This window comes from Neoarius graeffei, chromosome 22, assembly GCF_027579695.1.
Source record: "Neoarius graeffei isolate fNeoGra1 chromosome 22, fNeoGra1.pri, whole genome shotgun sequence".
Classification (NCBI taxonomy): Eukaryota; Metazoa; Chordata; class Actinopteri; order Siluriformes; family Ariidae; genus Neoarius; species Neoarius graeffei.
The window spans coordinates 28,283,544-28,399,025 of record NC_083590.1 but is presented as its reverse complement, the minus strand read 5'-3'; the positions used below and the strand labels follow the sequence as shown (position 1 = coordinate 28,399,025).

The 115,482-nt window shown below is 40.4% G+C and overlaps 5 protein-coding genes across 9 annotated transcripts in view; 3 read left to right on the top strand and 2 right to left on the bottom strand.

The window, feature by feature from the left end:
- The first annotated feature begins 14,882 nt into the window (after window positions 1-14,882).
- Window positions 14,883-66,609, top strand: abcf1 (ATP-binding cassette, sub-family F (GCN20), member 1). Of its 2 annotated transcripts, XM_060904708.1 has the most exons (27): window positions 14,883-15,052; window positions 16,880-16,926; window positions 19,234-19,311; window positions 20,814-20,937; window positions 21,085-21,122; window positions 28,371-28,487; window positions 32,153-32,197; window positions 32,470-32,571; window positions 34,241-34,303; window positions 34,446-34,523; window positions 36,158-36,253; window positions 36,370-36,492; window positions 41,106-41,206; window positions 41,338-41,423; window positions 43,653-43,792; window positions 45,831-45,979; window positions 46,084-46,167; window positions 51,432-51,556; window positions 51,646-51,758; window positions 51,857-52,028; window positions 54,535-54,609; window positions 57,250-57,320; window positions 57,928-57,960; window positions 60,677-60,845; window positions 60,937-61,001; window positions 61,105-61,177; window positions 65,813-66,609. In XM_060904708.1, exons 1-27 carry the CDS (start codon window positions 14,995-14,997, stop codon window positions 65,977-65,979), a joined length of 2,592 nt encoding a protein of 863 aa, XP_060760691.1. In that variant the 5' UTR covers window positions 14,883-14,994; the 3' UTR covers window positions 65,980-66,609. The 2 variants fall into 2 exon arrangements, with proteins under 2 accessions (XP_060760691.1, XP_060760692.1); XM_060904709.1 differs by lacking the exon at window positions 32,153-32,197.
- A 1-nt stretch (window position 66,610) lies between these two features.
- mrps18b (mitochondrial ribosomal protein S18B) lies at window positions 66,611-75,886 on the bottom strand. Its single transcript, XM_060904710.1, has 7 exons — window positions 75,794-75,886; window positions 75,488-75,650; window positions 75,312-75,409; window positions 67,536-67,604; window positions 67,390-67,456; window positions 67,241-67,300; window positions 66,611-67,167 (listed from the first exon to the last, which is right to left on the bottom strand). Exons 1-7 carry the CDS (start codon window positions 75,872-75,874, stop codon window positions 66,971-66,973), a joined length of 735 nt encoding a protein of 244 aa, XP_060760693.1. The 5' UTR covers window positions 75,875-75,886; the 3' UTR covers window positions 66,611-66,970.
- A 7,236-nt stretch (window positions 75,887-83,122) lies between these two features.
- On the top strand, window positions 83,123-97,783 carry ppp1r10 (protein phosphatase 1, regulatory subunit 10). 3 transcript variants are annotated; one of them, XM_060904705.1, is made up of 18 exons: window positions 83,123-83,448; window positions 87,394-87,506; window positions 87,621-87,707; window positions 87,999-88,134; window positions 88,238-88,289; window positions 88,775-88,861; window positions 89,025-89,156; window positions 90,950-91,055; window positions 91,181-91,284; window positions 91,417-91,520; window positions 91,615-91,774; window positions 91,942-92,082; window positions 92,176-92,422; window positions 92,566-92,641; window positions 92,845-93,057; window positions 93,139-93,268; window positions 95,834-96,199; window positions 96,315-97,780. In XM_060904705.1, the coding sequence occupies exons 2-18, from the start codon at window positions 87,400-87,402 to the stop codon at window positions 96,437-96,439; spliced, it is 2,373 nt and encodes a 790-aa protein (XP_060760688.1). In that variant the 5' UTR covers window positions 83,123-83,448; window positions 87,394-87,399; the 3' UTR covers window positions 96,440-97,780. The 3 variants fall into 3 exon arrangements, with proteins under 3 accessions (XP_060760688.1, XP_060760690.1, XP_060760689.1); XM_060904707.1 differs by lacking the exon at window positions 83,123-83,448 and adding an exon at window positions 83,471-84,901 and having other exon boundaries at window positions 96,315-97,783; XM_060904706.1 differs by lacking the exon at window positions 83,123-83,448 and adding an exon at window positions 86,706-87,274 and having other exon boundaries at window positions 96,315-97,783.
- Window positions 97,784-106,129: 8,346 nt separating this feature from the next.
- On the top strand, window positions 106,130-108,241 carry agr2 (anterior gradient 2). Of its 2 annotated transcripts, none has more exons than XM_060904049.1 (8): window positions 106,130-106,228; window positions 106,415-106,553; window positions 106,712-106,775; window positions 107,263-107,315; window positions 107,455-107,531; window positions 107,616-107,679; window positions 107,770-107,853; window positions 107,954-108,241. In XM_060904049.1, exons 2-8 carry the CDS (start codon window positions 106,424-106,426, stop codon window positions 108,001-108,003), a joined length of 522 nt encoding a protein of 173 aa, XP_060760032.1. In that variant the 5' UTR covers window positions 106,130-106,228; window positions 106,415-106,423; the 3' UTR covers window positions 108,004-108,241. The 2 variants fall into 2 exon arrangements, with proteins under 2 accessions (XP_060760032.1, XP_060760033.1); XM_060904050.1 differs by having other exon boundaries at window positions 106,165-106,228; window positions 106,346-106,553.
- A 4,145-nt stretch (window positions 108,242-112,386) lies between these two features.
- Window positions 112,387-115,482, bottom strand: part of tspan13b (tetraspanin 13b) — an 18,491-nt gene continuing 15,395 nt past the window's right edge. Inside the window, exon 6 of the mRNA XM_060904048.1 lies at window positions 112,387-113,262. Coding sequence (XP_060760031.1) covers window positions 113,188-113,262 — 75 coding nt within the window. The 3' untranslated portion in view covers window positions 112,387-113,187. The remainder of the gene's footprint in view (window positions 113,263-115,482) is intronic.

Sequence of the window (115,482 nt, the reverse complement as noted above, 5' to 3'; positions counted from 1 at the left end):
GTGTGTGTGTGTGTGTGTGTGTGTGTGTTTTGTTGATTTTTTGTCGGGGTGTTTGTGTTTTAATCATAATGTACAGTATTCAATACAACCCCCATTCCAAAAAAGCTGGGATGCTGTGTGAACTGTAAATAAAAACAGAAAAATTTGCAAATCATGGGAACTCTATATTTCACTGAAAATAGTACAAAGACAACATATCAAATGTTGAAACTGAGAAATTGTATTGTTTTTTGAAAAATATATGCTCATTATGAATTTGATGTCAGCAAGATGTTTCAAAAAACATTGAGACGGGCATGTTTACCACTGTGTTGCATCACCTCTACTTTTAACAACACTCTAAATGTTTGGGAACTGAGGAGACCAGTTGCTGTAATTTTGAAAGAGAAATGCTGTCCCATTCTTGCATGATATACAGTTTCAGTTGCTCAGTAGTTCGGGGTCTCCTTTCTTGTATTTTGCTCTTCATAATACACCAGATGTTTTAAATGAGAGACAGGTCTGGACTGCAGGCAGGCCAGTTTAGCACCCAGACTCTTTTACAACAGAGCCATGTAGTTTTAATATGTGCAGAAAACAGTTTGGCATTGTCTTGCTGAAAGAAGGAAGGTCTTCCCTGAAAAAGATTTTGTCTGGATGGCAGCATATTGCTCTGAAACGTGTATATATCATTCAGCATTAATGATGCCTTCCCAGATGTACAAGCTACCCATGTCATGTGCACTAATGCACCCTCATACCATCACAGATGCTGGCTTTTGAACTGCGGACTGATAACAAGCCGGACTGGAGCAATTCCAGCGTTATGGACGTGACACTTGAACTCAAAATGGCAACAAATGACCCAGTGCATGTTTTATTGTCTCCCAATATTTAAACAGGTGTTGCATATTTTAAGGCTGTACCATACTGGAGAAGTGATAGAACAAGAACAATTCCCATAGTACATCTAGGGCATGCCAGAAAATGCCAATAAAAGATGCGTTATGGATGTGACAGAAAAAGTATCACTTTTCTTGGGTGACTGTACATTTTTATCAAACTCTGTGAAATTGTAAACCTAATGTCGAAATGGAGATATCCATTTGATAGAGGGGTCCAAGGTGAATATTAAAAAATCTTTGTTTAAAATATTTTGTATTTCATGCAGAGTTTCGGAAGGAAAAGTCAGCGTTATGGATGCGACGAAATTCCGTTATGGATGTGACGCGTCTGAAATAGACATGGCATATGTTTAGAAAATCAGCAATTTAACCACCATAACCCTTTGAAAAACTCTCTAAATATCAGCTAAAACTATCAAAGTTCTTAAATAATATTTAGGATGGCTATTGTTTTGCTGTTTTGTGGATTTTAGCATACATTTCTGTGGCTTGTGGCAATAATATAGAATTGTACATGATCAAAGTTGATTTTAGCTTGGGTTTTACATTATAAGAAAGAAAGACTGACAGTGACGTATTAGGTTGGTTACAAATTGGTTCAACTTATTCACATCTGTAAAATACAGGCCTAGGTGATATCTCTGGGAGTGGTTTTGATGTATTACATGTTGCTTTATTTTTGCATGGTGAGGTTGACATTTACATGGAATTGCCCACTGTCCCTCTCCTCTTTAGCCTGGTGGACATGGTGTCCATGATTTCTAAAAAGAATTTCTACTTTTGATTCATCAGACCTCAGGACAATTTTCCACTTCACCTCAGTCCATTGTAAAAGAGCTCAGGCCCAGAGAAGGTGGAGGTGTTTCTGGATATTGTTTATATCTGGTTTTAACTTGCATTTGTGGATGCAGTAATGAACTGTTTTCACAGACGATGGTTTTCTGAAGTGTTCCTGAGACCATACAGTGATTTCCACTACAGACACATGTCTGCTTTTAATGCAGTGTCTCCTGAGGGCCTGAAGATCACAGGCATCCAATGTCAGTTTTCAGCCTTGTTTCTTACATACAGAGATTTCTCCAGATTCTCTGATTCTTTTAATGATATTATGTACCATAGATGACGTGATCCTCAAATTCTTTGCAAGTTTAGATTAAGGAACGTTATTCTTAAATTGTTGCACTGTTTGCCCACACAGTCTTTTACAGAGCAGTGAACCCCTCCTCATCTTGACTTCTGAGAGACTCCACCTCTCTGGGATGCTCTTTTTATACCCAATCATGTTACTGACCTATTGCCAATTAACTAAATTAGTTTTTTTTAGCATTACACAACTTTTTCAGTCTTTTGTTGCCGCTGTCCCAATTTTTGCTGAAAGATGATGCTGACATCAAATTCAAAATGAGCATATATTTTTCAAAAAACAATAAAATTTCTCAGTTTCAACATTTGATATGTTGTCTTTGTACTATTTTCAATGAAATATAGGGTGATTCGGTGGCACGGTGGTGTAGTGGTTAGCACTGTCGCCTCACAGCAAGAAGGTCCGGGTTCGAGTCCCGTGGCTGGCGAGGGCCTTCCTGTGCGGAGTTTGCATGTTCTCCCCATGTCCGTGTGGGTTTCCTCCGGGTGCTCCGGTTTCCCCCACAGTCCAAAGACATGCAGGTTAGGTTAACTGGTGACTCTAAATTGACCGTAGGTGTGAATGTGAGTGTGAATGGTTGTCTGTGTCTATGTGTCAGCCCTGTGATGACCTGGCGACTTGTCCAGGGTGTACCCCGCCTCTCACCCATAGTCAGCTGGGATAGGCTCGAGCTTGCCTGTGACCCTGTAGAACAGGATAAAGCGGCTACAGATAATGAGATGAGATGAGATATAGGGTGATTCGCAAATCTTCACATTTTGTTTTTATTTATATTTAACACAGTGTCCCAACTTTTTTTGAAGTCAGGGTTGTACATTTTATCATCATGGATACATTCAGATTATTATAAGCGAGGAGCCTCATAGGCAGAGACAAGGGCGTAAAAACGGTGTTGATATTGGTGGGGACATAATTTGGCCAAGCGCCCCAGTGCGCCATGGTTGTCGCACGAAATGTGGCCTACACTGTACAAATGATTGGTTGTCCATTCCTTTGTGTTATTTTGATTTTTAGCACCAGGTACACTTAGTCTTAGACTTAGGCTAACATCTGCATGTATACGGGCAATACATTATCACACAGAGAAAGTGGACATTGAAGTTGCTGTGAATTTCGCTGTAGTGGATGACCTACCCAAAATACAACAACACAATCAATCAAAATTATGTGCTGCTGCTTCATTTTCACACAACTTATACTATTTTCACACATTTGAAACATCACGTGCTTCCTTTTGAGTTACTGCAATTTCAGAATCTGGAAGTAATGTAGGTATGGGTGGTAGAAGTGTGAAGAGTTTTGGTAGTTGTAGTGCATTTTGCAAAAATGTTTATTCATCAAGTTGAAAGGGTTAAGTGACAATTGTTTCACATTTTTACATTTTCTTGCAGAGGTTACATACATACGCATATACACATGCATATATACATATGCATATACATAAAAACAATGAGCAAGAAAAAAGTAAATATAAGTAAACATTTAGCATTACCTACAAGCATTTATTAGTGTGTGAGAGAGAGAGAGAGATTGCAAACAGAAACTCCTTGCTGTTACAGTAAATATAAGTAAACATTTAGCATTACCTACAAGCATTTATTAGTGTGTGAGAGAGAGAGAGAGAGAGAGAGAGAGAGAGAGAGAGATTGCAAACAGAAACTCCTTGCTGTTACAGTAAATATAAGTAAACATTTAGCATTACCTACAAGCATTTATTTGTGTGTGTGAGACAGAGAGACAGACATAGAGAGAGAGAGATTGCAAACAGAAACTCCTTGCTGTTACAGTAAATATAAGTAAACATTTAGCATTACCTACAAGCAATTATTAGTGTGTGAGAGAGAGAGAGAGAGAGAGAGAGATTGCAAACAGAAACTCCTTGCTGTTACAGTAAATATAAGTAAACATTTAGCATTACCTACAAGCATTTATTTGTGTGTGTGAGACAGAGAGACAGACAGAGAGAGAGAGAGAGAGAGAGAGAGAGAGATTGCAAACAGAAACTCCTTGCTGTTACAGGATCATATGACAAAAGGTGTTTTTGCCTTCTGAGGCAGAAGCTAAACAATTGGAGTCGAGCGCTTGGCAGAAGAAAACGTCACTGTCTGAAGAGGTTCTCTAACAAGGCTATTTTGTTTTGAATAGCTTACCGTTGACTGGGTAAAATAATATCTTATGTCATCTGTGATTGGTTCAATAAATATCTTATGTCCTCCTTCCGTTTTCTTTTATTGCCCGACATCACTGCCTGTGCGCTGTTTTGCTGTAGCAGCGAGCTGGATGCTGATTTTACCGCTTGCTACTGCTTACAGCCAATGACAACAAAAAACCATAGCAACGTCAAGGCAACGGGAGGTGGGCCAATCAAAAACCATAGCAACGTCAAGGCAACGGGAGGTGGGCCAATCAAAAACCATAGCAACGTCAAGGCAACGGGAGGTGGCCAATCAAAAACCATAGCAACGTCAAGGCAACGGGAGGTGGGCCAATCAAAAACCATAGCAACGTCAAGGCAACGGGAGGTGGCCAATCAAAAACCATAGCAACGTCAAGGCAACGGGAGGTGGGCCAATCAAAAACCATAGCAACGTCAAGGCAACGGGAGGTGGCCAATCAAAAACCATAGCAACGTCAAGGCAACGGGAGGTGGGCCAATCAAAAACCACAGCAACGTCACGGTAACGGGAGGTGGGCCAATCAAAGCTTCATAAAGCTTTTTTACCTGCTGTCCCCACTAATAGTCAGCCGTTTTTGAGAGGTCTTTTCACAACTGAAAATCAGCTGGAAGCGATACCGTGTTTGGTGTTTTTATTCAGCGTTTCCCGCATCGCGGCTTCTCCATTCAAAAATGGTATGGACATTTTAAACTCAGCTGAATATTGGTATGGACGCGTCCATACGCATTTTTACGCCCATGGACAGAGAGTGTGGATACATAAAGAAACCCATCGAGTTGTTTTCTGATGGTTTCGGTCCTGTGCTTGCCCCCACCGTATCAGTGTTAGTAATTACAGCCATACACACCGCCTAGTGGCCAGTGTTAGTAATTAAGTCATACACACCGCCTAGTGGCCAGTATTAGTAATTACAGCCATACACACCGCCTAGTGACCAGTGTTAGTAATTAGTCATACACACCGCCTAGTGGCCAGTGTTAGTAATTACAGCCATACACACCGCCTAGTGGCCAGTGTTAGTAATTACAGCCATACACACCGCCTAGTGGCCAGTATTAGTAATTAAGTCATACACACCGCCTAGTGGCCAGTGTTAGTAATTACAGCCATACACACCGCCTACTGGCCAGTGTTAGTAATTAGTCATACACACCGCCTAGTGGCCAGTGTTAGTAATTACAGTCATACACACCGCCTAGTGGCCAGTGTTAGTAATTACAGCCACACACACCGCCTAGTGGCCAGTGTTAGTAATTAGTCATACACACCGCCTAGTGGCCAGTGTTAGTAATTACAGTCATACACACCGCCTAGTGGCCAGTGTTAGTAATTACAGCCATACACACCGCCTAGTGGCCAGTGTTAGTAATTACAGTCATACACACCGCCTAGTGGCCAGTGTTAGTAATTACAGCCATACACACCGCCTAGTGGCCAGTGTTAGTAATTGCCAGTCATACACACCGCCTAGTGGTCAGTGTTAGTAATTACCAGTCATACACACCGCCTAGTGGCCAGTGTTAGTAATTACAGCCACACACACCGCCTAGTGGCCAGTGTTAGTAATTAGTCATACACACCGCCTAGTGGCCAGTGTTAGTAATTACAGTCATACACACCGCCTAGTGGCCAGTGTTAGTAATTACAGCCATACACACCGCCTAGTGGCCAGTATTAGTAATTAAGTCATACACACCGCCTAGTGGCCAGTGTTAGTAATTACAGCCACACACACCGCCTACTGGCCAGTGTTAGTAATTAGTCATACACACCGCCTAGTGGCCAGTGTTAGTAATTACAGTCATACACACCGCCTAGTGGCCAGTGTTAGTAATTACAGCCACACACACCGCCTAGTGGCCAGTGTTAGTAATTAGTCATACACACCGCCTAGTGGCCAGTGTTAGTAATTACAGTCATACACACCGCCTAGTGGCCAGTGTTAGTAATTACAGCCATACACACCGCCTAGTGGCCAGTGTTAGTAATTACAGTCATACACACCGCCTAGTGGCCAGTGTTAGTAATTACAGCCATACACACCGCCTAGTGGCCAGTGTTAGTAATTGCCAGTCATACACACCGCCTAGTGGTCAGTGTTAGTAATTACCAGTCATACACACCGCCTAGTGGCCAGTGTTAGTAATTACCAGTCATACACACCGCCTAGTGGCCAGTGTTAGTAATTACCAGTCATACACACCGCCTAGTGGCCAGTGTTAGTAATTGCCAGTCATACACACCGCCTAGTGGTCAGTGTTAGTAATTACCAGTCATACACACCGCCTAGTGGCCAGTATTATATTATATATTATAAAGAAATAAAACAAAAGAGGCTGGCGATGATATAAGAAAATTGTACAACCCAGAAACAGATGGGAGCTCTGCTTTTAGGCAGTGGCTAAATCTATATATTATTATTATTAATTCTATCCATCCATTATCTGTAACCGCTTATCCTGTGCAGGGTTGTGGGCAAGCTGGAGCCTATCCCAGCTGACTATGGGCGAGAGGTGGGGTACACCCTGGACAAGTCGCCAGCTCATTGCAGGGCTGACACACAGAGGCTACGTTTACATTACGTCGAATCAGCGGATCATCAGATTAATGTTCTTAAAACGATTCGCGTTTACACTAAAACCGTTAGCCGTGCACACAGCAACACCAATACACGGATACGCTCGGCTCCGCAGGCATCCTGCACTCCAAATCACTCCGCCCTGAACAGCGAGTGCCCTCTGGAGGGTGCGCACTCCGGCCCTGCGCAGCTCACACAGCGCGCGAGTGAAGTGCACAAGCCACGATTCGGGACTGAGCCACTGTGTGTGTGATCCCAGTGCATATCACTTACTACTTGCAAGTGGAAGGATGGCAAGCCTAAAGACAATCATAACTGCACAATGGGCAGTATTTGCATCAGTATTTGCAGTATTTTCATACTTTTATACTCTTTAATGAAAGGTGATACAAGGCGGAAGTCCGTGCCATTTTTCAGCAGTCGCGTCACATGACCAACGCCAGCGAATCAGGAAGGTGGATGTCACAGTGACGTTGTCCAATGAGGACGCCAGCTAGAGCTCAGCACAGCGTATTCGCGTATCTCAATGTTTACACAGCACCGGACCAGATACGATCTAGATTGAATACGTGGACGCTGGTGGATTCCCGTTTCCTGGCTTTTCCAGGTGGTTTAATGTAAACGGACAGTGCATCCGCGAAGAAAACGAGACAGATACGGTCTAATGTAAACGTAGCCAGAGACACACAACTATTCACATTCACATTCACACCTATGGTCAATTTAGAGCCACCAATTAGCCTAACCTGCATGTCTTTGGACTGTGGGGGAAACTGGAGCACCCGGAGGAAACCCACGCAGACACGGGGAGAACATGCAAACTCCGCACAGAAAGGCCCTCGCTGACCACTGGGCTCAACAAACCCAGAACTTTCTTGCTGTGAGGCAACAATGCTAACCACTACTTTATAATTTTCTATATTTCTGCATAAATATGACCACACACATCATCATATTTTCACACAAGTCCTAAAAGTAGATAAAGAGAACCCAGTTGAACAAATGAGACAAAAATATTATCCTTGGTTGTTTATTTATTGAGGAAAATAATCCAATATTACATATCTGTGAGTGGCAAAAGTATGTGAACCTCTAGGATTAGCAGTTAATTTGAAGGTGAAATTAGAGTCAGGTGTTTTCAATCAATAGGATGACAATCAGGTGTGAGTGGGCACCCTGTTTTATTTAAGTCTGTTCTTCACAACACATGTTTGTGGAAGTGTATCATGGCACAAACAAAGGAGATTTCTGAGGACCTCAGGAAAGCATTGTTGATGCTGATCAGGCTGGAAAAGGTTACAAAACCATCTCTAAAGAGTTTGGACTCCACCAATCCACAGTCAGACAGATTGTGTACAAATGGAGGAAATTCAAGACCATTGTTACCCTCCCCAGGAGTGGTCGACCAATAAAGATCACTCCAAGAGCAAGCCATGTAATAGTTGGCAAGGTCACAAAGGACCCCACGGTAACTTCTCAGCAACTGAAGGCCTCTCTCACATTGGCTAAGGTTAATGTTCATGAGTCCACCATCAGGAGAACACTGAACAACAATGGTGTGCATGGCAGGGTTGCAAGGAGAAAGCCATTGCTCTCCAAAAAGAACATTGCTGCTCGTCTGCAGTTTGCTAAAGATCACGTGGACAAGCCAGAAGGCTATTGGAAAAGTGTTTTGTTGAGGGATGAGACCAAAATAGAAATTTTTGGTTTAAATGATGTGTTATGTTTGGAGAAAGGAAAACACTGCATTCCAGCATAAGAACCTTATCCCATCTGTGAAACATGGTGGTGGTTGTATCATGGTTTGGGCCTGTTTTGCTGCATCTGGGCCAGGACAGCTTGCCATCATTAATGGAACAATGAATTCTGAATTATACCAGCGAATTCTAAAGGAAAATGTCAGGACATCTGTCCATGAACTGAATCTCAAGAGGAGGTGGGTCATGCAGCAAGACAACGACCCTAAGCACACATGTCGTTTGACCAAAGAAGAAGAATAAAGTTAATGTTTTGGAATAGCCAAGTCAAAGTCCTGACCTTAATCCAGTCGAAATGTTGTGAAAGGACCTGAAGCGAGCAGTTCATGTGAGGAAACCCACCAACATCCCAGAGTTGAAGCTGTTCTGTACGGAGGAATGGGCTAAAATTCCTCCAAGCCGGTGTGCAGGACTGATCAACAGTTACCGGATACGTTTAATTGCAGTTATTGCTGCACAAGGGGGTCACACCGGATACTGAAAACAAAGGTTTGCATACTTTTGCCACCCACAGATATGTAATATTGGATCATTTTCCTCAATAAATAAATGATCAAGTATAATATTTTTGTCTCATTTGTTTAACTGGGTTCTCTTTATCTACTTTTAAGACTTGTGTGAAAATCTGATGATGTTTAAGGTCATATTTATGCAGAAATATAGAAAATTCTAAAGGGTTCGCAAACTTTCAAGCACCACTGTAGTGTCGAATGTGTCGTGGAATATATTTGAGTGTGTGTTATAGAAAATAGTGTAGAATACATATGGAATATATTATAAAGAGTGTTACTGTAGAACATAGTGGAAGATGGGTTATGGAATACAGTGTAGAATGTTTTACAGAATATAGTGAAGAGTGTGTTGTTGAACATAATGTTAAATGTGTTCCCAAATATAGTTTGGAATGTGTTACAGTATATAATGCAGAGAATTTATATGTAATATAGTGTAGAGTGTGTTACAGAACATACTGTAGAATATAACTAAAGAAAACTAAAGAATTCAATATAATCAATTTGATCATAATACTAGCGAAATTTAGCCAGATTAAACAGTTATTTTTGGTCTTTGTAAAAGAGCCCAAGCAGTACATAAAAACAATTACTGACTCACAGTCAGAAAACTGTTAAAACCATTGATTTGTGTGGTTATTTTAAAATAATTTATTATTTGGGGGTTAGAGAAGCAGCCTTGGGCCCCAAGGGTTGCTGGTTCTATTCCTGGGACTGGCAGGAAAAATGTGAGAGGAGCTGAGTGAATGAATAAATCTGTATCATGACTGAAGTGCCCTTGAGCAAGGCACCTAACCCCCAACTGCTCCCTGGGTGCTGTAGTATACCCGCTTTGTGTGTGTGTGTGTGTGTGTGTGTGTGTGTGTTACTACTTCAGATGGGTTCAATGCAGAGAAGGAATTTTGCTGTGCTTAAGTGTACATGTGGCAAAAATAAAGGCTTCTTCTTCTTTAATGTTTTCAGTTGAAAATCCCCCTGGCTGAAATGTTTTTGTTTTGATTGTATTAATGACTTCTATTTGTCTGTCTTTACTGTAAAATAAAAAAAGGAGAACATTGCAAAATACGATAGTGAAATGAATAAATGCTGCTCCCAAAATGAAATACAGGAATAAAACTCCATATAAATGCAGCCATAACTAAAGCTTTATGATTAGGTAGACTGCAAAATTATATTAATATGTCATGATTCCGTGTCAGCACTCACAAGTATTAAGACAGGTTCAACCAGAAGTCATCAAGATCTGCTTTATGGAATCTTGTTTACCAATTCAAGAATGGTAAATCAAAGGAAAAATATCACATTCATTAGAATCCCAGCATATTCAGGCATCAAGGGGAACGAGAGAGCAGACAAACTTGCAAAAGAAGCAGTCAAAAAAAAAAGAAACTGTTGAAATTAGCATCAAATTATCAAAATCAGAGGGTGGGGAAAGGTCAGTCAACAGTGGTAACGGTTATGGGATAACGAAACAAAAGGGAGACATTTGCACTCAAGCCAAGACAACGTATGTATGTTGAGAAGCAGGGGATCAAACCAGAAAGAGCAAATCAGAATAAGCAGGCTGAGGATTGAATACAGCAATCTTAACAGTACATTTAACATCATGGGAAAACATTCAACGGGTTTCTGTGATCAATGCCATGAAGCTGAGACAGTTGAGCATATCCTTATATCATGCAGGAAATGTAGGTGTGAGAGACAAGAAATGATGACAGAGCTACAGAAAATAGGACAGGTAGAGGACAATATTAAAAGTGTATTAACATATCGAGACACTGCTTAGGGGAGGAAATGGTTATTTACATTTTTAAGAACAACTGGACTGGAAAGGGGATGGCATGGTGGTGTAGTGGTTAGCACTGTCGCCTCACAGCAAGAAGGTCCGGGCTTGAGCCCAGCGGCTGGCGAGGACCTTTCTGTGCAGAGTTTGCATGTTCTCCCCGTGTCTGCGTGGGTTTCCTCCGGGTGCTCCGGTTTCCCCCACAGTCCAAAGACATGCAGGTTAGGTTAACTGGTGACTCTAAATTGACCGTAGGTGTGAATATGAGTGTGAATGGTTGTTTGTCTCTATATGTCATCCCTGTGATGACCTGGTGACTTGTCCAGGGTGTACCCCACCTTTTGCCCATAGTCAGCTGGGATAGGCTCCAGCTTGCCTGCGACCCTGTAGAACAGGATAAAGCGGCTAGAGATAATGAATGGATGGATAGACTGGAAAGGGATTTAAAATGAAGTGATAATAATATAGAAACAACCTGTAGATGGCAGTAATGCAATATTGTGGATGCCAGCTTGCATAAAACCTCGAAGAAGAAGAGAAGAATCAGCAACTTTTCCTTTTTTTCTTTTCCTTTTCAAATAACACTTTATTGAAAAAGTACAAATGTACAAAACCAATATGGCAACATCCTCATGGTGTCCTATTAAATATAGGGAAGAACAGAGATATTATCAAAGGGAACAATCTGATAAAAATGTAGTATAAACAACTTATAATACAATATTAGAGATAAATTATGTAGGAAATGCTGTAGTTAAAGATGTCCATGGATAGAGAGAAAAAAAGGAAAACAAGTAAAAAAAGCTATAATAATAATAATAATAATAATAATAATAATAATAATAATAAATACATACAAGGGAAACGGTTTTATCTCAGTTTTCTAATTCAGTGGGAAAATGTTTTATAATATCATACAATCTTTCTGCTTTTGCTCCTTTTACAAATTTTAAGGATCTTAAGTATAATTCAAGAAAGAAACAAATTTGTGGGGTGATTTTAGAATTCTATTATTGTGTATTTAAAAGAAAAAAACTTAGCTAGGCATAGAATTACATTACATTATAGAGACTTCATCATTTTTGTTTTGCAAGATCATAGCAAATGTTATATTGTCTCTCGAAATAGAATCTGGAAATGATGAGACTTTTTGTTTATCCATTTGTGAAGGTCAATCCAAAATGTATGTATGACACCACATGAGAAAAATATCTGGTCTGTAGCTTCAATATCATTTTCACAAAATAAGCATAAATTATCACCAATAGTAATTACTTAAACATAGTTTAAGTAATTCTTTAGAAGGATAAATGTCATTCATAATTTAAGTGTGTTTCCTTTGTTTTGTTAGACATAGTTCTTAGTCTATGGATTGAATTTTTATCAAAGTTATGTAGGATATCATTTTTGTTCTGTCTTCCAGTGAATAATTTCTCAGTTTGACAGTTTCTAATAGAAACATTTATTATTACATTTATTGTCCAGGATTAAAATCCCCTGAATTGGTAGTGGGGCCGGTTGTTGCTGTATAGGTTGGTGCACCATTATATTTTTCATTAGAAATGAATTTTGGGGTATCACTTTATGTAATTTAACAAAGTTTGATTTTGAAGGGTTGAAACTGTGTTTAGTACAGAATTGTTCCTAGTCTAATAAATTATCATTTGCATCCATTAAGTGAGCTATAGACCATATATTCTTCTCAAACTAATCTTCATCAAATAAATATTTATTCTGGTACAAAATATACCTATTTTTCCAGAGAATGGTCATGTGGGGAGAAAAGTTATGTACGTACAACATTTTCTAATATAACAAAATTTGTTCATGTAACTCTGATAATGATACAGGAAGTTTATTCATGTTAAAGTCTGAGATAAGAAGACATTTCAATCCTTGAATTTTATTCAAAAAGTGATTTGGAATACAATACCAAAAGGAGTTGCCATATTTGATCCAAGATTTTAGCCAATCAATAACTTGTAGGCCTCCATCTTTTATTTCTTTAACGTTATTACTTTTGTTTCTCCAAATGAAATTCATATTAATTTGGTTGATAGATTTTATTAAATTGTTTGGAATAGAATTAGAGTCTCATCTCATCTCATTATCTCTAGCCGCTTTATCCTTCTACAGGGTCGCAGGCAAGCTGGAGCCTATCCCAGCTGACTACGGGCGAAAGGCGGGGTACACCCTGGACAAGTCGCCAGGTCATCACAGGGCTGACACATAGACACAGACAACCATTCACACTCACATTCACACCTACGGTCAATTTAGAGTCACCAGTTAACCTAACCTGCATGTCTTTGGACTGTGGGGGAAACCGGAGCACCCGGAGGAAACCCACGCGGACACGGGGAGAACATGCAAACTCCACACAGAAAGGCCCTCGCCGGCCCCGGGGCTCGAACCCAGGACCTTCTTGCTGTGAGGCGACAGCGCTAACCACTACACCACCGTGCCGCCCTTAGAATTAGAGTAAGTTGGGTAAATACATTTGGACAAACTTTCCGGTTTTGTTAGACAAATTCAGCCTAGCCTAAATTCCCAGGTATTTGAATTCTGATCTAATAGGGATTTTACATATACTTTGCATGGGTGTTTCATATATAGCAAACAATTCTCTCTCTTTTTTTAATTTAATGTTAATTCAGAAGCTTTAGAGGGTGGCACGGTGGTGTAGTGGTTAGTGCTGTTGCCTCACAGCAAGAAGGTCCGGGTTCGAGCCCCATGGCCGGCGAGGACCTTTCTGTGTGGAGTTTGCATGTTCTCCCCGTGTCCACATGGGTTTCCTCCGGGTGCTCCGGTTTCCCCCACAGTCCAAAGACACGCAGGTTAGGTTAACTGGTGACTCTAAATTGACCGTAGGTGTGAGTGTGAATGGTTGTCTGTGTCTATGTGTCAGCCCTGTGATGACCTGGTGACTTGTCCAGGGTGTACCCCGGCTTTCGCCCGTAGTCAGCTGGGATAGGCTCCAGCTTGCCTGTGACCCTGTAGAACAGGATAAAGCGGCTAGAGATAATGAGATGAGAAGCTTTAGAGAATTAAAAAAATTTTTTCAATAGTTATTGGAATTTGATGTCCATCCATCCATTATCTGTATCCACTTATCCTGTTCTACAGGGTCGCAGGCAAGCTGGAGCCTATCCCAGCTGACTATGGGCGAGAGGCGGGGTACACCCTGGACAAATCACCAGGGTTGACACATAGAGATAAACAACCATTCACACACACACACCTACAGTCAATTTAGAGCCACCAATTAGCCTAACCTGTATGTCTTTGGACTGTGGAGGAAACCGGAGCACCTGGAGTAAACCCACACAGACACGGGGAGAACATGCAAACTCCTCACAGAAAGGCCCTCGTAGGCCACTGGGCTCAAACCCAGGACCTTCTTGCTGTGAGGCGACAGCGCTAACCACTACACCACCGTGCCACCTGAATTTGATGTCCATTATCCATTATCTGTAGCCGCTTATCCTGTCCTACAGGGTCACAGGCAAGCTGGAGCCTATCCCAGCTGACTACGGGCGAAAGGCGGGGTACACCCTGGACAAGTCGCCAGGTCATCACAGGGCTGACACATAGACACAGACAACCATTCACACTCACATTCACACCTACGGTCAATTTAGAGTCACCAGTTAACCTAACTGCATGTCTTTGGACTGTGGGGGAAACCGGAGCACCCGGAGAACATGCAAACTCCGCACAGAAAGGCCCTCGCCGGCCACGGGGCTCGAACTCGGACCTTCTTGCTGTGAGGAGACAGCGCTAACCACTACACCACCGTGCCACCTGAATTTGATGTCTGTCTTTTAAAAATATTATGTAATTTGCTAATTGGCTAATACTACTGCTACTAATAATAATATCTGAACCTAATACCTTTAATTTTTTTCACGTCTTTACAAGAAGTAGAAGAGAAAATATTCCTGACTGCCTTCATGCACCTGCAGTTCCCTCCTCCAGCCTGTGGTGGCGCTGTGACTTTCCAAACTACCGGCTTTTGAAACTCTGTGGTGCTCTTGTGGAGTGAGTAGGGAAGTGTAGGCCGCATGTGCGCTGTTCTGTCATCCAGACACAAGCCACGCACCAAATTTACCACTTCATCACGTTTTTAGACATTAATTAGTTAATAAAGTCGACGAAAATGCCGAAGAAGTCTAAAGAAGTGGCGGAGTGGGAGGGAGATGATGAACCACAGGCAGGTAAAGAGTGACATTCAGCACATGATCACAAAGATTAGATAACGTCACATGAAAACTAGCGGTTATTACAACATGAGGTGGAGGTGTTAGGGTTAGTTTAGCTGATTAATTACAAACTGAGATGTTGTATTTATGGGTCTTTATTCATAATAAGAATCAGTCTACTGTGTGACCTACACAGATGTGTCTGGTTCTCTATAGTTCAACTATGGAGCATTTCAGTATGAGCTTCATCAGGGCTATTGCATCATCATCAGATGGTCTATTTTTTTTAACATTATATCCTGTTGATCATTGTTCTGATCTTGCTGTCTGATGTGCCTGTGAATCCTTTTTTTTTTTTTTTTAAAGATATTTTTTTGGGCTTTTTGCACCTTCATTGGATAGGACAGTGTAGAGACAGGAAACGAGCGGGAGAGAGACGGGAAGGGATCGGGAAATGACCCCGGGCCGGAACCGAACCCGGGTCGCCCGCATTCATGGCACGGCGCCCTAACCACCTGAGCCACGACGCCCCCATGCCTGTGAATCCTTTTGTCCATTTTCCAAATCTGTATCTCATCTCATCATCTCTAGCTGCTTTATCCTGTTCTACAGGGTCGCAGGCAAACTGGAGCCTATCCCAGCTGACTACGGGCGAAAGGCGGGGTACACCCTGGACAAGTCGCCAGGTCATCACAGGGCTGACACATAGACACAGACAACCATTCACACTCACATTCACACCTACGGTCAATTTAGAGTCACCAGTTAACCTAACCTGCATGTCTTTGGACTGTGGGGGAAACCGGAGCACCCGGAGGAAACCCACGCGGACACGGGGAGAACATGCAAACTCCGCACAGAAAGGCCCTCGCCGGCCACGGGGCTCAAACCCGGACCTTCTTGCTGTGAGGCGACAGCGCTAACCACTACACCACCGTGCCACCTCCAAATCTGTATATTTTAGAAAAAAGAAAGAAAGCACAACTTTTATTCATCACACACTTGTGAAATTCCTCTCTGCATTTAACCCATCTGAAGCAGTGAGCACACACATGCCCAGAGCAGTGGGCAGCCATGCTAACAGTGCCCGGGGAGCAGTTGGGCATTAGGTGCCAATATGGCATCTCAGCCCAAGGCCGTCCCATATTAACCTAACCTGCATGTCTTTGGGGGAAACCGGAAACCCACGCAGGCACAGAGAGAACATGCAAACTCCACACAGAAAGGCCCTCGCCGGCCACTGGGTTCAAACTCAGAACCTTCTTGCTAACCACTACACCACCGTGCTGCCCACAAGTAGATTCCTACTTATTTTTATTCTATTTATATTCCTACTTTAGTCTGTTTTGAATTCGTTTATCTTGCCTGTTCAGGCAACAACCACCAAAGAAAATTCCTTGTATGTGAGAACGGACTTGGCAAAAAAAAAAAAAAAACCTCAATTCTGATACTTTGTGTGTGTTTTTTTTTTCCCCTCCCTTAGAAAAAGTTCTATGGGATTGGACCATATGGGCTAGCCTTCTTGGCCCATGTGACTCAATGAGCCTTTGACACCCATGACCCTGTCGCTGGTTCAGTGGTTATCCTTCCATTGGATAACTTTTGGTCGGTACTAACCACTGCATACCGTGAACACCCCGCAAGATGTGCCGTTTTGGAAATGCTCAGACCCAGTCATCTAACCATCTAGCCAAAACCAAGACAACCTCAACATGGCAAATCTTTTTGGCCATCATGGGAAATGTGGAGTTGGCAAAAAAAACAACAACCCTCGACTCTGATACTTTTCTCCTGCATTTCAGTTTGTCTGACAGATCACTTTGTTTTTTTTTCCTCCCTTAGAAAAAGTTGTCAAGAAAGGAAAGAAAGACAAGAAGGGGAAGAAGAGCGTAAGTGGAAAACCGTGACTTTACACTGTGCTTGAATGAGATATTGTACACCGATCAGCCATCAAATTAAAAAACCTTACTGTTTTAGCCAGCATTAACTTTTTCAGCAGTAGCCCTTCTGTGGGATTGGACCATATGGGCTAGCCTTCTTGGCCCATGTGACTCAATGAGCCTTTGACACCCATGACCCTGTCGTCGGTTCAGTGGTTGTCCTTCCATTGGATAACTTTTGGTCGGTACTAACCACTGCATACCGTGAACACCCTGCAAGATGTGCCGTTTTGGAAATGCTCAGGCCCAGTCATCTAGCCATCACAATTTGGCCCTTGTCAAAGTCGCTTGCTTGCCCATTGTTCCTGCTTCCAGCACATCGACTTCAAAAACTGACTGTTTTCTTGCTGCCTAATATATCCCACTCCTTGATTGACAGGTGCCACTCTAATGAGATAATCGATGTTCTTCACTTCACCTGTCAGTGGTTTTAATTTTGTAGCTGATTGGTGTATAATATATATTTTTGAGATGACATGATGATCATCTTTACTTGCCGTTCATAATATATGTTCACCTGTAGTAGGTGTAGATCCCTGTGGATATCAGTAATTGTTTCCTGTTTTTTTTCTTCTTCTCCGGTTTATTTATATATAATGTGTGTGCGTGTGTGTACAGTATGTATGTGTGTGTGTGTATGTGTATATATATATATATATATATATATATATATATATATATATATATATCGTATATACACTAGTGCATCTCAAAAAATTAGAATATTGTGAAAAAGTTCAATATTTTCCATCAGCTATTTAAGAAAGTGAAAATGTTATATATTATAGACTCATTACACATAAACTAAAATGTTTCAAGCCTTTTTCTATTTTAATTTTAATCAGTATGGCATACAGTACAAAAACATAAAAAAAATCTCAAAATATTAGAATATTTCATTTCGAGTTTGAGTAAAACAGTATGAACACAGTGTATCTCTCGGTCTAGTTCAGTACACACAACCACAATCATGGGGAAGACTGCTGACTTGACTGTTGTCCAGAAGATGATCACTGATGCCCTCCACAAGGAGGGTAAGCCACAAAAGGTCATTGCTGAAAAGGGTGGCTGGAAAAGGTGCACAAGCAACAGGGATGGCCACAGTCTTGAGAGGATTGTCAAGAAAAGTTGATTCAAGAACTTGGGAGAGCTTCACAAGGAGTGGACTGAGGCTGGTGTCAGTGTATCAAGACCCATCACGAACAGACATCTTCAAGAAAGGGGATACAACTTTCTCATTCCTAATATCAAGCTACTCCTGAGCCAGAGACAATGTCAGAAGTGTCTTATCTGGGCTAAGGAGAGAAAGAAATGGACTGTTGCTCAGTGGTCCAAAGTCCTCTTTTCAGATGAAAGTACATTTTGCATTTAATTTGGAAATCACGGTTCTAGAGTCTGGAGGAAGAGTGGAGAGGCACAGAATCCAAAGTGTTTGAAGCCCAGTGTGAAGTTTCCACAGTCTGTGATGATTTGGGGTGCCATGTCATCTGCTGGTGTTGGTCCACTGTATTTTATCAAGTCCAAAGTCAACACAGCCATCTACCAGGAGATTTTAGAGCACTTTATGCTTCCATCTGCTGATGAGCTTTTTGGAGATGCTGATTTCCTTTTCCAGCAGGACTTAGCACCTACCCACAGTGCCAAAACTCCTACCAAATGGTTTGCTGACCATGATATTACTGTGTTTGATTGGCCAGCCAACTTGCCTGACCTGAACCCCATAGAGAATCTATGGGGTATTGTCAAGAGGAAGATGAGAAACACCCGACCCAAAAATACAGATACACTGAAGGCCACTATCAAAGCAACCTGGGCTTCAGTAACACCTCAGCAGTGCCACAGACTGATCACCTCCATGCCACACCGCATTGATACAGTAATTCATGGTAAAGGAGCCCCAACCAAGTATTGAGTGTATAAATGAATATACTTTCAGAAGTTGGACACTTCTGTATTGTAAATCCTTTTTTGATTGATCTTAGGGAATATTCTAATAATTTGAGATACTAGAGTTCTGATTTTCATGAGCTATAAGCCATAATCATCAAAATTAAAACAAAAAAGGCTTTAAATATTTCACTTTACATGTAATGAATATAGAATATATGAAAGTTTACCTTTTTGAATTAAATTATGAAAAAAAAGGAACTTTTTCATGGTATTCTAATTTTTTGAGATGCACTAGTGTGTGTGTGTGTGTATGTGTGTGTATAGATAGATAGATAATATAAAAATTTTTTGTTTTTTTTTAAATAGTTTTTTGATGAGCTGTCCTCGGAAACTAAGGCAGAGAAGGTGGAAGAGGCAGCAGTGAAAGAGACACAAGGAAAGCAGGTATGATGATTTTGATTTCATCAAACCACAGAAAATTTAATCTTAGGGTGTCACAAATCTCGTTAAAACCAAGATAACCTCAACATGGCAAATCTTTTTGGCCATCATGGGAAATGCTATGTGTGGCGCAAACCCAACACCCTGAGAACACCATTCCTACAGTGAAGCATGGTGGTGGCAGCATCATGCTGTGGGAATGTTTTTCATCTGCAGGGACAGGAAAGCTGGTCAGGACTGAAGGAAAGATGGATGGCACTAAATACAGGGCAATTTTGGAGGAAAACCTGTTTGAGTCAGCCAGATGTTTGAGACTGAGATGAAGGTTCATGTTCCAGCAGGACACTGACCCTAAACATACTGCTAAAGCTACACTGGAGTGGTTTAAAGGGAAACATTTAAATGTCTTGGAATGCCCTAATCAAAGCCCAGACCTCAATCCAATTGAGAATCTGTGGCATAACTTGAAGATTGCTGTACATCAACACAACCCATCTAACTTGAAGGAGTTGGAGCAGTTTTGCCTTGAGGAATGGGCAAAAATCCCAGTGGCTAGATTTGCTAAGCTAATAGAGACATACCCCAAGAGACTTGCAGCTGTAATTGCAACAAAAGGTGGTGCTACAAAGTATTGACTTTGGGGGGTGAATACCTATGCACACTCCAGAGTTCTGTTTTTTCATCTTAATTATTGTTTGTATCACAATAACACCCAGGAAATTTCACCTTTAAAGTGGTAGGCATGTCGTGGCAATCAAATGGTGCTAACCCTCCAAAAATCCATTTTAATTCCATCTTGTCATGCAACAAAACAGGACAAACACCAAGGAGGGGATGAATACTTTTGCATGATACTGTAGCTTTTTAATATCGACAACTTAAAATTTGACTAGTTTCTTTTCACCTGATATAAATTAGAGAAGGTTACACTCAAACCTTTCCTGCAAAATGTGTATTATTATATTATTCTATCCACATTCACTGCATATGAGCAATCGTGCACTCTGATTGGCTCTACTACTAGGATATCAGCTCATATACCATGACTAGAGAAAAACAAAGTGAGGGAATGTGTTATTGAACTAACCAAGGACAAAATAAAAAATACTCGAAAACAAAATCTCAGAAAATACAAAAAAAGCAACAAAATATGGAATAAAAGTATTTGATTGTAAGAAAGTACCTTTTTTTATTTTTCAAGAATTATTATAATAGCATTTTTCACAAATTGCTCCTGTCATTTCGCCGGTTTGTTTACATTGTAAGCAGAAATTATTTTGTCGGAAGTTTTGTAGAAAGTTTTTATCTATCAAATTTGCGAAAAATAAAGATGCTCTGTTTCTCAAAATCCAGTGAATGTGGATAGAATAAAACAGTTATTCCACTCAATCTCGTCGTACATGGCTTATTGGCAACTCGGCACTACGCGCCTCATCAGCTATCAGCTCATGTACGACTTGATTTCATGGAATAACTAACTGTTAATTGTACTGTGTATGTATTAGCCTCAAAAGAAGAAGAAAGACCGGCGGAAAGGGAAAGCTGGGGACGAGGAGGAGGATGACGAAGACGTCATGCAGCGACTCAAGAAACTGTCCGTCCAGCCCAGCGATGAGGAGGAGGAAGAAGGTAAGTATTGTCAAACCTGAGAGCTGCTTTTAGGTTTTGCTGATTGAATAAAAAGTACTGAAGATGTGCACAGTTTATTCTGTTAGAAATCTATTTAAAGCTAATTGCTATTCATTCTGACTAACCTGCTGTATATTTGGGTTACAGTCATCGCAGCTCCTGTGAAAGGAGGAAAGAGAAACAAGGTGAGTTTTCACAGAGAAAGTTTTTACAGTCTTACATGTTTAACATCAAAGTTTTGAATCTGACTGAAGTAAACGTGTCTCTCAGGATCGAAAAGACTTGTTGACTTGTACTTAAAACCTATTCGTAGAACAAATATCAATGGGCAAGTTGATGAATATGAATGATTCTTCTATCCACATTCACTGGATATGAGCAATCGCATGCTCTGATTGGCTAATCTGCTACTAGGCTATCAGCTCATATACAGTGAGTAGAGAAAAACAAAATGGCGGAGTGCATCAAGTCAGATATACAGGGAGTGCAGAATTATTAGGCAAATGAGTATGTTGACCACATTACCCTCTCTATGCATGTTGGCCTACTCCAAGCTGCATAGGCTTGAAAGCCTCCTACCAATTAAGCATACCAGGTGATGTGCATCTCTGTAATGAAAAGGGGTGTGGTCTAATGACATCAACACCCTATATCAGGTGTGCAAAATTATTAGGCAACTTCCTTTCCTTTGGCAAAATGGGTCAGAAGAGGGATTTGACGGACTCAGAAAAGTCAAAAATAGTGACATATATTGCAAAGGGATGGAGCACTCTTAAAATTGCCCAGCTTTTGAAGCGTGACCATCGAACAATCAAGCGCTTCATTCAAAATAGTCAACAGGGTCGCAAGAAGCGCGTTGAAAAAAAAAGGCGCAAACTAACTGCCCGTGAACTGAGGAAAGTCAAGCGTGAAGCTGCCAAGATGCCACTCGCCACCAGTTTTGCCATATTTCAGAGCTGCAACATCACTGGAGTGTCAAAAAGCACAAGGTGTGCAATACTCAGGGACACGGCCAAGGTAACAAAGGCTGAAAAACGACCACCACTGAACAAGACACACAAGATGAAACGTCAAGACTGGGCCAAGAAGTATCACAAGACTGATTTTTCTAAGGTCTTATGGACAGATGAAATGAGAGTGAGTCTTGATGGGCCAGATGGATGGGCTCGTGGCTGGATCAGCAAAGGGCAGAGAGCTCCAGTCCGACTCAGACGCCAGCAAGGTGGAGGTGGGGTACTGGTATGGGCTGGTATCATCAAAGATGAGCTTGTGGGACCTTTTCGGGTTGAGGATGGCGTCAAGCTCAACTCCCAGTCCTATTGTCAGTTTTTGGAAGACACCTTCTTCAAGCAGTGGTACAGGAAGAAGTCAGCATCCTTCAAGAAAAACATGATTTTCATGCAGGACAATGCTCCATCACACGCATCCAAGTACTCCACAGCATGGCTGGCCAGAAAGGGTTTAAAGGAAGAAAGATTAATGACGTGGCCTCCTTGTTCACCTGATCTGAACCCCATAGAAAACCTGTGGTCCCTCATCAAATGTGAGATCTACAAGGAGGGGAAACAGTACACATCTCTGAACAGTGTCTGGGAGGCTGTGGTTGCTGCTGCACGCAATGTTGATCGCAAACAGATCAAAACACTGACCGAATCCATGGATGGCAGGCTTTTGAGTGTCCTTGTAAAGAAAGGCGGCTATATTAGTCACTGATTTGTTTTGTTTTTGTTTTTGAATGCCAGCAATGTATATTAGTGAATGTTGAGTTGTTATATTGGTTTCCCTGGTGAAAATAAATGAGTGAAATGGGTATATGTTTGTTTTTTGTTAAGTTGCCTAATAGTTATGCACAGTTATAGTCACCTGCACACACAGATATCCCCCTAAGATAGCTAAAACTAAGAAAGCCCTACTCCAACTTCCAAAAATACTCAGCTTTGATATTTATGAGTCTTTTGGGTTCATCAAGAACATAGTTGTTTTTCAATAATAAAACTAATCCTCAAAAATACAACTTGCCTAATAATTCTGCACTCCCTGTATCACTTTATCAAATATTTAAAAGAAACCAAAATGGCTAAAAGAATATAGTGTCGTAGTCTGGCTAACCTGACTTCAAAGCTCTGCGAGCATTTGGTCTGGCAAAGATATTCAGCCCAACCGTTTCCCAAAGGCGTGGTTGACCCGCCTCCCTGAAATGCCTCAGTTTGCTACTGGTCGAAGCCAGAAAAGGCTGTGACGAAGCTTAAACCAATCACGTCACTCCTCTGACGTATGTGACGCGACGGAAACTGCTTGAGTAACAGGAAGAAGATAAATACCTCCAGGGCTGCTCTTTGCTCCGTTTTCAATGAGAACTTCCCGTTGAATGCTTTCAATACAGCATCTACCACTGTGTCAAAGGCTTGCTGCTGCTCCATGTTCGTAATGTTTCTAGTGAATGAAGCGCTTCCGGCATAGATTCTGTAAACAATCTATGGCTTCCGGTCGCAGTTCTACTACGTCACTGCCTTGAACACGCCTCTACCCAGGGCCGTTGGAGATGCTCAAAGTTGATTGGCTCCCGATTTTTCGGGAGCTTGGAAGAGCTGGAGATAGCTTGCCTTGCCAGACTAATGGCCCTTTTCCACTACCCTTTTTCAGCTCGCTTCAGCTCACTTCAGATCACTTCAGCCCGACACGGCTCGCGTTTCGACTACCAAAAACCAGCACGACTCAGCTCGCTTCAGCCCTGCTTAGCCCCTAAAACTCGCACCGTTTTGGAGTGGGGCTGAAGCGAACCAAACCGTGCCGAGTGAGGCTGGGGGCGTGAGCAGACACTCCCCTGTGCACTGATTGGTGAGGGGGAGTGTCCTCACATGCCCACACACTCCCCGCCAGCACGCTGGGATCTGTAAACACCGTAAACCCGGAAGAAGAATAATTATGAATTACGAGAATTTCTGAAGCCTTATGCGCCTCGCCTCATCTATACGCTCTTGCCAGTATCTGTCCGCGTTGTCGGTGACAACAAGCCACAGCACCGAGACCAGCAACACTAACGACTCCATGTCCTCCATGTTTATTGTTTACTATTCGGGTCGTGAGACTACCGCTTAAAAGGTCACTGATGTCACTGTTTGCGCTGCTTAACGACATCACCTGACGTCCACCCACTTTCGCTAACTCCACCCAATGTGTCCACCCACTTCCAGCCAGCACGGTTCAGCGCGGTTGTAGTCGAAATGCAACTCCAACAGCCCCGCTCAGCTCGACTCAGCACGGCACGGCTCAGCCCGACTCAGCCGCGTTGGTAGTGGAAAAGCGGCATAAGCTCGCAACAGGCCCTCGTGTTGCGTCACACTTAGGATGAGCGGGCCCAGGCTAATAGTGTCGTCCCCCCTGCCCATATCTCCTATTCCATACTCCAGCCCAGTTGGTGGCAGTAATGGTTTGCCAACCTCCAAAAAAAAAAACCTAAGGAAGAAAAACAAAGTGGTGGAGCGTGTTACTGAACCAGCCGAGGACAAAATAAAAACTCGACTCGAAAACAAAACCCCAAAATAATAATAAAAAAAGCAACAAAATATGGAATAAAAGTATTTGATGGTAAGAACTTTTCATTTTTCAAGAATGATTATTATTATCGCATTTTTCACAATTTGCTACTGTCATTTCACTGGTTTGTTTACATTCTAAGCAGAAATGATTTTGTTGTACGTTTTGTATAAAGTTTTTATTTATCAAATTTGCAAAAATTAAAAATAAAAGTGCTCTGTTTCTCAAAATCCAGTGAATGTTGTTAGAATAAAACAGTTATTCTACTCAAGCTCATCGTACATGGTTTATAGCCAATTTGGTGCTACGCGCCTCATCAGCTATCAGCTCATGTACGACTCAATTTTGTGGAATAACTGTTAAATATATTTCTATATTCGATATAAGAAAGATATGTACGAATGCTCGGTATCTGTAGGAACTTCAGGACTGTGGGAAAAGCCTGAAGCCCTCATGGAGAGCTGTGAGCATGCAAAGTAAAGAATAAAACACGACAGGGCGTAGTATCAGGAATGCAAATCAAACGGGTGTTACCGATTACTACTAAAAGTTGATTATTTTCCAATACCCGTGTGTCCTGATGTTTTATTCCTCTTATACCACAGCAGGATGACATGTATTTTTATCCATTTATAGTTATGTTTAATGTTCTGAAATGCCCATGATGCAAGTTATCTCTTTGCATTATTATAACTGCTTTCAATTGTCCTTCCTTCAGTTTCTCTGGAAAAATGCAGAATATTCCTGAGAAGCTACAAAGTTCATCTTCATTAGACTTTCCCATGGCGGAACAGCTAGTTACAAAGTGATAGCGAGTTGAGTTCTGTGTGTGTGCGCGCGCATGTGGATGTTATCTACAGTGGTATGCAAAAGTTTGGGCACCCCTGGTCAAAATTGCTGTTACTGTGAACAGTTAAGCAAGTTGAAGATGAAATGATCTCCAAAAGGCATAAAGTTAAAGGTGACTCATTCCCTTTGTATTTTAAGGAAAAAAAATTATTTTCATCTTTTACATTTTCAAAATGACAAAAAAGGAAAAGGGCCTGAAGCAAAAGTTTGGGCACCCTGCATGGTTAGTACCTAGTAACACCCCCTTTGGCAAGTATCACAGCTTGTAAACGCTTTTTGTAGCCAGCCAAGAGTCTTTCAATTCTTGTTTGAGGAATTTTCATCCATTCTTTCTTGCAAAAGTCTTCCAGTTCTGAGAGATTCCTGGGCTGTCTTGCATGCACTGCTCTTTTGAGGTCTATCCACAGATTTTCAATGATGTTCAGATCACAGGACTGTGAGGGCCAGGGCAAAACCTTCAGCTTGCGCCTCTTGAGGTAGTCTGTTGTGGATTTTGAGGTGTGTTTAGGATCATTATCCATTTGTAGAAGCCATCCTCTTTTCAACTTCAGCTTTTTTTATAGATGGAGTTATGTTTGCTTCCACAATTTGCTGGAATTTCATTGAATCCATTCTTCCCTCTACCCATGAAATGTTCCCCGTGCCATTGGCTGCAACACAACCCCAAAGCATGATTGATCCACCCCCATGCTTAACGGTTGGAGAGGTGTTCTTTTCATTAAATTCTGTGCCCTTTTTTCTCCAAACATACCTTTGTTTGTTGCTGCCAAAGAGTTCCATTTTAACCTCATCTTTAACCAGGACTTGTTTCCAAAATGCATCAGGCTTGTTTAGATGTTCTTTTGCAAACTTCTGACACTGAATTTTGTGGTGAGGACGCAGGAGAGGTTTTCTTCTGATGACTCTTCCATGAAGACCATATTTGTGCAGGTGTCGCTGAACAGTAGAACAATGTACCACAACTCGAGAGTCTGCTAAATCTTCCTGAAGGTCTTTTGCAGTCAAGCGGGGGTTCTGATTTGCCTTTCTAGCAATCTTACGAGCAGCTCTCTCTGAAAATTTTCCTGGTCTTCCAGACCTTATCTTGACCTCCACTGTTTCTGTTAACTGCTATTTCTTAATTACATTTCGAACTGAGGAAATGGCAACCTGAAAACGTTTTGCTATCATCTTATAGCCTTCTGCTTTGTGGGCCTCAACCAGTTTCATTTTCAGAGTGGTAGGAAGCTGCTTAGAAGAACCCATGGCTGCTGATTTTTGGGACTAGGTTAGAAGAGCCTGGGTATTTTATAAAGCTTTGAAATTTGCATCACCTGGCCTTTCCTAACGATGAGTGCGAGCAAGCCATAACCGTAACAAACTAATTAAGGTCTGAGACCTTGGTCAAAGTGATCTGAGTGCTCAAATCTCCTAGGGTTCTCATATTTTTGCAAGTTACTCCTTTCCTTTTTTCACTCTAAAATTGTACAAAACCAAAATAATACACTGATATTGCTTAAAATGTTGAAAAGTGTGTTTCATCTTTAACTCTATGCCTTTTGGAGTTCATTTCATCTTCAACTTGCTTAAAGGACCCATGGCATGGTGGTTTGTTGATGCTTTAAACGGGCTCGTGGAGGTTTCCGGATGTTATATCCGCAGCCTTTCTCGAAATGAACCCTCGGCACGTACATATAGCCTCCTGGGAGAAAGCCCCATTTCAGCCCTTTTCCCAGTGCGTCGTTTTGCTAATGAGAAGCATGGAGGCGGGGAAGGGTAGAGGGTGGAGGCGGGTCTTATCATTAATATTCATGACATGTAAACGTGTTACCTCTGATTGGCTAACAGCACTGTGACGCTACCTCCAGTGGGTCAGAACAAGCGGATGTGGGTGTCTTACTATGGCGAGAGAGAAGGAACAAACCGCGAAGGGAAAAATACCGCGCGCTGACGTCATTAAGGTGCGACGCGAGGAAATAAAATAAATTCAACAAATGTTTGGGTTTTTACTGAACAAACAAACAAAAAATGAACGAGTGACTTAAAAAAAAGAATGTGGGTGTCTTTGTAAAAACTGTTTTGATTGGCTATTATAATAGAGCATGCTGCATGCTTTTTGGTTTTGTAGCGCAGAGTACCTGGCTAACTGCAGAAAGCGGTTAGCTGCACAGCTAATGTAGCCATTGCAAGGCTAACGTGGCACCGATTTTAAAACACGGCAAAACATAAGCTCATAAGTTACAGTCAATTTCCAGACTAAACTCAGTTTAACAGAGCATGCTGCATGCTTTTTGGTTTTGTAGCGCAGAGTACCTGGCTAACTGCAGGGAGCGGTTAACTGCACAGCTAATGTAGCCATTGCAAGGCTAACGTGGCACCGATTTTAAAACACGGCAAAACGACCAGTTATACACTTACTTGTTCGGTGTTTGTTGCTGATGCGGCAGGGATGCTTGGTACGGACCCAGGCTTCAGTGACAGTTGATGTGCAAAACCTGCCCTGTACTGTCCCAAGTTGTGGAAACACTCATCAGGAAAATGCTTCCGACAAACATGCACCGTCTTAGGTAGACTCGACTGCGTATTACTGGAGTAAATAAAATTAAGCCACTGCGTCTTCAGGGGCTCTCCCGTCGGCAGTAAAAACAGACTCTTTTCTGTGTTGTCACATCCATGTACAGCGCAATTTCCATGTTTCGCTTGCTTAGGTGATGCCATGTTGTGTCCTCTATGGTCTCCTCGCTACAACTGGGCGGGCAGTTCATACAGTGGGTGGGAATCCGGGGGGGGGCGTGGGGATCATCTCCCTTGCTGACGTAGTAAAGGGAAGAGTTTATCGACGCGCCGTTCTCAAATGTTGGGCATAGTTTGGTTTACACATTATGAAATTTCTAGCCACTGGGGTGACTTAAGATGGTCAGAGGAAGTCATTTTAATGTTAAAAAACCTCAGAAAGTGAAAATTTCATGCCATGGGACCTTTAACTGTTCACAGTAATAGTAATTTTGACCAGGGATGCCCAAACTTTGCATACCACTGTACTTTGAAAACATATATCTTGCTTTTAGGGTGGCAACATATTCGCTGCTCTCAGCCAGGGTCAGAGTGATGACGAGGACGATGCAGACGGTGATGACGATGACGACGACGATGATGATAAACCAAAAAATAAGAAAAACTCTAAGGTCAGTGGATACACTTTTTAGAAAACTCTCTAACCTAAAGCTTGAGATTCAGCGTTATGTTATGTCAGATAAAAGACGATGGTATTCCATCCCAGGACGGTGTGCTAGATTTCTGAATCGTACATAGCAGCAAAAAAATCAGCCAACATCAAGGTTAACATCTAGAGATGGTGAGACACCATGGAATACCTTTTTTATTTTTCATCAAAATTTATCTCCACTGTATTTTTCTGTTTATTAATAAATCTCAACTCTTTATCATTCTCTTTCTTTGACGTTCCCTGTGACATAACTAAAATTAATATCAACATCATGCTCGTTTTGATGAAATTGTTAATAATTCCAGTGCTCCTGTGAAATGTTGCCATTTTTTACTATATACAGTACCAGTCAAACGTTTGTACGCTCCTACTGTACTCATTCATAGGTTTTTCTGTACTGTGACTGTTTTCTACATTGTAAAACAATACTGAAGACATCAACACTATGAAATAACAGAAGTCCGTCCATCTGTTATCTGTAACCGCTTATCCTGTGCAGGGTCGCGGGCAAGCTGGATCTTATCCCAGCTGACTATGGGCAAGACACCCTGGACAAGTCACCAGGTTATCGCAGGGCTGACACATACAGACAAACAACCATTCACATTCACACCTACGGTCAATTTAGAGTCACCAGTTAACCTAACCTGCATGTCTTTGGACTGTGGGGGAAACCGGAGCACCCGGAGGAAACCCACACGGACACGGGGAGAACATGCAAACTCCACACAGAAAGGCCCTCGCCGGCCGCTGGGCTCGAACCCAGAACCTTCTTGCTGTGAGGCGACAGCGCTAACCACTACACCACCGTGCTGCCCAGAAGGAACATATATGGAATTATGTGGGAAACAAAATCTATTTGATATTTTAGATTCCTCAAAGTAGTCACCGTTTACCTTGATGACGCTTTGCACACTATTGGCGTTATCTTAACCAGCTTCATGAGGTAGTCACCTGGAATGTTTTTCAATTAACAGATCTGCCTCGTCAAAATGAATTAGTGCAATTTCTTGCCTTTTTAATGGTTTGAGATCAGTCAGTAATAAAAATACAGTAAATAGCCCTATTCAACACCACAACTGTAGTAATCCATATTATGTCAAGAACCTCTCAGCGAAGTAAAGAGAAACGACATCCATCATTACTGTAAAATGTGAAGAGTCTCTTAATTAATAAAATGAAAGGAAAACCATTGAATTAGAAAGTGTGACCAAATGTTTCACTGGTACTGTATAATACTACAATAAAACTCCTGAAATTCTGCACATATCTCAATCACAATAAAGTACTCGCTTTTTATAATGTTTGCCTTTTAACTCCAAAAGTCAGAATTGACAAAATCACATTGAAATAACATTGCGGACATTTTGACAGCCGTTAGCCGATTACAAACTGAATTGCTTCGGCTCGTGTCAGTATCAGTACAGTCTGTGGCTGTCCAACAACCAAAGAGTGACATTCGGTGTGTGAGGAAATCAAGGTTTTAGACATCACACTGACTCTTTTTACCACTTTATATAAAATTTACCAGCTGGGAGGTCCGTATCGTGAAACACTGTGACCGAGGTCTTGAAAATAGGCCTCGGTCAATATTTTCAAGGTCATGGTATTTCACGATATGGACCGACCTTAAGCTGGTAAATAATATATTTATTATTTTCTTTACCAAATATTAACAGAAAATGAGAGCACCCGAAAGGGAAACCATATTTGGAACAAATCTGCTACAAGCTCGTTTTCGGCTTTCTCCTGAAATGTTTTCTTTTATTTTGTCTTCCTCAGGGTAGTAAAACTCGCTTTCGCTGTGAACACTGTCGTTATCGCTATCCATGCTGTAAAATTAATGCTATTCTCCTGAGAAATGCGAAAATAAATGTTGACAAAAAATTGCTACCATGTTTGTTGTTATTGTGAACGAGCGAGTCACCAAAGGTCCGTAACCGGTGTCCGGATTGTAGGATTCCGGACCGCTTGCAAGCCAATCAGAGTGTACGATTTGATGGAAACCGGACTGCGAAAAAAATAAAATATGATGTATGATATGATCTGGCTTGTTACCCAATGTGATCTTCGCAGGAAGGTAACCAAGGCAACAAATTAAATAAAAACGTGTCCATGTAATTTTGGTAAAATATATTTATTGTTCATTAAAGTTGAGGTGTTGATGTGCATTATAAGTAGAAAACCCCACATTTGTCCAAAACACTCAGGCTGTGTCCGAAATCACTCACTCATTCACTACTCCCTATTCACTATCTAGGGAAGACTATATAGTGAGCTCATTGGTAAAATGGGGGGGAAAAAAATGCTTTCGGACACTACTCTGCCGCACCTTTATTTACGTCGTTTTTGTCGCTCAATTAAAACTTGCCAGGTCAGCCGGCTGGTGGGTTTTCAAAATAATAAATACATGCATGTATTTTTGTGATAAATCCATATTATACTGAGCGCATTTCCCACATTAATGAATACAAAGTACTTTGTGTCTGCTGCATCTTTCAGTTCTTTTAAATCAAGGCTGAATACTTTGCCGCTGCCTTTTATTAAATCAAATTTGAGGCTTTTGATTAATTCCTCGCTCTGCACTGTAACTTTTATTCTTGTATTTTATCGCTCTTATTCTCATCTCATTATCTCTAGCCGCTTTATCCTGTTCTACAGGGTCGCAGGCAAGCTGGAGCCTATCCCAGCTGACTACGGGCGAAAGGCGGGGTACACCCTGGACAAGTCGCCAGGTCATCACAGGGCTGACACATAGACACAGACAACCATTCACACTCACATTCACACCTACGGTCAATTTAGAGTCACCAGTTAACCTAACCTGCATGTCTTTGGACTGTGGAGGAAACCGGAGCACCCGGAGGAAACCCACGCGGACACGGGGAGAACATGCAAACTCCGCACAGAAAGGCCCTCGCCGGCCACGGGGCTCGAACCCGGACCTTCTTGCTGTGAGGCAACAGCGCTAACCACTACACCACCATGCCGCCCGCTCTTATTCTATTTTAGCTTATTTTCTATCCTTTTACTATTTTTAATTGTACTTGAATGTCTGTTTATAATGTGTTTCTTCCTCCATCCATTCACCCCAACACACTACAATATTATTGCCATTTTCGCACCACAACTTTATTAAATTTGTCTCGTGCCTGTTGTCATAAGGAAAAACAAACTACTGCTGTACTCAATCTAAAATACTTAACGCTCCTTATGAAACAGCTTTTCTTTCAGCGCGACCGCAGTGTATGATGGGATATATTGCTTGGTTAGTGACCATCGGTTGTACACTACTTGTCACGGTGCATTGTGGGATACTATGAGTGCACTATATAGGGTGTAATAATTCTCGCTATACATTCGGACAGCACTACAAAATGGCGACCTCACTATATTGTGAGTAATTTCGGGCACAGCGAATGCGTTTTCTTCTTTGCCACCTTTTTTGTGTGAGGTGTTTTTGGCCAGAATTCAGTCCCATTGCCGTCTGATGGGTTTTCCCAGACTCTCTCACACATCTACTTACTTTCACAGCGTCCATAACTGAGCAGCAGGACCTGGAATCTTTCTGTTCTTGCACTTGTATCTAATATGTGCCAAAATATGTGTATGTATGTAATTCAGGAGGTTGCCAGAGGAAAGAAAAATGATAAGACTAAGAAACCTAAGGTGGGTACAAAGGAACGTTTCTTTCTCATTTTCATTTTCTGATCTCACCATTTAATTTTTATTTTGCCTGTATGTTATAGAACATCAGTGTATATAAACCACATACTAACAGCTCTTTCCATAACCATCTTTTTATTTTTTTCCTTTGGTGCAGTCACTTCCTGGAAACTATATTCACATTATTTAAAAGGCCACAGAAAGTGTATTAAAGATGTTCAATAAAAAAAAAAAAAGGATCAAGTTGTCATTTCTCTGCGCTCATATCCTAACAGGCATCTGATGATGAACCTGATGAGGAACTGGAGAAGAAGGATGAGAGTGAGAAGAAGGGGGTGATGAAGAAGAACAAGAAAACAGGTGGTAAAGCATCCAAGGTGAGGAATTCAGCTGTTCAGTGACTCACTGGCTGTTGAATGTTGGTCGGTTGACGCTCGGTCACCCGCTGGTTTTTCAGCTCATCCGGCTGCAGGCCAGGCCGGATAAGCTTATGCGATCACGCATCATCCGTCCATCCGTCATTGCCATCCATCCACAATTTACAAAAAGGATTGATCGGATTTTGATCAAACTCATGGACAGTGTTCTCCAGGTGGGTGTGCATAAAAGTTGTCAAGTTGGTGGTACCACCTGTCATATTTACGATTTTATGGATGGAGAAAATTTTTGGGTGACTCGTCACATTAAACGCAACTCTTCGTAAACTGCTGGGACGTTTTCACTGAAACTCACCCAGAAGACTCTCAAGACATATTCCAACAGGAATTGTTCACCAGGTGGTGCCACCTGCCATGGATGAGGCTACAGAGAAGTCACGTGCAATTTCACGAAAATCACTATTCCTCCTATAGGAGTGATCAGATTTTGATCAAACTCATTTTCAGTATTCCCCAGGATGTTAAATGTAAAAGTTGTCAAGATGGTGGTGCCACTTGTCATATTTAAAGGAGAACTGAAATCATTTTTAAACTTGCTTTATTTCTTAATTAACGTGTTATTCAATTACGTTTTTAGTTTTAGTAACCTTATATTGTGACTCGTATTGGCACCTAATTGCAATTAAATATTATACTTTTCGGCCTATTTGGTTTTTAGCCGTGTTGAATTTAGTTCGTTTGGTCCACGGCAGGCGTCGCTTATCCGCGCGATCTTCACAAGTCTTGTGCGAGACTTCGAAACATGAAGTGTCAGCCAGGTGTCAGTGCCACCATTTTGAAAACTTTTCCAAACGAAATATTGCACAAAAACGAGTTTAAATGATGATTACTGCCCACTTTTTTCAAACTTTTCTGATTGCTATCAAAACAAACAAAACTTCCGGCTCGATTACGTCAGCATTCGAAAGAGGGCGCGCGCGTCTTTTGACAATGTTGGCAGATGTTGGTCACTTTGATTCCCGCTGTACGTTTTACTTCCGTCCTACGATGTCTCTCACAGGTCTCGACAAATCTCATTTACGGCCATTGCTTTGACATATGGGTTGATATATTACAGAGCATATTTCAAACACTCATTATTTGCTATAGCAGTGACAAAATAGCTCTCAAAAATGCATTCCTATATTTAATAAAATGAGAAATAGAATTTTGATAAATTTGCCGTGAGTTCTCCTTTAACATTTTATGGGCGTTTTGAAAATTTTGGGTGACTGGTCATACCAAACACTACTGTTTGCAAAGTGCGAGGATGTTTTGGCTGAAACTCACCCAGAAGACTCTAAAGACATTCCAACAGGAATCATTCACTAGGTGGTGCCACCTGACATGGATACGGCTCCACGGGGTTATATGCAATTTCACAAAAAATCGCAAGTCCTCCCACAGGATTGATCGGATTTCAGACTCGCACACAACAGCAGTGGCTGGTATGAGCTACAGCCTCATTGAGGCTATTTTGAGCTGGAGAGTTTTTACACATGACTGTCAATGAAGCAAATTAACAATGAAGTTTATTTCTAAATTTGGCTCTTAAAGAAATAGATGAGCAGAATATAAACCTAATATTAATAAAAATGCATTAATGTAAACAATGAACGGATGTTTGCAGGAGGAAGATGAGGAGAAGGAGGAAAAGCCTCAGAAGGCTACCGGAAAGAAAGAACAGCCAAAGGTCAGGTCACTTTAACACACTTGTTGTTGTTGTTATTATTATTATTATTATTATTATTAAAGCATGTTGGCTTTCCACCAGCTCATACGTGTTTTGGGCTGAGCAGCACTTGTCATTTTCCTTTCCTTCTGTTCCCTTTCAGAAAGGCAAGCCTGCTCGCCAACCTCCGAGTGAGGATGAGGAAGAGGAAGCGAAAAGTGATGACAATGACACCATGAGGGTATCCTCACTGCTTAATTTTATTCATTGTAATCCTGACAACTTTTTTTATGTAACTTTTTATTTAGTATTTTCAGCATAATATGGAACAAGAGAATAATAACAGACTGACAAAGAAAAACAATGTAGGGGCACCTCAGTTTGTATTATTGTGATATATCATGGCCAGTGTCCTTAATTGTCCATCGTATCCCATGTTAAGGTCGCATCCTCTACCCCTTTGATACAGGCAGTCCATTTCTCCCATTTTTCTGGGAAAGACTGGACCTCAGGCGGAATGTCATCTTCTCTGTTGCATAGATTTCTTGTCATCCTGATAACTTTATATTTACTTCCGCCGACTGTGTTGGAGGAGGTTATGTTTTTGCCTCCGTTTGTTTGTTTGTTCCCAGTGTAACTCAAAAAGTAGTGAACAGATTTTGAGGAAAGGTGAACCATGGGCCAAGAAACAATTGATTAGATCCAGATCTGTATGTGAATCCAGAATTTTTTTTTTTTGGTCTGATCCCAACATAACTCAAAAAGTAGTGGATGAAATTTGGTATCCAACTTTAGTATTATCCAAGATTCATGATATAGAAACTTGTGTGTGTATAAATTGATTTTTGAAAAAAAGTATTTTTCAAATTTTTGCATAAAAAATAGATTTTGACTTAGTTTCTAAGAGCAATGTTCGTTTCCGGAGCATATATCCAAAACTATTCATGATATGGATTTGAAACTTGGTATACATGTTAACAAGGTGACGTAGATGTGCCTTTTCATACTAAGAAATTTGAGAAATTTTAATTTTTCATGTTTCCATGGAGGGCGGCACGGTGGTGTAGTGGTTAGCGCTGTTGCCTCACAGCAAGAAGGTCCGGGTTCGAGCCCCGTGGTCGGCGAGGGCCTTTCTGTGTGGAGTTTGCGTGTTCTCCCCGTGTCTGCGTGGGTTTCCTCCGGGTGCTCCGGTTTCCCCCATAGTCCAAAGACATGCAGGTTAGGTTAACTGGTGACTCTAAATTGAGCGTAGGTGTGAATGTGAGTGTGAATGGTTGTCTGTGTCTATGTGTCAGCCCTGTGATGACCTGGCGACTTGTCCAGGGTGTACCCCGCCTTTCTCCCGTAGTCAGCTGGGATAGGCTCCAGCTTGCCTGCGACCCTGTAGAACAGGATAAAGTGGCTAGAGATGATGAGATGAGATGTTTCCATGGAAACAATTTTAGACTTAGTCTCTCAGGTTAGTCTTAAGGGTAGGTTTTGTTTCCGGAGCAGAACTTGAAAACTATGAGTGGTATGGTCTTGAAAGTTGGTATACTGTATGGGTTGATTAAGTAATGTATATGTGCCCTTTGAAACTAAGAAATGTGAGAAATTTTTAGCTCACCTGGACCAAAGGTCCAGTGGGTTTATGCCATGGGCTGCTGAGGTCAGTGTAAAGAGGTAGGGTTGGTTTCCTCCAGCAGAACTTGAAAAATGTGACAAATAATATCTTGAAACTTGGTATAGGGCGGGGGATATAGATGACTCTGTCTTGTTTGATTTGATGTTGATAATATTTGGCTTGGAGGAAGGAGGTATAAACTCTACCGAGTGCCCTTCTCGTCTTCCATGTGTTTACAACCCTTGTTTTTTTTTCCCCCCATTTGATGTTAGAGTGCAGAGGACACTCTTGTGGAGCAGAGCAAAGGACAGGAGGAAGATCCCTATGCCAACCTGAGTAAAAAGGAGAAGAAGAAGAAAAAGAAGATGGTACATGTCCTGAGAAGAGACAGAATTAAACTAGACTTGTTTATTCTCTGAAGTAATATTTAGCGTAATGTTTTGCTGATCAGTTTAACTGCATTGTCGGTGTTGGGGCTTCACAGTTGGAGTACGAGCGGCAGGTGGCCAGTGTCCGTGCTCAGAACGCCACAGAGGGAGATTTCTCAGTGTCTCAGGCTGAGCTGTCTTCAAGGCAAGCCATGTTGGAAAACGCCTCTGATATAAAGGTCAGTTCTGTAACAGCGGTTTTCATTTGCAGACACTGAATCAAACTTACTTGAACTCGACTCCGTCCACATTCTCCATTTCTTTTCAGAGTTCACACGCATGAGCATGTTAAAATGTAGGCTTGCTAATCTGTCCTAATCCTAGGACCTGAGTCATATTTAAACAATATCACACTCGAGGTCGTGCTGTTGGGCTGAATATCAGCACGGCTGTGATTCGGTCGTAGGCACGAGGCGGTACACCGAGTGTCATAGCTAATCACAGCCGTACTGATATTCAGCCCAACAGCAGGATCTTGTGTGTGATATTGCTTTTATAGACAAGAAATGAATATAGAGTAAGTGAACTTTTGGATCCAATGTGGCCAATTATTATACTGTACATACAGGACACGTTTTCGATGGAATAAAAACGTGTTCTATTCCCTTCTGGCTGGTTTCATTCATTTGGTTTGATAACATGCGGTAATTGTTAGCGTTTCGCTTATCCTATGTGTATTACGTCACTCTACCCAATGGAGAATGAGCATTGAATATGGTTTACGATATTGCATGGTTGTCAAGACAACATGACATCACACGTCAGAGACGTAAAACTTCTGTGCTAGCGAGCGACTGTGATGATTTGTAAACAGACATGGCCGCCAGGTTTGCTTCGTGAAATATGGAAGATTTTGAGAGGATTTTGAAAGAGAAAGACACGTTGAACCCCCAAAAGGAATGTGTATGTATTATAATAATAATAATATTGGCTGGCTTTTTTTCATGGTATATCAGATGTATTCCATTCAGCTAGCATAATATTGAACGAGACTTGTTCAATACATCTGATATACTACGAAAAAAGCCAGCCAATATTATTTAAATGTTCTGATTGTTTTTGCTCTGCTGGTAGAAATAGATCCCGAACAAACTATGCTCACTTTATAGCACGGCGGTTAGCCAGCTCATATTGATTTGTACATTCTCGTGAAAGGTGCTTCCGCATCATCATCCTTTCATCATCACAACATATGATGTGGTTTCTCGGTTTGATCGTTTTGAGCAGCCGTAAACAAGGCAAGGCAAGTTTATTTATATAGCGCATTTCATACACAGTGGCAGTTCAGTGTGCTTTACAGAGGTAAAAGCAAAACCGTAAACAATAGAAAATAAAATTACATAAAATAAAGGGGGAAGAAGAGAGAAAAAAAATAAGAATTAAACAATAGTAGAAATACAATAATAAAATTAAATAAAAATTCAGTAAAAAACAGCAGAATAGGGGCGTCGTGGCTCGGGTGGTTGGGGCGCCGTGCCGTGAATGCGGGCGACCCGGGTTCGATTCCGGCCCGGGGTCATTTCCCGGTCCCTTCCCGTCTCTCTCCCGCTCGTTTCCTGTCTCTACACTGTCCTATCCAATAAAGGTGCAAAAAGCCCAAAAAAATATCTTAAAAAAAAACAAAAAAAAAAAAACAGCAGAATAAAATAGAATAAAAGTTAAGTAAAGTTTAGACTGTAAAAGTTAAGTAAAGTTTAAAACATGTAAAGATGACACAACAACAACACAAACCGTCGGCATTCTGAGACCTCGTGATGGTGTTTCCTGTGTAGAAAATCACTTCCTGACTTCATAGGTCACCAAGCTATTGAATTTCACGTTGTTTCACTGCTGGGGTTTCTTTACGATCTTCACCTGGAAATCACCCAGTGAAGCATGCGTACAACAACATGGACTGCAGTTGTCATGAACAGTTTTGCACTCAAGTTTCCATCAGTGAAGAGTTACAACATCAACAAAACAGACTTCATGTTAAAAATGTTATAATTACGTTGTCTGTTATCACCCAAATGAGGATGGGTTCCCTTTTGAGTCTGGTTCCTCTCAAGGTTTCTTCCTCATGTCGTCTGAGGGAGTTTTTCCTTGCCACCGTCGCCACAGGCTTGCTCGTCGGGGATAGATTAGGGATAAAAATTAGCTCACGTTTAAAGTCCTTTAAATTCTGTAAAGCTGCTTTGCGACAATGTCTTTTGTTCAAAGCGCTATAAAATAAACTTGACTTGAACTTGATTGGTTTTAAAGGTGCATCACATGAATATTTAACACAAGACCACCACTTAATTCTTAAATATTATTTATTACCTTGCTTGTTATTAAAGTGACTGTTTTACTTTTCAGTGTGGTTCAGATTCTTTGTCACTAATGAAAACAATGCCATTTGCGTGTGATAGTATCAATCAAATTTTGGACACACTTTCTAATTCAAAGTTTTTTCCTTATTTTTGTTAGTTAAGACACTTCACGTCTTAAAGTAATGATGGATGTCGTTTCTGTTTACTTAGTTGAGCGGTTCTTGACGTAATATGGATTACTACAGTCGTGGAATAGGGCCATTTACTGTATTTTTGTAGCTACTGCCTCAAACAGGATCAAACACTGTGTCATCGTGTTGTAAGAATGAGTGTAACAATCGCAATTGTTCCGATTTTAAAAGATACTTCAGGTTGTCCCCTTTTTCTTGCCTTCTTTGGCCAGTGGTCCCATGTGTGATGTAGATGTGATGCACTTCCGAGTTATGTGAAGTTGTCAAAAAGAGTATTGGGACCACTGAGCTCTAGCGCTGGGCCATTTCCGGGAAATAAGAGTTTCGGTCATGGCGACAGCGTGTGTATATCAGCCTTGGTTCGGTTTCGAAAACTGTAAGAGTAGAATAATATAAAGTACAGACACTTGGTATATTTTACTTCTGTGAAATTTTTTTTTTAATTGTTCATTTTTGGATTACACTTCATTTTTGTGGCTACTGCCTCATAGAGTAAATATATATATGCTATATTTACTGTATGGACATGGGATCAGAAAACTATTTTATTTTATAAGCAGTAACTATATGTACCCATAGGGTACCTATTTTTTAGTATTTACTATTGACTGTTTGATCTCAAATACATTAAGAATGCAAGAAACTCATCCACTAATTAAGTTTTGACGAGGCAGATCTGTTAATTGAAAAGCATTCCAGGTGACTACCTCATGACGCTGGTTAAGATAACACCAATAGTGTGCAAAGCGTCATCAAGGTAAACGCTGGCCACTTTGAAGAATCTAAAATATCAAACATATTCTGTTTTTTTTAACCACATAATTCCATATGTTCCATATGTTATTTCATAATTTTGATATCTCTGTATTGTTCTACAATGTAGAAAATTGTCAAAATACAGAAAAACCTATGAATGAGTAGGGGTGTACAAACTTTTGATTGGTACTGTATATTTCAGGGGTTTTAGCTGATGTGATTTCTTTTCACTCTGGTTCTGGGAGCTCATCTATGCTCCTGGAACCAGTAGCATGGATTCTATGAACTGCAGGATTAGTTTTTAGCAGCAGGATAAACAAGAGCTACTTCAGCAACAGCAGCACAACACTGTGACGTAGTTTACTTACTAACACATTTTATGATCGTTCTCACTAATAACAGCGGCTCACGGATGTGTTGACTGTGACGCTGCATGAACATTCATCAATAAATGAACTGATTCCATATTTTGATGATTAATAGAGGTGTGATGATTCAGTTTTTTCACGATTTAATTCAAATCACGATTCTGACCTTCGATTCAGTTCGATTTGAATCACGATTCACATTTTTTGTCCTCTATTTTATAACTGATGCAAATACTTGTCAATATTCTGTTAACTGTCAGCCTAGAAATGTAGAGCAATAAAAAAAACAAGAAGTCGTGCTGCCTTTGGAGTCTTTATTCAGACTCCGGTCCCTCCATTGACTTTGAATGTAACTATGAATGTATCACAGTTCAGTCATTTTTGGCGCATTTTAATTTTCAAACCGCAAAACACTAAGAAACAAAAAAGCAATGAAAACTTCATGACTTTTGTCTCAGTCTTTTAAAACACAAAAATACAGTCGCTTGTGTTAAAGTGAACACCACGTCTTGAGACACAACATTCATTGTCCAGAGAGGTCATAAGGCACTGAGATTCAGTAAGTTCTGAGATAGCAATAATTTATTGCCATGATGAGGAAATTTAGACTCGTAGCTTACACAACACTTGTTTTCTGTCACGAGACGGTAAGAAATGCCGCCAAACTGGGCTTTTAAAAGCCAGTGGCTTCAGGAACTCCGAGTCGTCCGCCATGTTGTTCACAAAGCAACGCGTGATCTCGCTAGATTGCTATAGCAACCACAAACATTGCTGTGCTCATGTACAGCTCCAGATACCGAATCGAATTTTTAATATCAAAATTATGCCGTTTGTCGACATTTCTTATGCATCTAGGGTTATCGGGATAAAATTAGGTATTGTCAGTGAATCGTGATTCATTACATTTTAATTAATTTTTGAATCGGGGATGGATTAATCGTCACACCTCTAATAATTAACGAGTCTTTGTTTATTCAGGAGAATGCTAGTTTGTATTCATGAGCTTATGGGTACATCGACTATCACAAATATCTATCTGTCTGTGTCTATCCAACCCAATATTATACAAGGGCATAAATAAATACATAAAGTATAATGGATCTGTTTAAAAAAAGAGAGAGGTATGTAGGCTGTAGGTTTGAAGATGGCCAATCCTGACGCTCCTGCTTGTTCTGTTGTGCCACAGCTGGAGAGATTCAGCATCTCGGCTCATGGGAAAGAGCTTTTTGTCAACGCTGATCTTCTGATTGTAGCTGGTCGCCGCTACGGTCTGGTTGGACCAAACGGGTTAGTAGGTAGCAATAATAAAAATCACTTAATTCAATAATAAAAGGGCAAAATGCAAGGAAGGAACATCAGCATCCTTGATATGTCTTTAATCCCTGCCATCTGTGCTGTTTGTTTATTTATTTATTTAGGAAAGGAAAGACCACCTTACTGAAGCACATTTCCAACAGAGCTCTGAGCATTCCTCCCAATATTGATGTGCTGCTCTGTGAACAAGGTACAGAAAACTTCTCATGAATTCTTGCACGTCTCAAATCGATCATTTATTTTCTTTGTATCACAGCACTGTTGAATCCTTTTGTGATATTTGATTCCTTCTTTATGAAATAGCTTTGCTGAATTCACAAAGCTGATTGGTCAGAATGTGTTCATTAATTTTCTATAATAGCAGCTCAGGCAATAGGACGGACTCGGAGACAAATCACGGTAGAGCCCTGCACTCCCGCGGGACCCGCTGCAAAGCAGTGCGGCGCGGGACAAATTTTGAAAGCTCATTGCGGGCGCGGACGGGAGCAGGAGTGCACATATGCGGGCGCGGGCGGGAGCGATGATAAGCTGCAGTCCCGCTAACTAAAAACGTGTTTAAAATAAAATTTATAAATTATTAATTTATGTCTATCATATATAATTTGTGCTGGATATTTTATTTGGCATTAATAAAAACATTTTAAGATGCCTAAATTTGCAGAGAGAGTCAGATTGCTAGATTGAGTGAGGAATGGCATCTTAAATTTTCCATTGATCACCCTAACGGGCAATCCTTTGATCACTCTAATGACTCGCCGTTCACACCCAGCCTCCAGTGACCCACACTAACATGATGCCTCAATGACACCTTTGGCCAAGTTTACATTAGACCGTATCTGTCTCGTTTTCTTCGCGGATGCACTGTCTGTTTACATTAAACCGCCTGGAAACGCCGGGAAACGGGAATCCACCAGGGTCCACGTATTCAATCCAGATCGTGTCTGGTCCGGTGCTGTGTAAACATTCAGAATACGCGGATACGCTGTGCTGAGCTCTAGCTGGCGTCGTCATTGGACAACGTCACTGTGACATCCACCTTCCTGATTCGCTGGCGTTGGTCATGTGACGCGACTGCTGAAAAACGGCACGGACTTCTGCCTTGTATCACCTTTCATTAAAGAGTATAAAAGTATGAAAATACTGCAAATACTGATGCAAATACTGCCCATTGTGTAGTTATGATTGTCTTTAGGCTTGCCATCCTTCCACTTGCAAGTGGTAAGTGATATGCGCTGGGATCACACACACAGCGGCTCAGTCCCGAATCGTGGCTCGTGCACTTCACTCGCGCGCTGTGTGAGCTGCGCAGGGCCGGAGTGCGCACCCTCCAGAGGGCACTCGCTGTTCAGGGCGGAGTGATTTGGAGCGCAGGATGCCTGCGGAGCCGAGCGTATCCGTGTATTGGCGTTGCTGTGTGCACACTAATCGTTTTAAAAACGTTAATCTGATGATCCGCTGATACGGTCTAATGTAAACCCCACCTTAGATGAGCTGGTCATCAGAATTCTGATTCTGATCCAGGAGAGGATAAATAACTCTCGTACGTTTCCGATTCCTTTCCTCTTCCATGTTTGAGATCTCCGATCATGGCAGAAGAGCAGAGCTCCTTTACTGAAGCTCACAGTGCTTCAAAAGTAAGTGCTGCTTTAAAAAGAGGTACATTTACCGTTAAAAAGTCAAGAGTCCTGAAATCGGACATTTTAGTTAGAAATGCTTTACAAATGTAAACTGGGTTAGCCTAATGTTTTGTATGGCTGAACAATAAATATACCAAATTTCCACTTGGAATTACGTGCTCGCCTGTCTTTTTTTATTTTTTATTATTATTATTGTTATTATTATTAGAGACACTGACGAAGGCAACAGCCGAAACGTTTGTCTCCTTCTGCTGCTAAAAACAACTGAAAAGAAATGTAAGTTCAAGAGTGCGATCCATCTCTCCTTTCACACTAATTATTCATAGGAGACGCACCACGGGAGAGCGCATACTTAAATGATTAGCCTACTTAAATAATTATTATTATTATTAGGTCTACATGCTGCCATTTCAACATTCTGAATTCAGAAACAAGGTAAATAATAACAAACGTGAACGTGAGCTGTAGATATTTGTGCTCAAATCCACTCAAAGTAGGGGGCGGGGCACCATCACGCTGTGTCAAGACAAGAACTTTCCTGAGAAATAACGCGAACGTCTGCATCATGTGGGATTTGCGGGCGGGAGCGGGACAAAATCATAATTCTTTGCGGGCGGGAGCGGGAGTGAAAAATCCGACCCGCGCAGACCTCTAAATCACGGGTTTATATTAACGCATTCTTTCGAATACACTATCTTTATTCCCTTCTTTTTTTTTTTTGCTGATTGTACTGATTGAGTTTCTTTCAGGTTTGTGTACTGAATAGTTGTGCTCTTTCTCAGAGGTGGTCGCTGATGACACTCCGGCCGTGCAGGCTGTGCTGAAGGCAGACACGCGGCGTCTGAAGTTACTGGAGGAGGAGAAGAGGCTGCAGGTTTTGCTTGAGAAGGGAGAAGACAGTGTCTCTGAGAGATTGGAGAAGGTCAGAGGCCATTCCCCCCCCCCATTTTTAATTTTGCCTTCACAGTTTTCTGTGGGTTTATTTTGTTTTCCTGAATGGACCCAGGAAGTAATATGCTTAGTCAGTGAGTGTTAAAGCATATACGCAGAGCCATGGCCTCACTTTCGTTTATAAACGCCTTGAGACCTCAAGAATGGCACAGGAATAGTTTTAAGCGTTAACAGTAAATCTAATATAGTAATTTTTACGATTAAAGTGATTTATATAGTTCGCAGTCTGAGTGAATGACCTTGACGTCTGTAACACCACAGCAGGAAGTCTATCAATCTCATCGCCATTTCCACTACACTAAAACACAGAGCTGACTGCAGCTCCCATTCTCCATTTTGAGCTAATTTATTGCCATGCCATGGAAATGTGCTGCTGGCGGGTGTTGCAACACAACAGAAGGTGGATTTACGTTGCATTCATGGCCCAAGAATGTTCAAACTGCAAAGATTTGGATGCGTTTTGCGAGAAGTTCACGGGCACATTGGGCGGCTATGAAGTGGTCTCTCCTCTGCTCTGCACATTTTACTGAAGACTCGTACGAGACCTCTGACCTGTTGAGGAGCGTTGGCTACAAGCCCGTATTGAAAGAGGGTGCAGTACCAACAAGTAAAGAAAAAGAAAACAAGAAAAGGAAAGTATTTATTTTATTTTTGAAAGTGAGTTCAGTTGCACCAGTCCTCCCGGAGCGTGAGCTGGGGGTTGTTGCTAAAACCCAGGACGTGACACATCGCTTGGGCAGTGACTTCCCTGCGGTTGTTGCTAAAACCGGTGACATCCTGTTCCGTCCCGGGTTTTAATAATTGCCTGAGCCGAGCAGTAATGGTGGAGTTTTCCATATGGAGAGAATGAGTGGAGCAGCCGTCTTGTTTCTAAACTGGATATTGCTGCCATCTCGCCCTTACGTGGAAGAAGCGAATGAACGGAGAACTGAGCAAACAACTGAAAGTCAGATTGTTTCAAAACAATCGGCCACAAGAAGCGAGAACACAGACGGGTAAGCTCTGACTCTCATTTGGATATAAAACAACAACAACAAAAAAAAAACCACATTGTTTATCTGAATTTATATGAATACATGTAACTTGTATTGTGTGTTTAAGTTAACAGTATAAGATTATTTAATTTGCTTCAGAATGTGATTGTCTCAGTTCATCTGATTATTTAATTAGCCTTTTACGTTTTATCAGTGAAAATGCATGCATGTACATGTATGTTGCATAAGTTATAACACCCATCCTGTTGTAATGAGAGTCAACCCACAATCAATGAAGTTAAATCAGTCTTAGTTGAGCAAGTCGGTAACGGTATTTCTTACTTTCACCATAAATTTTTATTTATATGACTTTGGTCTATAGCTGTCAAAGGCCTCGGCCTTAAAACCGGTTCCCGCTGTGATGTCTCGCACTCAGGGCTGGCTGGCTCAGCGGGGCAGCTCCAATGCCAACACTGCGGTCGATTTTAACTCCAAAAAAAAAAAAATATATATATATATATATATATATATATATATATATATATATATATATATATATAATTATTATTATTATTTTTTTTAAATTCCCATTTATGCAGCATACAAGAGTCAAACATGGAGATACTATCCACTCAGAAATTTATTTAAAAATAAAGGTTCTGCATATCTGCTTTAAGTACACCTCATACAACCACAAAGTTCTTCAGTGATCTTGTGACTTTTATGGTCCATCCTTACAAAACAAAGATGTGAGCGAGAGAGAGAGAGTACAGACTGTTACACAGAGATTTGCAGTTGGCAGAAATGCAGCAGTCTTGATAAAGTCAGTTCAGCTCCGAGGAATTAATGGACTCACTCTTTACTTTGAGTATATAAGCTGTGAAATAACCAAAGTAGACTTTTTTAATATAATTTCCACCAGATTAATTTTTCACAAGTTCGAAAAAACATCATTTCAGTTGTGCTTTATATTGAATGCTATGTAGATGTCGATGTGACCCTTTCGTCATTTCATCATCTCATCATCTCTGCCAGGTGTATGAGGAGCTCAGAGCCATCGGAGCAGCGGCAGCAGAGGCCAAGGCTCGCAGGATCCTGGCTGGTTTGGGCTTCACCCCTGAAATGCAGAACAGACCGACTAAGAAGTTTTCAGGTGGCTGGAGAATGAGAGTATCACTCGCCAGGTATGAAAGATAGCAGCTGTCAATAGCAAAGCAGGAAATTGTATGAAGGAATGGCTCTGTTATTTGTGACCTTGTGACATGATTGTCTCTAATTCGTTCTACAGAGCTCTGTTCATGGAGCCTACCCTGCTGATGTTGGACGAGCCAACGAACCACCTCGACCTCAATGCTGTCATCTGGCTCAACAAGTAATGTCTCAAAAAGTTTTGAGAACAAAGCACTGCAGCTCTGTCCAAACTACAGCTGTTATTTACATGGATTTAGGAAAGGCTTAAAGCAGATACGCAGAACCTTTATTTTTAAATAAATTTTTGACTAGATAGTATTTCCATCCTTGACTCTTGTATGCTGAATAAATGGGAATTTAAAAATATTTTTGAGAGTTAAAATCGACCGCAGTGTTGGTGTTCAAGCTGCCCCGCTGAGCCAGCCAGCCCTGAGTTTGTGACGTCACAGCGGTAACCGGTTTTAAGGCCGAGGCCTTTGACAGCTATAGACCAAAGTCATATAAATAAAAATTTATGGTGAAAGTACGAAATATCGTTACCGACTTGCTCAACTAAGACTGATTTGACTTCATCGATTGTGGGTTGACTCTCATTAAAACAGGATGGGTGTTATAACTTATGCAACATACATGTACGTGCATGCATGTACTTCACTGATAAAACGTAAAAGGCTCATTAAATAATCAGATGAACTGAGACAATCACATTCTGAAGCAAATTAAATAATCTCATACCGCTAACTTAAACACACAATACAAGTTACATGTATTCATCTAAATGCAGGTAAACAACGTGTGGTGTTTTTGTTGTTTTGTATCCAAATGAGTCGGAGCTTACCCATCTGTGTTCTCGCTTCTTGAAGGCCGATCTTGTGGCCGATTGTTTTGAAACAATCTGACTTTCAGTTGTTCGTTCAGTTCTCCGTTCATTCGCTTCTTCCACGTAAGGGCGAGATGGCAGCAATATCCAGTTTAGAAATAAGACGGCTGCTCCACTCTTTCACTTTTCTTCATACTGTGCATTCCGCTATTACTGCTCGGCTCAAGCAATTACTAAAACCCGGGATGGAACGGGACGTCACCAGTTTTAGCAACAACTGCAGGGAGGCCACTGCCCGAGCAATACTGTGTGTCACTTCCTGTTCCATCCCGGGTTTTAGCAACAACCCTCGGCTCACTCCGGGAAAACTGGTGCAACTGAACTTTCCTTTTAAAAAAAAAAAAAAAATACTTTCCTTTGCTTGTAGTTTTCTTTTCCTTTAATTATTAGTACTGCACCCTCTTTCAATACGGGCTTATAGCCAACACTCCTCAACAGGTCAGAGGTCTCGTACGAGTCTTCAGTAAAATGTGCAGAGCAGAGGACAGACCACTTCATAGCCGTCCAATGAGCCCGTGAACTTCTCGCAAAACGCGTCCAAATCTTTGCAGTTTGAACATTCTTGGGCCATGAATGCAACGTAAATCCACCTTCTGTCGTGTTGCTGCACCGGCCAAAAACACATCTCCGTGGCATGGCGATAAATTAGCTCAAAATGGAGGATCAGAGTTGCAGTCAGCTCTGTGTTTTAGTGTAGCGGAAATGGCGATGAGACCGATAGACTTCCTGCTGTGACGTTACGGACGTCAAGGTCATTCACTCAGACCGCTACCTATATGAATCACTTTAATTGTAAAAATTACTATATTAGATTTATTGTTAATGCTTAAAACTATTCCTGTGCCATTCTTGAGGTCTCAAGGCATTTATAAACGAAAGTGAGGCCATGGTTCTGCGTCTGTGCTTTAAGGAAAACTTCAAATTGTTTTCTTGTAGTTAAGACAGCCAAATTAGCGAACCAGTCATGGAAATCTTATGGCCGTTGTTTAGCGTCATGCAAAGTTAATGCTGCTTCACACGCCAATTCAGTAGTGTCAAAGTTTTCTGTAAAACTGGAATCAGTGGACTTTATTTGCTATGTACACTCACCAGACACTTTATTAGGAGCACCCGCACCCATGCTAATTCATGACATCATCCAATCAGCCAGTCATGTGGCAGAAGCACAGTGTATAAAATCATGCAGCTACAGGTCATGAACTTGAGTTAATGTTCACCTTAAAACATCCAAATGGGGGAAAATGGTTGATTTTTGATCTGGTTTGAGTAGTTCAGAACCTGCCAAGTTCCAATGATATTCATGCACAGCAGTCTCTAGAGTTTACACAGACTAGTGCAAAAAAAAAAAATCCCTCCAACTCAGGGGTTGATGTGCTGTGCGTTCTGAGATGCTTTTCTTTCTTACCACAGTTGTAAAGAGTGGTTACTTGAGTTACTGTAGACGTCTTCATGTCAGCTTGAACCAGTGTCTCAACAACAAGGTGTTTCCGTCCGCACAACTGCCGCTTACTGGATGTTTGTTGTCTTCTGTTGCATTCTTTGTCCTTTAAAGGAACAGTCCACCGTACTTCCATAATGAAATATGCTCTTATCTGAATTGAGACGAGCTGCTCCGTACCTGTCCGAGCTTTGCGCGACCTCCCAGTCAGTCAGACGCAGTCAGACGCGCTGTCACTCCTGTTAGCAATGTAGCTAGGCTCAGTATGGCCAATGGTATTTTTTGGGGCTGTAGTTAGATGCGACCAAACTCTTCCGCGTTTTTCCTGTTTACATAGGTTTATATGACCAGTGACATGAAACAAAGTTCAGTTACACAAATTGAAACGTAGCGATTTTCTATGCTATGGAAAGTCCGCACTATAATGACAGGCGTACTAACACCTTCTGCGCGCTTCGACAGTGCATTGATACGGAGCTCAGATATCAATGCGCTGTCGAAGCGCGCAGAAGGTGTTGGTACGCCTGTCATTATAGTGCGGACTTTCCATAGCATAGAAAATCGCTACGTTTCAATTTGTGTAACTGAACTTGTTTCATGTCACTGGTCATATAAACCTATGTAAACAGGAAAAACGCGGAAGAGTTTGGTCGCATCTAACTACAGCCCCAAAAAATACCATTGGCCATACTGAGCCTAGCTACATTGCTAACAGGAGTGACCGTGCGTCTGACTGACTGGGAGGTCACGGAAAGCTCGGAGAGGTACGGAGCAGCTCGTCTCAATTCAGATAAGAGCATATTTCATTATGGAAGTACGGTGGACTGTTCCTTTAAGGTGGTGATACACGGGGCAACTTTTTGGGTAATGTTGCCAGCAACAGGCAACCAAGTGAGACATAGGGCAACAGACAATTGACAACAATCAGATAAGAGCAAATCTATTGCCAGGGAGATAGACATTTCAAAGATGGACACTGAAACATTCGCAGCAGTCACTTTTGTCTTGGCATCAGCCTTTATTTCACTCAAGTAAGGATCACTTCTGGAACAAAACTGAATAGATACTCCGGTCAAAAGATAATTTGGCATTATTTTAACATTTTATAAGTCGAAATAACCACGTTATTCTGTTTAAAAAAAAAAAGCTTTTTAAATTTCTTAAAATGCTACTAGCGTCAATCACATATGCTATAAGTGATCTACATCACAAAAACCTAATTCTTTAATTCTCATCTCGGCAAAAAAGAAAAAAGACATGGACCAGGAGATGCTGCCGAGGAGGGAAAGGCTGTGACAGAGCTCCTGAAAGGCTTTCTTTCTTTCTTAGATCCTGAAGTTTGTACTGTTTCACCCTCAGGTTCCACAAGTAGTCGTGCTCTGGATGTGAATTACATCAGGCGATAAGTTAGACAATCTCTCTTACAACTCATGAAAACAAATCATGAGCTGTACATCACTTTTAACTTGATGCAAGAGAGCTAACGCTATCCCTACATAGCTAGCGATAACTTTCAGCTAACAACTTCTTCTTTTGGCTGCTCCCGATTAGGGGTCGCCACAGTGGATCTTTTGTCTCCATTGCTCCCTGTCTTCCACATCCTGCCACTTTCATGTCTCACCACATCCATGTATCTCCTCTTTGGCCTTCCTCATTTTTGTGTGCCTGGCAGCTCCATCCTCAACATTCTCCTTCCAACATGCTCTGCATCTCTTCTCAGGATGTGCCCGTACCATCTCAGTCTCATCTCTCTTAGCTTAATTCCGAAGCTCTCCACATGTGCTGTCCCTCTGATGTGCTCGTTCCTTATCCTGTCCAACCTCCCATCGCAAACCTTAACATCCTCAAATCCGCCACCTCCAACTTTGCCTCCTGTCTCTTCGTTAAGGGTACGGTCTCCAATCCATACATCACAGCTGGTCTCACTACTGTCTTATACATCTTTCACTTTTGCTGGGACTTTCCTATCACAAATGACTCCCGAAATCCTTCTCTAACTGTTCCACCCTGCTTGCACTCGCTTTCTCACCTCAGTATCGCAGCCCCCATTTTCCTGCACAGTTGACCCCAGGTACTTGAATTCACCAACTTTCTTTACGTCTACTCTTTGCATCTTCACTACACTCTCTCATCCCCATTCTCCCCATTTGATGCACATGTATTCTGTTTTGCTCCTGCTCACCTTCATTCCTCTTCGTTCCAATGCATACCTCCATCTCTCCAAACCCAACTCAACCTCCTTTCTACTTTCACCACATATCACAATATCATCCGCGAACATCATGTTCCATGGTGACTCTTGCCTCACTTCATCCGTCAAGCTATCCATCACTATGGCAAACAAGAAAGGATTCAAAGCAGATCCTTGATGAAATCCCACCTTCACCTTGAACCATTCATTCGTTCCAACTGCACACATCACTGCTGTTTCACTGTTCTCATACATGTCTTGCACCTCTCTAATATACGTCTCATACCATATCTCATCTCTTGGCAGATCATAACTCATCTCTTAACTTTCAGCTAACTATGTTAGCAAAAACCACCACTAGTTCGCTAAATCCCATTCAATCTCTAATGGCAGTTTACACTTAGGTGAAAAAAATCGATGTTTTAATTCCAATCTGAGCGCACAAAAATAGATGTCTGTTAGTTTTCTAAGCATCTGATGAGGTAAATGAACTACTTTTGGGTTTACACATAACTTGCCGACATAAGATATAAGTTGTCTCTCTTTTTTTTTTTTCTTTACCCCACTGCTGTTGAGATGCTGCCATCTTTGTTGAAAATTTCAGAAGCTCTCAGGTGGTCATGTGATTCACTGCTAGCACTCTTGGATGATCTTAAAAAGTTGCCCAAAACAATCAGAATCGTCCAGATAGAAATTATGTTGCCCAATCTCAGTGGAAAAGTGCCAAAGCACAACTGCCCAGTAACACTGCCCAAAAAATTGCCCCATGTATCATCACCTTGAGGCTTAATTGGTGTAACGAAAACATGGGACTGAGCAACATGTTGGAGCTTTCACTTGCCTAGTGGGCGAGCTAATCTATTTATCATTTGTCCAACGCTAAACTCTTGACTTCCAGCTTTCCATCTAACTTATCATTTTTCTTTTTTTCCAAAGCTACCTGCAAAGCTGGAAGAAGACCCTACTGATTGTGTCCCATGACCAGAGTTTCTTAGACGATGTCTGTACAGATATCATTCACCTGGACAACCAGAAACTCTATTACTACAGGGGCAACTACTGTGAGTGACCCTTAATTTTTTCCAATAGGAATCAATATGTGTGATGTTGTATAAGTAATGCGTTTTAAAATATAAAATCCGTTTTGTAGTGGCGTTTAAGAAGATGTACGTGCAGAAGCAAAAGGAGCTCCTGAAGCAATACGAGAAACAAGAGAAAAAGCTGAAGGAGCTGAAAGCTGGAGGCAAATCCACTAAACAAGCTGTGGGTTTTTTTTTTTTTAATGTACTTGAATTGCTTGATATTTATACTGTTTATTGTGCTGTGACAGCCCCTCACACCCTCTCTTCATCTCTTTACAGGAGAAACAAACAAAGGAGGCGCTGACGAGGAAACAGCAGAAAGGCAAGAAAAAGGGACAGGAAGAGGAAAGCCATGAAGCCCCAGAGCTCCTGAAAAGACCGAAAGAATACACTGTGAAATTCACTTTTCCAAACCCACCACCTCTCTCTCCACCCATTCTCGGCCTCCACAGTGAGTGCATCTCTAGGGATGTAACCGAATACAAGTGCATTATTCAGAATGAACATGTTCTAAACAGATACGAATAGGATTAAAAGAACAGTCCTGCACACATCTCTTGTCGAGACCAAGTATGAACTTGAGTGATGTAGGTGAGGTTGAGGAACTGTCAGAACAGACATTCCTATGTTGCTCAGTGTTCGGGTTCATATTTAAAAAGAAAAAGGGAGGGGGGGGGGAACCTTTCAGTTTAGGCTACACCAATTTCAGCTTTTAATCCAAATTCAGATAGATATTTGGAGCACTAAACATACACACAGTGGCACTGAGTGGAATCTCCCCAGCTAGTTTAGCTCATGTGACTCTTAAAATGAGCTTATTAATATAAACCTGTTGATTTTTCGTGTGGCCGGTACAACCGGGATTACAGCAGACAAATTAACATCATCTGACCAATCCGATTTGAGAATACAAAAGCCCTGTGGTATAAATGTTGGTTCATCAGGATTACCGCAATAATTCGGTCAGAATAGTGAAATGTTTTCACTGAAGGTATATTTAAATAATAAATAAATTATTATGAGTCGAAGATGAGTTCAGTATCATGCTAGCTGAATGGAATATATCTGATATACCACGAATAAAAGCCATTATTATTATTATACATACACATTCAATGGAACAATTATAGATTTTACAAAAAGTTAAGAACGGGGCGGTAACTTACCAATATTGAATGCTGATTCTGATCGAATGTAATTCAATGTTCTGTCAATCCAGTGTACTGTACAAAGTCAAAGTTCTAACAATAAAAATGGTACAAGTCCAAAAAGCCTGAACAACAACCCAACTTGTATACAAGCTATATACAGGTGGACAGTTCAAGTTCACAGTTCACTTTTGGTCGTAGTTAATTGTTACATTGCAGTTGTTCAAAACTAAAGGGCTTTGCTGAGTGAAGTCCTCGTGTAAAAGTCTCCGTCACTTTTCCTCACTTCCAAGTAGAACTTTGACAATATTTCTGCTATTGCTCTCTTTTCCAGTTTTTCAGTGTCCGTTGGTCTGTTTTTCTCTTGTAAATATGCGTGAAGAATATCCAGTGAAGTTTTGGTAGCCTTTCTGGTGTTCAGCACGTCTTTGTTTAAATCTTCCACTTTTTAATAAAGCAAACCTTGCGGCCATGTTTGTGAACAAACTGTCAGTCACTCTCTAGTGTGGAAATTTTATATTTCCGATGTGTCTCTTTTCCAGTTTTTCGATGGCCGTCGGTATATTTTTCTCTTGTAAATATGCATGAAGAATATATGATGAAGTTTTGGTAGCCTTTCGGGTGTTCAGTGTGTCTTCACTTTCAGTTTATTTCGTGCTTAATCCAAGCACTGAATTAACCTTGTCTTCTCTCTTTCCCGGCCGACAAAGAAATGATTGTGCGCATGTGCAGCAGCAAAGTTTCGTTATTGGATATTCGCATGAGCTCTGACGTGTGACGTTGTGTTGTCTTGACAGCGTGTAATATTATAACAATATTGAACGCTCATTCTCCATTGGGTAGAGTGGCATAATACATGGAGGATAAGCGATATGATAAAAATATTGTATGCCATCAATAAACCCACTAGAAGGGAATAGAACACGTGTTTTTATTCCATGGAAAAAGTGGCCTATATGTGTAATAATAGGTGATAGATTGTACTTGGAGTTATTTACAGTACGAGCAACAGTTTTATCCTGGTTGAGTTTGGAAGTTGCACCAGATTTAACCAGCGTTTTTCCACAGTGCTGCGTTCACTTGCAGTGATGTGTTCTTACTTCAGATTATCTGAATGTGTAGGTCATTAAATGTGAATAAGGATATTTTGATCCATATAGAATTTAAGCCAAAACAAAGAAAGTCGGGCGGCACGGTGGTGTAGTGGTTAGCGCTGTCGTCTCACAGCAAGAAGGTCCTGGGTTCGAGCCCCGTGGCCGGCGAGGGCCTTTCTGTGTGGAGTTTGCATGTTCTCCCCGTGTCCGCGTGGGTTTCCTCCGGGTGCTCCAGTTTCCCCCACAGTCCAAAGACATGCAGGTTAGGTTAACTGGTGACTCTACATTGAGCGTAGGTGTGAATGTGAGTGTGAATGGTTGTCTGTGTCTATGTGTCAGCCCTGTGATGACCTGGCGACTTGTCCAGGGTGTACCCCGCCTTTCGCCCATAGTCAGCTGGGATAGGCTCCAGCTTGCCTGCGACCCTGTAGAACAGGATAAAGCGGCTACAGATAATGAGATGAGACAAAGAAAGTCCTTCTTTTGATGGAACAATGTTGTAATTTTTCATATTTCTTGGAAATGTCTGGAGCAGAATGATTGTTTTAATGTAGAACAATTTATGAATAAATTGCACCGTTAAGAATGGTTAGTGCTGTTAGACATGTGCTTAATATGATTTTGTATATTATCTGTTTGAAAGTCAGTACATTCAATTAATTTAATGTTTCTTGTTGAGAGAAAGTAAACTCCCTTTTTGTTCCATTCTTCTCAGGTGTGGACTTTGCCTACACGGGTCAGAAGCCTCTGTTCAAAAATGTTGACTTTGGTATTGATATGGAGTCTCGAAGTAAGTTAAAACTTTGTGCACCATTGTTAACCCTTTGATGCAAAACATATGCACACCCCTTCTAATGTACAACATGGGTCAAAAATGACCCGCATTCATTTTCCAGGTTATTTCATGCTGACTGAGTTTTTCTTTGCTCTATCTTTTGAAATCAATTTATTTTATGATTGAATATTCCAAGTATTCTTTAAATATCTTGTTTTTAATTACCACAAATCATTAATTTAATTTTTTCTTTCCTACTTTATGAACAAAAATACTTTTTATATTACTACACATGGATCATCCAAGTGTGATTTAAAATTAAATGTCTTAATACTATAATAATAATTTGTTTCAAGTAATTACTTTAGCAGTGAATGGGGCCAGTTATTTATTTATTAACTATGTAGTTAGCTAAGCCAACTACAATAAAATTAGCTAACTAAAGTAGAATATGTCAGCAGCTCGGTAGCTAATAGTAATTACTTGTAACTTTCTGACAAGTAATCTACTCACTCTCAAGGGAACCTAAACGTAATCAATTTTTTTCTAAGGTAATGTTAGAACAATTGAAAAACATTACTTGCATGTATTAGATGGGCAAAGGGCGCCGTGCTGAGCTGTGAAATGTCTGACACAAGCACAATTCACAGTTCCCACCAAACGCTGGAGTAAATGCATGCGGGTCGGTTCTGACCCATGTGTGTAAACTTGATGTAGAATTACAAAAGCTGTGCTTGTTCATAACTTAAGAAAGGAAAAATAAAAATGATGATTTGTGCTAAACAAAAACAAGATATTTACTGCATATTTGGAAAAGTAAATGACAAAATGAATTTATTTCAAAAGTATATCATAGAAACAATGGTGGCACGGTGGTGTAGCGGTTAGCGCTGTCGCCTCACAGCAAGAAGGTCCGGGTTCGAGCCCCGTGGCCAGCGAGGGCCTTTCTGTGCGGAGTTTGCATGGTCTCCCCGTGTCCGCGTGGGTTTCCTCCGGGTGCTCCAGTTTCCCCCACAGTCCAAAGACATGCAGGTTAGGTTAACTGGTGACTCTAAATTGACCGTAGGTGTGAATGTGAGTGTGAATGGTTGTCTGTGTCTATGTGTCAGCCCTGTGATGACCTGGTGACTTGTCCAGGGTGTACCCCGCCTTTCGCCCGTAGTCAGCTGGGATAGGCTCCAGCTTGCCTGCGACCCTGTAGAAGGATAAAGCGGCTACAGATAATGAGATGAGATGAGATCATAGAAACACTCAGCCATACATGACATAACCTGGAAAATGAATGCAGGTCGTTTTTGACCCATGTTGTGCATTAGAAGGGTAGTGATACAAAAAGGGTTTTTATTCAAAAAGTAAGAAAGGAAAAAATAAAATAAGGATGTATGATGATCAAAAACAAGTTAATTGAGGAATACCTTGAATACTGAATGATGGAATTAATTTATTGCAAAGATATAGAAGATAAAAACTCAGCCGGGTCACTTTTGACCCATGTTTTACATCAAAGGGTTAAAAGAAGTTGAACAGCACACTAATAATTAAGTCATTCCATGAAATCGAGTCGTACATGGGCTGATATAAGTCATGTACGACGAGATTGAGTGGAATAACTGTTTTATTCTATCCACATTCACTGAATTTTGAGAAACGGAGCATTTTTATTTTTAGCAAATAAAAACTTTTATACAAAACGTTCAGCAAAATAATTTCTGCTTAGAATGTAAACAAATTGGCAAAATGACAGTACTAATTTGTGAAAAATGCAATAATTCTTGAAAAGTAAAAAAAAAAAGATACGTTCTTACCATCAAATAAATTCCATATTTTTTTCTTTTTTTTGTATTTTTTTGGGGGGGTTTTTGTTTTCGAATAGAGTTTTTATTTCACCCTTGGATGGTTCAGCAACACGCTCCGCTGTTTTGTTTTTCTCTACTCACAATATATGAGCTGATAGCCTAATAGTAGAGTAGCCAATCAGAGCGTGCAACTGCTCATATCCAGTGAATGTGGATAGAATAATAGCTGTTATTACTTCTGCCAGCTTTGTTGGAGGAGGTTTATGTTTTTGCCTCCGTTTAACTTTTCCCAATGTAACTCAAAAGGTAGCGAACGGATTTTAATGTAATTTTGAGGAAAGGTGGACCACGGGTCAAGGAACAATTGACTAGATTTTGATGCAAATCCTGACATGTACTATGTGCATCCAGGATCTTTTTTTTCCCCCATCTGTTCCCAAATTAGCTCAAAAAGTAGTGAACGGATTTTGATGGAATTTGGTGTACAGCTTTAGTATTATCCTAGATTCAAGTTATCTTGATGTTAATCTGGATCAGGATCCAGATCATTTTTTGATTAAGATAACTCAAAAAGTAGTGGATGGATTTTGATGAAATTTGGTATGTAGCTTTATCCTAACTCAGCTTAGAATTGGTTAACTTTTAGAAGTGATCTACATCCCAGATTAGTAAACATCTGGACATTCTTATATGTGGCTTGGCGGAGGTATGCACTCTACCAAGTGCCCTTCTAGTATTAATAAGAAATCAGTAACCATTGACATGTATAATAATTATTTTAGATATCATTCATGGAAATATCCAAACAACTGTCCAATAAGGGAAATGACATTTGGGTTGTTTTTTTTCCCCCTCCCAGTTTGTATAGTTGGACCAAATGGTGTTGGAAAGAGTACACTCCTACTTCTGTTGACAGGGAAATTGACTCCTGTAAGTGTGGCTCTATAAATTCTCATCTTGTGTATTATTTTTCTTGTCCAGGTCTTCTGTAAAATGGACCTTTAATTTAATTTCATGCTAGCTTTTTAATAAGCAGCATCATACTGATATATGTAAATACTGATATATTGGGGCAGCCATGGCCTAAAGGTTAGAGAAGCAGCTTTGGGACCAAAAGGTCGTTAGTTCATTGTATGGGTGGGGGGAGTGAATGAATGAATGAATGAATGAATGAATGAATGAATGAACAGCATTTTAATCCTCTATTTACATCCATGAGCAAGGCACCTCACTCCCAACTGCTCCCTGGGCACTGTAGTGCAGCTGCCTACTGCTCTGGGTATATTGTGTGTTCACAGCTTCCGATGGGTTAAATGTAGAGAGAGAATTTCATTGTGCTCGAATGTACATGTGACAAATAAAGGCGGCTTCTTCATATGTGGTCATATGCATAGCTCAGTGGTTCCCGACGTAGTAATAGTAAAAAAAAAAAAGACTAGACGTGTATATGTCTACCGTACAGTTCTCAAACTCACACAGACATAAATAAATGAGTCCCGACCAGCAGTGAATGATGGCATGTCCACCTTTGTTTCAGACCAAAGGCGAGATGAGGATGAATCACCGCTTGGTAAGTAGAAACTCCTAACTGGTGCTAAACCACAGTACTGTTATTCTCTATTCTGATTGGTCAAAAGGTTTAACTGTAAACTGTATTAATGTGCTTGACTCATCAATTCATTAACATTTCCGCAGTAATGGCTAATTCACTTGGACCTGTATGGTGAATACTCCATCTAATTAGCCTGGCAAGCCAGACTAAATGTGAATATTTAGTCTGGCCTCGATCCGTAGACATTTCCGAAGCGGGTAGGAGGAACAAACCGCTGTCTTTCAACTGTCTCTGTGCGTATAGGCCAACGCTCTGACCAATCAGCGCAACAGTGACTGTGACGTAGTCAGAGCGACAGAAAGCAGTGGGGGAGGCCTTGAAATAAATAATTTTTCAAAATGCGTATTAATTAATAAACAGGTTCTAGATATTAAGAAGTTTGGAGATAATGACCACAAGTTTGGAGTCTGTACCACATACACATTTTTTCCAAGTGTTTTTCAAGGGTTTGCTTAAACTGTTTTTGAGAGTTTTTATTTAGTGGTGTTTGGTGAAATAATTTCCCTTAAATTTAAAATAATGGGAAAATAAGAAACAATCAAAAAGTAATGTTTCAAAGCTGTTTATTAATTCTTCGTACTGCACAAACTAGCCCCATCCTTTTGGCTACGAGCGGAGCCAGCTGGTAGATCAGACTTTTGCCATAGCCGGTCGGCAAAACAGCGAAAACGTCCTTCTTGAAAAGGAATGAGCGGAGAGCCTCTTCCTGCTCATGTTTCAACGAAAACTCCAAGTCTAATTCTTCTAAAACTGATTCCAAAGCGGAGTCAAACGCGCGCTGTTCACTAGCGGTAGCCATCTTTCCTGTTGCGCTTTCTCCAGCGTCGCGCAGCTTTGTCGTCACTCCTGCAAAAGCCCGCCCAAAGAATCCAAACAAAAACCTTGCGTTGTGATTGGCGGGCACGATTTGATGCCCGGGGTGTTTTTGTTTATATGGTGCGAGGCTAGACCCACTCGCTAGGCAAAAAATATTTTTGGCCGCTAGGCGGGTGGGTCTAGTTTACTAGGCTACCTAGATATAAAACTAATAGTAAACAGATTTTTTTGGGGGGGAAATGTGTATTCATCAGCATGATGTAGCTTTTCATCCCCTGCTGGCCAAAAGGCCCGAAGGGGGATTATGTCGTGGCGACGTCCGTCCGTCCGTCCCTCCCTCCCTCGAAGGGTGCTCGCCTTCTGAAATCAACTCCTCTCACAATTTTTGGAGGAATTTCACAAAACTTGGCAGGATTCTTTGTTATATGTGGGTAATACGCATATTGTAATTTCGTTAAATTCGGTCACATTTTACCAGAGTTACAGCCCTTGATTAACAAAATTTTAATTTGACAATTTCATGTGTGTGTGTTTTCCTTCTGAAATCAACTCCTCTCACAATTTTTGGAGGAAGTTCATGAAACTTGGTAAAAGGCCTTGTAATATGTTGGTAATATGCATATTATTTTGTTCAATTCGGTCGCATTTTACTAGCTACAGCTCTTGATGAACAACCTTGTACTTTCACAATTTCATGAAGGTGTGCTCGGCTTCTGACATCAACTCCTCTCGCAATTTTTGGACGAATTTCTCGAAGCTTGGCAAAAGGCCTTGTTATATGACGGTAATACACATATTGCGATTTAATTTCGTTTGTGAAAATTTTCCCAGAGTTTTGATCCTTGATTAAATAACTTGTACTCTGACAATTTCATGAGGGTGTACATTCTTCTGAAATCAACTCCTCTCACAATTTGTGGAGGAATTTCACCAAACTTGGCAAAAGGCTTTTGTTATTTGATCGTTATACACACACTGAAATTTCGTTTAATTTGGGCAAATTTTACCAGAGTTATGCCCTTGATTATTTACAAACTTGTACTATGGCAATTTCATCAAGGTGTGCTTGCTTTCTGAAATCAACTTCCCTCATAATTTTTATCCCCCACTGGCCGAAAGGCCTGAAGCGGGATTATGTCGTGGCGATGTCCATCCATACATCCCAGGAAGGGTACTCTCATACTGAAATCAACTCTTCTCACAAATTTTGGAGGAATTTCACGAAACTTGACAGGGTTCTTTATTGTATGTTGGTAATATGCATATTGCAGTTTCGCTCAATTCAGTCGCGTTATGGCAGAGTTGCCAGCGGGAGATATTGTGCTCTCAGACGACTCTTGTTGTAAGGAGATATTGATGTAATATTTTTGGAATGAGTCTCTGCTGTCAATGCTTTGTAACAATAAAACTGTAACTCAGTTTTCCAACATGGGAAAGTCTTCATGGTAGGGGAATTTCTGCAGTTTCTCAGTAACATAAGCATCATTTTTGCCTTATTAACTTCACTAAAGAGGGAAAAAAGAGATTCTCATGAGGGAGTGACTGTTTATAGCTGCTCGAGCGTAAGTGATGACAGGAACCAGCTTATTTCATAGATGGTGCACAACATTCAATGGAACTATAAATGAATCAGAAGTATCGTTTATAAATTGCTATTGCTATGAGAAGATTAAAACGCTTTGGTGCATGCTGTTATAGGAAAATAAACAAACAGTAACTCGTATCACACAATACTTTTGTTGATTTATTTTTCTGTAACAGTGCAGAAAACTTGTGTTTGACTTAATTTACTGTATCAGTAATTTTTAAAACTCTCCTTTTTTGAAATGACTTGATTTGTCGTGTTCGATATGCATAGAAAGTGGGATTCTTCAACCAGCAGTATGCTGATCAGCTGAACATGGAGGAAGCTGCTACTGAGTATCTGCAGAGGAATTTCAATCTGCCATACCAGGACAGCAGGAAGTGTCTCGGCCGCTTCGGGCTAGAGAGCCACGCGCACACTATCCAGATTTCTAAACTCTCTGGTCAGCACTTAACTCTCTCTACGGTCTTTTCAGTCTTTTTTAACCACTATATTCATTGACTGCTATTTTTTTTTTTTTGTCACATTATTAGGTGGCCAGAAAGCAAGAGTAGTATTCGCCGAACTTTCTTGTCGCCAACCAGACGTCCTGATTTTGGTGAGTGATTAAAGGCAGCATGTCTGAAGACATCAGTTAAATCTGGTGTAAATATAATAAACTGTTTACATTTCTTTCTTTTAATTCTTGTTTTGTTTTTAAGGATGAGCCCACCAACAACCTCGACATCGAGTCAATCGATGCTTTATCAGAAGCCATCAATGAATACAAAGGAGGTAGGTTTCACAACAAACGTGCATTTGAGATTGATATTTAATTCTGTGAAATTTAATGGGACTGACATTCAGCTGTAACGGACCTCTCAAGAAATTAACATTACTTACATTGCCTCTTATTCATTGAAACAGTTTCTTTGTTCATTAATTTCATCTTTGACCTATCTGTACAACCAAACTCACATCTGGTCCAAGTCTGTGTAAATTTGTAACATCTTAACAGCCTTACAAATGATTGATTTTCAGTTAAAGAATCGAAATCAATCATTTATAGCAAGAGTATTGGGTGACTTTATGTACAAGAGGCACCACAAAGCTGTGACCAGGATCCAGTGATTTTGGCAGAAGAAATATTAACATTAGCACACTGAATTATTTTTTTTTTTTAATGTCATAACATAATTTCAGATGAGCACTAAAACACACCAGATGTGATTTTATTATTTTTGTATTCATTGTTGGGAACTTGACTCATCAATATTTATAAATGACGCTTAAAGCGTATATGCAGAACCATGGCCTCACTTTCGTTTATAAACGCCTTCAGACCTCAAGAATGGCACAGGAATAGTTTTAAGCGTTAACAATAAATCTAATATAGTAATTTTTACGATTAAAGTAGCGGTCTGCGTGAATGACCTTGACGTCCGTAACGTCACGGCAGGAAGGCGATCGGTCTCATCGCCATTTCCGCTATACTAAAACACAGAGCTGACTGCAACTCCGATCCTCCATTTTGAGCTAATTTATCGCCATGCCACGGAGATGTGTTTTTGGCCGGTGCAGCAACACGATAGAAGGTGGATTTACGTTGCATTCATGGCCCAAGAATGTTCAAACTGCAAAGATTTGGACGCGTTTTGCGAGAAGTTCACGGGCACATTGGGCGCCTATGAAGTGGTCTCTCCTCTGCTCTGCACATTTTACTGAAGACTCGTACGAGACCTCTGATCTGTTGAGGAGCGTTGGCTGTAAGCCCGTATTGAAAGAGGGTGCAGTACCAACATTTTAAATAAAACTGCAAGAAAAGGATTTATTTATTTAAAAAGGAAACTGAGTTTAGTTGCACCAGTTTTCCCGGAGTGAGCCGAGGGTTGTTGGTAAAACCTGGGACTGAACGGAATGTGACATATCGCTCAGGCAGTGACCTCCCCGCGGTTGTTGCTAAAACCGGTGACATCCCATTCCATCCCGGGTTTTAGTAATTGCTTGAGCCGAGCAGTAATGGCGGAGTACTCCATAATGGAGAAAGAGTGGAGCAGCCGTCTGATTTCTAAACTGGATATTGCTGCCATTTCGCCCTTACGTTGAAGAAGCGAATGAACGGAGAACTGAACAAACAACTGAAAGTCAGATCGTTTCAAAACAATCGGCCACAAGATCGGCCTTCAAGAAGCGAGAACACAGATGGGTAAGCTCCGAGATTCATTTGGATAATAAAACAACACGTTGTTTACCTGCATTTAGATTAATCCATGTAACTTGTATTGTGTTTAAGTTAGCGGTATGAGATTATTTAATTTGCTTCAGAATGTGATTGTCTCAGTTCATCTGATTATTTTAATGAGCCTTTTACGTTTTATCAGTGAAAATGCATGCATGTACATGTATGTTGCATAAGTTATAACACCCATCCTGTTTTAATGAGAGTCAACCCACAATCAATGAAGTCAAATCAGTCTTAGTTGAGCAAGTCGGTTACAGTATTTCTTACTTTCACCATAAATTTTTATTTATATGACTTTGGTCTATAGCTGTCAGAGGCCTCGGCCTTAAAACCAGTTACCGCAGTGATGTCACACACTCAGGGCTGGCTGGCTTAGCAGGGCAGCTCCAATGCCAACTTTGCAGTCGATTTTAACTCTCAAAAATATATATATATTTTTAAATTCCCATTTATGCAGCATACAAGAGTCAAGGATGGAGATACTATCCACTCAGAAATGTATTTAAAAATAAAGGTTCTGCATATATCCTTTAAACTAAATCTGACTTATGAGTTGTAAAATGAATAAAAAGCCAAGCTATAAATAACTGTCCGCATGTGATTTTGGAAACCCGTTCAGCTTTTCACCTGATTTTGAACTTGAACGTTATGTATTCAAAAGCTGTTTATCATTGATCTTAGACACAAACAGTTGTAAGTTGTATGAAATTACTTTCACCTTGATTTAATTCATTCTTTGGATCTTGGGTAACTGTTGTCTGCTTGAATGATTTTGCAGTGTCGGTAATAAATTGGGCTGTGTTTCATGATATACACTCGCTGTCCATTCACGCAGTTATCTAATCAGCCAATCATGTGGCAGCAGCACAGTGTAAAAAGTTATGCCAGATACACATCAAGAGGTTCAGTTAATGTTCACTTCAAACATCAGAATGGGAAAAATTGTGATCTCTGGGGCTTTCACTGTGGCATGGGTGTTGGTTTGAGTATTTCAGAAACTGCTGATCTCCTGGGGTTTACACAGAATGGTGCAAAAAAACACTGAGTGAGCGACAGTTCTGTGGGTGGAAACAAACGCCTTGTTGATAAGAGAGGTCAGAGGAAAATGGCCAGATTGTTTTGAGCTGCCAGAAAGGATATAGCAACTCAAATAATCACTCTTTACAACCATGGTGAGCAGAAAAGCATCTCAGCATGTGTGGAACAACAAACCTTGAGATGCATGGGCTACAACAGCAGACCACCACATTGGGTTCCACTCCTGTCAGCCAAGAACAAGAACATCGCTCACTCAATGTTTTTTGTACCATTCTGTGTAAAAACTCAAACCAGTTCAGCTGGTACCAACATTCAAGCCATGATTTAAGTCACAGAGATCACACTTTTTTTCTTCATTCTGATGAAAGATGTGAGCATTACCCAAAGCTCTTAATGTGCATTGGCATGATGCTGTTGTCACATGACTGGCTGATTAGATAAATGCATGAATGTACAGTTCCTAATAAAGTGGACAGTGAGTGTAGAAACGGTAAACTAAGACACTTAATATCTGTATGATATATAAAGAAAAGACTCGTGTGTGGGAGTTTGGGTCCAGGCAGCTGAAGCCAATTCATCAGTTGTGCTCAAATCACCCGATTTGTTGGTCATTGTGTGTTAAAATCTGCACTTGTTTCTATGCAGCCTTGATTAACAAGGGTCAGTGTGTATTTGGTTGTACAAGATGGACAAAATGCTGACTGAAAGAAAATCTGATTAAGCCCATTTGTTTTAAAGTGAATGTAATGCTTTAAAATGAACATTATTAGTAATGACCAAAATGAATTAATAAAGCTTGGGGGGGAGAGAATGTTATTTTATTATCAAGCACAAAACTATCTAAGTCGCGGTTTCCGGATCCCGGAAAAAGGCAGCCTTGCCTCAGGGCTAATCTCGCATGACGTCATGTGTGGAACCCCGGGTATCTGGGTCATTTTGGTTCATCTGACTCCGTGCTTGTTTACTCGCTGAAACTGGATAATATTGTTGGACTCTCACAAAAATAACGAAGTGAAAGCACTGAGTTGTGTTTGGATGTTGAAATCCATATACAACAGGACATTCAGTTCACAAATTTCCAAGAAATGACCCTAATCTAAAGCGACAGTGGGTGAGGTTTGTGCAAACAAAGCGAGCAGATTTCATGTCGCCTCCTAATAATAAATCCGATTCATCACCACCAGAACGACCACAAAGGAATTATTGGAGCAAAAAAGAAACCCATTTATTTAATAAATGACATTTGATCTGACATTTGGACAGTTCGTCGATTCCCCCATTATCAGCCGCTTCATATTTTCTTTCAGTAATTACACTGAATAATTGTACGTTTTAAAGATTACATTTCTGCATTTATTGAGGTACATGTAAATATTTTCCCTATATTTTGCAGCAGCCAGCTTAGAATAAAAATCCACAAGCCAATCAATTCTCTCTGGCTGGTGGTGCGCTATCGGCAGCGAGTGGGACTGTCGTGAACTGGCACTTTCTCGTCTTGGGGGTTCGAAAAGATAACCATCTACTCCGGAATATCCTTGATGATCATCTGCCCTTCATCCGGCATAAGCCTAGGTCACAACCGGACGTACGATTTTTGGCGTTTCCCAAATCGCTGCATTTTTTTTTTGTTCGTGGAGAAAGACACACGTTAGCCGTAAGTTTGTCTTGCAACCTGAAAAAAACGTAAGCGCCCGTAGAGTTTGTTTGACATGACAAAGAACCTCTGCGGCCAGTCTACAGCTCGAAAATCAGCACGTCACACGCACGCCCTCCGTGCGTTTCTTGCGTTTTTTGCACGTACGGCCGCTTGTGACCGAGGCTATATAAGAATCCCAGTCACTATCAGAATTCTCTCCAAAACATGATTCTATATCGAGACTGGTCTAACCACTGCTGCGTACAGGAACAAAATTTATACCTAGCTTGTTATACACCCCTTTGGGTTCAGTCTCAGCAGATTCCGTGAAAATTGGCTGATCTTATTGATTTTCCATCAATTTATGGCCTTTTGGATCAGCTATGGTTCGAAAACACATGGTCAATCAATATAATGATTGTTGCTTTGTACGGGGGGGTGGTTTTGGAATATTACATTCACTTTAAAGAAAGTTAGTAGAAAACTTACGACCCATGTGACTTGTCTTTTCTAGCTGTGATCATTGTGAGTCACGATGCTCGCTTGATCACTGAGACTCAGTGCCAGCTGTGGGTGGTGGAAGACCGGACAATAAATCAGATTGATGGAGACTTCGAAGACTACAAGAGAGAAGTACTGGAGGCTCTCGGAGAAACGCTGGTTAATAAGCAGAAGGAGTGAACATGTGAGAAGGGGCTGCTTCATTTCCAGTGCCATAATTTACTCACAAGAATCCTGGTGCTTCAGTCTCGTAACCAACAATGCAAGTTGGTCATTAAGCACCCCAATGTGATGCAGAGTAACTGGTTTCTGGACTTTTTTTTTTTTTTAAATAAAACTGATTGAGAGTTGTGCAGGCTGACTTAATTGTGGTGATTGATTTTTAAAATGTGTGAGTGTCAGCTTTTTCAGGAAATACAGATTCGCAGTTTCACCAGTACTTAACCTACATAGTGTTTTTCTAAATGACCTGCAGTAGGGCTGCATGATATTAATATCACAATGTCATTATGATTTGCCCTGCATTAGCTTGTCACATCCACTGCACTATCAAAAGCCCACCACAAACATTATCTGGAATCTTAATCAGGATATTCCCAGTACACACTTAAGTCTTCGGGCTTTTACAGTATTGGCACTCAGTACTGCCCAGGCCAAAATATTAGCGTTTTATATATTGTGCAGCCTTAATCTGCAGTATAGCTGTACGAGTCTGGTTTGTATGTAGAAAACAGATCAATGCAAACATTTAAACACTTATTTCTGCATCTATGTATTGATAGAATACAAAAATAAATGAATTTTGCAGGAGGCATTTGTACTTTCTCTTTATTTTGGAGTAACACACAAATTACCAATTTATAAGTGAAAAAAAGCCCTAAAATAGATTTTGATATGTGGTGGAATATAATATTCTGCTTTTCTTCTCGATCACATCCTCTTGAAGTATTATTAGAATTTTAGTACTAGTGGGTGTAATTTATTTAATACATAAATAACAGTGTAAGGAATGAATAGTTAGGGCACTTTTAATAGTACCAAGTTCTACATGTTACTGATGGGGCCCGTTTCCTCAACACACAACCCATGGTCTATAATTCACCATTCAGTCCATGGCAAGGTTAAACCTGTGTCCCACAAACCTACCCAGCATGTCATTGAGAAAACATCTCTACTTTAGGTAAGGTTTGTAGATCTTCTTCACTCTGGCCAGCTCCCGTTCATCTGGCTCTAGGTCACCGTACCAGCCATACCAAGGTTCGCCATGGGTGTAAGCAGGTGGCAGGGGTGTACGCCCCACTGCACCGTGGGAATTTGAGAAGTCCTCTCCGGAATAGTCTACAGAAGGTAACTGGGTGGGAATCAAGCCTAAAGAAAGAAACGAGCTTTTAAATGCCATCTAAACGCAAATGCTTTTGTGTCCAATGTCATCGTGTCTCACCATGGTCTCTAGCAGTTTCAATTGCCTCGTTAAGTAGTTTCTGCTGCTTCATGCATACACCTGAAAGGAATACAAACAGCAGAGATGATGGATCCAAATGTAATTTACAACTTGGTTGTGATTGTAAGAGGAAAGCTGTGTGGGGTTACCAGTCCGAGTAGGATCATACAACATTCCTGTGTGAGGGCTTATGAACTGCTGCAACAGGTTAACATTCTACAGAGACAATGAATAGGTTTTAAGCCATTTTGTGAACCATGTATACAAACTCAAGATGTCTAATGTATATACAAACCTGGTAATGGATGATTAGATTTGGATCACGGCAGATTGGACAAGGGTTCCCACATATCTTCTCTCCTCGCTGTTGCAAAAAAAAAAAAAAGTCTGTTAAGAGTACCTGAACACCTCATTTATAGTGGTGCTTGAAAGTTTGTGAACCCTTTAGAATTTATATTTCTGCATAAATATGACCTAAATCATCAGATTTTCACACAAGTCCTAAAAGTAGATAAAGAGAACCCAGTTAAACAAATGAGACAAAAATATTATACTTGGTCATTTATTTATTGAGGAAAATGATCCAATATTACATATCTGTGAGTGGCAAAAGTAGGTGAACCTTTGCTTTCAGTATCTGGTGTGACCCCCTTGTGCAGCAATAACTGCAACTAAACGTTTCCGGTAACTGTTGATCAGTCCTGCACACCGGCTTGGAGGAATTTTAGCCCGTTCCTCCGTACAGAACAGCTTCAACTCTGGGATGTTGGTGGGTTTCCTCACATGAACTGCTCACTTCAGGTCCTTCCACAACATTTCCATTGGATTAAGGTCAGGACTTTGACTTGGCCATTCCAAAACATTAACTTTATTCTTCTTTAACCATTCTTTGGTAGAATGCTTAGGGTTGTCGTCTTGCTGCATGACCCACCTTCTCGAGATTCAGTTCATGGACAGATGTCCTGACATTTTCCTTTAGAATTCACTGGTATAATTCAGAATTCTTTGTTCCATCAATGATGGCAAGCCATCCTGGCCCAGATGCAGCAAAACAGGCCCAAACCATGATACTACCACCACCATGTTTCACAGATGGGATAAGGTTCTTATGCTGGAATGCAGGGTTTTTCCTTTCTCCAAACATAATGCTTCTCATTTAAACCAAAAAGTTCTATTTTGGTCTCATCCTTCAACAAAACATTTTTCCAATAGCCTTCTGGCTTGTCCATGTGATCTTTAGCAAACTGCAGACAAGCAGCAATGTTCTTTTTGGAGAGCAGTGGCTTTATCCTTGCAACCCTGTCATGCACACCATTGTTGTTCAATGTTCTCCTGATGGTGGACTCATGAACATTGGCTAATGTTAATGTGAGAGAGGCCTTCAGTCACTTACAAGTTACCCTGGGGTCCTTTGTGACCTTGCCGACTATTACACCCCTTGCTCTTGGAGTGATCTTTGTTGGTCGACCACTCCTGGGGAGGGTAACAATGGTCTTGAATTTCCTCCATTTGTACACAATCTGTCTGACTGTGGATTGGTGGAGTCCAAACTCATTAGTGATGGTTTTATAACCTTTTCCAGCCTGATCAGCATCAACAATGCTTTTTCTGAGGTCCTCAGAAATCTCCTTTGTTCATGCCATGATACACTTCCACAAATGTGTTGTGAAGATCAGACTTTGATAGATCCCTGTTCTTTAAATAAAACAGGGTGCCCACATACACCTGATTGTCATCCCATTGTTTGAAAACACCTGACTAATTTCACCTTCAAATTAACTGCTAATCCTAGAGGTTCACATACTTTAGCCACTCACATATGTAATATTGGATCATTTTCCTCAATAAATAAATGACCAAGTATAATATTTTTGTCTCATGTGTTTAACTGGGTTCTCTTTATCTACTTTTAGGACTTGTGTGAAAATCTGATATTTTAGGTCATATTTATGCAGAAATATAGAAAATTCTAAAGGGTTCACAAACTTTCAAGCACCACTGTAATTCCCCCAATGACAATGAAGCCTGTATTAAAACCAGAGAAGCCATTTTACAGCAATCGATTTTCCCCAACAGTAGCAAACTTGACCTTTCCAAGAGATCATCTAATAAACTTCTGCAGCTAATTTTCTTAATAACCCTTGTATTGTGTTCGGGTCAAAATTGACCCGTTTTCAAGTTCAAGTTTGTAAAAAGTACCATTTGGATTTTTGTACTGGAATGAGGCTTTATCTAATCCTCAGACACATCTGATTAAATGCAGCAAAATTGATTTTCACCATTTTAGTAAATTCTAAAGGTTTCAAAAAAAAAAAAAAAAGTTACATTTGTGGTGTTACGGGTCAAAAATGACCCGGCAGAGAAGACTGGCTGTTCTATGCATCACTTAAAAGCTATGGGTTGCTCTGGGGATCAATTATGGCCCACATCTCTCACACACACACACACACACACACACACACACAGAAACACACACATGCATGCAGATGTGCGTGCGCACGCACACACAGGCCCCCTTCACATGCACAGACAGAGAGACACAGGAACACACATGCATGCAGGCGCGCACACACACACCAGCCCCCTACATCACCACCCCCCACGTGAACTCAAACTTTCTCGCAGCATATTGATACCCTCTGTAGGATGGGATATTATCAGTTGAATTCTGTAGGAGCATCAGTCAACATGAGCAAGAGGTATACTGTTCATGAGGCTTTGGTCATGACAGCGATCCTGAAGACAGAGGGGAAAGTGAAGCTGAAGGGGATGTGTCTGAGGATGAGGTTCAGCTTGACCCTGAACAAGACCAAACATCTGAGGAGGAGGACCCAGATGTCACAGATGCTGAAAGAGAGGTGTTCAAGTCAAGAAGAGGTGACATTTCATGGTCATCAAGCCCTCTTCAAACCCAATGCAGGGCACCAAGGGAGAACATCCTCAGAATGACTCCAGGTCCTACCAGATACGCTGTGTCACACGCCCAAGACATCAAGTCAACGTTTGAACTGTTCTTTTCACGACCTCTTCAGATTATCCTACTCGAGATGACCAACATGGAAGGGAGAAGAGTGTTTGGTGATAGCTGGATGGAGTTGGACAAAACACAGCTAGATGCCTACATGGGACTGTTGCTTCTTGCGGGGGTGTACAGATCCTGTAATGAAGCTACTGCCAGCTTATGGGATAGTGAGTCAGGCCGCCCTATTTTTCGTGCCACAATGTCACTTCAAGCCTTTCATGTATTATCAAGAGTGCTCCACTTTGACAACAGGGAGACAAGAGTTGCTCGTCGTGTGAATGACAAGCTTGCTCCCATCAGGGATGTTTGGGCATGGTAATATTGGTTTGGACAAAAATGTTTCCAGTGTTTAGTTTATGGCTCATTCAGAACTACACACCTGCCCAGTTCAGTTTCATGCAGGCACTCACTCACTCAATCACACACACAGTGTTGTTAATCATTGTTCATTTTATGGTTTAATTGGTTGGTTAATTGGTATGGTTAAATAAAAGTTGGTTTTATGGAAAGAAATTGACTTGTCTTTATCCTACCATTTATCTATACGGGTCAGTTTTGACCCATAACACCACAAATGTCACCATTGTTAATCATTTTAAATTTTAAAAAAAAAAAAAAAAAAAAAAAGGTTTTTTTTGGTAGGTGTACTCTAATATCCGTTTATAAGACATTTACAGTTTATAATTACTCATTCTATGAGTAAAAGAAATATAATAAGTGAATTTAAACAGTTTTTGTAATTAAAAAACGAGCGGTATATTTTATTTAGTTGGTCTGTGGAGCCAACTAAAAAAAATTCCAACAATGGTTCCATGGATATGAATACATACTAAGTTAGCAATGAGGTGAAAAACAATATTGGAAGAAAACCAGTGATTTTAAGCATTTTCAGGCTGATTTAAATCACGGGTCAAATTTGACCCGCTAACACTACAGATGTGAACAGCTTTCTAACACATTACAAGGGTTAAAGGAGAAAAATCCACCCTGAACAACTTGTACATTTATCAACGTGTTCTTCAGTTGTGTCCAACATGTAGTTTATAATGAAATTGAGTTAATTTTCCTTCAATTTACCCTTCTTTCCTTGACGTGATGGTTTCACTTTAGTTAAGAGTTCTCTAAATGACATACAATACTGTTTGACTACCTGCTGATCGTATCACCAGTGAAAATTATTCTTTGCTTCATCTCTGCCCAATAAGAGCGATTCAGTAGTGCTTTAGTCCATCTTTCACACCACCTCATCTGTACATGCTGCTTCAACAGATCAGCTTCAACTTGTATGCTAATATCACCATCAGTGCCACTGCACCCATCTTGTAGATTGCGCAATAGATGAACCGAGTCTCTACTCAAAAATGGCACATCAGAGTCCACTAATATCTTCGCTGGATTTCTTAGTATGAAACTTGAAACCGGTGACTGAGAAATGGAGCCAACAACAGAACCTGACCATTATCTGCCATGCTTGAGATCACTGAATTTTTTTCCTTATACTGACTGCCACTGTAACTGTGCAATCCTTGTTCAACTGTGCCATCAGCACAGCAAATGAACTTTTGCTCTCTTCTCAGCACCTACCAACAACTTATCACCAGAATTGCTTGGAACATTTCAATATAAACATATTTAATGTGTTTGATGCCAGGATCAGACAACACGAATTCAGCCTGATTTTGAAATGTTGGCATGGTTCACAAATTTCCAAGGCTGGGACTACATATGAATATTAGGAATGACAAACAGGCCTTTTAATGTGACATACAGTGGCATGCAAAAGTTTGGGCACCCTTACTGAAAATGTCTGTTACTGTGAATAGTTAAATAAGCAGAAGATGAACTGATCACCAAAAGGCATAAAGGTAAAGACGACATTTCTTTTCAGCATTTTCTGCAAGATTTGTGTATTATTTTTGTTTTGTACAATTGGAGAGTGAAAAAAGAAAAGGAACACCATGCGGAAGTTTGGGCACCCCAATACATTTGGGTTCTCAGGTAACTTTTACCAAGGTTCCAGACCTTAATTAGCTTATTGAGCGGTGGCTTGTTCAAATTCTTCGTTAGGAAAGGTCAGATGATGCAGATTTCAAAGCTGTATAAATTCTCTGACTCCTCAAACTTGTCCCTAAAATCAACAGCCATGGGCTCCTCTAAGCAACTCCCTCACATTCTGAATAATAAAATAATTGATGCTCACAAAGCAGGAGAAGGCTACAAGAGCGTAGCAAAGTGTTTTCAGGTAGCTGTTTCCTCAGATCGTAACGTTATTAAGAAATGGCAGTTAACAGAAACAGTGGAGATCAAGGTGAGGTCTGGAAGGTGAAGGGGGGAAAAAAAGACCAAAAAAAAAAAAACCACACACACCACCTCTGAAAGAACTGCTCGTTGGATTGCTAGAAAGGCAAACAAAAACCCATGTTTGACTGCAAAAGACCTTCAGAAAGATTTAGCAGACCCTGGAGTGGTGGTACACTGTTCTTCTATGCAGCAACACCTGAACAAATATGACCTTCATGGGAGAGTCATCCGAAGAAAACCTTTCCTGTGTCCTAGCCACAAAATTCAGTGTCCGAATTTCGCAAATGAACATCTAAATAAGCCTGATGCATTTTGGAAACAAGTCCTGTGGACTGATGAAATCAAAATAGAACTTTTTGGCCACAATGTGCAAAGGTATGTTTGGAGAAAAAAGGGTGCCAAATTCCAGGAAAAGAACACCTCTCCAACTCTGAAGCATGGGTGTGGATCGATCATGCTTTGGGGTTGTGTTGTAGCCAGTGGCACAGGGCACATTTCATTGGTCGAGGGATTCGAATAAATACCAGCAAACATCACACCATCTGTAAAAAAGTTGAAGTTAAAAAGAGGATGGGTCCTACAATAAGACGATGATCCAAAACACACCTCAAAATCTATAATTGGGGGGGGGGGGGGCGTTGTGGCTCAGGTGGATAAGGCGCCATACCATAAATCCGGGGACCCGGGTTCGATTCCGGCCCGAGGTCATTTCCCGATCCCTCCCCGTCTCTCTCTCTCCCGCTCGTTTCCTGTCTCTACACTGTCCTATCCAATAATAAATGTGAAAAAAAGCCCCCAAAAAATCTCTTTAAAAAAAAAAATCTATAATGGAATACCTCAAGAGGCACAAGCTGAAGGTTTTGCCCTGGCCCTCACAGTCCCTGACCTAAACATAGTGGATAGATCTCAAAAGAGCAGTGCATGCAAGACAGCCCAAGAAACTTGTAGAACTGGAAGCCTTTTGCAAGGACGAATGTGTGAAAATCCCCCAGGTAAGAACTGAAAGATTATTAGCCGGCTACAAAAAGGTGTTTACAAGCTGTGATACTTGCCAAAGGTGGTGTTACTAGGTACCAACCATGCAGGGTGCCCAAACTTTTGCTTCAGGTCCTTTTCATTTTTTGTCATTTAGAAAACGTAAAAGATGAAAATAAAAAATTGTTTTTGCTTAAAATATTAAGGGAATGAGTCATCTTTAACTTTCTGCCTTTTAGAGATCATTTCATCTTCAACTTGCTCAGCTGTTCACAGTAACAGCAATTTTGACCAGGGGTGCCCAAACTTTTGCATACCACTGTAAGTGAAGAGCAGTGACGTGGTGTCTAGGACACCCCACGACACCCTGATAAAGTCTGGCATGTCAGATTTTTTTCTCACCTAGTTTGACAACTCCTATGACGTGTCCCTTGATAGCCATGATTGACAACGGTATCCGGTGGTTTAGCCCCCAGTGTTTTGAAGCCCCATGTTTAAATGTGAAGAAAGTTGCTTAAACATGCATCTATGTTTGCTCATTCTAGACTAAAACAGAGTTTTGTTTTTTTTTTAAAGGAAAAAGTTTGAACTTTAAGTTCTTGACTGGATTTTTCATTTGACTTATGTAAACTAACTTAAAAGTAGTTGAAACTCTGACTAGCGAGCTGAATCAAATCAAGAGTTTGCATGTTTCAATATATGCTAGTTCAACAGAGCAGTTTCAAAAATGACATTTGCCACCAATCATTGTGGTATAGTGGTTAGCACTGTCACCTCACAGCCAGAAAGTTCTGAATTCAAGCCCGGTGGCCAACAGGGGCCTTTCTGGGTGGAGTTTTGCATGTTCTCGCCATGTCTGCATGGGTTTCCACCACAGTCCAAAGACATGCAGGTTAGGTTAATTGGTGGCTCTAAATTGACTGTAGATGTGAATGTGAACGGTTGTTTGTCTTCATGTGTCAGCCCTGTGATGATCTCGCGACTTGTCCAGGGTGTACCCCGCCTCTTGCCCATTGTCAGCTGGGATAGGCTCCAGCTTGCCCGCGACCCTGCACAGGATAAGCGGTTATGGATAATGGATGGATGGAATTTGCCACCAATCAGTATATGGCTGCAGGCTATATAGTTTCTGATCCTTAACTCTAAAAACTGATAAATGACTGCTATTGGTGCCTTAGAAACCACGAGTTGGCCTAGTGGTTAGTGTGTCCGCATCTCGATCGGGAGATTGCAAGTTCCACTCGCGGTCGGGTCATACCAAAGACCATCATAAAAATGGTACCTACTGCCGTCTGGCAAGGTATGCTGCAATACAGATGCGAGTGGGGAGTCAAACTCTTGTGGTAACTGAAGGACTAGCCCCCCACTGTACCCCTAGCTACGTAATAGGCGAGAGGCTGAGGGCTACGGAAACAGATCGGCGCCGCACTATGCGCCACATGGTGTGAGAAGGACTTTGATTTGTGCCTTAGAAGGCAAAATTATGATTTAAAAAAAAAAAAAAAAAAGTGATGAGGCTAAACCACCGTAAACCCCGATGACAAGGACATGAACAATGACTGGTCAGGGTCAAACTTGTAGTGTTGCCAGTCTCCCAACCAAAACACAGCACTATGATTGCCTAATCTGACACAGTGACCATTGTGAAAGAAAAGTTTAAATGTCGTCTGATCCCAGCATTAGTGTGGAGTTTTCCTTTAAGATGACGGAGGATTCACATAGGGGAGTGTGCAAAAACAGTACTGTAGACAGTGTATTAAAGCAACTACATACTATGCAAGTCTTCCTGGTCTTTTGAGGAGGTATACCACCTTTATGGTTCCTTCTGTAGTCTGTCCAAACAGGTCTGGATCCATAGCGCTCAATGTATTCTGAAGAAAGAACAAAAAAAGCATTTATCCTGAAGAATATGCACATTACATTACCAAAAACATAAGATTTCTCAGTACCTTCACTTTCCAGGTATACCCATGGTGTGTCTTTGTAACGAGAATGTGACTCTAAAGCCTCAGCTGCCCGAGAAGCGACTCCATCACATGTCAGTTTAGCAGACTTAAAAAAGTGTCGGAGACCTGGAGTAACAAACAGGACCCTAACTCCATTATGTATTGCCTGGAATAAAAACAACATGATATTAGCCCATGCTTAGCTTGCTAGCTGACTTCTTTCACAATTTAATTCAAATTACACACAATACATCCCTTAACATAATCACAACTTAATTAATATATTACAGGCTCTTATAGAAAACCAACCTGAACCTGATGAATTCTTTGCAAAACAGCAGGAGAGACCCGATAAACCGCTCTCACCATGCAGTGAAAGGACGCCGCCATTTTGTCTTTCACTGAGCCAGAGGTCAAAGTTGAACACACAGGAAGTCACTCTTTCCCTCAGAGAGAGAGCTCGGAGATTTATTTTATTATTGTTATTGATTTTAATTTCATTTTCGAGCTGTTGTTAACTTTTTCATCCTGTGAATAAACGCTTACAGTTTGGGATAAACGCTTGTGTATATGACTATATCTTTACAGATGTCAACAATTACGTCATCTTCAGCTGTAAACTTTGCAGTGACCCAAGTGGTGCTTGAAAGTTTGTGAACCCTTTAGAATTTTCTATATTTCTGCATAAATAGGACCGAAAACATCATCAGATTTTCACACAAGTTCTAAAAGTAGACAAAGAGAACCCAGTTAAACAAATGAGACAAAAAAACATTATACTTGGTCATTTATTTATTGAGGAAAATGATCCAATATTACATATCTGTGAGTGGCAAAAGTATGTGAACCTTTGTTTTCAGTATCTGGTGTGACCCCCTTGTGCAGCAATAACTGCAACTAAACGTTTGCGGTAACTGTTGATCAGTCCTGCACACCGGCTTGGAGGAATTTTAGCCCGTTCCTCCGTACAGAACAGCTTCAGCTCTGGGATGTTGGTGGGTTTCCTCACATGAACTGCTCGCTTCAGGTCCTTCCACAACATTTTGATTGGATTAAGGTCAGGACTTTGACTTGGCCATTCCAAAACATTAACTTTATTCTTCTTTAACCATTCTTTGGTAGAACGACTTGTGTGCTTAGGGTCGTTGTCTTGCTGCATGACCCACCTTCTCTTGAGATTCAGTTCACAGACAGATATCCTGACATTTTCCTTTAGAATTCGCTGGTATAATTCAGAATTCATTGTTCCATCAATGATGGCAAGCCGTCCTAGCCCAGATGCAGCAAAACAGGCCCAAACCATGATACTACCACCACCATGTTTCACAGATGGGATAAGGTTCTTATGCTGGAATGCAGTGTTTTCCTTTCTCCAAACATCACGCTTCTCATTTAAACCAAAAAGTTCTATTTTGGTCTCATCCTTCAACAAAACATTTTTCCAATAACCTTCTGGCTTGTCCACGCGATCTTTAGCAAACTGCAGACAAGCAGCAATGTTCTTTTTGGAAAGCAGTGGCTTTCTCCTTGCAACCCTGCCATGCACACCATTGTTGTTCAGTGTTCTCCTGATGGTGGACTCATGAACATTAACATTAGCCAATGTGAGAGAGGCCTTCAGTTGCTTAGAAGTTACCCTGGGGTCCTTTGTGACCTCGCTGACTATTACACACCTTGCTCTTGGAGTGATCTTTGTTGGTCGACCACTCCTGGGGAGGGTGACAATGGTCTTGAATTTCCTCCAATTGTACACAATCTGTCTGACTGTGGATTGGTGGAGTCCAAACTCTTTAGAGATGGTTTTGTAATCTTTTCCAGCCTGATGAGCATCAACAACACTTTTTCTGAGGGCCTCAGAAATCTCCTTTGTTCGTGCCATGATACACTTCCATAGACATTTGTTGTGAAGATCAGATGTTGATAAATCTCTGTTCTTTAAATAAAACAGGGTGCCCACTCACACCTGATTGTCATCCCATTGATTGAAAACACCTGACTCTAATTTCACCTTCAAATTAACTGCTAATCCTAGAGGTTCACATACTTTTGCAACTCACAGATATGTAATATTGGATCATTTTCCTCAATAAATAAATGACCAAGTATAATATTTTTGTCTCATTTGTTTAACTGGGATCTCTTTATCTACTTTTAGGACTTGTGTGAAAATCTGATGATGTTTTAGGTCATATTTATGCAGAAATATAGAAAATTCTAAAGGGTTCACAAACTTTCAAGCACAACTGTATTTGTTAAATTATCTTTTTTTACTTCATTTAATTTCTATATTTTAGTTACATCAAACATTTTCTTTTTTGTATCTTTTGATAAAGTGCCCTATAACATGCCTTCTCTGAAACTGTAGCACTAAAATGATGAAATCTAAAAGAAAAAAAGGGACTGGTTTATTTATATGCAGTATACAGAGGTGGACAAAGTACTTAACTTCATTACTTAAGTCAAAGTACAGATCCCGCTGATCAAATGTTACTCCGATACAAGTGAAAGTTGTACAGTCAAATTTTTACTTAAGTTAAAGTTCTGAAGTACTTGCTTTTAAAAATACTTAAGTATTAAAAGTAAATTTTCTGTCAACACATTGTTGTGTTATTGCCACAACGTTTACAAAACCTAATGCCGTTACCAAAGACAGAAATGTGAATTCACAAAATGAATGCCTGCTGTGCCATCATGGTGATTTAACATTAAGCTAGCTAGTTAGTGAAGCTCCACCTGACATGCTCGCAAACTCTTTTCAAACTCGAAATCATATTGGGTAGCTAACGCTACTAGAAAAGAAAGATTTCTACATTCTGTTTATTTGGCAAGATTATGCTAAAACATATTTCTGAAAGGACTTCAGATAAGTTAACGTTATTCATGTTAGCGTAACTCTGTTTTTACATGCTAACTAACAGTGTCCAATTTAATTAGCTACGTGTTAACATTAGCCGTGGACAAGGCGATGGCAACTTGGCGGGCAAATCCATAGAAAGTCATTTGACTAACCAGACTGCATAGCTATTGCAACGTTATCGCTAGCTCTAAAAGCACAGACAACCTCATTGCATGCTTTCTCTTGGAATAAAATGTTTATGTACCTCAATATGCTTCCGCAGGTTGGACGGCAAATTTTTGTTGCCCATGATTATGGTTCATTTTCGGCAAACAGAGAAAACATTTAAAACAAAATGTATCTTTAATCCTTTCAGAAAACTGAAACATGGGTTCATGGGCCTTGGGTGCATGCATTCCCCAGAAGAACCGCCTCCTTCCATTCTGCCATTAACTGATCGTGTTAAATAACGCTGCGGAAAAATCATTGAACTTGATTTTATACAGTCTATGGATTTGACGTGACCCGACTGATTACTGATCGGCTGTCTCAGTGTCACCTGCGATAAAACTAATCATGTTTTCGAAAAGAAAAGAAAAAAACAGCCACTTTCAAAGCTGCTTCATAGTAACAAGTAACGAAGACCTTGACAGAAATGTAGTGGAGTGAAAAGTACGATATTTTTCTTTCAAATGTGTTTATATATATATATATATATATATATATATATATATATATATATATATATATACACACACTGTATATATATATATATATATATATATATATATATATATATATATACACACACTGTATATATATATATATATATATATTAGCACTGTTGCCTCACAGCAAGAAGATCCTGGGTTCGAGCCCAACAGTCGGCGAGGGCCTTTCTGTGTGGAATTTGCATGTTCTCCCTGTGTCTGCGTGGGTTTCCTCTGGGTGCTCCGGTTTCCCCCAAAGACATGCAGGTTAGGTTAATTGGTGGCTCTAAATTGACTGTAGGTGTGAATGTGAGTGTGAATGGTTGTTGTCTCTATGTGTCAGCCCTGCGATAATCTGGCGACTTGTCCAGGGTGTACCCCGCCTCTCGCCCATAGTCAGCTGGGATAGGCTCCAGCTTGCCTGCGACCCTGTAGAACAGGATAAGCAGCTACAGATAATGGATGTGTGTGTATACACACTAGATTATATATATATATACACAGTGCCTTGAAAAAGTATTCATACCCCTTGAACTTTTTCACATTTTTACACCTTACAACCACGAACTTAAAAGTTTTTTATTGAGATTTTATGTGATAGACCAACACAGAGTAGCACATAATTGTGAAGTGAAACAAAAATGATAAATTGTCTTCAAAATTTTAAACAAATAAAAATCTGAAAAATGTGGTGTGCATTAGTATTCAGCCCCCTGTACTCTGATACCTCTAAATACAATCCAGTGCAATCAATTGCCTTCAGAAGTCATCTAATTAGTTAATAGAGTCCTACTGTGTGTAATTAACTCTCAGCATAAATACACTTGTTCTGTGAAGGCCTCAGTGGTTTGTTAGAGAACACTGAAGAACAAACAGCATCATGAAGACCAAAGAACTCACCAGACAGGTCAGGGATAAAGTTCTGGAGAAGTTTAAAGCAGGGTTAGGTTATAACAAAATATCCCAAGCTCTGAACATCTCAAGAAGCACTGTTCAATCCATCATTCAAAAAGGGAAAAAGTATGGCACAACTGCAAACCTACCAAGACATGGCCATCCACCTAAACTGACAGAGCGAGCAATGAGAGCACTGGTCAGAGAAGCAGCCAAGAGGCCCATGATCACTCTGGAGGAGCTGCAGAAATCCACAGCTCAGGTGGGAGAATCTGTGCACAGGACAACTATAAGTCGTACACTCCACAAATCTGGCCTTTTTGGAAGAGTGACAAGAAGAAAGCCATTGTTGAAAGACAGGCATAAGAAGTCCCGTTTGCAGTTTGCCAGAAGCCATGTAGGGGACACAAGCAAACATGTGGAAGAAGGTGCTTTGGTCAGATGAGACCAAAGTTGAACTTTTTGGCCTAAATGCAAAACGCTATGTGTGGTGGAAAACTAACACTGCTCATCACCCTGCACACACCATCCCCACTGTGAAACATGGTGGTGGCAGCATCATGCTATGGGGATGCTTTTCTTCAGCAGGGACAGGGAAGCTGGTCAGAGTTGATGGGAAGATGGATGGAGCTAAATACAGGGCAATTCTGGAAGAAAACCTGTTGGAGGCTGCAAAAGACATGAGACTGGGAAGGAGATTCACCTTCCAGCAAGACAATGACCCTAAACATACAGCCAGATCTACAATGGAATGGCTTAGATCAAAGAATATTCATGTGTTAGAATGGCCCAGTCAAAGTCCAGACCTAAATCCCATTGAGCATCTGTGGCAAGACTTGAAAATTGCTGTTCACAGACGCTCTCCATCCAATCTGACTGAGCTTGAGCTATTTTGCAAAGGAGAATGGGCAAAAATTTCAGTGTCTGGATGTGCAAAGCTGGTAGAGACATATCACAAAAGACTTGCAGCTGTAATTGCAGCAAAAAGTGGCTCTACAAAGTTTTGACGCAGGGGAGCTGAATACTAATGCACACCACATTTTTCAGATTTTTATTTGTTTAAAATTTTGAAGAACATTTATCATTTTCGTTTCACTTCACAATTATGTGCTACTCTGTGTTGGTCTATCACATAAAATCTCATCTCATCTCATTATCTGTAGCCGCTTTATCCTCTTCTACAGGGTCGCAGGCAAGCTGGAGCCTATCCCAGCTGACTACGGGCGAAAAGCGGGGTACACCCTGGACAAGTCGCCAGGTCATCACAGGGCTGACACATAGGTGGGGTTTACATTAGACCGTATCAGCGGATCATCAGATTAACGTTTTTAAAACGATTAACATGCACACAGCAACACCAATACACGATTCGCCTGCACACAGCAACGCCAATACACGGATACGCTCGGCTCCGCAGGCATCCTGCGCTCCAAATCACTCCGCCCTGAACAGCGAGTGCCCTCTGGAGGGTGCGCACTCCGGCCCTGCGCAGCTCATAGACCGCGTGAGTGAAGTGCACGAGCAGTAATTCGGGACTGAGCCGCTGTGTGTGTGCTCTCAGTGCATATCGGGTATGCGCATCACTTACCACTTGCAAGTGGAAGGATGGCAAGCCTAAAGACAATCATAACTACACAATGGGCAGTATTTGCATCAGTATTTGCAGTATTTTCATACTTTTATACTCTTTAATGAAAGGTGATACAAGGCGGAAGTCCGCGCCGTTTTTCAGCAGTCGCGTCACATGACCAACGCCAGCGAATCAGGAAGGTGGATGTCACAGTGACGTTGTCCAATGACGACGCCAGCTAGAGCTCAGCACAGCGTATCCGCGTATTCTCAATGTTTACACAGCACCGGATCAGACACGATCTGGATTGAATACGTGGACGCTGGCGGATTCCCGTTTCCCGGCGTTTCCAGGCGTTTTAATGTAAACGGACAGTGCATCCGTGAAGAAAACAAGACAGATACGGTCTAATGTAAACTTGGCCACACAGACAACCATTCACACCTACGGTCAATTTAGAGTCACCAGTTAACCTCACCTGCATGTCTTTGGACTGTGGGGGAAACCGGAGCCCCCGGAGGAAACCCACGTGGACACGGGGAGAACATGCAAACTCCACACAGAAAGGCCCTCGCCGGCCACGGGGCTCGAACCTGGCCCTTCTTGCTGTGAGGCGACAGCGCTAACCACTACACCACCGTGCCGCCCTTTGGGCGGGTTCCCTCAGGGAAATTAAAATTCCAGTAGCATCATTACAGGATAAACAGAGAATAGAAATAGAGAAAAAACTTCTGATAAATTAAATTAGGTATTTGCATATACAAATATAAAAAAGAATAAGATATGGGGAAGGGGCGGGGGGAAGGGCCAATGGAAGAGGTATTGCACATTATATTACACTTTATATTGCACATTGTCCAGTATTGTTTATTGTCTTTTCATTTCTTCGATGTGAAGAAATTAAAAGTATGCCATTTGCAATAAAAAAATTTCATTAAATAGTTCATTTGCATTTAATGTTAATGGTTCAAAGAATGTCAGGCTTGAATGGTCGGCCCCCACACGTTTTGACCTCACCAAAACTGGCCCTCTTTGCAAAATGTTTTGACACCCCTGCCATAATGTCTTCTCTTAAACTGTAATAACTCAACAGGAAATTTGATTGTTTTTGTCAACTCAGAGTTATCTTAATGCAATTCTGTTCTTTTAGGTTTAAACAACATATATTCATTCTTTTTTTCCTTCTCCCCGAACCGAATTAATTGGTGTGTCAACAGATTTGGCCAATAAACATGATTCTGATTCTGAAATAATGAAAAGGGGACATGATGGGGGATGGGCTGTTGTCCTTGATGAACAGAAGGTCATTTCGAATAAGAACGCATGCGCCATAGCTGACGGTCCGAACTGCGCATGCTCAAAGTGCTTTATGACGAAAAAAACGTCATCAGTATATAAAAACAGTCCCACCCTTCTCGCTCATTCCTGGATTTGTCTGAGGTAAGTGTTTGTGCGGGGGTGGTTTCCACAATCTTTTCAAACGCTATTTCATCTTCATTATGGTTTTTTTTTTTTTACTTTATTATTGTCAAAGTGTGAGCCATTTTTAAAAAAACATATTTTCTCCCTTTCTACATCCATCATGTTTTTTTTTTAATCCTAATCGTCGTGTGTTAATCTGCTTTGTTTCAGGTATCGAACTCACATTTCACAGAAGATCTTGGCGTCGAGGATTTTTCCAACTGTCTGAAGACAAAAGTCCCCCCAAAAATGTTTTTTCTACTCGAGTAACGGACATTTGACTTCTACTTTTTTGCTCCAGATTATTCAAGAAGGAAAAGCTAGCATTCTAGCCACATCATTCCCGCCCATTAAGTCATTTTCAGTCAAAATGATTATAGAGTCCATGACAGTTTAATCTGTCTTTAAAAAAAAACAACTGTTCTGAAAATTGTTGCTGTTTTAAGCACAAAAATATTATAGGTACCCGAGCCGCAGAGGAGAGTTATAAATAGTAAGTGTTTACTTTCAAACCAATTTGAATCGAAATTTAAGTTAATCAGTTAGTTGCCTGTCTTGAAAATGATAAATTCTTACTTGAAAGCTGTGATGCTAAATAAAGCGAGTAAAAGCTAGCTAGTTAGCGTATGAGCTCACACCGCAAAGTTAGCAGTGGCTACAACGCCCTGTTTCTCTTTGTGTGTGTGAGACGGATTCATATTCCATTTAATTATTTAAAAGAAACTAAATATAAGCTAGCGATCGCTTCTCATAAGCAATCTATTCATAAAGATTGCCGCATAAAAAACAGGATGTAATTAACTTTGTGCTTTTGAAACCAGAGCTCATTGGGATGTACATTTCAACGCAATCTGCCCATAAAGATTGCACGATGAAGACTGTGGATATATACTCCTACTACAGGGGCTGAAATGTTTGATTAATACTGGCTTATCTTTTGTAGCTCCGGGTGAAATAAACCTCAAAAAAAGTGTATACATGGCAGTTGGGTTAGCTTATAGTGTGGTGTTTTTTTTTTTTTTGCTGCGAAATGTGTCGAAGCTCATGTTTTGCTTTCTAAAATGGCGGACAAGTTGTCGTTTGCTAGCTAAGATGACAAGGGCAATGGCGGATTTGGGTTATCACCAGATCAGATCGGATTTGTTTTGCTTAATTTGCTGCCTTGTGTTGTTTTTGATCAGAATCGGTCGGATTTTTATTTTATTTTAATTTTTTCCTGCACGATTGTGAATAAATGGATGAAATGACCGTAAATACTTTTTCATCGTGGCTGGTAGCTATATTTCAAAATGGCGCCTGGGCTTCTTCACGAACGCGAAGCGGTTAAAAGGGAAAAGAGGGCGGGGCTTCTGTGCGCTTTGGGGAATCCAAGAAGCACGCATGCGCACGCAGGGGTTCTGACAGATGGTGAAAGCCACAGTAGGGCTTTCTGTAAATTCCCCATTTATATAATAACGCGTCTGTTGAACACAGCCTGCTCTGGTTATTGTTAAATCATCACCGGGTTTGGTTCGTCATGTAGATTTATTCTGACTCCATTTTCAGGATAACAGTAGCTATATTGTGTTTAAAAAAAAAAACAAGCATGAACTTATTACTATTTTTTGTCCCAGACCTGAGATAAACACTGATGTTTATGACCCTTATAAAGGTCTTTAATTATAATCCAGGAATAACTCTTTCCATCTATTTGTAAATGTGATGTGATGTTTGTTTTCAAACGTACAAGTTTATTCACTAGTATAATATTTGTGATATTTCCATTTCCGGCGCGTTCACTTTTGTCTTTCCTGGGTTCCCTGAGTAACTTATTAGCTTTGTTTACTTATTGTGTTGTACGTGTCTAAGTAACAGTTGTGACATTTTCAGGAGTGTGTATTGTACCGTGTAACGGAGCTCGATACTGAATTCAGAGACTAAAAAAAACTTCGACAACACTTTTACGGGTAAGACACAACATGATTTCCTCACATTGTCTGGTTACAAATGATTTAATAAGTTTATTTACACTTTAATCCTCGCCACTCGGAAAAAACTACTACCTTATTATTACACAGATTTTTCAAGATACAAGCTGCATGCTGAAGCTTATTCTTTACCTCATAGTTTTAGATATTAAAATATATTGCCGTTGTGTAAAATAAAGCCCGGATGTAGTTTTGGTATTGTACAGTCCAGAAGAAAGAACGTGTGCGTGTTCGAAGCTCCTTGGGTTCTGCTTTACACTGAACGGCTGAAGGAGAGTCTTAAAGCCTGATGACGTAAAGTGGGCGGGGCGAGAGAGAGACAGCATCGGTCGCTCCGCCCACCGCACCGCCTACCATTCCGCCCTATTTAATAGAGTGTTTAAAAAAAAAACCCAAAAAACAAGATTTCCTCATAGGCTGGTCTGCTGTAAGGTTACAACTCAGTGGACCCAATCACTTGAACTACTCATGCAGACGGTTTATTTATTTACAATTTTTTTTTTGTAAATCTATTAATCACACATTGCCCTACACTATTGTTTTATCCTTTTAGTTCTGTATCATGTCCATAGAGTCGTAACATTTGGTGGTGTTCTTTGTTTTATATGCATATATACTTTTCCAGGATTAAAAATCAATTTCTCTGTTTCATCTATTTGTAAACAACCTCTGTCACTTCTATTGATTTTTATTACTGAACAGTTTTCACGACCTGATGGCACCATCGGAACATAAAGTTTTAATTTATAATGTATGAACAGTTTTTGACCAATTAATAGAAACATAGTGTAGCTGTTACATAAAAAACAACAACTCTGGAGTGTTTTTAACGTTTTAAAATATGTATCCTGATGTATGTAATAATTGCTTGAATATTCGTAAGAAATATATAAAATTACAATATGCACTTATTTTTAAATATAGGCTTAGTAATTAGGGCTGCAGGTTTTATATAAGTGTTTGTCTTAGAGAAAGTAGTACACAATCCTATTATGAGGTGAGGGTTACATCTGTGGTTTGCTGATTATCTTCAGCAGTTTTTGCTGCTACCTGGAAAGGAGGCGTGTGTTCTGGGTTGTACTGACTCATGCACGTGTTTTCATTTCTGCTTGACTTTGGGGAATTTTTTTTTTTCATCCAAATCTGACCGACTATTTTATTTATTTATCCCCTCCACAAAGCTTCTTGAAAGAGATCAATACTTCGGTATTTTACTGTGTAATAGAAATCACACAGAGCATCACAATGATCACAGATCTAGTGAAACAGTTGAATAATAAAATTGTTGTTGAGTGTTTAGCTTTTTGCACATTTCTCCTCCACTACATATTTTTTATATGTAATTTTAATAACTTTTCTGTAATCAAAATGCAATTAAATAAATTCACACATGACTGCCTGTTAAAAATAACAAGTACACTGAAAGGTTGTTTTAATTATAACTAGGCTTGGAAAGTGACCATGTCAAAAATCATGCATGTAGTCCCTTTCAAATATTTGCACAAACATCATGAGCAGGTGGGTCATGTGTTGGAGGAAAGTTGTAATACACATGTAAAGTTTGTGCCACAGTAAATATCAGCATGTTATGAGCAGTATTAACTAACATTAATATTGGTCGGTTTTCATTCCGACCAGACATTACCACCCAAGTAAAAGTCACTTGCATACAGTTTATTTTGTGGCATTTGAGTATATTTTAATCGTGTACGTAAACAGTGTTGTATGCCAGAGATGAGTTTGGGGGAAATCATTTTGTCATGTTCATTATGTCTATACATTTTTCATCACATAAGTTGATTAAATTCATCATTCTATTTTTTATTTTTTAATTGCCCAAATTTAGTTTATGTCACGAAAGCTGTGTGTACTTTGCTAGCCATTCTTGCACTCAAATGCCAGTGCTTTTATTTTAGAGCAGGCCCAGCCTGGTTCATGAACATGCGTATGGAAAGTCTCATGCTGCTTTTATTTCTCATGACCCAACCTGTCCCATCAGTGCCTCCTTGCTGTGGTGTCGGATAGATCTGGGATCATGATTGATTTTGGCCTGAGGTCTGTTGAAGTGATGCAATTATACAGTCATGTTCAACAAACGGCTCTTTGTTTAGATTGACGAAATTCAAAACTTGTGTTTGTGGCATGATGGGATAAGAAAGCTGACAGGAATTTCATGATGGGTTGTGTCTTATTGGGTGTTTTTTTTTTTGTGGCTTTGGTTTGTAGCCCAGCAAAGCATGTATAATGCCGAGCTGATTTCAGCCCCTGTATGTGGTGTTTTGTGTTCCAATGAGCTCTCTAAATCTATATTGACCAAACCATTTTTAATCTTCAGGGTTAGGAACAGCCTTGGTAATTCACTTACCATGAAGATACTTCACAGTGACAACCATTGTGTAGCCTCAGACAGTGTATAAATGCCTCTCTCTCTCTTTCTTTCTCTCTCTCTGTGTGCTCTGTCTGGTGTGTAGGCTGTAATGGCCGTGGGCCCAGTGGACCCCAGGGAAGTGCTGAAAGGAGTGGAGGCTCTATTGGGAAAGGATGGTGAGCTCCGAAGCCTGGAGGGTGTTGCTAAAGTATTCAGGTGAGACTTGAACACGTGCTGTACAGATACAGAGATATTTTTTTTTGTGAGTTGGTGAACACCATTTGATTATTCCTCTAATCTCATGATTTCCTCTGCCTCTTTTTGCTGCAGTCTTATGAAGGCCTCTCATAAAATGGTCAGCAGGTGCATGTATCTGAATATCTTGCTGCAGACCAAGTCACATGACATTCTTAATCGGTATGTATATATGTGTTTGTGTGTATGTACACACATACAGGACCACAGTGTAACTTTATAGTCTTTACAAGCATCTGTCCCAGATTAAATTTATTCTGTTGGTTTGTTTCCTTGGCTGTTTGAGGATTGGTAGTTGAGAATATAACCTGAGGTATTGCTGTCACTTGTTCAGTTGGCACTAGAACTTTCTTGCTTAGAAGTTCAGCACCTGACTTTTGCACTCGTTGTACATCGCTCTGGATAAAAGCGTCTCCTAAATGCCATGCCATGTAATGCAATTTTGCTTTACAGATTTATCCGTGTTGGTGGCTATAAGTTGCTGAACTCTTGGTTGACTTATGCTAAGACGACCACCAATACCCCAATGCTGCAGCTCATTCTGCTCACTCTGCAGAAACTGCCTCTCACAGTCGACCATCTCAAACAGGTAGCGCTTTACTCTGAGCTCTTGCCATTGCTGTTCATATAATCCCGTTTTTTGAATATTTTCTCATTTAAAAAAAAATATTTTTGCCTCTTTTTCATGCTAGAACAACACAGCAAAGTTGGTTAAACATCTGAGCAAGAGCGGGGAGACCGAAGGTGAGAGTCCAGTCATGGGACACTGATGTTTATTTACATGGAGATAAAACTTAGAGGAACATGTTGAGAAATGTCTCCTGATGCCTTCTTATTGTATAAATAGCAAAGCACTCTATTAGTTGTGCCCAGTCACACCTTATAAACAATCCATTAAAGCTAGACTCCCTTTCAGATTTTTCAAGTATCGGTCATAAAAAGAATTTTCCCAACACCCAGTTATTTTTGTTTAGTGAACTGAAAGCTACTGAATTCGAATCACAGACTTCCAATTTTATTAGGTTTTTTTTTTATATAAATGGAACAATTAATGAAGTTAAGGCCAATAAAGGTATTACAGACATAAACATGACCAAATTTCAGAGGGAACAAAATTTCACCGATTTTATGAAATCAAAAGGCCGTCGAGCTTTAATGCCTGGATTAACACTTTTATTGAGATTTCTTCCTGTTTGCTCAGCCGTGTCTTTTGGCTTTGTTTTTTGCAGAGTTGAGAAAGCTTGCCTTGATTCTGGTGGAAGGTTGGATGGCCATCATTCGCTCTCAGAGTGTTTCCAGTGGCGCCTCGCCTAACGGTAATGCGTTCTTCTCTTTCGTTCATTTCATTTTTTTAGGGATTTCATCACCCTCTTGTGTTTCATTCTCACCCACATCATTTTCCATAATGCAATAAAAAAAACGAGTTCATATTCCTTTATGTGGTGCGTCAATACTCATCACGCTCGTAATGTTTTTCAGACAAGAAACGAAAGAAGGAAGAACTTAAACTGCGCCCTGAGGTAAAGGCTGGGGAGAAAGGGACAGAAGAGGAGAGGAAAAGAGAAAAGCCAAAGGCCCATGCACCTAGTCATGCGAAGATTCGCTCCACAGGTCTGGTCTGGTCTCCAGCTTTAAATATCACATTGATTTACAATCTGTTTTATATTTTGTGGAAATGTTCAGAGCTCGACATTAACTTCTTAATCCACTTGTCCAGTCAGGACAAGCAGCAAGACTTTTCACTTGTCCTGACCATAACCTTTTAATTACTATGTATTTACTAGTTAAATAAAAGGAAGGCGATAAACAACGTTTATCAAAAAGCAGGAATAGTTATAATCCTCTAGCTTTAATGATTTTTATAATTTTTCAGTACAACTCAAACTTTAACTGTAACAATAAACCAAAAACTATCCACTGCCCCATTATGGTGTGTGTGGTGTTCTAACTTCTAATGTCTAACCCATTACCTGATCTACAGTTTTAAAAGTTAGACTCACTCAAATTCAAAGCTTCTGGAGGAGGTAAAGTTAAATCTTTGATTAATCCAGTAAAACGTGAAGTAAAAAATTTATTTAAAGAAATGAAACCAAAAGAAAACAAGTTGGACATGATGAGAGTGACTGAATCATGAATGAAACCAAGCCGGAAGCGAGTTCATAAAATTCCTGTAAAATATTTTACAATAATGTGTTAATGTGAACCATACAAAAGAAAAACACAATGAGTGTCCAAATGAAATGATGATTCAGCATAGATATTTATTTTATTGACATATTTGATTGCCATTTCAATGAATTCAGAGTTTTATAATTAGACATTATGCCGTGGTTATTTTTACACACACACCTGTTGTACTTGGCTTCCCCGGAGTTTCATAAACAACACAGCCGGATCACTGAGGGGATTGAACTAGTTTTATTGGAACTTTATTAATGTAACTCTTGAATAATTACTATAAAAATGGTGATTTTCAACAGTCCCTAAAAGATCTAAAAGCATAAGGTATCATTACTGTATTGTCTGGGGTAGCTATATGTAATACCTCGAGTAATTTTTTTCTTGTCTGTAAACCAAATTAGATCGGCTTATATGTAGATGCGACCATAAAATATGTAGATTACTTATACTATTTATGTAAACTGCTTATTACTCATATTTTATATTCTGTTGCAACTTTAAGCAAGTCTTCAAGGAGTTTGGCCTTATGTAGTGTTGGTAGCTCTCCAGCGAGTGTAAATAATCTGCACATGAACAAATAACACTGTTAAACTCACCTCAGCATGTCTTTTACAATCGTTTACCCCACCATGGGCAATGCTAAAGTCACTGGTACGAACAGTACAGCACGCAACACTGTCATTATTTTACCCCATTAGGTAAGGGTACACTTTTGTGTAGTCTGGGTTTTGTATTTCCGTTTTTTTGGGCACTCTGCCATGATGCTGATGGACTCTTGGTCTGGGAGAGAAGACGTAAAGCCTGCCCACACACAACACTGATTGGCCTACTTAATAAGACAGCGCAATTGGGATGCTCTTGCGCTCTCTCGCTCTAGATTCCGGGATGTTGTATCTAATTTGTGGACATCAAGGAACCGCTGTCAATATGCAAGAGACTCCTTGAACAACTGGGAATAATTCATCTTGTCCCTTTGGACCAGCAGTTGCTGGTTTGACTTGTCTGGACCAAACAGTTACTTGTCCCGGACAGTCGGGCGGGTGGCCATTAATGTCCAGCCCTGATGTTAATATATTGGGCTGGATTTTGCATTATGCTCAGTGAGAGAATGTTAATGTAATATGTTAATTGCTAGTATGTTTAATAATGTTTTAGGTTTTGTCTGGTGTTTTTTATAAGCATTGCTCTTTCATTACATAATTTACGTATCTTAATTTGAACAGGTTTGGAGGTCGAGACTCCAACACCCGTCCCTACGAAAAAGGTTCCTGCAGTCCCCCAGCTGGGAGATAAATACAACATCAAACCTGCTGTACTTAAGAGGCCTAGGCAAGTTAGACTTTTTAATAATAACCCAGTTAAAAAAAACCTGCCATGAAGAAATCCTGGTGCATTTGCTGCTCTCTGCTGGTGATATGGTTGAATTTTAATCTCTGTTATGTTGCGCCCTCCAGCTCTGGTTTATCTGATGCTCCGCCTGTGGAGAAAAAGTACAAGCCTCTTAACACCACCCCGAACTCAGCCAAAGAAATCAAAGTCAAGCTCATTCCTCCACAACGTAAGTATACCATTTTGGGATTTTATGCACATAATGATGTAATTTAATTTAAATACTTTTTTTTTTTTGCCTGTTTATGAAGCTTGCCAGTCTGTTTTAAATGTGTTTTGTTTTGTTTGTTCATTCCATTAGCTATGGAGAGCCTGGGCTTTCTGGATGCGCTCAATTCTGCTCCAGTGCCTGGAATCAAGATCAAGAAGAAGAAACCTAAGGCAGTCTCTCCTACCTCTAACAAGGTTTTTTTTTTTTTTTTTTTTTTAAGCTGTTCTTCCAGAGGAATAAATAAACCAGCAAAAGTCACTTATTCGCTTTTCTCCTAATTTTCCACAGCCATGTCCGTTTGAAAGCAAGTCGCAGCCATACTCAAGCACGCAGACCAAGCCGCCTTCCCCCGAGGCTCCTGCGTCTCACACTCCTCCACACGAGCCCCAAGACCTGGAACAGCCAGGGACGCCTGTCCCCACGGAGGACCCTGAAGCTATGGACACTGGTGAGTTCACTGAACTCCCCTGACTTTACAGAGGACTATTAGGCGTGCTGCAAGTTATTAAATGTATAGTGGTATGAAGTGAAGGTGACTGGAACACTGAGGTACGTGATCGTGAAGATGTTTTCTGACCTTACTAAATAAAAAAAATGCCTCTTTGTCTTGTACAGATAAGCCGAATGCACTGTCAGAGCCACGTGGAGAGGAAGAGAGCCTGACAAAGAAAGGCAAGAAAAAGAAGAGTGTTCGCTGGGCTGAGGAAGAGCAGCTCAAAGAATACTTTTACTTCGATCTGGATGAGACAGAAAGAGGTAAAGATGGAACTTTCCGACTCACAGATATGTACGTGTTCAGACGAAGGTAGTTTTGCAGGTGGTGATTGATATTGTTTGTTCCTTCCTCAGTAAACGTCAATAAGATTAAAGATTTTGGTGAAGCAGCCAAGCGGGAGCTGATGATGGACAGGCACACGTTCGAGATGGCCCGTCGACTCTCGCATGACGCCATGGAAGAGCGGGTGCCCTGGACACCACCGCGACCTTTGACCCTGTCAGGCAGTCTGGTCATTTCAGGGTCCAACAGCAGTGAGAAGCTGACCCAGAGGGACAGAGAGATGGGCATCCTCCAGGAGATCTTCCTCAACAAGGAGAGGTGAGGATTAATTTGCTTGGAAACTTATGGCTTTAAAAAAAAAAAACCTGTCCCATCCTCGAGCATGTGTTCCTAGATATGTTTTGGACACTTTTTAATATCATGCCCTGTAGGTCTAAAGTTGTCCTTGTTTTCCTGTTTAGTGTCCCAGACAGCCCACACGAGCCAGATCCAGAGCCTTACGAGCCAATGCCGCCACGTCTCATTCCTCTAGACGAGGTACGAACCTTGATTTCTTCACTCGCGTATCAGGGAATTGAAATCTAATATCTCAGTGGGTCGTGTGCGTCTCTGATATCACAGGAGAACTCTTGTTAGCTAGCTGATTTTCAGACGTAATTAGTATCAATTTTGATTTAAAAGTTCTTCATGGGAGATTGTTTCCTTTACCTGTTATGTCCTCTGTCTCTGTGATGACCCAGGACTGCACGATGATGGACGATAGCTATATGGAAACTGCCGATACTGCTGCATCGGGCCCTCCTGCTGCGACCCAGGAGGGCTCCAAGCTACCTCCTGTCCTTGCTAATCTCATGGTCAGCCTGAACAGCAACCGCAGCCCCCAAGCTCAGAGCAATGCTCCACCTCCCAACAATCCAGCTATGAACGTCCAAGAACTCCTCAGCTCCATCATGGTGCGTTTCTCAGTGTGTGTCGCTGTCTTCCTCTTTTTGTTGGTCAGCGGCTAATTTGTTTGTCTCTGATGTATATTTTAGGGGGCTCAGGGTTCTAACCAGTCAGCAGAGGACCTCATTAAGCAGCCTGATTTCTCTGACAAGATCAAACAGCTTTTGGGATCTCTGCAGCAGAATCAGAACCAAAACCAGCAGGGCAATGCTCCACCTCGTAAGCACTTCAGATTACACAGAAGAAAGTGTAGATCATATGCTTCGTATAAATCAGGGTTCCTACGCAGTACAGAATTTGATTTTGGTCATGTCCAGGTCTGGATAAGTATGGAAAAATGAAAATAAAGTTTGAAAAAAAATTTGTGTTTCCAGACTGTTGCACCTACTTTGTTTTCTAAAATTAAGTCAAAATGTTCAAACCAGTGTCAGTTTGGTGTCGTTGAATTTAAACAAGGTAAGACGTGCGTACAGTATGTCTGAGGTGATTTCTGTGGCGTCTGCCATCAGCGAACTATCTGACGTCAGCATGTTGGGCTACATCGGACCTCTGCAGAGGGGAAAAAAGAAATCTGTGCAAATGCACATGGGTAATTGCAGGTTTTCTAATGGCTGGAAAGTTTTGCCGGTGTCGTGGGACTGCCCCAAGGTGTGAATGATTACAAACTGTGTGTATTTGTGTATCTGCATGACAATGCTTCTCTCTTTCTGTGTGTGTGAGAACATGTTTGCGCTTATTTATGTCTGGCGCACTAGACTACTTAGCCTGAAAACTGTCTTACTGCCATGTTTTATCTTCATATTTCAACGTGTGTGTGTGTATGGATGTCTGTCACTCAACCAGTCTGTGCAGCAGGATGCAACTGGTTTCCTTTGTGTTTCCATTGCTTACATACTCACCAACTCCACCGATTCACACGGTAGTCTACCAGTTTTGACCGGTGAATACTACCTACCTACCGCTTTTAGTTCTAAAAGCTACCGCGTTACAAAATAATCAGCGAACGCTGTTGGATTCGCTCTTCTGACCTCGCTTCAGCTGTTTTCGGCACACGGGATACAAGTCTACAGCATCAAATAGTCATGTTAAGTGAAGCCGAGAGCCAGTAGAACGGCGCGATGATGTTTAACCTAAACCGTATCGCTCTATCGCGCCATTCCATTGGCTCGCGTTATAGTTCTAGCCAATCAGCAACACTGCAAAAAATTGAAACCTGAATTTGAGGAGAAAATGACTTAATACTAGTGAAATTATCTTGCTGCATGGACAGATATTTTTACTTGATAAGACATCTTAGAATAAGTTGGTTTCAATCTAGAACTAGGTTTAATCTCAAAATTGGTGTCTTGTATTCTTCTAATAGGAAATGCTAGATCATTTAAACTATTTTCAAGATATTTTCACTTGCTAAGATGTTTTTTGCAGTGAATGAGCTCACATGTTACAACAAATCATACCAGTATTTGTCAAAAAAAAAAAGATGACACATGCTGTGGTCAATCAAAAGTCCTTCCCACGCCATGTGGTGCATAGGGTGGCGCCGATCTCCGTAGCCCTCAGCCTCTCACCTATAGTGCGGGGCTAGTCCTCTGGTAACCACGAGAGTCTGACTCCCCACTCGCATCTGTATTGCAGCGTGCCTTGCCAGACGGCAGTAGGTACCATTTTTATGATGGTCTTTGGTATGACCCGACCGTGAGTAGAACTCACAATCTCCTGATCAAGAGGTGGACACGCTAACCAGTAGGCCAGCTCACGGTCACATGCTGTGGTGATCATGAATAATGAATTCTCCAAAAGGAAAAAAAAGATTCGCAGTGACGACAAGTTCAAGGCGGTTTCATAATCCGATCATCCGGCATCAAGGCGAGGTGAGAACCATGCCCGCAGACCCCGCCTAGAAGGGCGTGACTGCATCACGCAAGCTGATCTACTGCTTTTCATTCTCTGGGGGTTGACATGCATGCGTGTGCGCGCTTATGACAGAAGCAGAGACCTAAAAAGACAGAGGGAGAGTGTGAGGGTTCTAAACTTTTCGTGACCACTGATTTTGCATCTTATTCTTAGTTCTGTGTTTTTTCAAAATGCATTATTTTAATGTATGATTGGTTTGTTTGTTTGTTATTTGACTTATAGTTCTTTATTGAACAGTATTTACACTAAACAGTTTTACTCCATCTAATATTTAATGAAGCAAAGTCAGTGCACTTCTGTTTGCTTTTCTTTTAATGAGTTGTACATGAATATCCCTCCTGTTTCGGTTACAGGTGGATGGTATCGGTTAAGCTTTTCAAATTTACATGGCAAAAACAGAATAACGCTGCGTTGTTTGTTTTAGCATTGCAGCTTGAATAAAATGCTGTGCGTTTAACTTATCTGGATTTGGTTTTAACCAATTTATCGGAGCTACAGTACCTTGCCACAGGGAGCCCTAGAAATTTTGGACCCTATGGAAAAAATATATATCATCAGTAATTACTTGCTTGCTTCTGGCAATTGTTTGGCAACATGCTAGCTGATATACTCACAATACAACAGTTGGAGTTTAAAATAATTTACATCAATAGTTGTTTGTACCGTGGTGTCAAATATTGTCTAGGAATTTGAGTATGGAAACTGTATAGGAACCCTGATGAGTTTATTAGCTATGCTTTATATACAGTAGTTGGATGTGTGTGTATACAGTAGGTGCTGATTAGATTAAAACACACTGGATTATTACTTCAGTGTTACTGGAACAATGTCATTATTAAAACTATTTGCCTTGTGATTTCTCGTTCATAGTGAACGCGGGTCTGCTTGGCCACGGTCCTGGCGTGAACATTAACAACAACAACATGAACATGCAAATGCCCATGAATGGCGGTTACCCACCAAACAAGCCACCTGGCGGGCCTCATTTCAGTCACCCGCCCCCTCCTCATGGGCACGGACCCCCATTCGGTGGAGGAGGTCCACGCATGATGGGTCCTCCACCCGGACCTCAGGGCAGAGGAGGGGACAACGGAAACTACTGGGGAGACGACTCTATGCGGGGAGGACCACACCGGGGCGGCCATTTCCACCGTGGAAGAGGAAGAGGAGGAGATCAAGGATTTAGAGGACGGGGAGGACGAGGGGGACCACGTGGAGGACACAACAACATGGGTGGTAAGATCATATCTAATGCTTTTATTGAGTTTTTATTTATTTATTTATTTCCTCTTAACATACTGGCATCTTTGTGAGCTTAGGTTTAACTAATTAATGCCTCCTTTCTCATCAGACATGTCCAAAAGACCTGTGTGTCGGCATTTCATGATGAAAGGGAACTGCAGATACGAAAACAACTGCGCGTTCTACCATCCGGGTGTGAACGGTCCTCCTCTACCCCCTCAGCATGGACATTAACTCGGACCTCAGTAGACTCTCCTCAACCCTGAACACACTGGTTGTGATCCTGCCACTTACTTTCATTAGAGGGCAGTAGAGCACATGGAAGACTTCTTCTTCTTCTTCTTTTTCTTTTTTCAAACAAGACCATTTGATTCCTCTTCAGTGTTTACAGCTGCCTGATCAGAGGAGATGCACCAATAGTCCGGCCGAACCTCAACACCGTTTTCCCTCGTTTGTCTTATTAAGCTTATTAATGACTTCTTCATAAGAACAAACCTGCAGTGATTGTGTGTAAATAAGCTCCTCTTGTGTAAATATAAACACTCAGTGTTAAGATCACTCGTGTAGATATTATATATATATATTTTTGATGTAATATGACCCTGACTTAAAACTGCTGAAAAATGTGCCACTCTTTGATGACCACTATTGTAGCTTACCTTTTGATTTACACTGTTATACGAGTTGTATTTGCTTTGGTGGTACTTATGATTTTTTTCCCCTTCTTTTTTATTATTATTATTATTATTATTATTATTATTATTTTCTTTTTTTATATATATATAAACTGAGACTATGAATTTGGTTCAGCACTATAAGAACATCTGAGATGCAAGTTTTTTGTTTTTTTTTTTAATTCTAGAATGGTTGGAAATGTGCTGCTTCTCCGTTTTAAGCAGGTTCACTTTATAGACAGTGACTCTGTTATCACCTGTGGTATATAACAGCACATTCTAGCACCTCACCATCTTTATTCCAAAAGCTGTTGGATGAACAGCTGTGTCCTCGGCTGATATAAAGGTGGTGCACACGAAAAGTCTGCATGGCTCATAACGTTCCCTACATTGCTGTTCATGTTTTTGGATATTCTAAACAGGACTTGTGTTTAAAAAATGACAATCAGGACAATTAGGGTGTTATCATTCATTGTTATTTCATTCAGTCTGTGTGTGTGTCCCCGTGTATTCACTCTCAATCTATGACTTGTCCTGGTCATGGTCATGTCACATGTGTCCTCATACAGCAGTGCTGAACTGAGCTGAAGCCTCTGAACCACTCTTTGGGCCAGCACTAGTGTTTTCTGTGAAAACAGTGGCCTTTGTGTCTCTTGTGGGACTGGATTCATTGTTTGTCTTTCTTTTTCCGGTTTTTTTGTAAAAAGTCAGATTTTTTTTAAATATATATTTTTTATTTTTACCTCTATCCAAATGAGGTTTTGTTTGTGTTATATTAGTGTGTCTGATTTACAATATGCTGCAAAGACACATTTATAAGCATATATAAAACCTGTCAAGGATTTTTCTACATGTAATAAATGTTATAAAAATAAACTGTTGTCGAGTAATAATCATAGTAGTTGGAAAATAAATAAAACAACTTTTTAAAATGAGACAGGGGGAGAGATTAAGGTAAAAAGATAAAATGAAACTATTAATTGAGGTTATATTATATTGGTCCGATAATAAATTATTAATTTTCTAGGAAAGCACAAGCAATTTACAGCAAAGTGCTAATTCTAATGCGTTGTTTCTATAGTAACAATTTACACAAGGACTACAGGTACAGTTGTCATGCCATATAAACAGATTATTATTTTTAATTTAAAAAATGTATAATTGTGAGGTTTTCTGTGATGTTTACACAGATGTTTTGGAAAGCGTCTCCAGTGTTAGTCCTGTAACAGTCAGAGGTAAAGCTGTAACTAAGTTCTATGACACAGATAAGTTCTCTGTCTTTAAGTTACGCTTTCCATTTTCTCAGTAACATGAAGCTTTTTTTTTTGAGTGATTAACTTTGAGAGAAAAGAGATGGTAGTGAGGAAACGTCTGCTTATAGTTGAAACTAACTTGTTTTGTGAATGTTCATCATTAAATGTGACTATAAATGGATGAAAAGTATGAAGTTCTTTATTTAAAAAGTTGTAATCAATGGCAGATTGCTGTGGTGGTTTATTATTATTGTATAAGAGGAATAAAACACTGAAAATAACAGCACATTGCCAGTGTTTTATTCCTTACTTACTCATGACTGTATAGACTAGTGTATCTCAAACATTTAGAATATCGTGAGGGTTTTTTTTCATATTTTAATTCAAAAAGTAAACTTTCATATATTCTATATTCAATTACATGCAAAGTGAAATATTTCAAGCTTTTTTTTGTTTTAATTTTAATGATCATGGCTTATAGCTTATGAAAATCAGAAATCTGGTATCTCAAATTATTAGAATATTTCCTAAGATCAATCAAAAAAGCATTTACAATACAGAAATGTCCAACTTTTGAAAAGCATATTCATTTCTACACTCAATACTTGGTTGGGGCTCCTTTACCATGAATTACTGCATCAATGTGGCGTGGCACTGCTGAGGTGTTACTGAAGCCCAAGTTGCTTTGATAGTGGCCTTCAGCTCATATATATTTTTGGGTCGGGTGTTTCTCAGCTTCCTCTTGACAGTATGCTGTAGATTCTCTCTGGGGTTCAGGTCAGGCAAGTTGGCTGGCCAATCAAGCACAGTAATATGGTCAGCAAACCATTTGGTAGTAGTTTTGGCACTGTGGGCAGGTGCTGAGTCCTGCTGGAAAAGGAAATCGGCATCTCCATAAAGCTTGTCAGCAGATGGAAGCATGAAGTGCTCTAAAATCTCCTGGTAGATGGCTGCATTGACTTTGGACTTGATAAAACACCAACAGATGAACACCAGCAGACGACAGGGCATCCTAAATCATCATAGACTGCAGAAACGTCACACTGGACTTCAAACACCTTGGATTCTCTGCTTCTCCACTCTTCTTCCAGACTCTAGGACCTTGATTTCCAAATTGAAATACAAAATTTACCTTCATCTGAAAAGAGGACTTTGGACCACTGAGCAACAGTCCAGTTCTTTCTCTTCTTAGCCCAGGTAAAACACTTCTGACATTTCTGGTTCAGGAGTGGCTTGGTATTAGGAATGTGACAGTTGTAGCCCCTTTCCTGAAGACGTCTGTGCGTGGTGGCTTGATGCACTGATGCCAGCCTCAGTCCACTCCTTGTGAAGATCTTCTAAGTTCTTGAATCGACTATTCTTGACAATCCTCTCAAGGCTGCGGGCATCCCTGTTGCTTGTGCACCTTTTCCAGCCAGCCTTTTCAGCAATGCCCTTCTTGTGGAGGGTGTTGATGATCGTCTTCTGAACAAGTGTCAAGTCAGTAGTCTTCCCCATGACTGTGGTTGTGTGTACTGAACTAGACCGAGCGATACACGGTATTTATACTGTTTTACTCAAACTCGGAATGAAATATAATACAACCCCGATTCCAAAAAAGTTGGGACAAAGTACAAATTGTAAATAAAAATAGAATGCAATGATGTGGAAGTTTCAAAATTCCATATTTTATTCAGAATAGAATATAGATGACATATCAAATGTTTAAACTGAGAAAATATATCATTTAAAGAGAAAAATTAGGTGATTTTAAATTTCATGACAACAACACATCTCAAAAAAGTTGGGACAAGGCCATGTTTACCACTGTGAGACATCCCCTTTTCTCTTTACAACAGTCTGTAAACGTCTGGGGACTGAGGAGACAAGTTGCTCAAGTTTAGGGATAGGAATGTTAACCCATTCTTGTCTAATGTAGGATTCTAGTTGCTCAACTGTCTTAGGTCTTTTTTGTCGTATCTTCCGTTTTATGATGCGCCAAATGTTTTCTATGGGTGAAAGATCTGGACTGCAGGCTGGCCAGTTCAGTACCCGGACCCTTCTTCTACGCAGCCATGATGCTGTAATTGATGCAGTATGTGGTTTGGCATTGTCATGTTGGAAAATGTAAGGTCTTCCCTGAAAGAGACGTCATCTGGATGGGAGCATATATTGCTCTAGAACCTGGATATACCTTTCAGCATTGATGGTGTCTTTCCAGATGTGTAAGCTGCCCATGCCACACACACTAATGCAACCCCATACCATCAGAGATGCAGGCTTCTGAACTGAGCGCTGATAACAACTTGGGTCGTCCTTCTCCTCTTTAGTCCGAATGACACGGCGTCCCTGATTTCCATAAAGAACTTCAAATTTTAATTCATCTGACCACAGAACAGTTTTCCACTTTGCCACAGTCCATTTTAAATCAGCCTTGGCCCAGAGAAGACGTCTGCGCTTCTGGATCATGTTTAGATACGGCTTCTTCTTTGAACTATAGAGTTTTAGCTGGCAATGGCGGATGGCACTGTGAATTGTGTTCACAGGTAATGTTCTCTGGAAATATTCCTGAGCCCGTTTTGTGATTTCCAATACAGAAGCATGCCTGTATGTGATGCAGTGCCATCTAAGGGCCCGAAGATCATGGGCACCCAGTATGGTTTTCTGGCCTTGACCCTTAAGCACAGAGATTCTTCCAGATTCTCTGAATCTTTTGAAGATATTATGCACTGTAGATGATGATATGTTCAAACTCTTTGCAATTTTACACTGTCGAACTCCTTTCTGATATTGCTCCACTATTTGTCGGCGCAGAATTAGGGGGATTGGTGATCCTCTTCCCATCTTTACTTCTGAGAGCCGCTGCCACTCCAAGATGCTCTTTTTATACCCAGTCATGTTAATGGCCTATTGCCAATTGACCTAATGAGTTGCAATTTGGTCCTCCAGCTGTTCCTTTTCTGTACCTTTAACTTTTCCAGCCTCTTATTGCCCCTGTCCCAACTTTTTTGAGATGTGTTGCTGTCATGAAATTTCAAATGAGCCAATATTTGGCATGAAATTTCAAAATGTCTCACTTTCGACATTTGATATGTTGTCTATGTTCTATTGTGAATACAATATCAGTTTTTGAGATTTGTAAATTATTGCATTCCGTTTTTATTTACAATTTGTACTTTGTCCCAACTTTTTTGGAATCGGGGTTGTATTTTGAGATTTTTTTTTTTTTTGCACTGCAGGCCATAGTTATCAAAATTAAAATAGAAAAATGCTTGAAACATTTTAGTTTTTGTGTAATGAGTCTACAATATATAAAATTCGAGCTTTCTTAAATAGCTGATGGAAAATATTGAACTTTTTCACGTTATTCTAATTGTTTGAGATGCACTAGTAGTTCTATGACGTCAGTCTGTTTTGCAGTCATTGATAAAGAAAGAAAGCACAACTTTATTCATCACATACTTGTGAAATTCCTCTCTGCATTTAACCCATCTGAAGCAGTGAACACACACGTGTGAGCAATGAGCACACACACGCATACACTGTAAAACCCGATAAGGTCACTGAGCTCAAAAATTTTATTGAAACCGATTACGTAAAAATTTTTGAGGTAAGTAACTTAAATTTTTTAAGGTAAGATTTCTTAAAAATTACACTATAGTTACACTTAATTGTAATTTTTAAGAAATCTTACCTTAAAAAATTTAAGTTACTTACCTCAAAAATTTTTACGTAATCGGTTTCAATAAAATTTTTGAGCTCAGTGACCTTATCGGGTTTTACAGTGTACCCAGAGCAGTGGGCAGCCATGCTAACAGCGCCCGGGGAGCAGTTGGGAGTTCGGTGCCTCGCTCAAGGGCACCTCAGCCCAAGGCCGTCCCATATTAACCTAACCACATGTCTTTGGACTGTGGGGGAAACCAGAACACCCGGAGGAAACCCACGCAGACACGGGGAGAACATCCAAACTCCACACAGAAAGGCCCCCGCCGGCCACGAACCCAGAACCTTCTTGCTGTGAGGCGACCGTGCTAACCACTACACCACCGTGCCGCCCTATAAATGCTAAGCGGTTTATAAAGTTCACTCTCGTTTAATGACTGTTTGCTCTCTGCTTTGTTTCAAAAGCAGTGAGCCAGACCTCATTAGCCTGTCATTGTGGCAGAATCTGGTTGCATCTGTTGATTCGTTTGACTTCCTAGCCGGCACATCCGTGTTCTAAGGGTGTGCCTGGCCTCCAGTAGTGTATATGTGCATATGAACAAGAGTGGCATCAACACTCCGCCCTTAGAGACAAATATTGACACGAGCAAGTGAGTTTTAGTACACCTCAGCAATTCACTGATAGAAAATCCACACACCCATTCACAGTTCTGCACCTGATATCCTTTAGCCTTCCCACGTCCACGTTTTCGCTTGCACTAAAAGTGGCCTTGATCGTGTATTCAACAAAAAAGAAACTGGCCTTTAACATTTTATCAAGTGTGATAATGCGTTAGCTTGATGATAACTGAACGTTCAGATTGTCTCTGCTATAACATTTTGTAATATTATTAAATATAAGTTATTTCATTTGATTGTTCCAGTGTCAAGCAATACAATGCTGTCCCTTGACTCAAACTGAAGGTTACTCTTGTCATTTTGCGGCATATATATATATTTTTTAATGAAGGACAGGAACACATTGGACATTTTGTTTGTAAGAACACGGCTGTAGAAGATGGCTGGTTCTGCCTGAGCTCCGAACAAAGGCAGCATTGATTGCCGTCGGTCCGCCATTATCCCAGAGGCTTTTAATCGGCACTCAATCCCAGCATTGTTCCCTTCCAGAGGCCGACTGCTCAGGATGGCCACAGGGCTGGCTTTATTTATTTATTTATTTTAACTAGAAACCGAGATTTATTCATTCATTCGTCTTCAATCAGGATCACAGTGGATCTAGAGCTTGTCCTAGGAACACTGGGTGTGAGGTAGGAATACACCCTGGATGGGATGCCAGTCTGTCTCAAGGCCCAACACATACATTCACACCAAGGGGAGTGGGAGGAAACAGGAGAACCTGGAGGATTCTCAGATGAACTCGGGGGGAACGTAAAGCAACACACACACAATAACTCATGCTCATGAGGATCAACCCAGAGCTTATTATTGTACTAAATGTTCACATTAGTTCCTGCATGTTACACTAACCTACAGGGAGATCCTAAGGTCTGAGACCACAACTGAAAATCTTGAAATTTTGAAATATTAAAACAAAGAAAGTAAATGTTCAATAGTTTGAAGATTAATACTCAAGATTCTGCACTATTTCTAGGTCCCTATATATAAATTTGTTATAATTATCATGTTAACTGCTTTGTACAAAATTTTCCTCATGTCTAATCTCTTCGACTGGAATCCGTGCCAGCTCGAGTGCACACTGTCATTAAAGCTCAAACCAAATACAAAGAAAGTAATATACTGAAATTCATGTAAATACTTCAAATATTCTACTTTTCACTCAAGTTGTCAATAATATCATTTATAATGAAAATTGTTGCATTAAATTAGAAAAGAATGCAAAATTGGACCCCACTGTAGCTGGGGTTGATGCATGCACCTATTCTAACAATTTATAAAGCCTAGATATAGCAAAGAACAAAGCAATGGTGACCATACGTGTCATTAGAGGACTGGCAGCTCATTAAAGACACGTCAGTGCTCCTAGTGTGTGTTAAAAATCAGCCAGCTTCCTCCTCGACGTCACACTCAGATGGAGGATTCCAGACGGTTAGCACAGGCATGAGTACATAAAACACACCCAACTTTGGGACTGCAAGAACCTAAAAAGCTTTTGCATTATTTAAATTATATTATATAAATTCCAGAGCAGTAATTCGAAATAAACAAAAGAGTGAAGAGGAAGAGGATCTCAGACTACAGAGGAATTCCAAGCCCTAAAAGATCAACATCCAGCAAACCCTCTTCCTTCCTTCCTCTGCTTGGATTTCTGCCCAGTAAACAAGCACAGTGGTACAATATAACCTGCAGTAAAACTCTGTGAAATAATACTGATTTTAAAAACATTAAATGTTTCCAATCGTCGTCTTCTTTACAAAGTGATAACTAGGGTACGTCTCTAACCGATAAGAAATCATATAGTAATACATTTTAACTGATTAGATTTGTTTAAATTGATCAAGCACTGGACTTTTCGAATCACATGCTCTGATTAGCTACTCTACTACTAGGATATCAGCTTATATACCGTGAGGAGAGAAAAACAAAATGGCGGCGCGTGTTGCTGAACCAACTGAGAATGAAATAAAAATTCTACTTGAAAACAAAAGCAAAATACAACAAAAAAAAGCAATAAAATAGGGAATGGAATAAAAGTTTTTGATGGTAAGAACATATCTTTTTATTTTTATTTTTCAAGAATAAAAATTCTTGAAAAATTTATTTTTCAATTCAAAAAATTATAGCATTTTTCACCGGTTTGTTTCCATTCCAAGCGGAAATGATTTTGCCAGACAATTTGTATAAAGTTTTTATTTATCGAATTTGCAAAAAAAAAAAATGCTCTGTTTCTTGAAATCCAGTGAATGTGGATAAAATAAAACAGTTGTCACTCAATATCATCGTACATGGTTTATAGCCAAAGAGGCGCGTAACGCCAAGTTGGCTATAAGCCATGTACGATGAGATTGAGTGGAATAACTGTTCAATGTCTGATATACAAATCACTATTGTGTACAAATTTCCTTTTAATAAAACATTTATTACAGTGTTTTAATGTATACATTGTCATTTATTACATCTTCTTTAGATTTTATATATATATATATATATATATATATATATATATATATATATATAGGCGGCACGGTGGTGTAGTGGTTAGCGCTGTCGCCTCACAGCAAGAAGGTCCGGGTTCGAGCCCCGTGGCCGGCGAGGGCCTTTCTGTGCGGAGTTTGCATGTTCTCCCCGTGTCCGCGTGGGTTTCCTCCGGGTGCTCCGGTTTCCTCCACAGTCCAAAGACATGCAGGTGAGGTTAACTGGTGACTCTAAATTGACCGTAGGTGTGAATGTGAGTGTGAATGGTTGTCTGTGTCTATGTGTCAGCCCTGTGATGACATGGCGACTTGTCCAGGGTGTACCCCGCCTTTCGCCCGTAGTCAGCTGGGATAGGCTCCAGCTTGCCTGTGACCCTGTAGAACAGGATAAAGCGGCTAGAGATAATGAGATGAGATGAGATATATATATATATATATATGTGTGTGTGTGTGTACTACATTACATACAGTTACTATAGAGTGTACAGTTACTAATTTATATTGCATCTGTATGCATTTAAAAGATAAAACACTTTCACGTGTCTATACACTAATTCTTAATTATATAACAGCAATTAAATATATATTTATATATTTTTCATGTTTCATTTCATACATAAGCTGCTTTACTAAACAATACTTGGATTACACGTATACATATATTCCATTTAAATGTAAACATTTTCATGAATTGAATTGTACAATCTCAATTGCAAGATAATTACGTCCTATATTTAATTCATAAATACATTTAAAAAAAAGTTTTTCTATATACATTTTTAAATTTATTTTAAAAAGCGTTACTCATTTTCTCCCTGTGAGTAACACGTCATGGTTTTGTCAGTCGTAGTGAAAGCTGATGAACACAAGTCTGACATCACGTTTCTGATCTGAGCCAATCATAAAAAGCCTAATCACTGAAGGCTTTGCCTAGTTTTAATGACATTCTGCTGATCTGGCCTTGGATCAAAGCCAAAGTAGCTGAAATTAAGACATTTTTCTCGATTTGGGGCTTTTAGACAAATACCAAGCCTCCAGTAATTTATCACACTTTTTGCTTTTATTTAATTGATATTCAGAACAACATTATGTGTGATATTTAAAAGAGATGAAAAGTAAACAGGAACTCTTTTAGGATCTGTCGAATCAGACATTCCTGAAGAGGAAGAGAGGAGGGCGGGACATGCAGGTGCACAGGTGTATAAATGAAGCTCAGGTGAGAGTCAGGCATCACAGCGGGACTGGGAGACTGAACGCACACACACACACACACACACACTCTGAAGGGAAACCTGAGAACAGGTGAGAGCCTTTTGCACTGGCAAAACTTTTCCCTTTTTGCTTTCATTCTCTGAGACCTCTCTTTGTTAGATTCTCAGACACTCTTCTCATTTATATTTTACTCTCTGTGCAAAAAAGTAAATGATTTAAAAAAAGCAGGAAAGATTGTCAGCCTTTTCTAACACCGGACTGATCACCTTTGCTCAGCCTGTGAAGATGATTAAGGGACTATTGTCAGTGTTCTTGGTTCTTGTGGTCGTGACTTCCACCACTGGGAAGCCAGAGAAAAGCCATGACAAGGTTGCGGTGAAGAAGGAGAAACGAATTCCTCAGACTCTCTCCAGAGGCAAGTATATGGATGTTTTTTCTTTTCCCCCTTTTGTTTATTCTTATTTGCGTCCTTCTTTTTCAATTGCCTCCTTCCACGATGCTCATATTACCTGAACTCAAATTGCGAGAAAGCTCTGTGCTTCTTTGTGACTTCTTGCTGTTTCTTCTTCTCAGGATGGGGTGATCAACTGATCTGGGCTCAGACCTACGAGGAGGCACTCTTCTTGGCACGCTCACAGTAAGAAAGGTTTAATTTCCTCAATCTAGAAACATTTGTAGGCAATGATTTATAGGCACATCCAGGATGAGTTTTTGAACCATTTCTTATGAATGACGAGAATGAATTACTGGAATTTGCTTCATTGTCCAGTATTTTTTTTTTTTACAAGCATTTTAGTATAATAGTTGAAATAGATTTAAAAAAAAAACCAAACAACCAAAAAACTCTTACTTACTCTGTTCTATCAGCATTTTGAGGCCCTAATGGCACATCCAGGATGAGTTTATCAACCATTTCTTTACTAAAAACTAACATGATGCTTTGGAATTTACTTCATTGTCCAATACCTTTTACAAGGACTTTGACATACTGTAGTATTTGCTCAAATGATCACCTCAGCCATTAAACATGCTGCTGTGAATGATTGCTAGACACTATTTCATCTTGTCAAGTGTGACTCCATTTGAGCCATGTTTTTGAGAAAACTCTAATGCTATTTCGACAGGAACAAGCCCCTGATTGTCATCCTCCACTTGGAAGAATGTCCACACAGCCAGGGTAAAGTTCTATATTATGATCCTGCACATCAGGAATTTCATATCTGTTAAAGTTTAAGGGGTTATTTGTGCGTTACAATTTAGGTCAACCTCCTTGCCAAATATTAGGTGAGCAAATATTTGTTTTATTACTTCACCAGCCCTGAAGAAAGCTTTCGCTGAGGATAAAGAGATCCAGAAACTAGCCGATGAGGACTTCATCCTTTTGAACTTGGTGGTGAGTCTTTAATCTTTAAACTTTAATGTATTTCTCTATGGATGAAGCGAAAAGGATGTGACGCTATGAATCTATGCCTTACAGTATGAAACCATAGATAAGCACCTGTCTCCTGATGGGAAGTATGTTCCCAGAATCATCTTTGTCGGTGAGTGTGTTATACCTGAAAGATGACTCTTTTGGATTTTTTTTAACCAAATGACAAAGCGAATAAAAATATCACTTTACCTTTTTCCAGATCCCTCAATGACTGTTCGTGCCGACATCACTGGCCGCTACGGCAACCGCTTGTACGCCTATGAGCCTGGTGACATGAAACTCTGTAAGTGGACTAATTTTATTCTAATTTATTATACTTCCAATTTTAGGACAGTCATTAGAAATGATCTTCCACTGATTTACATTTTTATTCACTCCAACAGTGCTGAACAACATGCTCAGAGCCAAGAAGCTCTTGAAAACAGAGTTGTAAAGTGCAACCTCATGATGCCTTCCATCCTGGAATGGATTTTCTCCCTCATTTAGAATTTATGGTTATTATTCTGCTATAATGCTGTAATTGTAATGCACTGGAACTCTATGAAGTCATTTTTTGGATGTGTTTTGTTTTGAGATTCTGTTACTATCAGCCTTATAGACCCGGCTTGTCATCTAATGTACTGCATCAGGGATGCGTTTGTTTTGGATAAATAAAGAACAATTGTGCTAAACTCTGCTGTTGTGTCTTTGTTAGGAAAGAAATGAGCACCACACTCACATTTGCGGCATCCTTGCTAGTAAATAAGTAGCTGCATTATGGCTGTTTAAACAGGCATGATTAAACTATTTTACCCATTTTGTAGCCCTGGGCGGTGGGTGGGGGTGGGGTGGGGGTTCTACATAATAATAATAATAATAATAATAATAATGATTCTAGGGCGGCATGGTGGTGTAGTGGTTAGCGCTGTCGCCTCACAGCAAGATGGTCCGGGTTCGAGCCCCGTGGCCGGCGAGGGCCTTTCTGTGCGGAGTTTGCATGTTCTCCCCGTGTCCGCGTGGGTTTCCTCCGGGTGCTCCGGTTTCCCCCACAGTCCAAAGACATGCAGGTTAGGTTAACTGGTGACTCTAAATTGACCGTAGGTGTGAATGGTTGTCTGTGTCTATGTGTCAGCCCTGTGATGACCTGGCGACTTGTCCAGGGTGTACCCCGCCTTTTGGCCGTAGTCAGCTGGGATAGGCTCCAGCTTGCCTGTGACCCTGTAGAACAGGATAAAGTGGCTAGAGATAATGAGATGAGATGAGATAATGATTCTTCTTTATTCAAAACCATGAAAATGCATAAAAAATAATATATAAAATCTTATAAATATATGTAAGGCAATAAAAAAGGAACAAATAGGTTAAAGATAAACTCAACTATGTACTCTATAATTAATTTCAGAATATAATACATTTCCGAAACCTTAAATGGCTATATCTACACTTCTACATTCTCTGACAGACGCGTAATCAAGTGTTAGTAAAGACATACAATCAATTTTCTTGTTCACTGACTTTGTACACCATTCATCTCGATTTCATTGTTTAACAGATTCCACAGGTTTGGGGCTGATTTTACAAGCCAAAGTGTCCCAGTTTCAAGAAGTAACACATAGATTTGTCCCTTTACATCCTCCAAATGGCATCCAGGTTTATGTATACAAGGAATAAAACACTTTGGCTTTACTCAGGGCATTATAAAGATATAATATAAAGAGCTGTTATTAGTGGATAGGACTATTTTTTTGTCAGGTACCTTAATAACCTTAATAATATATACACCGATCAGTTATAACATTATGACCATTGAGAGGTGAAGTGAATTATATTAATTATCTCATTCCAATAACACCTGTCAAGGGGTGGGACACAGTGGTGCTTGAAAGTTTGTGAACCCTTTAGAATTTTCTATATTTCTGCATAAATATGACCTAAAACATCATCAGATTTTCACACAAGTCCTAAAAGTAGATAAAGAGAACCCAGTTAAACAAATGAGACAAAAATATTATACTCGGTCATTTATTTATTGAGGAAAATGATCCAATATTACATATCTGTGAGTGGCAAAAGTATGTGAACCTCTAGGATTAGCAGTTAATTTGAAGCTGAAATTAGAGTCGGGTGTTTTCAATCAATGGGATGACAATCAGGTGTGAGTGGGCACCCTGTTTTATTTAAAGAACAGGGATCTATCAAAGTCTCATCTTCACAACACACGTTTGTGGAAGTGTATCATGGCACGAACAAATGAGATTTCTGAGGACCTCAGAAAAAGCGTTGTTGATGCTCATCAGGCTGGAAAAGTCAGGACATCTGTCTATGAACTGAATCTCAAGAGAAGGTGGATCATGCAGCAAGACAACAACCCTAAGCACACAAGTCGTTCTACCAAAGATGGTTAAAGAAGAATAAAGTTAATGTTTTGGAATGGCCAAGCCAAAGTCCTGACCTTAATCCAATGGAAATGTTGTGGAAGGACCTGAAGCGAGCAGTTCATGTGAGGAAACCCACCAACATCCCAGAGTTGAAGCTGTTCTGTACGGAGGAATGGGCTAAAATTCCTCCAAGCCGGTGTGCAAGACTGATCAACAGTTACCGCAAACGTTTAGTTGCAGTTATTGCTGCACAAGGGGGTCACACCAGATACTGAAAGCAAAGGTTCACATACTTTTGCCACTCAGAGATATGTAATATCGGTGGTGTAGTGGTTAGCGCTGTCGCCTCACAGCAAGAAGGTCCGGGTTCGAACCCCGTGGCCGGCGAGGGCCTTTCTGTGCAGAGTTTGCATGTTCTCCCCGTGTCCGCGTGGGTTTCCTCCAGGTGCTCCGGTTTCCTCCACAGTCCAAAGACATGCAGGTTAGGTTAACTGGTGACTCTAAATTGACCGTAGGTGTGAGTGTGAATGGTTGTCTGTGTCTATGTGTCAGCCCTGTGATGACCTGGCGACTTGTCCAGGGTGTACCCTGCCTTTCGCCCGTAGTCAGCTGGGATAGGCTCCAGCTTGCCTGCGACCCTGTAGAACAGGATAAAGTGGCTAGAGATAATGAGATGAGATATGTAATATTGGATCATTTTCCTTGATAAATAAATGACCAAGTATAATATTTTTGTCTCATTTATTTAACTGGGTTCTCTTTATCTACTTATAGGACTTATGTGAAAATCTGATGATGTTTTTGGTCCTATTTATGCAGAAATATAGAAAATTCTAAAGGGCTCACAAACTTTCAAGCACCACTGTAGATTAGGCAGGAAGAGAACAGTCAATTCTCGAAGTTGATTCAGACACCTTACTGTTTTAGCCAACACTAACTTTTTCAGAATTTATGCAACAGTAGCTCTTCTGTGGGATTGGACCATATGGACGAGCCTTTGTGCTCCATATGAATCAGTGATCATTCAACACCCATGACCCTGTCACTGGTTCACCAGTTGTCCGTCCTTGGACCACTTTTGGTCTGTACTAACCACTGCATACCAGGAACACCCTACAAGATGTGCCATTTTGGAGATGCCCAGACCCAGTCATCTCGCCATCACAATTTGGCCCTTGTCAAAGTCAAAGTCAATCAGATCCTTACACTTGCCCATTTTACCTGCTTTCAACACATCAACTTCAAGAACTGTTGACTATTCTCTTGCTGCCTAATATATCCCACCCCTTGATTGACATGTGCCATTGTAATGAGATAATCGATGTTATTCATTTCACCTGACATTGGTTTTAATTTTATGATCATTCATAATATTCGAACCACCTTGCGTTGTTTTCTCATGCTGTTATTTAGCAAGCATTATATTCTAAGGCACTTTGCCAGATTGTGAGCTAGTAATGTGTTCATTTTATAATTTTGAGAACAGTAATATTTTTAGTTTCCAAATACAGCAGGTTTTCACATAAAATATTAAGTACACTCTTAGAAAAAGATTTCATCTTGCACCCTATAGGTGTTTTTTCAGTCCCACTGAGGACAGCAGAAAGAGGTTTCATTTCTGGAAAAAAAAAAGTTATTTCGAAAGCTACAATTATTATCAAATAACTTCGAATAGTGAAATGATAGTCCTGTTCATTACAAAGCGTGAGTTTTATTTGTTTATTTGAACAAAAACAGTTTTTATCTTGCCACCTCACAGTTCCAGTGTCCCCAGTTCGATCCTGAGCTCAAGTTACTGTCGGTGTTGAGTTTTTTTTTTTTAGGTTCTCTGGTTTCCTTCCACTATCCAACAAAACATGCATGGAGGTGAATGGGTTCAATTAAATTGGTCCCAAGGTGTGAATGAGTGTGTGAATGGTGCCCTGTGTTGACCTGGCATCCCATCTGAGATGGATTCCAGTCTCACACCCAGTGTTTCTGGAACCAGACCCAGATCCTCTGACACTTACATGACATCAAAATCACTTTTAACCTGGTGATTTTGATTCACATGGCACTTTAATAATGTAGATAGTTCATAAAATCAAAGGGAAATAGAATGAAAAGTCTGATAAGTCAGAGAGAGAGAGAGAGAGAGAGAGAGAGATCTAACAGACGAATGTAGTGAACTAAAGCCGAGCTCCAGGAACTGCAGCATGCTCGACTGGTTTGCCTGAAGGTATAGAGTTAACGGAAGCCCCCAGCTCATATCCTTTAAGGCGGGGTAAGTGAAATTTTCCAGGAAATCCCGTTGCCTGGTTACGAAAGCAGGTTTTGTTCTTTTGTTTTTTTTTTGCTTGAGGAAACAGTCTAAAAAATTCCTGAGAACAGGAAAGAAAAATGAAACTATTTGCTTCCTATAAACTCTGCAATTAAGCTGAACAAAAACTGGACAACAGAAATGTGGGATAATCTGCCCTTTATTGTTTTTTTTTTGTAATGGATGAGGCATAGTTCACAGAACTATAGAATATAGATGCACACTATGGTGAAGTGCTCATGCACAAAGCCAAAACCACACATAAATGCACACAGATTGAATTGGTTTGATAGCACACACAAGTACGATGTACGTTTCGTGATCAATTCCCGAGCTACAGTATGTCAAACCAACTTAACAGGCTGTCATTCATATTGCATGGATAATGAATAAAGACCATGCATTGTTGTTGTTATTGTTTTTTTCCAATTAATTAAGTTAATGTCAATTTATTTGTCATGCAAAAGAGTAATTAAAATGAATATTAACTCAATCAAAAAGCATGATCAGTTTATTGCATTCATGATCAGTAGCATTGTACTACTCTCACATGGCCCAGAGTGTTTTCTCCAAGTTTGGGCTTTTTTTTTTTTTAAATATAAAACAGAGTAAATGACAATTACTTTTAGCCCTTAACTATCCAACAGAAGATGATGTGTTTCCTCCATAAAAATTTTGTTTCATTTGGTGTACTTGTAGGTCCATTCAAAACAAAACAACAACAACAAAAAAATTCAGCTCCATGATATAGACATGATCCCCCTCCCCTCCTTCACAACACCGCACTCTTTCAAAATGATCAATACACGCAGCAGCGAGAACAAGCACTGATCTCTGCTTCAGAGAAAGCACACACACACACAGACACACTTCTGGTGTTGTACAGAGCTCTACGAGAAGTCCAGTGGTTAGAGGAATTTGCAGGATGGAGGACAGGAAGTTGCCATGTCCAGGCTGGGGTTTACAGGAACGCGCTAGGATTGGCCCGTGGATCTTTCTGGTTCCTGTATCTGTATGTTAGCCACACCCCTAGGATCTAAAAAAAAATAAAATAAAATATTGGAAGAAGAAGAAAAGGAAATATAGGGGTTTTCACCATATTCAAACAAGAAAAGTGTGGTTTGAGATCAAATTACAATTTTACATTTATTCTACTACAAGAAATCTTTACAGGTGCAAAATTGTGATTCAGAATTACAGCTGAAATTACATTACATTTTAACATCAATTTAAAAAACAAACAAACAAACAAAAAAACGACATGACAATATTGGATTTGTCATGGCCGGGTTCTTGCCAGAACTGATAATCGCATCATCAGTTTTTCTCTGGCTAATCAGACACAAGGTACGCCACTACTCTTGCTGGAGCAGTTGGGGTTAGGTGCCTTGCTCAAGGGCACTTGAACCAGTCCTACTGGTTCAGGGAATCAAACCAGCAACCTTCTGGTCCCAAAGCTGTTTCTCTAACCATTTGACCATGACTTCCTCGGTAAAAAACAGGACAATAAATAAAAACAAAAAACAAACAATAAGTAAACAAACAAATAACAAAAGATGAACAGGGACACAAGTTGCTGTTGTCCTTTTCTCTATCCATGTTGTTGTATATTGTGTATTGCATAATTGTAGGGCGCTTTTCGGTACAAGGTGGCACATGGTCAATGACACCACCAGATGGCATGTGGAAGAGCCACCCAAATGGCCAACGGATGACATCACTCACTCGGCAAGTCAGTTGTCACTGCAGGGAAACTTCCATACCCGTCAGGTCTGTGGCATTTTTGTGCACCACTTGGCATGAGGTCTGGAGGTCCAGAGAGACAACACGATGGGGGCACGACATCGTCTGTCTTACCTTACTGTGCAAGGCACATCTTCAGGAAAGCTCTGTCGCAGGCCTCATGGCCCATCTGCGTTTCTGCGCATCCTAATAAAGCAGTCATCATCGCTAGTGACAGACAGCCGACAACGATTGCATAATTGTGTTGTTTGTTTTTGTTGGTTCTGTCACGGTCCTGGACTTGTGAACAGTGAATAGTGATGCTGTATCTGTCCCTAATCAGTGTACTGCTGTATGTGTATTTGTATCTCGTTCTGTTTTATGTCACCTGCCTAGGGATTACAAATGAAAATTAGCAATTATTATTATTATTATTTTTTTAATTCGTATACAATACAATTATACAAAACAATCACAATACAACTACACAAAAAAACCAGAATTCAAACACAACACCGAATTTAAAACTGAGTGAAAAACCAAAATTAACAGTGAGGAATAATGTGTATATGGAGATGTCCGTGTGTGTGTGTACAACCCCGATTCCAAAAAAGTTGGGACAAAGTACAAATTGTAAATAAAAACGGAATGCAATAATTTACAAATCTCAAAAACTGATATTGTATTCACAATAGAACATAAACAACATATCAAATGTCGAAAGTGAGACATTTTGAAATTTCATGCCAAATATTGGCTCATTTGAAATTTCATGACAGCAACACATCTCAAAAAAGTTGGGACAGGGGCAATAAGAGGCTGGAAAAGTTAAAGGTACAAAAAAGGAACAGCTGGAGGACCAAATTGCAACTCATTAGGTCAATTGGCAATAGGTCATTAACATGACTGGGTATAAAAAGAGCATCTTGGAGTGGCAGCGGCTCTCAGAAGTAAAGATGGGAAGAGGATCACCAATCCCCCTAATTCTGCGCCGACAAATAGTGGAGCAATATCAGAAAGGAGTTCGACAGTGTAAAATTGCAAAGAGTTTGAACATATCATCATCTACAGTGCATAATATCATCAAAAGATTCAGAGAATCTGGAAGAATCTCTGTGCGTAAGGGTCAAGGCCGGAAAACCATACTGGGTGCCCGTGATCTTCGGGCCCTTAGACGGCACTGCATCACATACAGGCATGCTTCTGTATTGGAAATCACAAAATGGGCTCAGGAATATTTCCAGAGAACATTATCTGTGAACACAATTCACCGTGCCATCCGCCGTTGCCAGCTAAAACTCTATAGTTCAAAAGAAGAAGCCGCATCTAAACATGATCCAGAAGCGCAGACGTCTTCTCTGGGCCAAGGCTCATTTAAAATGGACTGTGGCAAAGTGGAAAACTGTTCTGTGGTCAGACGAATCAAAATTTGAAGTTCTTTATGGAAATCAGGGACGCCGTGTCATTCGGACTAAAGAGGAGAAGGATGACCCAAGTTGTTATCAGCGCTCAGTTCAGAAGCCTGCATCTCTGA

What these genes read in the sequence shown, in the direction of transcription:
- agr2 (XM_060904049.1), top strand. Translation starts at nt 106,424, where the DNA reads ATGATTAAGGGACTATTGTCAGTGTTCTTGGTTCTTGTGGTCGTGACT. An exon ending in TCCTCAGACTCTCTCCAGAG is followed by an intron (nt 106,554 to 106,711) that starts GCAAGTATATGG and finishes TCTTCTTCTCAG; the next exon opens with GATGGGGTGATCAACTGATC. An exon ending in AGAATGTCCACACAGCCAGG is followed by an intron (nt 107,316 to 107,454) that starts GTAAAGTTCTAT and finishes TTACTTCACCAG; the next exon opens with CCCTGAAGAAAGCTTTCGCT.
- abcf1 (XM_060904708.1), top strand. Translation starts at nt 14,995, where the DNA reads ATGCCGAAGAAGTCTAAAGAAGTGGCGGAGTGGGAGGGAGATGATGAA. An exon ending in ATAAGACTAAGAAACCTAAG is followed by an intron (nt 32,198 to 32,469) that starts GTGGGTACAAAG and finishes ATATCCTAACAG; the next exon opens with GCATCTGATGATGAACCTGA. An exon ending in TGACAGGGAAATTGACTCCT is followed by an intron (nt 57,321 to 57,927) that starts GTAAGTGTGGCT and finishes CCTTTGTTTCAG; the next exon opens with ACCAAAGGCGAGATGAGGAT.
- mrps18b (XM_060904710.1), bottom strand. Translation starts at nt 75,874, where the DNA reads ATGGCGGCGTCCTTTCACTGCATGGTGAGAGCGGTTTATCGGGTCTCT. An exon ending in ATCTAATCATCCATTACCAG is followed by an intron (nt 67,457 to 67,535) that starts GTTTGTATATAC and finishes TTGTCTCTGTAG; the next exon opens with AATGTTAACCTGTTGCAGCA. An exon ending in TGAAACTGCTAGAGACCATG is followed by an intron (nt 67,168 to 67,240) that starts GTGAGACACGAT and finishes TTCTTTCTTTAG; the next exon opens with GCTTGATTCCCACCCAGTTA.
- ppp1r10 (XM_060904707.1), top strand. Translation starts at nt 87,400, where the DNA reads ATGGCCGTGGGCCCAGTGGACCCCAGGGAAGTGCTGAAAGGAGTGGAG. An exon ending in GGTGTTGCTAAAGTATTCAG is followed by an intron (nt 87,507 to 87,620) that starts GTGAGACTTGAA and finishes TTTTTGCTGCAG; the next exon opens with TCTTATGAAGGCCTCTCATA. An exon ending in CAAGAGCGGGGAGACCGAAG is followed by an intron (nt 88,290 to 88,774) that starts GTGAGAGTCCAG and finishes TGTTTTTTGCAG; the next exon opens with AGTTGAGAAAGCTTGCCTTG.